The 121,896-nt window shown below is 39.3% G+C and overlaps 2 protein-coding genes across 2 annotated transcripts; one reads left to right on the forward strand and one right to left on the reverse strand.

Annotated features, from left to right (window-relative positions):
• The first annotated feature begins 7,785 nt into the window (after positions 1-7,785).
• Positions 7,786-16,343, forward strand: IL10 (interleukin 10). The gene is made up of 5 exons (XM_063300082.1): positions 7,786-7,932; positions 8,845-8,907; positions 9,906-10,055; positions 14,699-14,764; positions 16,088-16,343. Exons 1-5 carry the CDS (start codon positions 7,786-7,788, stop codon positions 16,178-16,180), a joined length of 519 nt encoding a protein of 172 aa, XP_063156152.1. The 3' UTR covers positions 16,181-16,343.
• Positions 16,344-36,529: 20,186 nt separating this feature from the next.
• On the reverse strand, positions 36,530-121,472 carry MAPKAPK2 (MAPK activated protein kinase 2). Its single transcript, XM_063297466.1, has 10 exons — positions 120,858-121,472; positions 59,215-59,354; positions 51,688-51,752; positions 48,000-48,079; positions 44,664-44,790; positions 42,572-42,647; positions 40,411-40,535; positions 39,267-39,352; positions 39,088-39,168; positions 36,530-38,442 (listed from the first exon to the last, which is right to left on the reverse strand). The coding sequence occupies exons 1-10, from the start codon at positions 121,128-121,130 to the stop codon at positions 38,299-38,301; spliced, it is 1,197 nt and encodes a 398-aa protein (XP_063153536.1). The 5' UTR covers positions 121,131-121,472; the 3' UTR covers positions 36,530-38,298.
• Positions 121,473-121,896: the final 424 nt, after the last annotated feature.

A 121,896-nucleotide genomic window follows, 5' to 3' on the forward strand; every position in this document is an offset into this window, starting at 1 on the left:
CTCTCACCCAAGAGCCAATCAGGCGTGGTATGAGAGCTCTGGTATTCTCAAACTCAGAACCAGTAACTCTGCACTGAGTCCATAAAAGTCTTTATTAGAGATCTCTAGACTTCTGATGGACTACAATTCATAGATCAGAAATGTGGAAGACTTAATTTTTTAACAAAAATTAATCTAGATAAGCCCATATTAATCAAAGGAAAGTTTTTTCCCCTTAGATGGATCTGCTGATCATCTATGGACCACAGGAAATATCTGAATTAAAGAAAGGTACTTAGGTGGTATGAGATGTGTATCCAAATAAAAATTCCTATGGAAGAACCTTGCATATATCTCTGGGAGAGAAAAGATAGAAAATAGTATGGGAGAAAAGTTTAAATATTACCTTTCTAATATCCCAGCTGTAACCTATTTTATTCTTGTAACTGTTCCTAACTTTTAAAAAGGATGAAATCCTAATCTTTGATCACACATATTTTGTCTAGTTGCTCCATAAATACATTTCATATGGTTGGATTTTTTTTTTCTTTAGGCACAAATAAGGTGAAAACTCTAAGACAGCATAATCTGTGTGTGGCATGAGGGAGTAGATGTTGGAGCTCATATCAATATTCAGTATCAGATTTTAAGAAAAAGAAACTTGAAAATCGCACGTGAGCCCTGCAAAAATATCTTGTTGATTTATGCTTTCTCTTTCATAGATACTAGAAGCTCAACAATTTTTTTTTAATCTAACCACAAAGCTGAAGAAAAACAAATACATAGAATATGTTCCAATTTATGCATTTGATGGAGGGTGCTGAAAGAAATTATTCTGGTAACGTATTGTGACAGTTTTTATCTTTTGGTCCTGAAGAATATTCAACCTGCGTTAGGTTCTTATAAGGCTCTGTGTTTCTGAAAAACTCCAGTGATACAGCCACCTTCAGATCCATCTTTTAAAATAGAAGAAAACAAGAAAATATCTATAATAATAATTCAATAACATTTATTTATATTCGTGCTGCTAACTGAGCCATGTTGTGCCTTCTAAGTAATTGGATCAGGCCAATGATATCAGAGATCAGAAATATCAACTTTGATTAGGCTGACCATACATCCCGTTTTGAACCGGACAGTCCCGTTTTTTTAACATTTCCCGACCGTCCCGTCGTTTTAATATAAATGTCAATTTTGTCCCGTTTTTTAAAAACTTTAGAGCTGTTATTGGGAAAAGGGGGGAAAATTGAAATTCAAATTGAAAAGGAGGCTGACTTGGCAGTGGTTCTCAATCTGGTGGGAAAGCTAGAGTGGGAACCGCAGGAACAGCTGATTGGCGGTGAGCAAGAGGAAGAGTTGCTGCCGCCAATCAGTGCAGTGGAAGACGGTCGGAAAAGCACACCCACCAGAAAAGAAGCTGATTGGCTCTCAGGCCAAAATGGCGGGAAGAAAATAAAATAAAAGAGCGTGCCAGAGAGAAACAGGTTGTCGGGGACAACCATTTACTAGACGCCTCTGTTCCTGTCCTCCTGCCCCAGCTCACCGCCGCCCTCAGCCCGCCTGCAACCTCTCCACCCAACACCACCCCTCTACCAGCCTCTCCGGACCCAAACATTGCCGCATCTCCCCCTCCTGCACATTCCCAGCTTACTGTCGATAACGTTTTTATCACCTTTTTCGTGAATACGGAATATTACATCATTTTAACCCCATCCCATTTTGCCATCCCAATGTCCCGTTTTTGTCTCAAGGAAATATGGTCAACCTAACTTTGATGGGATATAAAATCAATTTGGGGGAAAAACTTGGAATAAGTAACCTGATGTTAGTGTTTTTTTGTGGTGGGAATGTGAACTGTTTCCTCTAAAAGGCCTCCTGCTTCTATTCCCACCCTTCAAATTTCTCAAAAGGGTCAAAACATAGGTAAAAGGGGAGTGGAGTGGGCATGATTCTTGAAATGTCACCGTATCACAAGAGATCATATTCAGAAGCTTGTGAAGACTGACAAGCAGACCTGACCCATGAAATGTTGCCGACTAATTATTTTACATTCCATGGAAGGACCATTTGCCAACTCCTCTTCTCCCAGATAGGCTCTTCACTTCATTCCATGTTGTTCCTGTATTATTCATTCTTCATCCTCTTGAGACACTTTCATCAGTGGGAAGAGGCAGATATGCATATCCATAAGATAACCAGAATGATGAAAGCCACATTAGAAAAAGCAATTGTCAATCAAGAGATTCAACCAATTAAAAATAACAATAAGGAAGGAAGAGTGGGCCAGTAGCAAAGACTACAACACTGTGCAGTTGTATTCTTTATATAATTGTATGTATGTATGCAATTGATCAAATCACATCATGCCTTTCTTCTAGTCCTGTGCTTCCATGAAGGCTTGAGCAAAATAACTACTCAGTGCTGTCTTGCAACACTCTGTCAGTTTCCTTAGTGTTGCACCATGCCTCCTTCACAACCTGCTCTACTATTTGGCAATGGCAAAGAAAGCCATTAATGATGCAGAGCACCTCATCCAGGTGAATCAAATCCAACTTGCACAGGCTTGCTTTCTACTTACTCAAGGCATTATTAAGAGCTCATGAAGAAAGTTTGGTTTATTTTTTTATTTGTGCTATGCCAAAAATCCAGTTCTTTTCTTTGTTCACATTTTTATTATTACCTTTATATGTAGTGCTGTGCCAAAATGAACTCCTCACTGGAGATGTCCATGTTTCCTTTAAAGAGAAGGCATTTACCTTAATAAGAAGATGAATAAGCATGTGTGTGAGTGCCCTTTCAATATCTAGTCATCTTTTTGGTAGACTGCAACTTCTCTATCTCATGTCATTTAAATCTGAAGGGAAACCCTCCCATGGGGCTTTTTCAGTATTAATTAGTAGTGAGGTAGGGGAACAGCAACAACATTCTTCAAGACTTCACAACAATAAAGGAAGTTCAAACATACCATTAAAAGAAGTTATAAGGAAATTTGAAGCAGTCTGAGAATGAGGTACTAAAACAGGCATGAGAAGACAGATTAGATTAGAGCACTGTATTAAAATCTTCTAAGTGACTACAGGGCAAAATAGGCAACAGGAACAGCATCAGTGTAATTTACTTGCCCAGATGTTATATTACCATCACCTACCAAACTTTTTGAAATCAAGGGCATTCACAGTGGAGGGACTAAGGTGGTAAATAATGACAAGTGCATGATGTCATAATGCAAATGCCATGACTGACTGACTTGTTCAGATGATGCAAGTACATAATTGCGGTGTTTGTGTAATTCTGATGCTATCACAGTTTGTCAAGATTGCTGCTGGGGCCATAAATTTTACTTCATCCTATAGGGAACATGGCAGCAATGTAGTACCAACACTGAGGGCAAGGGGTCCAGGTTTGCAGCCTGTCTTTCCCCCATTTGAAGTTGTTTGGCTAGGAGATTTCATATATGTGGGGGTGGGTGCATATATGTATGCACATTTGGGTATGTATGTGATAAACATATGGAAGTGTAGCAACCATTTTTCTTTGGTTTCTCACGAAAATTAACTGAAATCGTTCACCTTTATGTAGGGCTTGCTATCAAATATTAGAAACCAAAAAAATGGGACTTGATTGGCTTCCAATATTCAGTGGCCCTTGGGCCTTTTTTTAAATGAATAATAGCTGCTTTTTCATTAAGCTATGATTCCTCCACCCATGGGTAAGGGTGGAGGTGGGGTTAAAAAAAGACAAGATGGTGACTGCAACTGCTTGATCAAAGTCCACCCCTCCTTTAACATATGTGTGATATGTCACATGCACATAAAAAGTCAAAAGGCTTCAGTCAAGTAGTCATGGATGTTGTCGTGATTTTTTTAACCTCCCCTGAAGAAGCCCCTGTCTTTACCCAAGTAGAAAAGTTGGCACATGGTTTATGAGGTACTAACTCTACTGTCATCTCTGTCTGGCTCATCACTTATTATCCTTTCTTTTTAGAGCATAATTTACATATTATAATGTATCTTTTTTAATTTTAGTGATTAAAAGGTTAAAAACTTTTTCAGAACATCTGTATATGAAAAGCAATCCCACATCTGCTGGCTTCAAATAGTAGCTACCCATACAAAATGTTCATGTGATATCACATACATGATAGATGCAATTTTATAAATGTAGCACTTTGAAAATACTTGGAAGTAAGAAATTAAGTGATTACTAAATCATTTCCTTTCTAATTACTAATATGCAGCAAGATACAATTACACAAGGCAAGGGATTTTTAAAGCTTTTTTTAAAAATCAATCCTATCTATTTTTTTCACCTACAACAAATTCCTTTCTTATATATTCTGGGCAGAAGTAGAAAAAGCCTGAAAGTATCAAGGGAATTAACTATAGTGGACAACAATCCTATGGACAGCTTATTTCTGTGATATATTTTACCAGTACTCATTTGCACATGTATAGTTTTACTATGCATTCAAAATTTTAAAGGCCCTAAAGTTCAATGTTTCAACTGATCTTAATACACAGACTATTTAGCTAAATTGCTGCTCTTTTTTAATACATAGAATGGAACAACAGCACTGTCTGCAATTCTGAATTGCTCCCAGGCCCGCAGCTAGGGTCTGTGTCACCCGGGGCAAACATGGATTCCACACCCATTTTGGCGCCTCCCCCCAGCGTGGTGCCCAGGGCACATGCCTCACTTGCTCCCCCAGTCGCGGCCCTGATTGCCCCTATGGTTGGGGCTATTAGAACTGTCATGATTTGCTCCTGAATTCTAAATTTAGTCCTACACTATTGGATAGAGGGAGTTACCAAAACAAATTGACTGCATAGACAATAGAGCTGTGCAGCCTGGATTAATTCCAAAAAGGAGTTTTGGAGCATGCAGAGTTGCAAATATAGCAACTGTTTTCAGTTCTTTAAAACCTCTGCACCTTTTCTCAGGGTTATGCAGCAGCTGAAGGGCAGCAATGCTAGCCCTGAAAAAGATTCAACTGCCTTAAACAGTTTCAGGCAAATGGTCTGTTTGTGCTCCCCAACACCAAGAAGCACCTTTCTAAAAGGAACTGAATCTGAAGTGATGTGCAGCCCTGTCAGCTACTGCAGATGGGTTTTTCCATTTCAATCTAGCTTTCATGCTATAAGACAATAGGGACCATTCACTTTTCTCTAAGAAATAGAAAAAGCACTGCTTTTTGCAGAAATATTTCCATTACAGCAGCAAAATATGAGGAGCTCAACATTATCAATAAATATTAATAGGCTGAATAGTCCTTTTAAAAGGAAAAAGAAATTATCTTGAAACTAAAAAAGGAAAATGCAGATATATGTTTTTACATATTTAAAAAGACAATGCTAACTTGCTAGAATATAAATATTTAGATCAAACATTTGTGGTCTCTGGTAGACAGAAATAAAAATTACTCATATATATAAAAAATTTATGAAATTCAGAAAAACAGATCCAGAATGAAATATGGAGGTTTTTAGTATTACAATTCTAAACTAAGGAAGGAAGGAAGGGAATAATAATAATTGCTTCAAGTTATGCTCCATTTTTTTCGATTACTTGAAATCACAAATTTTAATTCTTGGATATATGAATGGGGTTCTTTCCCCAAATCTTGATGAAACTGATTCATCCAAAAAGAATTCTGGAATATATATTCCAAATATTATTATACATTATTAATATTAATATATTATTCTTCTGTTTACAAAATGTACTCAAGAATGTGTTGGATATCTAGCTCATATACAAGCTCAACTAAACTTAAAGGTATAGAAGTTTCACACTATATTATTTATACAGATCATAACCTCAAAATCATAAGATAGCACAGAGGAACATTTGATCTGAAAAGGTGAGGTCTGAAGGATCTATTATTATTGCAAGATTGTATTAAATTGAAGTGTCAATATGAATTAAAGAGCTTCTTCCAAAGTATTAACTTTTGATGTTCTCTATTTACAGTATGAGATGCCAGTAAAGGGTTTATGAGACATCTCCTTGTTTTCCCACCCCCTGCCCACAGTACTACAAAGCTTCCCTTCCCGTCCCTTTATTTTGTAAAACAACTTTTAAGTTAAGTAGGAATATTTCTACTTCATTTCTGTGAAGCTGAACTATCCCTTCTCCCTTGCTACAAACTTTTCATGATCTTACAGAATAAGGTGGGAACAAAAGAACAGCTTGTTCCCTAACCCTTTGATTATTGTAACATCAGAGCTACTATGGTATTATAAGGGGGAAACAAAAGCCAGTAAGGCTTGCCTTTCCTGCATGGTTGGGAAGGGCTAGAAGCAGGGGATGACCAATCAAGTTTCAGAGTGGCCTTGGTCTGGACTGAGCACCCACCTGGCTCCATCACCAACCCACTGCAATTTTTAAAGTCAGCTTCAGGAGCAGCTTAAGAGAGAAGCAGCTTAAGCTGCAACGCAGAATTGCCTATGAATCTATATATGTGATTTGTGCAATATCCAGAATGACTTCATAATTTTGCTCTCTTCATAATAATTATTTATCTGACTGTTTGCTCACTTACTGGACATCTAAATGCTTAAGTGCAGTACCGAAATTATCATCTGTAACCTGGAATTCCTAAAGGTGACTTAAAAAAGTAATTCTAAGTAGGTGGCCTACAAATGTGATTAACAAATGAATAAGTAAATAGCTGAGAGCAGCACAGGAGGCAACCAACTACAGCCTTGTAGTGGAAAGCTCAGGTCAGAAGAATCAGATATAGAGAACATGCAACAGATATAACCACTGAGAAAGGTCCCTGATGCTTACTTCAAGAGCTGTGCAGGCTCATACTTCAGGTGATGTGCCTTTGAACAAGTGTCCCAGCAGCTACTCTATTGTGTTTAAAGACAAAGTACCACCTTGAAAGATAATCCCTATGTATAGCACACTACTATAGCTTAGCCTTGAATCTAGTGTTATATTCTCAGTGCAGGAACTGAAACTTATACATACAACTGAAATAGACACAAGGATTTTTTGCAGCTATTTATTCAGGCAGACTAAATGTTAGTCAAAACGTTGCTTTAGGACTCCACTCCCTGAAGCTGAGCCAGACTCCTGGTGACTTTATAGACACATCCATGCAGTTTACCATGCAGTTTACCTGGCAGCTCTATAGAAGTGCCTTCTTGCTGCCTTTTTTTTTAATTCGTTTTTAAATTTCCCACTCATGATATTCCCTGGAGGTCTGGTCCTATTATTAACCAGGCCCAATTCTGCTTAGCTTCCAAGCCCACAAAAGGTAGCCATATGCAGCCAATTGCTTTATGATTAATCTATTTTATTCAAATAAAACTTTATTTACATTTAAATATATTTGGGGATTTTATGTTGTTGGGGAAAATATTGGCTTTTTCCAGAAAACAAAGTCTGAGATTGATTTGCCTACTACTACTGGTAGGTTAGTAGGGGAAAAACAATTCAGGTTTATAGAAATTTAAGTTTGCACAGATTATTCTCATTGCAATAAGGACATTTACCTAAAGGAACAATAACATAATGGAAAGCTTATTTCCATCAGAGCATTACCACATATTTACAAGAAGCAAAAGATTTTTTTTTAAGGGAGGGGAGGTGGGAAAGTAAATTCTACCCCAATAAGCAATTTTAAAGGGAGTGGGGAAGGCTCAAAATCTTCTGATGGGAAGAAGCTGACATTTGGGGTTTGAACAAATCAGGAAGGAAACTGATACTGCTTTTGGGTATAAATCAGGGGCCAATCAAGGTGATGATAATCTAACTTTCCAAATCAGGCGGGTCTAGGAAGGAAGGCTCAGAAGAGAGATGAATTCATTGATAGCATATATGCTGCTTTCCCTGGTGCTCAAGAGCACACATTCCCAGCTGATGGACTGTAGACACTTTGCAGACAACCTCCCTTTTAGGCTCCGAGAATTAAGGATCACATTTAACAAGATTAAGGATTATTTTGTGAGTATATTCATCTTTTGTTCTTCTGGCTCTTTTCATTTAGGAAGAGTGAAATGTAAAAAGGCTGGGCTTCATTATATTGCCATGTAAAGCAAGTGATGGTTGTGTTCTTCGTTGCTAGCTACAAGTAATAAGTAGTTTGGCATATAATTCACCAAGAGGTTTTCTGCAAGCTCCAGGGAAGAAAATGGCAAATGGAGAACTTTCTGGTACTTTTAATTCTTTTCAGATTAAATAAATGTGCGCAGTATAATTGCTTCTCAGATAAAATTACTACAATGACTAACAATATGTATTTGAGGATTGGAATAGCTTGTTGAAGGGATTGGAATAATATTCATTTTTTAATGTTACAATTAATGTCCAAAGCCTGAAAAACATTGATATTTAAATATTAACTTCGTGAATTGCTGGAAATATAGAGCCATTTCCCCATTCTTCAGATGTGCATGAATGAAAATAAATAATATTTAATATTTTAGATGGGTGCTTTTGAAGGTAAAAGCTTTTGAAGGTAGCTGAAATGTGTTAAATATCCAAAAACAAATTTTGAGCATCCTCTTTTTAATATGTATCCTGCAAGTTTAGCTATCGAGTATAAAAGGATGCAGTTTTAAGCACTGCTTAGAAGTGGACAGAGAGATGAAAGGTTGAAAATAGCATCTAGGTCCATGTACTGTGTTAACCCAGGATTTCTTTAGCCATGATTTATTGAATAAGCCATAATGGCTTATTCAATTTATTGAATAAGCCGCAATATACAATTTGCTGATTCATAAACTATGGTTTATAAATTACAAAATGCAGAGAAAACCACTTGGCTGCTAAGTGATAGTAGCACATTCTTTCTAAATTAAATTTATGTTCAGATTTCCTTGGGTTAATATTTTCTTTCATTGTTTACTTTTATAGCAAGATAGAGATTCTGAGCTGGACACTATGCTATTAAAAGAGGATCTGCTAGAAGATTTCAAGGTAAGATTTTAATTGCCTTAACCAGATTACTTAGAAAAAAGTATATTATCTGGGATCAACTATATTCTTGGCAGACCTAATTCTAAGTTTCTTTGGTGCACCTATCAAATGTCATAATGGAGGATTTTATGTGAATCTGTATTGCAAGTGAATTGAAAATACTAAATGACATGGGCATAGAAATAAATACAATGTGCAAGTCCTAAGTATATCACCATATTGGTGGTAAACCTCAACTCCCTATTTCCTTTTTCATTTATTTATAGTACTTGGGAAAAATAATACAAGGCTACTTTAGAAAAGGCAGAATTCACTCTACAGTCTGATAAACAAGGCTGAATAACATATCCAGAGATGCTAGTTGAAGCACTGATGCTCCATAAGTTTTATTTGTTTCATACATAGTACAATTTGAAGCCTAGCTGGGAGCAATGGCCAAGGTTGGCCATTTAAAATTAGAAAAAGGATTGCTGCTGCTTTAGACAATTTGTTCTTGGGAGACTCAAACAATGGAGATCAAAGAAAGATTTACTCATGAGTCATAAAACGTATTATAATTGAATTTCATGAAATAACTTTATATTTATTTAGATATACTCATAGTTTTGATTTTGTGCCAGTTTAATGATGGAAATTTAATACAGAACTTATATCATTTATAGTACTTGGGGAAAATGATACATTTATAAGATTATTTTAGAAAATTAATACATTAATAAATTACCTGGAGGTTTCCTCTATCTGCAGGGAGGAGGAGCTGCTGAAAGTTTCGCCCCCTTTTACATGCACATGCAAACTTTTTTTTTTGGTATCAGTTTTCAGTTCTGACTTATCAAGTAGCAAAAGAAAACTTTTGAGTATTAAAGTTGAGTATACTTTAACATTTTCACTTGATCCTTCCCATTCAGGGAATAGAGTCAAAGGATAGAGCTTATATGTGCAATTTCATCTTCATCTTCATCTCTTACCATTATTATTGTTCTCTCCAATGCTTTTAGAGTTACTTGGGCTGCCAGTCAGTGGCAGAAATGATCCACTTTTATTTGGAAGATGTTTTATCAAAAGTAGCTACCGACAACCCAGTAAAGCAGGATGTAGACTTCCTTGGAAATATATTGCTGGATCTGAGACAAACAATCAAGCGCTGTGTAAGTATCTGTGATTTCTCTCGTTGGCCACTCATTGTCTTGCTTGCTATGTCTGCTTTCAGGGGCAAATCCTTGCAGAGCTAGAAACAATAGGATAGGCAAAGGATGAGGCAGGGGCTTGAGTATTAACACCACTTTTATATTAAGCCATTTTTCATTGCTTGGTTGCAGTTCTTCACAATGTGTCTTCAAACATTTGTCCTAGTTTCTAAATCAAAGATAATACAGCAAAAATGTGGTGGTATTGTGATCATGACACATGTGCATTCACTTTGAAAATCCACTTCTTCACACAGAAATGGTGCATTCTAGGCCACATTAAAAAACCTTCACTGGATCAATCCACATTTTGTGCCAAGATGGTCTAACTTAGAGAAATGCCAAAGTTATATATCTAAGTCACACACTGGATAAAGTTGAGCTGCTTCTGCTATTTAAGCAATAAAATATTAGAAAGCTTTGGATATTTTAGTGCGTTATGCACACAACTCAATTTAAAAATATGAAATTTTCTCAGTTCTTCATTCTATGCCTAGCAAGGTTTTCTGCACAGAGTTCTAAGCTATACAAACCACACTTGGCTATAGCTATTAAGGAGAACAAGGAATAAACTGTTTTAGAGTACCTTGTTTAAAACAGAGGCATAAAGCAGGAAAATTAAATGAGGGCTGTATGGAATAACAGCTGCAAAGGCCTGCTCTTTCATCATCATGGAATCTGTGGATTAAATAATCTGTATTAAGAGCTGATGTCAACCTTAAGAAACTTGATGTAAAATCCTTACCTAAGAGCAGCGGCTTCTACAGACTCTGAATGCAGAACTACAGCTGGTGGAATTGTCACAATTGTTTTATTGCAGTCTCCTCCTCCCTGTGTCATCTGGTCACAGAATGACTCAGAATGCAAGCACGCTTTTGTAAAGGAAGCCTTTGCTTAGCAGAACAGATAGGAAACACTTCTTTCTAGCCTTCAATTTAGGCCAAAGCATATTAATCAGCTTACATTGTACAATAAGTCATTTCTAAGAACACAATGTACAAATAGCCCTGCTGGGTCACACCAAGATCAGGATTTTGTTTCTCACAGTGACCAACTGGGTATCTTTGGGGTGCTCACAAGCAGAAAATGAAACCACCCTCCTCTTCCACTATTGTTCACCTGCAACTGGTATTTAAAGGCATACTATCCTAGCCTGGGTGTAGCAGTGAGTCTTCGAGACCAATAACCCTTAGTAAGCCTTTACCCGGGACGAAGAGAACAAAAAGGCTCGTTCTCAAAGCCTTCACCATCTGAAATTAAGCTTGAGAGTGCTGGATGAAAGGGAGAGAAATAATCAGATAAATACTAGTGCAAAATGAGAAGAAAGCCGCATAAGGGTGTAGTTCAATTATAATTTCAACGTATGCTGTGAGCCAGGGCATTCTTGTTTCAAATCTATTCTCAGCCATGAATTTGTCAGTAGGCTATGGTTATCTCAGTCTTTGATTTGCAATATGGAAGTATTTAAATCAGGGTTCCCCAACCTTGGCAACTCTAAGCTGTGCGGACTTCAACTCCCAGAATTCCCCAGCCAGCTTTGCTGGCTGGGGAATTCTGGGAGTTGAAGTCCGCACAGCTTAGAGTTGCCAAGGTTGGGGAACCCTGATTTAAAGGATCAGTTCCTCCTCTATCAACTTGTCTGCTCATTAAATCGAGCAGATATGCTTTACTTTCTTCCGTCTACAGCTGAGGCTCAGCTGATGGTAAAACAGGAAACAGCCCTATCCAGAAGCACCTGACTAGGTAACTCCTTAGCAGGAGAGGTCAGTCTTGTTTCTATTTGGCTTTAGTTCATGAGTTCATTGTTTTTTTCTCAAAAGCCTTCTGGTCCTCTGAGTTGTTACCAATTCATTAAACATTTTATTTGTTTTGGCAGTTCTTCTACTGCAGATAAAAATACAATACAAAATCATGTCTATGCTTTAAATATGGTAACCTGCCTTGAGTCCTGAAAAAATGGAAAGGCAGGATATAAAAGCTTGAAATAAATAAAGGCTGATCTAGTTGAGAGAACTCTTGGAAGAATTATTGATCATGCAGGGAAAACCTGTTGTCTTGTAACAGTGAGTCACTTTGAGCTAATCGTTCTCCCTCAACCCATCCTAAAAAGGCCAATGCAATTTTGAACTGCATTAACACAGGGATTGTATCCAAATTATAGGAGAGAATATGTCATGAGTAAGGATGGCGAGCAGGGGGCTCCCATCCAGACTGTCAAGCGCATGCGTAGCACTGATGAATTGTTCAGCCATTCAAAGAGACACAGATTGGGACCGCCTTAACCCTTGGGGGTTATATGTCTGGGTTTTCCCATGCTTCTTCAGTTTGTTAGGATTCCTGTTAAGTACTAGCAATAAATATTAGAGACCAGTTCCTTGTCTCAGTGTGTTTCCTGGTTGTTAGGAGAGAATAGTTCCAATGTACTCTGAAGTGATTAGACTACACTTGGAGTACTGTATCCAGTTCTGGGCATTGCATTTTAAAAGAGACATGGAGAAGCTGGACAGGTTCAGAGGAGAGCTACCAGGAAGATAAGGGATCTGGAAACTAAGCTGCATGAGAAATGCTTAAAGAACTTGGGCATCTTTAGCTTGCAAAAGCAAAGACTAAGGGGAGATAGGATACTGCTCTATCAATACCTTAAAAACTGTGACATGCAAGAGAAGGGGGACCTGCTCTTTGTTATTATCAAGAACAGGATAAGGATCAATGGTTGAAATTAAAAGAAAAGAAAATCAGGCTGAATATTAATAAGAACTACCTGATCATAAAGTTTTTAAGCAGTGGAATAACCTGCCTAGAATAGTGATAGACACCAGCTTGCTGGAGATTTTCAGCTGGGAGTTTGATGGCTACCTGATAATGGATCCTGTCCTAGGCAGGGAGTAGGACTAGATGCCGGTCAGTCAGATCCAATACAGTCCATACCGTCCAGCTCTCACCTATCTGAAAATGCCATCTGACAGGACCTAGGAAATGGGCATGTTTTATTGCCACCCCCATTCTCTGGAGCACTCTCCCAATGGAAATCTAGTCTACATCTTCCCTACTGGGTTTCAGGAGAATCATTAAAACCCTGTTTTTCCATCCATCCCAGAATGAAGGCATGCTTTGAAGGTTGGGTTGTATTGGTAGATATGTGATGTTGGTGTTTTGTTTTGATGCATTATGATGCTGTTGAGGTGTTCATTTATTTCTTTCAAGTTTTTAGTGATATTTCTCATTGTTATCCAGTTAAGCCTTCTAAATGAGCAGCATACAGATACAGTAAATAAATAACCTATAAGGTCCCTCCCAATTCATTTATTGTGTAATTCTGCCTTGAAGGGAGGGTATGTTACCTTGAGCATACATGCCTCATGAGTATCTTGAATACAACAAATGCAAAAGAGCTGAGAGTTTATATAAATTTATATATAAAAAGAGCTATTATATGAAGAGCTGAGAATTTATATGAATAAATTTATATGAATGGTCATTTATATGGTCAGTCCATTTAAAATCATATTTACACAAGTCTGTGCCTGCTATCTGAATTTACTACATGTGCTCATGAAGCTCCAGATCATACTTACTTGAAGCAATTTGTATTCTACATAGATTTTATAACACTCCGGTCAGATGTGTCATCTCCTAAAATGCAGTAAATGCATATGCTGCTTTAACAGCTCTGTAGTAACAGGACTTTTTTTCAGACATGGTGACCCATTCAGTGCTGCTGACTCCATTCTGCAGCACTTATTCTATGGTAGGCAAAAAAGAGACACTGAAATAGGAAAACGTAAGAGGTGGGTCCAAAACATGTAAAAAGAATATAAATAATTTTAATATAAATAATGTATTCAGTCAGGAAGTTCCAAAAAAGATGCACCCTCAATGCTATCAAGAAATATGTGTTCCTTGGTGGAAGAGAGAGTGTTTTCCTTTGTCTAATCTATCTCTAATCTCAGGGTCTTGATCTGGTTGATTTGGGCTTTGGACTACCTATTTGGGAAATAAAAATATTTCAAGGACAAATATGTATAACATTTAATTAGTCCTTAATCTGGTTTAATTCTCATTTCTGCTTTTCTGCCCAGCTATGCACCAAGATGGAATAGGCTGGTTCAGGCAGTGAAATTAGGTAGAAATTTATGTTTCAGTGTTACACTAACATGACATTATACTTAAAAATGAAAAGAGATTCTTTATATTTAAAGGAGAAAAATAAAAAGGGACAAGCATGGAATTGTAGTATGAAGTAGTGAAATAATGTATTACCCTAACCTCTAGGCATTAGGTGATATAAAATGCCATTAATAATAACATGGAAAAAGACTGCATGTATTTCCATGGTAAATAGTTGTGCATAACTGATTACATATGAACATCAGTGATTCTGGATTTTTACACAACCTCAACATCAGTGAGGTATCTGTCTTGTTCATGGGGCCTAATTGAGCATCACAATGTGCATATGCAATATCCATTAATTATATATTATCTGTGCTCAAAGAAGCTGTTTTCACCTGTGGAGCTTACTTGCTCAGCTGAGGCACATAGCTGTGTCCTTTAGAGCTGGAAAGTTTTGAAGGAATTTATATTCATAAGTTTCCTTTTCACAGCATAGGTTTTTCATCTGCGAAAGGAAGAACAAAACAGTAAAGGCTATCAAAGATACATATGAAAAGGTAAGTTCCTGAATTATATTACTAAACTTTCCTTATAAATCTCTGGAGTTCTAAGAAATCTTGTCACTATCTTTGAGAATCTTTGTATCTTCCACTACGTGGAAAAGCAAAAGAAGGATCTTGTTTGAACCAGGTTTTGTGTGACAAGCCACCCTTAAAATGAATCCTTCAGAGTATTTCAGTGATAATTAAATAATTATAGAAATGAAAATCTATAATTAAAGAAATGAAAATAGAATTTCTTTCACCTCATTGTATCGCATACCAATTCTGTACTGTCTGCAAGACAGAAGCACTTTGAGCAACAACCCTCTTACTCCAGCAATTTGTGTTGAATATCTCAGATGATGTACTCAGAACCCTTTCTATTCTAATCATTTTGCTCAAATGGCAGATTTACTTAAAGTATCTCTCACATTTGTGGGTTGGCTTGTTGTTTGAGGATTTCTTTCTCTTTGTAAAGCTTTCCCCTTTTTTAAAAAATTCAGATCAAATATATATAATTCTTTCCTTGAGAAATTAAAATAGGCTGTGGTTAACATTACCAGATAGTATAGGGGTAGAAGTTCTATAAAAAGGACTCTTAATGCAATGTTTTTTGTATTTCTAGTCCTGTCCCCCTTCTTTACCCCTCCTTCTCATCCTGTTGTACCATAATCTTTACCAGTAACAGCTAACATATTTTCAAAAGTAAATATTCCATATAGAATAACAGCAATGAACATTTTATGATATTTATTAATTGTATTTATAGACCAACATAATCAGATCAACTCCAAACTGTTTACAAACAATTTTAAAAACATATAAAATCAGGTGGGGGAGATGGGCGGTGATAAAGTTTGATAAATAAATTAATTAAAACAGCAGTTAACAAAATGATATACAATAAATAAAAAATCACAAAATACAGCCCTGGCAGATCCTCAGTTTCATAACTGCAACAATTAGATCTCAAAAGCCCTATGAAAAAGTTCCATCTTCACAACTGTATGAAAAGATTGAAGGATAAATCCTGAGTGGACCTCTGTTGGGAGGCTGTCCCACAAGGGGGGAACCATCAGAGAAAACATTGCTTCGAGGCCCCTGTTCTCCCTACTTCCATTCTCTAGGGTACCCTAAGCATTCCCACCCAGGACAAAAATATGGGGCGCATTAGTGCTACATGTAGGAGGTGGTCCTGAAGGTATCCGGGAGCTGATGCTTGTAGGGCGTTAAAGATTAAAACTAGTACATGCAGACAGCTGGCCAGTGCAGCTCCTGCAACAAATTATATTAATTATTAGTAATATTGTAATTATTTTCCTTTCTCTTTCTCATCAGCTCCAAGACAAAGGTATCTACAAAGCAATAGGAGAATTTGATATTTTTGTTGACTACATTGAACAATACCTTATCATGAAGATGAAAAAGTGAACATTTTTCATAGTGGGGAAACTTACTTTATAAATGAAAAATGGTGATCCGTACTTTGCAGTGTTCCAGAAAAATCAACAAAAATGAATGACATTGTATTACGTTTTTAACTTAAAATGTATTTATTAATTCATATACCTCAGTTTTTATCAATTAGTTACATTTCTTTTGAGATGAGAATCTGTTACATAATTTATTGATTGATATGTTTACATAAAAACATTAGTTGCCTTTTGTTTTCCTCACAGCTAGGATGCTCAGAGCTAAATTGTTCTAGAAAATTTTGGAAATAAGCAAGAACTTCTGATGTTTTCTTATACTGTAACTCAACATTTTTATTTAAATCTGAGCTCTGCGATCTTCTGGTTAGGAAAAAGTCTATTGCTTTAAACATGAGTTTGTCAGACCAGTATTTTTTTTTAAAAAATGGATATGCTGACATGTCCATAGGATTGTATCCAATAGTGTCTTTCCTTGCTGGAAGATTTGTGTTAATAGAATGAAGACAAGGATTATTTATTCCCCCATCTTTGCAGTTCCCACCATCTCAATTGTGTTCCAGAGTTTTGATACACTTTTCAGAAGCATATGAGATATTTCACAGGGGGTTGCAAAAAGGGAAGTAAGTTTAACAAAAATTGCATCTCTTCAGTTCTACTTGAAAAGCCTTTGTAGAATCTAAAAATCATCTTTTACTACAGATGGTCCTCACTTAACGACCACTCATTCAGCGACCATTCAAACTTACAACAGCACTGAACAGGTGGTACTTATGACCAATCCTTGAAGGCTTTAGTGAATGGATGATTATAGAACAGTTTATTCCTCCAATATCGGAACATCATCTCATATATGTATGTGTTTCTTAAGGGTCTTGATTACAGTGATTTGGTAATCATTACATTATCCTCTCTAGCTCTTTATTTTTTTTAAGAAAAAATAAAATATTTATCCTACATCAAAATAATTCCTTAGTTTTAAACTAGTTACTTAAACATCACTAACCAAAGTCTCTTTTTTCCCTTAAAATAATTATTACCCATGACTAAAAGGAAATGGACAAATTTTTGCTTATAGCCAAAACATTCTGAAGTGATTGTAAAGGGTACAAGACAGAAATAGTCTCAGTTCCTGGCACATACTAACAGTACCCTTGATCTTCTGTGGTGCAGTTGAGAAGAATGAAAATTGATATAAATTCTTAACTTCTTGCTAAATAAGCTGGTAATCTCTAACATGGTGTATAAGAGAATGTACACTTCATACGTTTTAGCTCAGAAGATGTAATACTCATTGAAAGATGAATCTTTGACTATTTTTTGTTTTCTTAAAGCAGCATTTCACTTCTTTGCATGATGTTGAACTCATCTGTTACACTATGGGATATTGCCAGGATAAAACAGAGAAATTGAGAAAGATAAAAATCAATGCTTAAAAATACTAACAATTTTTGGGATTTAACATACAGGAAAGATTCTTCTGAATGTTTTTTTTAAAAAAAGTGTTCTGATAGTATGAACAATTTGATGGTGAAACCAATTACCAGGGAGGTGATTTCCTTTATTGGATGTGGTCCAGTAGAAACTATACAGCCAGTTGTCCAGGATGCTTTAAATTGGACTCCTGCATTAAGCGAAGTGTTGGACTAAATCAGTGGTTCTTAAACTGTCTGACCCAATTATCCCTTTTCCCAGTCTCATATAATGTTCCTACCCTCCCCCACACAAAACACACACACTGTTGTTTTACAGAAGTGTCTCAGCAACAGTCCCAGGAAAAAGGATAGAAGAGGAGTAAAGACATGATAATGGGACCAAAAGGGCTGATAACTGTTAAGTGAATCAACCATAGGAAAGTGCACCTCTCCGTCTGAAAAAAGTGAATCTTCTTTTACCATATTTCCAGTGATTTATAATATCCCAAAGGAAAACAAACTTCCCTAGAATATCTCACTACAGGGAAGTGGAAAGCACATAGAAACAATAGCATGGCATTTAGTTTTCAAAATATCATCGTGCAACTGCAAATTAGAAACTGACTCAAAAGTTGGGTTATTCTGCCCTTAGTCAACCTCCCTTGTATTTGGAAAAAAACCTAAGTGACAGCGGGGGGGTCTTACAACATCCCAGTCTTGAGAGAGATGGCATTATTAAATTCAGCAGGCAAACCAGCTAAACTGTCCATCCTACAATTCATGGAAGAATGACAGTCAGAGACCACAATACATGTGAGATTCAGAAGAAAGGATCTAACTATGACCGTGACAATCATAATCAAAATCCAAAATTGCATAACTTAGGAGACTAAAATGTTTGTGATTGTGAACTATGGTGATGCCCAGTATGAATCATTTCACTACAATTCGTCAGAGTTTGTGTTACTTCTGGGATAACTCCCAGGCCCAAAGGCCATAGCTGAAGCAGAAACATTTTTCTCTGAAAATATATACAGCTTTTTCTGTTATGCTAAATATACACAAATTTCTAGATGACCCAATAATTTTCCCAGAAGTAATAGGGACAAGTAGTGAGTAACAAGAATCATGTGAGTTGACTGGCAGAGAAATCTGAGAAAAAGAACACTGCATAAGAACTTAAAAACCATTTCACAGGATCTATTTATTCCTCAGCATAATAATTTTATTACAATACTATCCTTATTTATCTGTGAGAAATTTGGTCTTATGAAAGTATCCAAGAATCCTAGATAAATCCAAATTACTCATGGATCTCATCATTCAAGTTTAGCAGCAGACATGCACGTTAGCTGTAAGATGACACGGCGGGCTGTTTTCTTTCATTCTGCTGAATTAGCCACTGCAAAATATGTTTTTTTTATTTTTTTATCAAATGTATATGGCTGCCCATCTCACAAGAAGTTACACTGGGCGGTGTACAACAATTACTATTGTTGCTGTTATTAGCAGTAATGTAGCAGTACACTTTTCCTATCTTTTCCTAACCGCCCAGAGTCCCCTTTTCGGGAAAGGTGGGTGGTGATAGAAATTTGAAAAATAAATAAATAAGGAACCCAAAAGGATAAAAGAGTACAAAAGAGTACAGAAAGAATAAAAACAATCTTCAGTTTAAAAAACAGATAGACACTAATAAAACTATCATTAAAACAATATAATAAAATCAGTAAACTTATGTACACACACACATATACTTACAATGGTTATAAAAAATCTACACACCCCTGTTAAAATGCCAGGTTTTTGAGATGTAAAAAAATCAGACCAAGACTTCAGAATTTTTTCTACCTTTAATATAGCATGCAGGCGGTACAATTCAGTTGAAAAACAAAATGAAATCTTTTAGGACAAAAAAATAAAAATAAAAAAACTAGAATAACGTGGTTGCATAAGTGTGCATAACTAATACTTTGTTGAAGCACCTTTTGATTTTATGACAGCATTCAGTCTTTTGGGGCAGGAGTCTCGCAGCATGGCACATCTTGCCTTGGGTATCTTTGCCCAGTCTTCCTCGCAGAAGCGCTCCAAACCTGTCAGATTGCGAGGGCATCTCCTGCGCACAGCTCTCTTCAGGTCACCCCACCAATTTTCAGTTGGATTCAGGTCCGGGCTCTGGCTTTGATCTTCTTCTGGTGAAGCCACTCTTTTGTTGATTTGGAGGTATGCTTTGGGTCATTGTGTGGAAAGGTGAAATTTCTCTTTACCTTCAGCATTTTAGCAGAGGCCTGAAAGTTTTGTGCCAAAACTGACTATTTGGAACTGTTCATAATTCCCTCCACCTTTACTAAAGCCCCAGTTCCAGCCGAAGAAAAGCAGCCCCAAAGCCTAAAGCTGCCACCACCATGCTTCACTGTGGGTATGGTGCACTTCTGGTGATGTGCAGTGTTGTTTTTGCGCCAAACATACTTTTTGGAATTATGGCCAAAAAGTTCAACTTGGTCTCATTAGACCGTAACACATTTTCCCACATGCTTTCGTCAGACTTGATGTTGGTTTTTGCAAAATGTAGCTGGGTTTGGATGTTTTTCTTTATAAGAAAAAGGCTTCCAGCTTGCCACCCTACCCCACAGACCAGACATATGAAGAATATGGGAGATTGTTGTCACACGTAGTACACAACCAGTACTTGCCAGAAATTCCTGCAGCTCCTTTAATGTTGCTGTAGGCCTCTTGGCAGCCTCTCAGACCAGTTTTCTTCTTGTTTTTTCTTCAGTTTTGGAGGGCCGTCCAGTTCTTGGTAATGTCACTGTTGTGCATATTTTCTCCACTTGTTGATGACTGTCTTCACTGTGTTCCATGGTATATCCAATGCCTTGGAAATTTTTTGTACCCTTCTCCTGACTGATACCTTCCAACAATGAGATCCCTTTGATGCTTTGTAAGCTCTTTGCAGACCATGGCTTTGGCTGTAAGAGGCAACTGAGTAAATGTCAGAAAAATCCTACAAGAACAGCTGAACCTTATATGGCCTTGATCAGAGTCACTTTAATTGATGGCAAGTATGTACTGACTACTAATTAACATCAGTCTGAATGTGATTGGTTAATTCTGAATACAGCCACATCCCTACTTATAAGAGGGTGTGCACACTTACGCAACCACATTATTCTAGATTTGTCCACACAGTCATCAGGAATTAAGCTACTTAACTACCTATCCTAACAACCCACATGATTCCCAATCAGCATAGTAATGTTAATTATGGGAACTGTAATCCAATGTAACTGGAGTGCACCATGTTAGGGAAGACTGTGCAAAGCATCAGCAGTCAACAGTCAACGGTCAACAGTTCACATAAATCACTATGTTCCTGAGTTCTGTTTTGTCAAGAGATGGAAAAGAATGTTTAAAGACAGAGCACAATGTGTTTCTCTACTATAGTTTTGATGACACCCATTAACTTCCCGTATACTGTGATTTTCCGGTTTGAAAATTAAGGGGGAGACACCCTATTTCTAGGATATCTGTCCTAACAGCCAGGAATCACGCTGAGACAAGGAATAGATCTCTAGTGTTTTATTACTGCTACATTAGACAGAAAATCCTAACAAACTGAAGAAGCGTGGGAAAAACCCAGGCAGATAAACCGCAAAGGTTAAGGCGGGTCTGATCTGTGTCTCTTTGAATGGCTGCTTAACTCCTCAGTACTACACATGCATTTTCCCCCCTGGATAGGGGCCCCCTCCTGCTCACCATCAGTACTCATGACAATATCATAGAAATTGAAGAACTGCTTCATCAAAGCTACAAACTCAGCAAACTTTTTTTTAGCAGCTAAAATCAGGACCACACCTTCCCCTTTTCTAAAAGAGGAATATGACTTTTTTTTAAAAAAAATGATTATTATAAATCTAGACACACTGCTGCATTTTATCCAGATTCCTGTCATATTCCCTTCTGTGCATCTATCCCTTCCCACTAGGGGTGTATTGTTCCTGGATCTGATAGGAACCATTGGTCAATGAAGTGGGCAGTAGTGTTTTCAATTACATTTCCATGGATGCTGAAAACATGTGAGACCAAAGCCTGGGTGGGATAGTTAATAAGCTGTGTAAATTGGCTGCAGTCCATGTCAAGGAGGTGCTTTGCCTGGTTCAGGTGAGTTGCTCCACCTTGAGGACATGTGGAAGGCAATCTTGTCTTGATCAGCCACTTCATTTTGCTCATAGAAGTTCATGTACGTGTATTGTACATGTGCAGAAACTTCTGTTATTAGCAAAGTGAAGTGGTTTTTTTGTTTTTTAATCATATGGCATAGCAGTTTGGTGTTCATGCTGCTTTTTCTTGCTCAGAAATCCTTGTGAGGTCCAGCAACCAGATGTGTAGACTATTTAGCCGTGACAAGTAATGTTGCCCAGGCTGCACCCAGGGCCACAACTAGGGTCTGTGATACCTGGGGCAAACATGGATTCCATGCCCATTTTGGCACCGCCCCAGCACTCATTTTGGCACCCCCCCCCCCAGTGTGGCGCCCGGGGCACATGCCCCGCTTGCCCCTCCCCCAGTTGTGGCCCTGGGTGCACCATGAGGGGGCTAGTCTACATTGCACCGAGTTGGGCTGAGAGAAAGCGACTGGCCCAAGGTCACCCAGCCGGCTTTCATGCCTAAGGCGGGACTAGAACTCACAGACTCCTGGTTTCTAGCCCAGAACCTTAACCACTAGACCAAACTCAGTAAAGTGGTGTGGCTGCTCCACTCTGACTATTAGAAGTGGAATGTTACCTTGCTCCATGGCTTTGCTTCAAAAAGGCACTCAATCAAAGTTCCAAAAAATGAAGTTCCCCCTCAAACGTATCTCCCAACCAGCCTGCCAACCAACACACCCACCAATCCCTTTTCATTTAATATACTTGTTAACAGAAGCTTGGGGTTGTGGGGAATTACTATTGTTTTTCTGTCAGGATTTACCATGCAACAGTGATGCCGCTGCAGCAATTTGATAGCCAATTCCTAATAGCATTAGCACTATGCAGATAAATGAGAACAGATGAAATGTGATGAGATAGAAATATGATTGAATGAGGCCTCAACTCTCCCTCCATCCCAACAATTGCCCAAGCAATTGCGTACAGCAGGGATGCACATTTTGGAGGAGGGGGAAGGGCTTCAGGGCAGCAAGTAGGTAGAGCTAGGAGTGATTCTATTTTTCTATAATTTAATTAAAATTAATTGTAATTAGAGAGCCTATTTGGTGTAGTGGTTAAGGTATCAGGCGAGAAATCAGGAGACCATGAGTTCTAGTCCTACCTTAAGCATCAGGAGACCATGAGTTCTAGTCCTACCTTAAGCACAAAGCCAGCTGGGTGACCTTGGGCCAGTCACTCTCTCTCAGCCCTAGGAAGGAGGCAATGGCAAACCACTTCTGAAATCTTGCCAAGAGAACTGCAGGGACTAGCCTGGGCAGTCACCAGGAGTCAAGATTGATCTGAAGGCAAACAAATGAATGAATGAATGAATGAATGAATGAATGAAGAGGTTTATTCCTTATGTAATTTGTAAATGCCAAATTCTGTCATATTAGCATTTCAGTGCAGCGGGAACTTTTGGAAGGGCTTTGGGGGAAGACCTAACATTTTTGGGGAGCTACAAGTGGCTTGAAGCCTGAAGGCACCTCTGACATAGAGGCAACATCTGAAATTTCTCCATAGCAATGGGACTGTGGAAGTGATGGCAAAAATTTGCAATAGCCTAGAAGTAGGTTGCAGGATCATTTATAGCCTGTGGATGACACTCTTCTGCATTCTAGATTATCTGAACTAGCTTCTGCTCACTTAGTAGGAAAGCAGCTGCCCCCCTTTCCCCACAGTGAGCAGTCATGTCATTATCAGGCCATCCCCTTTAAACCCACACAGTTGAAAATATGGTTAATTTGAGTAAACTGAGAGCAACAGGAGACATGTAGGTCAGCAGAAGATAAGTTATTAATCTATGTGACAGCATTTCAAGTATTTGAAATGTTTCACAGGGGGATCCTTGAATTCTGTGGGTCTGTGTGAAATCCAGTTTGAATCAATTTGTTTTGAAAAATCTGTCTTTTTTTAGTTAAGCATTTGAATTGATTAAAAAAATGACCCAGTTAGATTGGGATGTTGAAGTGGAACAATTTGATTTGGATTGTCCCAATCCATTTGGAATAAGATGCTTGCATCCAAATTATCCGAAGTGATTTCTAGGCATCCAGTTCAAGTTGATGGTTCAGTTCAGAACAATTTCGTTCAGCAATTCAGTTGAATCATCTCTGCATTTAATCTCCAGATAAAATATTTATATAGTTCTAAAGCTCAGGTGATAGTATTCGATTACCCCAACCTCAGGCTTCTCAGCACTGAGCATAACATTTCCTTCAGCATTTCCTCATAAGACCTGCTTTCCAGTCTCTTGATCCTCCTTGTTGCAATCCTATCAAACCATTCAGTTAGACTCTCTGTTTCTTAAAATGCAGAATCCAGAACTAAAAACTATTCAGATAAAAATAGATGGAAGCAGAACAACATTGACCTGGGATTTATGTTGACATAATATATTTCTGTTAATACTGACTGAAATTGCACTAACCTTGGAATTCTGTCTTGAACCCTCCTGATGGAAAACATTCCCTCCCCTTTGCCCAGTGCTAGTGTACTCTGCTACAAAGAGTCACAAAGTATTGTTTTAATTAATTAATTAACTATATTTGTTAACTGCCCCAATCAAATGATTCTTGGAAGATTGCCTCCTTGAATATGGAGTATTTACTATGTGTAATTTATAGGAGGAAAACCAAAGCTTGTAGAATGATGTTTCCAAAACATCGCTTTCAATTGCTCCATGCAAGTTTGGCTTCATTGAGCTCTCACATAACAGCAGCCCTTCCTAGCCAGTTTCAGAAATAATGTAGCATTCACAGTCGCAGTGCTCCAATGATGGACATTTCTCCCCAAATCCTACCATGTTTAAATAACGGAATGCATGTTCAACACAGGCATTTACAATTTCTCTAAGACAGACTACTGAGCTGCTGAGCTTGCCGATCGGAAAGTCGGCGGTTCAAATCCACGTGATGGGGTGAGCTCCCATTGCTAGTCCCAGCTCCTGCCAACCTGGCAGTTCGAAAACATGCAAATGTGAGTAGATTAATAGGTACCGCTTCGGCGGGCAGGTAACGGCATTCCGTGTAGTCATGCCGGCCACATGACCACGGAAGTGTCTATGGACAAACACCGGCTCTTCGGCTTTGAAACGGAGATGAGCACTGCCCCCTAGAGTCGGACATGACTGGACTTAATGTCAAGGGAAACCTTTACCTTTACCTTATCTCTATCTATACACATATATATACGGTATGTAACTTCTCCATCCTTGTGCTTGAGATAAGACTAACTTTCAGTTCTTCACAACAACTGTAAATTCATTAAGCATGAAAGTTGGCATTCCCTTTATCTATTACACAATCTGCAAACTTATGGTCCTTGGAGTTACTGAGCATTTCTACCATATCAAGGCAGTAAATCTTATGAGAGTTACAATCCAACAACTATGGAGGGACCTATTCACAGAATATAAAGTAAATGAAATAAAGTGAAAATTCAATTTATTCAGTTCATGAAACAGTTTTTGGTGGGAAATAATTTGTATAGAAACTGGAGTGAGGGGTAATAGAAAGAATACACAACTCAGAATTTATTAACTATATTTATCTAAGCATGTTTTATTTCAAAAGGACCTGTGCAAAAGGTTAACCACAAAATATTTTTATCTATGTTCCAGGTTTCAAAGTCTTACTGAAAGTCTAAATTTTGCATACCCACAAAAAAAAAAAACCCACCCCCTATTCCATTCAAGATACTACCTTGCAAATTGGTTTGACCACACAACCTTGATATAGGATCTCTTATCAGAAAGCATGATGAGGAAGGACACGTTGGTTTGTGATGTGCATCTCTACATTATTGCTTTCCTACTCTCCCCCAAGCTCAGAGCCACAGTTCTAACTGATTACAGTGACATTAGGAATACTCAAAATATAGCCAAAATGATGGAAGTTTTTTTTATAATTGCAGTACTAGTCATCAAGGCTTGTAGTTCTTGATGAATTTGATAGAAGCAATGATCACCTGAATGATGGGTAGAAAGTAAGAAATCTTTCAAAACATAGAACTGTAGTAGTGGGGAAATCAATATAAGCCCATTTTTTGTTGTGTTGCCTTAGAAAAAAAAGGCACCGTGCCTTTGCCAGGAAGAAAACTTATCTGTGGCTGGCTAGGAATTCTGGGACTGGGAATCCCAAGCCAGGTGGCTTTACCAAATTAGGAAGGTTGGCCTAAATCACAGTTCAGGTTACATAAGTGTAAATCCCAATCAAACATTTCTTCTTTCCAAGAGCATAAGTAGAGTGCTCAGATGGGGCCATGAAGACAGCAGGAAAGAAAAGCACTGGCCAGGAATGACTGCCAGGGAAGCCACCAAGGCCTCTGAGGAATCTATTCTCAGAGCATTGCACAGCCCAGCCCCTCCTCACCCCATTTCCAGATGATCTATGGCAACAGTACGGGCCTCTCTTACACACATTGGTCTGTCCAGGTACCCAGGGTGTGCACATACAAACCACTCTTGGGACAAATGGCAACTGCAGTGGCTTCTGTTCTTTTTCAGGAGTAGAACAGCTCTGACAGTTTGCATGCTTCACTACAGGCCTTCCATATGATGCTATCCCCATTGTAGGCAAATTATGCTCCCCCTCTGGGCGGGCCTGCCAGCTGATTTGGATTGTTCTAAGATTGAAGGCCTGGCTAGACCCAGCATTCCTGCAGGTGCCCAGGGGCATCTGCAAGAAGGGGGTGTCAAAAAAGTCAAGATGGCAGGTGCAACTAGCCCCCTTTTAATATGTGTTTCACATACATAAAAAAGGGATGAAGGTTCAATGGTGTAGTCACCCCTAGCTTTGTTGTATTCATGCCTTTGCTTTGTTCTCTGTGACCAATTTTTGCCACCTCACTAACCACTCACCACTGGCTGAGTTTCCCCTGCCCTCTTGCTCCACAGCCATGTCAGATTAATGAGTACTAAGGAGTGGAAACCACTGAATTGCAAAATTCACCAGTCACAACCTAACCTAAAAGCCATCCAAACCAAATAGTTTATTCAGAACACCAAAGCTCCAATCAGGTAGTTAGTCAAAAAGGACAAAATCTGTATTTTGGTCCATGCAAAAAGTTAAGTCACATTCCAATGTTGAGGCACTCACACATCACAAGGTACATTTTTTCCTGACAAAATAGTGGATGTGAACGTTGGCAAACTAAACAATTCTTAGGAGTTGGAGATAGAATTCTCCATTCCTCTTCACAGTGAGAGAATTTTCCATATCTGTATGGACAAACACAGTTTCTGTAGGCAAAAGGGGCAAAATATGCACATTTGTGGTAGCATTATAGGAAATCAACTTAAGTGAATGCATGTGATAATTCTAATTTTTATGGCCTACACCTACAAACACACAGACCTACAGGAAGCTAAGTCACTTGCTTTCAAACACATTTGATATGACATCATAACTAATTTGTGGACGTGGGTTAGACTCTTCAGCATACCACAAGAGAAAAGAACTTGCAATCAACTATTTTCCTCAAAGCTCTATTCTAGGGATATTTCTTGAATACTCACATGTTTACTAATATTCACAAAATAATTAGTACTACAAATATCTGATTAAAAACTTTGACACTTTATATTAGCATTTGATAAGTGTTTGTTTTATTTTGAATTAGCTAACATCCAGTGGTGTTTTCCTTCTTGATTGCACCTACTATAAGGTAATATGAAAAACATCTTGTATTTGACTGCATGCATTTATTGATGTAAATATATAATGATAGTTAGTAAGCAACCACATATGACCAATTCCAATATATCTTTGATGCCTGACTAAAAAAGCAGTAGATAAAATGTCAAAGGATCCGATTTTAAAGTTTTTATATTTCAATTTTTTAAAAATGCATTTTGAATGTAAAGTGTCCCATCCAAAAAATGTCATGGATGGATTGGAAGCTTATGCAAATTTCTGGTATTTGCAAATAATGTTTGAGCCTTCCACTCCTCATGTGACTATTTTACCACTTACCAGACGTCAACATTTTCAAAGAGATCAATGCCCCACAAGTTTAAAAAAAGGTGAATATCAGTTTGTCAAGTGAATCAGCAAATAGTAACAAGGTTCAATGTGCTTTAAAATGCCAACTAACCATTCCCCCATCCCCAGATTTCTAGTGATTGCTAACTATAGATAGATGCATATGGTGTCAAGGGCGTCTGTGGGAAGGGTCAAAAAATCAGGAGGGTGGCCTCAACAGCATGATCAAACCCCCTTTTTATGTGAGTTGTGTGGTGCATGTATAAAGGGCAGGACTTTCATCACAGCTACCATCTTGACTTTTTTGACCCTGCAGGTGACCCTATAATGGTAACTATACCTAAGATAAAGCTTGCTTTGTGCTGAAAGCTTAGAACATGCCATGGAGGAATTGTAAGCCTGGCTGGGGAATTCTGGGGGTCCACACATCTAAAAGTTGCCAAGTTTGAGAAACACTGTCTTAGAATATGAGCTAGCAGTGTCTAATGCCAGGTTCGCCAATAAATGTCTATCTTTCCACAGAATTAAACTCAATACTCAAACAGTTTCAGAGAAGATCTAAACATATATAAATTATGAATGTAGATTGTTATAACTATATTTACAGAGGTGCATCAGTGGCTGGAAATTTACAATAATTAATATTGCCAGGAGAATATTTCTTGATGATATTTCTTGGGAATATTTCCAGGTAAACTGACATCTATCTGGTAAAATTATCCATTTGTTTTATTATAATCTTTGTGTGTATTTTTTATTACCTATTTTGGATGTTTCTTCTATAGAAAAATAAGGAATTGACATTAAAATGAATAGATGTAGTCCCAGAATCCCTAATATAGTGCTCATCAGTCTGCTCTTGGACATCTTCCTTGGCACCCATCAAATTTTCTGACCCTCCTGACTTTTTACCTTGGAAGCAGCCATGCCACCACAGTAACCATACTGGGAAGATGCCAGCCTATCTTCTCCAAGTTCCAAATGTATCAATATCCAAAAAGGTTAGTGACACTTCTGAGTTCCACACACGTATTTCAATTACATCTGTTTCATTCCTGGTTGCTTGCTATTAGTCAGAGGCAATGCCATGACAATGCAATATGTGATTTTACTTCTTGCTGGCAAAAGCCTCAACATCACATGTTATCCTAGTTTGGAAATCAAAACATAATTTGACCTGAATGAGTCAGCACAACTGCATAAATGAAAACTGTCTAACACTATATATTTATATAAACAACAATGGAGAAGACCACATTTCTTGAGTTACTATTTCTACCTCCCAGTGAGATATATTGCTACATTACCATGAAATGAAGAGAAAGAGGAAGAACTTTCAGTCATGACCCCAAACTGTTCGAATTAGGATGCTGGAGTTTTGTTTTGTTTTTAATGTCAAAGCTCCTGTATCTTAATCATTTCATAACAGGCACCAATTCAGGAGACAATATTGTCCTGAGTGCCACTTTTCATGATGGAGAAAATGTGTAAATGTTGAACTTTTATATAGTATACAGCACTGAGATCGATTATACAGTATATTCATTGCAATGTTACTTCTGAAAGTTACAATAAACCATCTATTGTTAAAAAACAAATGCAATGTACATAGCTGTCACGCTAAACACAACACTGGATTTTAAATGTTAGGCAATAGGCAAAACATCCAAACATAGTAAGAAAACATTGAGTATAAATGTTGTTTTATAAATTACAAATAGCCAGTTTGGAAATGGAAGATGGAGGTTTTGAAAAGGTGGAAATTCCCTTCTATCCTCCCACTCAGTCCAAGTTCTTCTCCTCTGATTTTAGTGGTCCCAACCTCTCTTGCCTTCACTGGGTTTGGGGAAAGCAGTGCAGAACTTGTCATGTAGTTATTGCACAAAAGGTCTTCTCTTTTAGCTGTTGCTCAGATAGGTAGAGAGGCAAAAGAGGGTGATGGCAGTGAGAAGAGAAGGAAGCTGGTTAGGCTTGGGTGGGAAGCAGGAAGGCGGATCATAGTGAAGGCAGGGGAAGAAGCAGGCATGAGAAGAAGGGTGGTGGGGGAGGACCATGGTGCAGAGCTGCAATTCATCTCCACAATTTGTTGAATTTCAGCAATGATTTAAGTTTGACTTCTAGCATTTCATTTACAACAAGATTTGAGATGCTTATAAATTCACTTATGTGCCAAAGAATAGAAGTAGTTCGTAGAAGTACACATATTATCTAATATCATATTCTGGAACCAGCTCAGAGGAGGGCAACCACAACAGTGAGGTCACTGGAAACCACCAATTATGTATATCCTGCAGATAGAAGCACTGGGTGGGGTGGGGTGGGGTGGGGTGGGAGGGGCAAAGGCAAGATGGCAAGTGTTACCATACAGTTGAAGCCCCACTGCTTTGTATATGCACTGATGTCACACACATGTACAGAGAGGAAGGGGCTTGACTGCATCTGCCATCTTAGCCTTCCCCTCCCACCCCCACTGCAGACAATCTGCCTGCAGAACTGAAGACTGAGACAGATGCATCCTCAGGATTTTGCTGTTTTTGTTATTTGTCTTCCCTTGTGTACACTGTTGGGCTATTGATAACAGTCTTCAATATTGAAAGGTTTGTCTTATAGGGGAGATTGTGGATTTCCTCTCTATTGCCCCAGAGGACAGGACCAGAATCACAGAGTCAAAATTACAGGAAAGGAGACTCAACTTAGATATTAGATATTAGGACTGGTCCAGAATGCAGCAGTGCAGGCAGTGAGGGGCATGCCTCGGTATGGCCTTGTGACACCCTGTTTCACAAGCTGCACTGATTGCTAGTTTACTTCTGGGTGTGATTCAAGGTGCTGGTTATGAGCTATGAAGTCCTACATGGCATAAGGCCTGGTTACTTGAGGGACCGCCTGTTTCCTGTAGTGTCTGCCTAGCTAGTTTGATATGACAAAGAGGGCACACTCCAGGTCCCTTCAATTCAGCAGTACCATCTGTTGGGATGCCCAAAGCATATCTTCTCTCTCATGGCACCTGCCCTCTGGAATGAGGCTCCCCCTGAAAGCCATATGGCTCCCACCTGGATGGCATTCCACAGGGCCTTAAAAATCTGGCTCTTCCCTCAGGCCCCGGGCTAGGGTGGTTGGAGCCCCTCACTGGGCCTGTGATATATGCTTTTGCGTTGTTGGCCAGATTTGCCTTCTTGTTTAATGTTTTTTTATTTTGATTGTATATTTGTTATTTTGTTTTTTATACTGTAAGCCATCTAGAGTTTATCTAGAGTCAGGTGGTGCCTAATCATCATCATCTGATTCAGATTGTGCAAAGAAGCAGAAGAAACAGTTGATCCTATACTCAGCTCCTGCAAGAGGATCACACAAACTGACTATAAACAACAACATAACACAGTCACTAAAATGATTCACTGGAACATCTGTAAAAATTATCTGTAAAAATGAAAAATTGGTGGAAACATATAATTGAAAAAGTAGTCGAAAATAAGCAGGTTAAAAGACTGTGGGATTTCCAAATACAAATTGATAAAGTCTTGGTGCATAACACACTAGATTTAACTGTGCTTGAAAAGAAGAAAGTGTGGATGATTGATGTGGCAATACCAGAGGATAGTGGAATAGAGGACAAAGAATTGGAGAAGATCAGAAAGTATCAAGATCTGAAAATCAAAGTTGAAAGATTATGGCATAAACTGGCAGTGGTGGTCCCAGTGGTTATCAGCACAATGGGTACCATACCAAAAAGCCTTAGATGACACTTAGAAAATCTGCACTTTGACAAAATTTTGTAATTTCCAATTACAAAAGGCCACACTGCTTGCATCCGCACATATACTATGCCGATACGACAGTCTAGGTTCTTGGGAAGAACTGGATGTGAATGAAGGCCAACACCAGCTAAAGAACTGGCAGCTGTGATTTCTTGTTGTTGTGTATAAATAATAATAATGATAATAATGATAATGATAATAATTTCCTTGAGTTAACAGCTGTCCAACAATGGGATATGCTACCTCATGAAATGGTATGTTTCCAGTTTCCATTCACTGGAGTTCTTTAAGCAAAGCTTAAAATGCTTTAATAGATCCTGCACCAACCAAAGGGTTGAACTAAATGACTTATGTGATCCATTCCACCTCTATGATTCTGTGATATTGTACTTGTTTGCAACTTAATTTTTATATACCAGCTATTATTAATTAATTATCAATCTACCAAAACCACCATTTTACATAGCTGATATCAAGCTGAAGGGCTTGAGCTTAATTATCTTGAACCAAATGCAAACCAACAAAGTAATCAGAATATCACATTTATTTCCTCCAATAAATTCTGGGGATTTCATTAATTCCTTTAAAACAGGTCCCTACCCTAGCAGTGCTATTTACAGCAACACACACACATACACACACATCAACCAGTCTTATATTCAGAAAGGACATTATTTTGACATAAAATTAAATAATTTTCCATTACATTTCCAGAAACACCTACCTGAGAATTTTCTAAATTGTATTACACTGAATCTCTTAAGATTGAGCTATTTTGCACTTATCACCTCCCACTGATTGACAAAAAAATTCCTTTTCACAATGATGCCTTCAAAGAAATGGATTCTATTTCACATGTGCTGTATTATCATTTCAGAGCAGAGTGTCAAAAAAAGGGTGTGTTACTCCCTCTGATTCAGGGTGGTGAACCCAACTGTTCTGACTCATAATTCCCCCTCCAGCCAAACCCATTGTGGCATACAGCATAAGCTAAAACATCAAGATAGCAGCAATAAAGGAGATAGAACTATGGTTTTTGTAGACACCATTAAAGTCCTGGGTACTTTCTTTAGCACCTCCTGCCCTGTCTGGCTTGGTGATTTTTTAAGAGTCTTTTATTTTTGGTGAATGGCAAGAAGGAATACTGAAAAAAATAATAGTAGTGGATAGCTACAACACAGTGATTATATGGATTAAGGCAAAGATAAACTGAGTTGGTAGGGAACACCCTAGCAGTGGACTAACTGAGGTGGCAAGAACTTTTGTCTTCTAGCAAATTTCTGTTATGTGATTAGATTGAACCACCTTAATAGCCATTTGTGAACAAGAAAGCTTTTCTCCAAGAGCAGCTGTTTTGTATTCACAATACGCTCTCAAAATATGCTCAGCATCCTAAAAAGATTGCTTACTCCTGCAGTGAGCATTCCATTCATTCTTATTGTTGTTTTGCTTATCCAGAAATCTCTCGCAGAAGTCCTGCCCTCTTTTTTTTTCTTCAACCTCCATTTTTCTTTCAAGTCTTTAGTTTCATTCCATCTTACCCCCAGATAGGAAAAGGTTTGCTTACCTTCATTCTCTTTTACTAAATCTTCCCACTTCGTATTATTTTCCACTGCTGAAGTGTAAATTGTAATTGTTCCGATGCCATACACATTAATGATGTAATGGAGATATAATTAGTCTCAGTGTTCACTTCTTTAAAATCAAGTGCACTACCAAGGATAAGCTGTTGGCCATTACTTCAGATGAGTCAGGAAATGTTAGCCTTGTGAGGTAGTCCAGACAAGCACAACCAGGAGTACTAGCTCTATCTTTATTGTAAGCTTACATTAACAGAATCTTGCGAGTCTGAAAGTAGCCCTCCTGCCCCTCACTTTTACTCTCCCGAAAACTAAGGAGGTCTCTTCTGAGATACTTTTGCCACTCCTCCTCTTTTGGACTCAAATTTCATTTATCAGACCGTTTTCTAGCTGCAGCTCTTCCTCCTGTCTCCCAAGGTCATTCCCACATACCATTACAGGAAAAATGCATCAGTCAGGAAAATGAGTGCTAGGTAGCCAATTGCAAAGGAGGTAATGGCTATGTCCCATTTAGTGAGAACTCCTGTAAAATGTTTTCAAAATTCCAACTGTGCCCATCAGCCCCACATGCTTGTGAGACTCCCACTTTAAGGGGTTAGATGGGTGGAAACTAACCATAGTGGTGTTTAGGCAAGTTGGCACTGCAGCCACCTATATGGGATCTCAGTCTACAGAGTTTGCAAACTAGTGGTATAGGAGGTAAAGAAGACTGGAGCACTGAATCAATACACATTCATCCCTGTACCTTACAGTCAGTGAGACTCATCACCAATCTCTGAGTAATGCCTAAAGCATTGCAGTTCTTCTCTGTTTACATATGGATTTGTACATGTTAAAGAGAAAGTGTGCTTAATTGAATTCCATTGCTATCCTTTGTCACGCACCTGAAGTTACCATCCTACAGCCCAGCCTCTCTTACTGTGCATAGGTCCTGAGAAAGACAACAAACAATAGGCAGCTTTGGGAGATGTTGGTATAGGAAACTCCTAACTTGGGTTTCTTATCAGGGTTTCAACAAGAAGGATGTATGTGAAGAGATCTAAACATTTGGAAGCACTATGGAAGTGTTTTCTTCTGCTTTGTGTTGTTATTTGTAGCTAGGTATGATGCTTAAGGATCCTTCAGCATCATACTGAAGAAAAAATACTCTCTTCCTATTACAGATAAATATTTTAGCTTCTCTTAGTGCAGATTTCTTATTCTAAAGTACAGCACATGTACAGAATCCCTACAGCCGTATTCCCTTTGTCTTCTGGACAGAAGGATGATATTTTCCCAGTACAATGAAAGAGTGAAGCCTCTTCACACAAAGTCCAACAGTTCAAAAACTGTTTCCTGGAGAATGGAGATCCAAGCAGGAGGGAGAAAAGCCCAAATGGCTGATACAAATTAAGTCTCATCAAACTAAGCAAAATCAAAAGCACTGCTGAATTAATGTTTTTAATAAAAATCTCAAAAATGCATGTTATCATAGATTTGTGTGAATTGATCTGGATTTCTTTTTTAATGTTCCTTACATTGCTGTAGTTCCTAACAATGACAATGTGAAATTTTGCACACTCAGCAAGCTGCCACAAGTATACAAGCATCACTACGGGGGGGAAATGGTTTTAAATGCTCCTGTAGCTCTTTAGATCACATTTTTCTACAAAGCAAGGGGGCCACTAAAACATCTTGTGTGACTGAAACAATGAGTTTTCTCTGGTTCCCTGGGGTATGCTGAGGTGCTTGTTTTCACATCCTTTATTCAACTCAGGGCTTCCTAAATGACAAATTCTTGGTTCGAAACACTGACTCAACAGCAAAGTAGTCATGTGTTTCCACCAGTACAACCAGCCTAAATTGGCAATCATATAACTTTTACAGAATTTTGTGCACAGGCAAATAGCAATGTTGCCAAAGCCAAATGGTGACAGTTCAGCTCACAGGAATTTGTGAAAATGAAAGATGTCTGGCACCTTCCCATTCTGTTTGTATTCTCACCCTGCCCCCCAATCAAAATCTATTAATCAGAAACATTGGAAATAAAAATACTGGGTGTGATATCAATCGCACAGAAACCGCCCAGCAAAATCCAGAAACTAAAAGAAGCTCCTTTAAAAAGCTCCAACATTCACTTTTCTACAACCAACACATGGCTCCAAATTTAAACAACTGGCTCCGTCTAGAGGAAGCTTTGTGTCAATACATTCAGCCAAAATGAAGAGCTGCTTCCTACAGAGAGCTGCATTTCCAATACTTTGTCACACTCTAGTTATCATAGGGAAGAAGATACGTTGTTAGGGTTCCAACTAAATATGTCAATCAAATGTTAATACTTAGTTACATCTGTCTCTATCACAGTCTAGGACAGGGTTTCTCAGCCAGGGTTCCGTGGAACCTTAGGGTTCCGTGAGAGGTCACTAGGGGTTCCCTGGGAGATCACAATTTATTTAAAAAAATTATTTCAAATTCGGGCAACTTCACAGTAAAGAGGTAAGTTTCATTCTTTATTTTTAATTTAAGAACACTGTTAATGGACATATACAAGCCTACACATGAAACAAATATAATAATGTCGTAACTTCTGGCCTATATTTGAGCCTGAATGTTCAGGGGTTCCCCAAGGCCTGAAAAATATTTCAAGGGTTCCTCCAGGGTCAAAAGGTTGAGAAAGGCTGGTCAAGGTAATCAAGTCACTGGTGATAGGGATAGGCAAATAGGAACAGGATTGTCTATAGCTAAAGCAACTTTCCACCCGACCCTTCTATTTGTTGGAGTACAACTTCCTCTTCAGACAGTGTGATCATTATCCATAATGTCTGTTGATAATAAAAGTTGTAATGTAACACAACCAGCAGTTTAATAGGGTTGAATTTCTAGTTAAGACTAGGGAAAGACTGGGACACAGCTATGGAAAAGTGTAATGTTAAAAAACAACAACTTCTAGCAACTCCAGTCAATATGGTCAGTGCTGTGGAACGCTGGGAGTTGTAATTCATCAACATTTAGAAAACAACATGTTGCTCATCCATAGACAACTTCTGATTGGATGCATTCACCCACTACTTCAAGCTTTATGTGTACAGGTTAAATCCTTGTAAATCTGTGTCTTATGCAGCAGATTGAGGGATTTTATTTTTTGCATAGCCAAAGCCAAATGTATCTGTGACTACTGGCTACTGAAGTCCTTTGCTATTCTGCCCAATGAGACCTTGGCTCTTATCTGGGAGACCGACAAAATGCAACAAGATTTTATTCTAAACAGGCATGGCCAGAGCTACAGTTGCAGGAGCTGTGCTGGAAACTTTTACATGTGCAAAAGCATGCACATACAGTATGTTGATAACAGTAAAGCTTCTTTTCAGGTGACATGTAATCCTCATAGCAGAAACTATCCAGCCAGCCTTGTATACATGGCAGTAACACATATAAAAACAAAAGCAAACATTGATGTATTAGGTGTCTTTAATCCAAAATGAGGGAAAGCAGGAAAGCAGACCAAATCCTCTTGTTAGCAATAAGACACCAAAACAAATTGAACATTTTTTTACAAATTAAAATTCCTTACAGTGTCTAAAATGTCACAAAAACTAAAGTTTTCTTTTCAAATGGAAAGGAAAGCAAGTTTGTGTTGTTTTTTTAAAAAAAAATTAAAATACCAATAAAACAAATGTGGCAAAAGATATCCATTCATGGTAGGATATATTGAAAAAACCAGAAAAATTGACCATCAGGAAAATGAGGCAAACTTGTATACAGAGATTTTTCCCTCTATGAGATAGAGTAACAATCAGAAGAATTCTCAATTTAAAGAAATGTGCCCAAGAAAAAAAGATAATCCCAGCTGAAGTCTGCAAACCATGTAGATCCACCCCATCTTCTTCAAAATAAAATTGTGGCCCTTTGGTTTTCTAAGCAGAACTCACATCATCATCACATATTTGTGCCGTGTGGTCAACTACTACCTACAAAAGTTAAGGTATTCATCCAACAAAAAGCTAATCTCTATGTATTTCTCCTCACACTTTTATTTTTTACATCATTAGGGCAGAGACAAGCTCCACCCTACATGAATTTGAAGCTATGCTTCCATGGGATGCATATCTCAAATTTAAGCAGTCAGTCCAAAGAGTTGCAGGTTCCTAGTAATTTTTTTTAAAAGGACCACTATGAGCAGCTACAAGATGCAGCAGCATGAGATCTTTTAAACTGGATTCAGTTTAACACTGAATGAGATGATGGTGGAAACTGGGCAACAGGAGATATTTTGGTATACTGCTCCAGGATCAGCTAATGAAGAGATCAGTTTTCAGTCAACCAGCAAACGCCTTCTTTCTGTCATACTACCTAAATACCCTGAGATCATAATTGACTTCTGAGTGCATCATGGATCCCACCATTACCCCTCAGAAATTCAAGTTAAACTACAAAAAGTGGGGACCTTCCTCCTTATACTAAACATCCTACTACAGCATTATATATGATCTACTAAATCAAAGCAAAGGGGAAATAATCCTGTGCATACCAGTGAGTGAGAGAATGAGAGAAGGCTTCCAGTTTAAGATGAAATCTTATACTTGGGACAGTTGATCAATAACTTTTAAGATTACAAACTGAGGTCTTTCCAAGGTGCAAAAACAAGAGAACAGTTCTTGGAGTTAAATGAAGACAAAAAATCAACAATGCCTTTGTTTCAGATGGCATTTCTTCAATAGCCCAGAATCTCCTTTGAAACAAACCAAAAGCCTTTATCTCTAAACAAAACAAAACAAAAAACAAAACAAAACAACAGCGTAATACTTTGCACAGGACTCTGTCGGGATTTCAACTCTACAGTGATTTTAAAAATATAGATATATATATATATATATTATTATTAACCCTTAAAAGGTAATCACAGGAATTTCAGTGTTTCTGGGGGGCGGGGGAATACCAGGGGAGATTTTACCAATAAAAATCCAATTATCAGAATCTTTTTCCTACTGGACCATAAGAAAAAAATTAAAAATAATAAAAGGATGTATTGTACAGCAGCTGTCTCCTGCCTCAGCCTAGAAAGGTCAGAAGCATGAAGGGCAGCTAGAACAAGTAACTAGTCTGATATAAAGAGTTGAATTCCATGTGTTTGATAGGACAGTCTTGTTTCCAATTTGTTTTAAAAATATATAGATATCGTTATTGCTTTCACAACCATCAGGCCTGGCTCTGCTGAATTCTCAGTGAGGGAGTGCTGCAGGTTCAGAAGGGTTTGCTTTCTTCCGTCTCTTCATGAGCAATGGGTTAGAGGAGTCTTCGATTTTCTTTATTTTAATCTGTTCATAATCTACCCTCATAGTGGCCAAGGCACTTGTCATCTCCTCCTAAATTGGGGGTAAAGAGGAAACAGAGTTGCAGCAGATTAGCAACAGAGAACCTGGGATGAAGCCTCAGCAAATTTAGAGAAGATGCTGGATGTGTTCCTTATCATCTCATAAAAATAAATCAGCATGCAGAGATGATAAGGACAACTTCACCCTCTAGAGAGATCCCACTCTACCTTTTGAGGTTTCACATGCAAACTTCCAATTATTTTCAGTGTTGGCTTCTTACAATACTATTGATCTCTGTTCCAGATCAAATAACCGCAGCCCAAATAACTTTTTCCTGCTTCCCCATTAACTTTATACTAACTGTATAGCAAGACAGAGGTTAAAGACAGGGGCTTTCGGTGACCAGCCATCCCTTGTATTTTATTCCCAATAATAGCTGGTACCAAACATCATAAAAGTGTGAGTCTACTGCAGACTCAACCCAGTGCCCCCCAGATGAGTCTGGTTTACAACCCCTGAAATGCTCTTCCAAGAGTGCCATGTTGGGGAAAGATCTCTTTGTTCAATTTTTTAGCAGATTTAAACTTTTCTAGTCTAAGACTGAAAGATGGGAGGGGGGGTCCTTCACTTTGTATTTTGTCTATGCATACTCTTTATCCTTACATTATATATGACATACAGCATGTAGGAACTTACCTTGACATCCTCCCAAAGGTCTTTCTCTTCTTTCAAAACTCTACTAGTATGCAGAGGTGTCTGCGGCACTTGCATTGATTGCTATGGAGGGAAAACAAATAGAAAATTAGTCTACTCTTAGATGTTCCTAGCTTAGGCAGCTAATACCTACTCCTAATAAACAACAACTGAGGTCTTACCATGATCCATGGATGATTCATGAACTCTGTTATAGTCATCCGCTGGGTTGGGTCTGTTTTCAGCAAATTTCGAATCAACTGTTTGACTGAAGGAAGATAACACCAGAAACATTATCAATAAAATGTACATTATGCTCTCTCATACACATGATGATGGTGATAATTTTAAGAGGATAAAATGTTCTCCTCCAGCCCAAGAGATATAGCACTGCAACCTGAAGCATATGTGCAGTTCTTCATCTTCCACCGGTCTCAGGCTGGTCTAACTATGAGGATATCACAGCACAGTAAATATAGTGTATATTGTGCCAGTTCCCCCCAAGGAACTGGTACAGATCTGATGGCACCTTCCAGATCTGATGGACTACAACTCCCATTATCCATTCCAATCACTGGCAGGTAATTATGAGAATTACAGTCTAACACATCTGGAAAGGCCATGTTGGGGAAATATAAGCTACACAATTTCCATACCATGAAACACCAAATAATTTTTTTTTAATGAGGAATGCCTCATTATTATATTTTTAAAGAAAAGAAAAATCAAAAGAATACTGAACTAAAATATGTCTTAGAAACACTTTTTATTTTCCTTTCCATTTAAGACGTAAATTAAAACTTTCACTGGGATGCATATGCCAGTGTATGTTATCAAAACCAGAAGTGACAGTCATTAAAGAAAGTCTTGGAGACACATTCAGTCTGTTTTGATATTTTGTACTGAGTGGTGAAAATCATAAGTACATGAAGAAAAGGTAATAGGACCTTTAATGCCTGCTTTCTTAAAAACTCATGCTCCCTATGAACTTTCATTCAAAATTCTTCTAGTAATGATTTCTTCTCCAGTTGTTTCAATGTAGCACTTGAGGAGAAATCTACAAACATCTCTTCTTTTAAAAAGAGGGTATATGAATGAATACAAAACTCATAAAAAGTTTTCTTGGGTCTTGGGCAGATCATGGAACCCCTTTAAGTTTTCGAAGATAAAAAAATTCTATACCGTTTCTCCTATGTTCCTTTATTCCTTTTCTCATTCATGCTGGGATCATATTCAAAGTATGGGTTTGAAACTCATTAGTCTCATTCATGTCTGTCTGTCTGTTTTCAAAAAGAGAACAATAGCTGCAGTTCACAATTCGTTTACCTTCTTCTGATACTTCAGACCATTCTGGGTTTGGAAATTCATATTGACCCATCCTGATCCTTTTCTTCATCCCTGGAGAAATGGCCAGACCATGGTTGGAATAGAAAGGGGGGTAGCCACACAGTCTACACAAAACAAGAGAGAAAGTATTTTGCACCAGTCACCTTCAAGGGCAGCCAACAAAACATCTAACTGGGAGATTACCAGAGTGTGAATTACTATGGTCAAGTTATTCCTTCCAAAAAAGCTGATGGGTCACTTGGGGCTTGAGTGATAGAGATGAATGCAGGAGAACAGTGAGGATGCACTGTGCTCCTTCATTCTGAGTATTTGATGATAGAGGTCACATATTTATACTGAGTTCACATGAATGAAAAGCGTAAAGTGTCCTATCCCTCATGACCTCAAAATTAAACCTAGGGTGAGGGAGGCAACAGTGTTAATCGGGATCACTAGAGGAGCAGGAAAAGGCTTTAATCGCATCCCTCCCCTTAATTTAGTAATCCTGATAAAGATTGTGGTGGGAAGATTAAATTCAAGAATAAATTCCCACAGACACTCTCTTCACCAGCACTATCATGTTCCCAGTAGCTCATTAGACAGTGTTTTGCAGCTACCTTCCTTCTGAGATTGGACCCTCAACTGTTAAACAAACAGTAGATTGGTGGGCTAGAAGAACCCTAATTCACTGGGGAAGTGATAATAATGGCATCTGTTTACTATGATAGGCTGCAGACAGCAGTGATCTCTTGCCATGATCATATTTTATTGAGTATTCACAGGAATACTTGTGTCCTTACCTGTTATATTGGCCCTTTCCCTTTGTTTGGGTAATACATAAAAACAGAATTCTGGAAATTTTACATTGTGAAAAAGGGTACCCTCTCTGAATTGGTTCTCTTAGGTTATTGAAAGACAAGGCTTGTGTTCACTCAGCGAGGGGGTGGGGGGGTAGAGAAATGGTTAGAAAAAATATTTAAATGATCTTGAGATCTCATAGTATTTTTCCCAGATTTGTGATTATGAAGGAAATTCAAGTATTATTTATTAAGATATTTGGCAAGAGAAAGCAGTAATTTGTATGACAGCATTTGAAACAATTTGGCTTAGCAAGTACAGCTGAGATATTTTTACTTTCCAAATACTCTCTTAGACTCTAATGAATTATGGGGCTGAATTTTATCATAGTCCTTGGCTGTTAGAGTCAAGGGTCCATAAATATTGGCTCATCCCAAAAAACATACCAAAAGTAGCAGGCACCAGGACACTATATCTTTCCTTGTTTTTGATCTGCTGTTCCTCAGAATTCAAGGACAATCAACTGCTCTTTGCTCCAGCTACATTTCTGGCTCTTGAGAAGTATGTATGGATTATCCTCATCATTGCTGTGAGCTATAGAAATGTGATGCAGCTGGGAGAGAATTCCTGCCCCTCTCTTCAGCTTCAAAGGTGAATTACTTTTTTATACAGTAGTACTGGCAGTTCAGGACTCAAATGACAACACCCAGTATTCCTCTTCAGAGCTGATAAGGAAGGCTGAGGCTTATGCTAGCCATTGGTTGCCAAAATATTTAGAAAACCTTTACAGCCCAGTGTAAAAATAATAAACTCTACCTCCACTTCCCCTTCACTTATGGAAACTGGAGAGGAAGGTTGTGTTTGTTGTCTGTCTGTCTGTCTGTCTATTTTTACATTTTTCATATTTGCTCTTTTGTCTTGATGACTAGCAAAAAATCAACCATGATGGTACAAAATTGCTTAGATATTTAAATGTCAAGATCAGCTTTTGGAATGGAGCTTGGAAACATTGCTGATGTCCTTGTACCCAAATCTCATGAAGTGTTGTTTTCCAGAATGAAAATATAAGCAACAATACTGGGTATGCGATCTTCCCATGCTATCTTAGAATTAGGTTCTATCAATATTTCCATTTTGACAGCCTGCTATCTCACCTCCCAAATAAGCTGATCTTGCAAGCATATCCTGTACATCTTCTTTAGTGCTTACAGATAATAATCTTGATCTGCATAATTGATTTTAAAAAGCTAATATATTGAAGGACCCATTTATGGGTTCAGTAAAATCAAGAACATATAGGGCAGAAAATTCAAAATAATTAACCATGCTAAACAGCAGAGCACAAGCAAGCCAGTTTACTTACAAAATATACATGATGACACCAAGGGACCACATATCACAGGATTTGTCATATTTCTCTGGGCCTAATACTTCTGGAGCTAAAGGGGAAGAGAAACAGAGATTTAACTGAACGCAGAAGCTCACAGCTGTCTCTATTCTGCTGAGGCCTCCAAGCATTGAAGCAAGATCCTAATACTTTTTGAGAGATGGAAGAAGACAGAGAGCAGAAAGATATGTCAGAGGAAAGAGCAGCTATACTGCATGTGTGGTAGGTAATTATTTTGTTATCTACAAAGGGTGAGTGAGCACTCCTGCTCTGGTAGCCTGAAACAGTTTCCCTGGCTCGATGAGTAAATTCCTCCTCACAATAGAGAAGAGGGTCAAGGTAGAAAGTCAAATATAAAAATGAAGGAGAAGGATGGAGGGCTCTCCAGAACTTTCAACAATCAGAGAGCAAGCCAAGGGTCTTCAAGGAGAAAGATCTGGGTCTTTCACTGCCTTTTATAGCTGAAACTAAAAAGAGTGAGAAAGGAAGTGGGAACGTTGGAGAAAGGAATGTCTCAGTTTTTTACTTCCTCGTGTGGGAGGATATTTTTCCTTTGCAGTCCATAGCTCTGAAAGCTGTACATCAACTCCAAATACCCTTTTTGTCCACACAGTCGATGGCCAGCAGAAAATGGCTAGCAAACACAGCAGTAGATGGCCAGGCTGTGTTTTAAGAAAACAAGGAGCATGCTAATTGTGAAGAAAAGACTGACATGGAAGCCCAGGACTAGAAGAGCAAGAAGTATGACATGGCAGGATAATGAAAGGCATCTTTTCTTTTAACAAGAGTACAATATTCAGATTATTACAAAAGAACAAATTGTCCCTTTATCTGGGAACTTATTACCCTGGCACTGTGCCTGGAGAACACTTGCTTCAGTACTTGTAATTTGAACACAATTTATCTTGCACGAGCTATCAGTTCAGTTCTCAGCTCCTGGGAAAGCCTATCACACTAAGAAAGACTGATAAATACCGTTTGGAAGTTTGCCAGCAAAAGATCATTAAGGGTCACAAAAAAGGTTTAAAAGTTACGTAAGTCATTTTGAAACTTTGTTGGACATCACCTCATACATGTCCTTCCTAAGTGGATCAAAACTAAATCAACAAAAAGTTTAAGATATTGCATATAATTTTTATATGCAGGCATAATCTTTTTTCTTTATTCATGGAATTAGAAAGTTAACCTATTTTGTTCCCTAAGAAAGCGAGCTTGTTTTAACTGGACTCTGCAAAGTAGGATTTTGACATACTACTCCTCCTATTGGGAAGCAAGAATGTCCAAAAATTTAGATAGTCATCCCAGGTGGAATAAACTAGTTATTCCACCTAGATATGTAAGTAAATCTGGATCAGAAGGTTCAATTCTGCATAAACAATCCATGTTTAAAACAGAAATTCAAACATCAGAAGCATGCTTGTTTGCCCAATCAGCTATTGGTAAAATTAGATGGATTAAATCTACTGATGGATTGTTTTGCCCATTTTCGCAGGTCAAAGGACATACTTGGCCTTTGGGTAGAATACTGGCAACCTCACTCCGAATATTAGGTGTACCCAGAATAAAGAAGTAAGTAGAGCAGGACAATAGTCAGGTTTGATTTCATTCTGCTCATATTTAGATGTGCTATAATTAAAATTAAAGGGTGTTACTTAATTTTCATTAATATTAATACATTCCATATATTTAATATGTTTCTGTTTTATAATGCCACTTTTAAAGCAGCTAATTTTATAATGTCCAGGCAACTTTTAAAGCAGCTATTTCCACAACTTTCAAGGAATGCAGAGATACTTTGCTGCCACCCAATGGTTGCCTGGAGATTCACAGCCTAAGTATAGTAACCCTAGAAATTATGAGCCAAATCCAAAAAATGCTGTGTTGCTTTTGTGAACATCTTGATTCTTGTTCCATCCCAGCTATTTATAGAAATCAAGAGCAATATGCATGTTCTTCACCTGAACTTTACCATCACTGTCTCTCTGAAAAGATAATGGTAGAGGCCTGTAAGACCCAATCTCAGAAGGAGATCGTGTTCACAAATTACCCACATAGTAAGTTTACTTACCCACATAGTATGGTGTGTAGCATGGTGTAGCTAGGGAGTTATGTGTGGTGGTTTCTTTAGCAAAGCCAAAGTCTGTAAGTTTTAACACAGTATTAGGCCTTTTTGAGGTATATAGAAGGTTTTCTGGCTACAAGACACAAAAAGAAAAAAATGTTAATCAAAGGCTACATTCTATAACCCTTCTAAAACTTGCTCCAATCATAGTAAGTTAAAAAAGAGCCCACTGCATGGAATCATTTAACTTGTGCTTATGTTATTTCCCTTTTTAACTTCATTCAAAATAATTCCTAGGATTGATTGATTGATTAAATAAATTCATATGGCCATCGATCTCATACGCATGACTTTGGACAGCTAACAGAATAAAAACATAGTAAGAACCAAAATTTAAAACAACAGAACATTTATTGCTTGATTTTATTTATATACTGGGCACTCACAGCCAAGAGACCAGCCCTCATCAGCTAATAGCCAAATTTAGATAGTCATCCCAGGTGGAATAAACTAGTTTATTCCATTAAAAACCATTTAAACTAAGAAAAATAAGAACAATCAGTAAATGAAAACAGGAAGATTATAAAAGCAACACAGTATACTAACGCACAATAACAAGCTAAAATTATTGGGAGCAAGCTAAAATAATTCAATTGATATGTTAAAGAGCAGAGGAAAGGATTTTGCCTGATCTTACAAAGTCATGAGATTAAGACAGATATACCCTTCAAAGAGAGAACGCTGCATAAGCAGGGCATCACAGCTGAAAAGGCCCCAACCATGGTTATAACCTGTCTAAACTCAGAAAGTTTATCCTGAAAAGATCCCCTTATAATCTGCTAGACCCAGCTAGGTCAATATCCACTATTTATATGTTACATGCTACAAAAAACAGAAGTCTTGATGTTACTGATGGCATACGCCTAGCATGCCCACAATCAAAGTTCACATATTGAGACTGATCCACCCAAAACAGATGAAAGCAGAACAGCATCCAAACCAAGGTGGAAATAGGAAGTATATAAGGAAGGTGACCTTGACTGACATTGCAAGAACCTAGGCAAAAGGGGCTGAAACATTTTTAAATCCAGAGAAATGAGCTAACATTCAGAAGTGGCTTAGGGAGCTGATACTCTGATTCACTGGAGTATAAGAAGGGGAGGAAGGTACAGCACAATCAGACCTGCAAGATTCTGTTAGTATGGCCAGCCTCAATAAAGATCATTTTAGCCTCCCAATGGAGTTGATTTCCTGGTGTGATCTACCTAGTGGGGCTGACAGTAGATACCAATTTATCCTCAAAGCGTTTTCTACCATCTGCATACAAATTGTCTCCCTACTCAGTTGAACATACAAGTAAAGGAGGATTCAGTTCAAAAAATCATTAAACCCTGGCATCTCAGCAAACTCTATAGTCATTAAAGAGAAAGAAAGATTTTTTGAAAACTGACAAGCCTCTTAACCTCAGCTCAATGAAATGCACTCTTCATAACAACTTGCTTATATAATTTAATATAACATAATGTGAATAATTCATTAAAATTCTCATTGTCTCAGAAATTTAGTAAAATGACAGCATATAAAATTTAGGAACAAATAGGATTATGAACTTTTAAGGGACAGAAATTCAGCACAGAAGGGAAGAGACCGTTTTATATGGTATATAAATTGCATTCAGATTATCTATATGTGTTTACTAGAGTATATACACTGTGAAAGTGTGCATGTGTGTGTGAGAATGTGATTTACCAAGAGTATGAAAGAGAGCGAAGACCAAAAGTTACAGGTCGGTAGGCAGATACTTGCCTTTTTTTTCCTTTTAAAGTTAGGTAAATTAATTTAAATGTAAACAAATTAATTGTACGGTATTATATAACGTTCCTTTTAAAGTTAGGAAAATTAATTTAAATGTAAACAAATTAATTGTATGGTATTATATGAAGTTATAAATCATGGAATAGTCTATGATTGATGAATATTCAAGGAAAAATATTTCCTTTTTTTTCTTTTCTTTTTGCTCTTGATTTTAGAATGCCGAAGAAAGACTCATATTTGTAATGATGCACGGTAGCTACCCCTTTTTCATAATGTTAAGGCCTGTGTGTTCATATAACAAGAACACATTCAACAGAAGAACTCTTAACTCTTTGCTCTTTAGTGTAGTCCTAGGCCAAAACACAAACTAAAATATAATTGATATAAAACACAGATTAATAGAGAAAATAACCATAATAAAATAATCAGTATTCATATGCTTAAAAAAAACCCTTATCTCAAGATTCACATGACTAATTCAGAGAGTCTCCAACTTTACTGCGCTACATTTGAATAAATGAGGACTTTGATTTCCTGGTGAGGACAGTCCACTGAGAAAAAGTATGCCTTTCCATAGAACAAATAAGGAATGGTGTTTATCCAGGTCAGAGGCAGGTAGTCTACAGCCTCAAAGCCTTTTTTTCCCCAGATCCTACAGCTACTTCTGCCAAAGGTGCACAAAATGGGTGACATACTTTTTGGCTATTTTGAGAGGAGAAATATCAAAATCAATGGTGAAATCCCTAAAATAGGCTTAATACAGTTTTAAAAACAACCCCCAAACTCCCCGGATAACCCTGGTTACTATCTGGACTTCTTTGACAACGCCTGCCCCCGGACACCCCAAGAACCCCCACCCAAATAATAGGCTCAGCCAAGGCAGGGAGAGATTGGCAATTTTATAAAAGAAACACCAAGCTAGATCAGCTCGAGGGTCACTCTGTCCCAGTAATCCATTCCCACTTTGGCCAATCAGATGCATGTCAGAAGCTTATGGCAACAGGCACTGGGAGGTTTACTGACTCTCATAAGTGAGGTAATATATAGTTATCATGAGTGGTAGCAATAGTTAACTTTCAGCTAATTTTAAACCCAAAGGAACAGAAACGGGCAGGCATTATTTCAAATATTGATTTTCTTGTGTTATTTTCCCTGGGTACATTGGTCCATTTGAGGAGGCTAAATGCAAGCATAATAATTTCTATCTGTTATGTATAGTTAACCTGGATTATTTCCTATTGATCTGTGGGATTTTAATGTCAGATTTTACCTGCATGCATGGAAAAAATTAGGGGCATTCTTTGGTGGGGGTCAAAAGCTAACTCCCCCCCAAACCCCTGACCCCCAATCATTCCAGTCTGGCTCAGCCCTGTCACATTAATTATTTAGTTTAAAACAAAAAAGAATCACATAGGTTCAAGCATCCTGCACAAGATAAAGCCTCATTTTCTCATGGGCATAAATGCGTTTAAGAGAAAAGCTTTGAAAATTATCAGTTATATTGCATAGGCGAAACATAACACATACCTTAACATCCCGGTGTGCAATATTGATTGAATGTAAATACTGGATGGCTTCTCCAATACTTTTCATTATTTCAGAAGCCTCTGAAGAAGATGAGAGAGAAAGACCATTTTTCTCAGTAGCTAAACAGGCAAAAACCACCACATCTCAATTAAAGAGCACAAGGACATTGCATTGCTTTATTAGGTTAAGATTCAGAGCATAATTAAACGTAACATGGCCACAACTTGCAAACTGTATGTTTATGTTACAGTTCTCTCTTCCCTTCTGTCCTAATGTTATAAAACATTTCCTAACAAATAGTTCACATCGTAGGCCAGGATAGACAGAGGAATGTTCCTAACAATTTCAAATTTAAGGGAATGGTTTAGAGGATCTGAAATAAACTACAGATTTACCCAAAATACCATCTCACGGCTTACCTCTTCAATTCTATTTTAGGATACCAACCATGACATTCAGGTTGGAAAACTACCATATGTTCAACACTTGTTCCAGAATCACAATGATTTAATTTTTTAAAACCTTGTCTTGAGATTGTTAAGTCAAAATATCTCACATCCCAAACATGAAGATGTTAACGGCAGGGGCGCAACTAGGGGGGGACAAGCAGGGCATGTGCCCTGGGCACTGCACTGGGGGGCACCAAAATGAGTGCTGGAGGTGCCAAAATGGGCACAGAATCCATGTTTGCCCCAGGTGACACAGACCCTAGTTGCGGACCTGGTTAAGGGAGACTCTGATGGACATTACTGGGGCAATGGGGCAGTAGAACAAAATTTCTCATAGCCAGCTTTTCAAATGATATGCTACTTGTGGGAGTTGTGGAAACTATAATCCAGAACATCTGGATAGTGCTAGTTTAGGGAAGGGTCCTTAAGTAGTTCAAAGGACAAGCCCATTTCTGATTTTACCAGCAGAAGCCACCAGTCACTGACAATTGTTTTTCCTTCTACCTGCTGTGGCAGCAGGGGCACAGATTTCCTTGGAGGCCAATGGATACACTTTTCTTCCTTGATAATCTGTCATAATGTTGTCCTGGAGGAGTGTTCCTCAACCTCACCCCTTTTAAGATTGTGGGATATGACATCCACTCATCTTAAAGTTGCTGAGGTTGAGAAACACTGTTGTATGGTTTTTCTGAAGCAGAGAGGGGAATAATGGCTGACCATCAGTCAGGACCTTAATCTATGGGTGGAGTTAGCAAGCAGTTTTCAAGAAGAATTCTACAACAATGAGTGCAGCCACAGGTGGTGGCCAGTTGTTGCCACCATGAAATATAAGTAAGCATCCTTTCAAGAAATCTTGTTCACTTTTTAAAAAGTCACTGACATTGCTATCTGTAAATAGGAGGGCACATTCAAGACTAATGAAGGAGTTAGGTTAATACAGTTTTGTGAAGAAAGTTCTTTATTCATTGCCAACACCAGCTTAACCAACAGAATTGCAAACTTTACTTCGGGCATCATCAGAAAGACTATATCAAATACATTACATAACAGGAAATCTAGATACAGATTATGGAAAAGACTATGAATTACTGACATGGGTTAATTACTGATGTGGGTAGGTGTCCCAGCAAGATGTGACCTAGAGAACAAACAGATGAACATTAAGGTAAGAAGCAGGTACCTAACTAATACAAAAGAATAGCTGAGGAAATATGAGAATAGATAAGAGATTCAGTACTATAAAAAAAAAAAAACTGAAAAATATAAGTTTTCAAAGAGAAAATTATCCAAGTGGCTTTTAGAGCAAGGAATCAAGACAGAATATTAAAGTCTGAAGCCACAGGAATGCACAACAGCTGAAAGCAGACCTTTAACACCAAGCAAGAAAAGGCAAGCAAAAAACCCCACTCAAGAATGTAAAAAAGATATTTCTTCACAGGAAAATTATCTATCTATCTATCTATCTATCTATCTATCTATCTATCTATCTATCTATCAGGACCTTTCAAGAGTGATGATAGATGAGAAGTCATAGAGAAAAAGACTATAATGAAATGCTTTACAAATGGGATCATAGGATGATAAAAACATTTGTAAAGAGAGAAGATATTCAGGTACAGTCTCCACTATAAAGTAATAGGCAACAGACTGTCAAATAGGAAAACACCAGATGCAGATGAAACGGACAGGAAAAATGAGAGTTAAAGTGCTGGTAACTCTGTGTTAACAAATATGGAACAAAACTGTGTAAGCTAGAGATTGGAAAAAATCAATGCAGATATATTTATACTAGAGAAAGCAGAAGCAAGAAAATGTGCAATTACTGAACTGTTGCACTAATTCCTCATGCAAGAAAAGCTTTCCTTAAGAAATTACGAAGAGTAGAAGTATGCAAGAGAGACAAATGTCAAATGAAGAGAAGTTTCACACAAGGCAGGGGGAAAGATAGTTAAAATAAAATTGGTAACAAACAAATGGAGATTTCCCTTTTCTTTAATGACACAGCAATACCTCTGATTGTGTTTATCAAGCCAGAATGTGGAATATATTAGAACTACTGGGTGTGTCCAAACACCTGATTATTACAATGAATGGAAAGTTGGTGCAGGAACTGAATCTGGAGAAACAGAGTAATTCAGAATAAAAAGGATATGAGATGAAGATGTATATTGTCACCATATATTTTTAACTTCTACAGTGAATTTGTTATAGGAATAGCAGAATTGGAAAGAGTAACTGCTGGAATCAAAACTGGAGGCTGAAACACTAGCAATCTGAGGTGTGCAGACAATATTAATTTGTTAGCAGAAAGTAAAGAAGACTCAGAAGACCTCATTATGAAATTAAAAATGTAAACAAAAATATATTAATGTTAAATATTAAAAAGACAACGATGTTGTCAACAGGCATGCTCAATGAACTTACAGCTGATGGTCAAGAAGTAAAGTAGATAGTTTTGTTTTCTTGGGCTTAGTTAAAGATGGGCAGTGTGCTGGAGAAGTAGAGAGGAGATTAGTCCTATGGAGGGGGGACACGATAAACAGACAAAAACATGAAGGATTAGGATATGTCCCTGATAATAAAGATCAGAGTAGTTAAAGTAATGGTAATGGAAAGTTGGGACACTGAGCAAGAGAAAGAAGATAGACAAATTGTGGAATTAGGAAAGTCACTAAAGACTGCCATGAACAGCAAGAAGAATCTATCCATCCACCTAGAACAGTTATAGATCTCTTTGAAAAGATGATCAGCAAGCAAAAACTCAAATATTTTTGGCAAGTTAGACTGGAAAAAGCAACTAGGTTGGCAAGGTTTAGGGAACCAGAAGAAAGGGAAGACTATGGATAAGGTGGATAGACAGGATCAAAGAGATTGCTGGAAAGTCACTGGAAAAGTTATGTGTTAACTCCAGAAACAAATGAAATACTGGACACTCATCCATCCAATCACCAGGGACTGGGTCTGATTCAGTGGCACTTGACAGTGGCACTTGACAGTGGCACTAGTTAACCATTGATGCATTTCAGAGATAGAGAATAATAAAGAACACAGTAAATTCAGTGACCCTGAAGTTTGTCCATGACAGTTCTAAGTAATTGTTTGAAACCCCCTTGGATGAATTAGGTAAGCTACGTTTTGCAGGAAGTCTTAAGACTTTTTCAACAGTACCCTATGCTAAAAGGTAGCTCAATTTGAACATCTGTATTAAGCTTGAAGAAATCTACCATATCTCCTCATACCTCTTTCTGTGAAAGCTTGATCTCCTCTATCTTGAATTCGACTGAAGAGTTCCCCACCATCCAAGCTGAAATTCATAAACAAATTTGGTTACAATAACAACTGTTGTCTCAACCCAAAAGTATGAACACATTTCCATCACCTCTAGGCCTCAAGTACTTGGGTCTTCAGAATATTGTCTCTTCTAAGTAAATTGGGGGTTAGATTGCTGAATTCCCGATATGCACTAAACTACGGTCTGGTTTAACCATACTTTATTAGACAAGCCATGCTGACCTGCTCACATACAATATGAACCATAAAATTTACTTTACAAACTACAATGACTAGAATCAGGCATTCCTGCTAAGCAAAATTAAATGAAAAATCTGGTGGCTTAGTACATAAATATGTGAACTCTGCCACTGTCTCAATATTCAGATAACTGTGTTCATCAGTCAAAGCCAGTTTGGTCTAGTGGTTAAGGTGCTGGGCTAGAAACCAGAAGACTGTGAGTTCTAGTCCCGCCTTAGGCATGAAAGCCAGCCGGGTGACCTTGGGCCAGTCACTCTCTCTCAGCCCAACTCACCTCACAGGGTTGTTGTTGTGGGGAAAAGAGGAGGAGAAAGGAGTATTCGGTATGTTCACCACCTTGAGTTATTTATAAAAATAAAAAAGGCAGGATAGAAAATAAATAAATAAGAAACAATAGAGTTGTATATCAAGTTAAAGACTAATGCATCATGCAGCAGGTGTTTTAACAGCTGATGTGGTCCACACACAAAAAAATCACTATAATAAATATGGGAGTGTGAGAAGTGCCACAAGACTATTATTGTCTCAACAGTAAAACTGTCAATGAAATATGTACTGATCACAGTTTATTTTAAATAAACAAACTGTAGTTTTGTGATTGCCTCTGTTGTTAGGATATTCAAACTTCAGAATAAGCTTCATCAAGGCATGAAAGTATATTCAGTAACTTTCCCAATTAAAGGATGTATAAATGCCAGTGTTTAAGGAAGAGATCAGTAATGCATCAACTACAGGAACCAAGTCATCCTCTACTTCCCCAGATACCACCCACAGAATCCATCATTCATCTCTCTCTCTATATATATAAAGCATTTAATTGAAAATATCTGAAGGAAATTTGGTATCTGCATCAAACTGCCCAAAAAGATAAACAATGATAAACAAATTCCTAGCTTTATTGTTTAAATCCCTGGGTGAAAAAAATTAAAGAAGATAAAGAAAACAATGTATAATTCTGTTGCAAACAACAAGCTTATATTAATCAAGCATTTAATTAGCTTTTTGTATAGATTCAACCTTTTGTCATAAGTTTTCCTTCACTCAGATGTTCTGACATCTAGAATTCTAGGAAGCTTATGTATGACTTATCTCATGAACTTGCTTCCCATGAGAACCCACTAACAATATGTGAGGTCCATGCATGCATTCATTCATTCAATTTGTATGACTACCCATCTCAACAAGTGACTGGGTGGGAAACAAAATTAAAGATAAAGTGAAAACAATTATAATAATACAAAAATTAAAATACATAGCAGCCAAGAATATATCATACAACATAACTAATATAACCAAGAGATGGGTTCCTGCCCACACTCAGGGCCCCACAACCAGGCATAGAGCCAGGTCTTTAAGGACTTACTTCCTCAATAAACCTGTCAAGAAAATTGCTTACAGCAGTAAGACCCACCCTGGGATGTAAATTTGGTGCTTTTCTCTTCAGACACCTAGGATTTAAAACCTCCAAATGAAAGAGTGAAAAAGTTGCTTGTTTTAAGCAGTTTTCTCTTAAATGCTGCAGCTACTGGGAGGTCCTTCAGCAAAGGATCGTTACCTTGTCCTGGTGCTGTAGCTTGAGCACCTCAATGATGCCATGAGCTAAACTGTGAAGGGACACCCAAGACGGGAAGGTCATGACAGAGAGGTCAGACTAAATGCGATCCCTGGGGAAGGTAATGGCAACCCACCCCAGTATTCTGCCATGAAAACTAAATGGATCAGTACAACCAGAGATATGTCGGTATACCATCGGAAGATGAGACCCCCAGGTCGGAAGATGGTCAAAATGCTACTGGGGAGGAACAGAGGATGAGTTCAACTAGCCCCAGACATGATGACGCAGCTAGCTCAAAGCCGAAAGGACGGCTAGCGGCCGACGGTGCTGGTGGTGAACGGCGAATCCGATGTTCTAAGGATCAACACACCATTGGAACCTGGAATGTAAGATCTATGAGCCAGGGCAAATTGGATGTGGTTATTGGTGAGATGTCAAGATTAAAGATTGACATTTTGGGCGTCAGTGAACTGAAATGGACTGGAATGGGACACTTCACATCAAATGACCACCAGATCTACTACTGTGGACAAGAGGACCACAGAAGAAATGGAGTAGCCTTCATAATTAATAGTAAAGTGGCTAAAGCAGTGCTTGGATACAATCCAAAAAACGATAGAATGATCTCAATTCGAATTCAGGGCAAGCCATCTAACATCACAGTGATCCAAATATATGCCCCAACCACAGATGCTGAAGAAGCTGAAGTAGAGCAGTTCTATGAGGATCTGCAGCACCTACTGGACAACACGCCTAAAAGAGATGTTATTTTCATCACGGGAGACTGGAATGCTAAGGTGGGCAGTCAAATGACACCTGGAATTACAGGTAAGCATGGCCTGGGAAAACAAAACAAAGCAGGACACAGGCTGATAGAATTTTGCCAAGACAACTCAATGTGCATAACAAACACCCTCTTCCAGCAACCTAAGAGACAGCTTTATACATGGACTTCACCAGATGGACAACACTAAAATCAGATTGACTACATCCTTTGCAGCCAAAGGTGGTGGACATCTATACAGTCGGTAAAAACAAGACCTGGAGCTGACTGTAGTTCCGATCACGAACTTCTTATTGCACAATTTAGGATCAGACTAAAGAGATTAGGGAAGACCCACAGATCAGCTAGATATGAGCTCACTAATATTCCTAAGGAATATGCAGTGGAGGTGAAGAATAGGTTTAAGGGATTGGACTTAGTAGATAGGGTCCCGGAAGAACTATGGACAGAAGTCCGCAACATTGTTCAGGAGGCGGCAACAAAATACATCCCAAAGAAAGAGAAAACCAAGAAGGCAAAATGGCTGTCTGCTGAGACACTAGAAGTAGCCCAAGAAAGAAGGAAAGCAAAAGGCAACAGTGATAGGGGGAGATATGCCCAATTAAATGCAAAATTCCAGAGGTTAGCCAGAAGAGATAAGGAATTATTTTTAAACAAGCAATGCACGGAAGTGGAAGAAGACAATAGAATAGGAAGGACAAGAGACCTCTTCCAGAAAATTAGAAACATCGGAGGTAAATTCCAGGCCAAAATGGGTATGATCAAAAACAAAGATGGCAAGGACCAGAAGAACCTGTATAGGAAGGATAACAACAGAAGAAGAAGAGATCAAGAAAAGTTGGCAAGAATATACAGAAGACCTGTATAGGAAGGATAACAATATCGGGGATAGCTTTGATGGTGTGGTCAGTGAGCTATATGCATGCTATATGCCAGCAAATTTGGAAAACACAAGAATGGCCATCAGACTGGAAAAAATCAACTTATATCCCCATACCAAAAAAGGGAAACACTAAAGAATGTTCAAACTATCGAACAGTGGCACTCATTTCACATGCCAGTAAGGTAATGCTCAAGATCCTGCAAGGTAGACTTCAGCAATTCATGGAGCGAGAATTGCCAGATGTACAAGCTGGGTTTAGAAAAGGCAGGGGAACTAGGGACCAAATTGCCAATATCCGCTGGATAATGGAAAAAGCCAGGGAGTTTCAGAAAAACATCTATTTCTGTTTTATTGACTATTCTAAAGCCTTTGACTGTGTGGACCATAACAAATTGTGGCAAGTTCTTAGTGGTATGGGGATACCAAGTCATCTTGTATGCCTCCTGAAGAATCTGTATAACGACCAAGTAGCAACAGTAAGAACAGACCACGGAACAACGGACTGGTTTCAGATTGGGAAAGGAGTATGGCAGGGCTGTATACTCTCACCCTACCTATTCAACTTGTATGCAGAACACATCATGCAACATGCTGGGCTTGAGGAATCTAAGGCTGGAGTTAAAATCGCTGGAAGAAACATTAACAATCTCAGATATGCAGATGATACCACTTTGATGGCTGAAGGTGAAGAGCAACTGAGGAGCCTTATGATGAAGGTGAAAGAAGAAAGTGCAAAAGCTGGTTTGCAGCTAAACCTCAAAAAAACCAAGATTAGGGCAACCAGCTTGATTGATAACTGGCAAATAGAGGGAGAAAATGTAGAAGCAGTGAAAGACTTTGTATTTCTAGGTGCGAAGATTACTGCAGATGCTGACTGCAGTCAGGAAATCAGAAGACGCGTAATCCTTGGGAGAAGAGCAATGACAAATCTCGATAAAATACTTAAGAGCAGAGACATCACACTGACAACAAAGGTCCGCATAGTTAAAGCAATGGTGTTCCCCGTAGTAACATATGGCTGCGAGAGCTGGACCATAAGGAAGGCTGAGAGAAGGAAGATCGATGCTTTTAAACTGTGGTGTTGGAGGAAAATTCTGAGAGTGCCTTGGACTGCAAGAAGATCAAACCAGTCCATCCTCCAGGAAATTAAGCCAGACTGCTCACTTGAGGGAATGATATTAAAGGCAAAACTGAAATACTTTGGCCACATAATGAGAAGACAGGACACCCTGGAGAAGATGCTGATGCTAGGGAGAGTGAAGGGCAAAAGGAAGAGGGGCCGACCAAGGGCAAGGTGGATGGATGATATTCTAGAGGTGACGGACTCGTCCCTGGGGGAGCTGGGGGTGTTGACGACCGACAGGAAGCTCTGGCGTGGGCTGGTCCATGAAGTCACAAAGAGTCGGAAGCAACTGAACGAATAAACAACAACATTGGGAGGTCAGATGATCCAGTTACAAAAATAGATAGTGGCCAACAGCATCCAAACTTGCCATAGGACCCTTGGCAGTAGAAATACTTTTAAAAGGCCAGCAGCAGGGTAGAATTCAGTATACAAGGTTGCTAAGCTGGAGTAGAAACCTACACAGGTTAAATACTCTGACAGTGACTCTGCATTCACAAAATAGCTAGCATAAGCAAATTATAGACAGAACTTCTATTGTCTCAAACAATACTTTTCAATCCAGACAGCTATTTTTGACACAATTCATTTAATCAATAATAATGATTTACTCAATAATAATGATTTACTCAATAATGTACTTGGAAGTATGACACTGCATTCAGGACACCCATTTGCATGCCGAGAATTCCCTAAAAATCTCTCACGCCCATGCACAGAAATTAAGCTTTTAAAAAAATCTTTCACTGAAATGGATGGATGCTTAAACAACTAACTGTCCTTCAAGAGAGATACCTGGGAAATTATAGTGCTTGAAAAAATGGAAAGTAAATGTCTACTTCCCCAACTGTGATTTCCAACAAATGTTCTGCTCAGCTGTGATTACTAGACTTTTTTAAAAAGCCTACACTGGAGCCATATTTTGTTGGTTTGATTTTTAAAGTCTAACTGGTGCAGAGAGGGTAAGAAAAGTGGTGATGAGGGTCACAACTGCCCCCGGACCAAATGTTCCCCATTTTTCTTTTAGAACAGAGATGGATATAGTTCCTAGCCCCATCTACAAAGTTCCTATATTTCAGTGATGTGCTGATGTGAACCGTTCCCTTTTGGGCAGAGGGGTCTAGAGTTCTCTTCCTCTGCTGAAAAACTGGGCAGAAGCATTTCTCACGAACAAATCAAAACGCTCTCTTCTGCCCACACTTGCTCTCACACTCTCTTGCCCACAATTGTGTGCCTCACCCTGCTTTGCCCAGTGACCAGCATGATGTTAGGCAGAGAGGAAAAGGCACAGTCAAGACCCACAATCTGTGTAGATCTATGTATGATGGGATTAGCACTTTGCTGCAGCCAGCGTGGGGAAGCAGAAATAGAAAGAAGAAAAACCTGCTGGACCATTCCACATCTTCTTTACCACTGTCCTCCTCTTCCAGGGCTTACTATACCACCCATTCCCTCTTCCTCTTCCAGGTAGAGGCTGCTTATATTGCTTAAACTTTGATGTACTCAGTTTAAAATGTACTAAACATGTCCTATTTCCAAAAAGAATAATTCTTACTACTATTAGATTTAAATTGTGACTTAAATTGATTGGACAGTTTAGTTACATCTGAGTTTGAGAGGGGACTACCTTTAAAAATTGCCCAGAAAATTCAGCTGATCCAAAATATTGCAAAAGTGCTAACTTGACCATTTTGTAATGCATATATTACAACCTTGAAAGATGGAATTTGACTTCTGGTATCTTTGTGAGCCTGATTCAACAAGTTGACTTTGGCTATATAGCCCTGAGTGGCCAGGGCTAAAGAAAAACCATATTCTTCCTATTGAGCTATACAGTTCACAAAACCCTTATCTGAGATGCCCAGTGTTCTGGCATAAGGCAAATGGAATTAAAGATAAGAACATTTCCGGGGGAGGGGGGCATGCCTCCAGATTTCTATCACCAAAGCAATCCACTGCTTGTATTTCAATAGTATTAAAGGAAACTGTTTCATTTTTACAGACTGCTAATTCTCAGTGTTCTGTTCTAGTTTCTCTCTGATTAGAGATTTTCCCATCTTCCATTGCCTTTTTTTTGTATGTTACAATCCACGAGTTTTACTGATTAAAAGTGATTTTGTGGGGTTATTTTTATAAACTAACAGTTATATATAAGCTTATATTTTTACAAGCTAACAGCTCTTTAAAAATGCAATGGTTAAAGAAAAGTAACTAATATATAAATAATTGCACTCTTCCTAATCTCTTGAGTGTTGCATTGAATAGCTTTCTAAATTGCTAAGTAGTAACAGTTTAAAATAATGTTTAGAAGTATGGAAAGCCGTTCTCTCTCTAGTGTCACTCCTTACCCATACCTTTACCAATTGCAGCATCAACTTAGCTATCTTGAAGCTCTTAAAATTTAAAACAGATTATGCAAACAAGAAATACTAAGACTAATATTCTTATGTTTGATGAATTAGCAACTCATAACAGTTGTATGTGCTAATAGACCCAACTGGATCTAAATCAGAGTCCGATAATGCAGGAGAGAAGAGTCTGCAGTGACATCAGCATGTGGGTAGGACCAAAAAAATTCAGCTTGTTTTTAATTATTTTTCATGAGAGGAGGGGGCATTCTAAGATTGAAAATGGGTATAGTAATGCAGTGTAATATAATAATTCAGTATAAATAAGGTATATGTTATTACGGCTACATGTAGGTTTATAGCACTGAAGATTTTTGCCCTATAGAAACATTGGGGGTGGGGTGGGGGTTGGGTGCATTTTAAAAAAAATTCCTGCATCAAATGGGGCAGGACTACATGGCCAATATGGCCTCTACCTGGGCAAAGGAAGATAAATTTCATGGCTCCCCATCCCACCCCCCTCCCCCACCAATGACACTCACCATTCCATAACTATCAGGAGACATTTTCGACCCTGATAAAGATTTTCATAGACATCCATGATCTTCACAATATGGGAGCACTGAGATGCTCTCCAGTGGAGTTCAACTTCCCTCCGAGCTTTTGGACAGTCTTGCAGCATCTAGGAAGGACAAAAAAAAAAAACAGAGGGTTTTCTCCCTTGGATTTGGGAAGCATACTTGAGAGCATCTTTGGTCAACGTTAATCACTAACCATGGGACACTGCAGGTTAGAATCTCAATTCCTTTAGCATTTAATAATGCATTCTTTAAAAAATGAATGGTTTACTACTTTACATGTCTGCCACTTCCAAGCATTTCCTTTGCACTCCTGGAATAGATAGGGCCAATTTTTTTCAGCTCGCTGTTTGGTTTGGGGGTATTAAAGATTTTAAGGCCCTTCCCTAAATCCCCATACTGGGTAGATATTTCTCATTTTGTGGCAAGTTAAATGGCACAATCAAAACCTCCAAAATCAAAATGGCACAATCAAAACCTCCAAGGGCTTCACAGGAAAACTAAACTATGAAGCATCCTGAGCCCTTTAAAAAGGTCTCAGTACATCAAGCAAAAAAACAAAACAAAAGAATCGCATGTGCCCTCTAGTGGTGGACAAGTATAACCTATAGATTCTGAGTATGTTGTATTAGTGATGAACTGGTTGCATTAGACCTCCCAGTTGGCAGCAAAGAGTCAGAGTTTTCTGAATCTCTTTGCTGCCCTCTAGTGTTGTCCAGATTTCTGCTGTTCAGCTCTGGTAACCATACCATTTGCATAATTAAAACAACAGAACAAAAAATTCAGCTCAACTGGAATAAGCTGGGTCAGATACTCCTCCAGCTTTGTCATACAAATTAATCCTGCTGAAATTCCCTCTTCTAGAACACTATTAATACTCTCTTTTGCCATCCTAATCCTTTGTGATTAGCTTAATTTGTGCTAAGCACAGAGCAATCATAGCAACGTAAGACTCTCTGCTTCATCCTCAATGACCAGAAGCTGCATGTTTTACACAGGGAGTTTTTGGAGCTCTCTGCATGAGATCCTCTAAGAAGAAAAGGAGGAGGTGGCCAGAGTGTGAGGGGCCACTTTCTCTATAGCTTGATACTAGATCATCACCAGTAGCTGAATATTGGATTCCATTCCTCAGATTCCATTCCTCAGATTTCACTTGTTATGCCATCACTAAGTGCTGCTTTCAGAATTTTAAAATAAACGCCTTCTGCTCTACAGATAAATGGAGAACCGTGCAACTTCAAAAGCTACACATGTAAACGAAGGGAAGCTGTATTTATTTTAATCGTATGTGCAGAAACCTCTTTTAACTGGCCCAATTGTTTGCATGCAGTGTTAATATTACACATGGACTACTTCTTTAAAATTAGCCTTCAATATTTAAGGCAAAGCAGTAGATAGTTCCAACTCTCTACATGCTGTTTTTAAAAGTTATCAAATGCATATCACAAGAGTAGGCTTAAAGCTCTCTTAAAGCGGAGGAAGTAAAAGTTGGATGTTCCGGCTCCACAACTTTAAACACTGTTTCACTGCTTGTGGCTGGCAATGCAACCTGTATAATTCTCTCTGTCCGTTTGCTCAGAAATCCAGCAGGTATACAAAACATGAGAAGCATAATGCTGACTGAGCCAATAGATAATTCAATTCCTGGACATTTATAATCAGTCCCTTACAAAGCTCTCTAATAAGCCTGTGCATGCTTCAGAAATGATTTGGAAGACCTGCTTTGGACCTTTTCCATGTATTTTTAAATGATTGTATTCCTTGAAGCACCAGCATTTTCTTTCAGGCTTGTGAGCAAGACTGAAAAATGGTGTGGATGCTTTACTGAACAGTAGAGAGGTGTTGTGCTCATAGTGATGTAAGGTCCACAGCACTTCTGGGACTTTCTGAAGCATGCACAGCCACACATGTACAAACCCCTACTTACATATGACACAGAGACAGAACAAATTAAAAAATGCATGATAAAAGAAGCAGTCACAACACAACAATGGGAAGAATTATGGACCAAATCAATAAAATTCACTCCAAGCTAAAGGAAAATTGGTACAAAATGTTTTACACATGGTATACAACTCCATCAATAATCTCCAAGATAGATAAATCATACAGTATAAATGTTGGAAATGTCATGAAACAGAAGGAACATTTTATTACATGTGGCAGACATGTAAAAAACCTCAAAAGTATTAGAAAGATATACATAGTATTATTCAGAACATTTTGGAAATTAAATTTGAAATGAAATCACCATTTTAATAGGTATTGTTTCAGAAGACATTAACAAGAAATATTATAATTTACTGAGTTACATGCTCATGGCAGCAAGAATAAATTTTGGACACAATGACATCTGACAGGGAACTTAAATTTGGAGAATATGCAGCAATGGCAAAGTAAACAGCATATATTCATAACAGAAGTTTAACCAAATTCAAGCAAGAATGGTTCCCATATATACAATATATTATACAGCAAAGCAACTACAAACACAATTTGGTTTCTAAGGGGGCCTAAATGTTTATAAATACCACAAATTAGTCAAGATATAAAAAAGGGGGAGTTTAGAACCAAACACATTTTTTCGAGTTTTTTATTTTTTCTATTTCTTTTCTATTTCTTTCTTTTTTCTTTTCTAATCATCATAGTTAATACTGATACAAACTTTTTTCCTTATCTTTAAAGGTTTAAGTTACCTAAATCATTATAGTGCTAATAATCTCTAGTTAATATTGTACATATTCCACTGTACCCAAGTAATATGTGTTGCTTGCTTTTCATAATAATACAATAATAATTTAAAAAAAAACATGCACAGCCTTAGATTGTAACGAATATAATCAACAGACAGGAAATCACCACAATGCAAGGCCAATTGTGCCACCTGGTGGCAGGGATTCATCCACATGTTAACTATCCCAAATTATAATATAACTAGCATTCTCCTCTTGAAAATGGTATGACTGAGGGGGTCCAGACTAAATCCCTTCTCTAAGGTTCATTCCGTAATCCTGAGCCTTCACCACTTCTTAGTCTGAGTGATCATTAATTTTAAAAAAGTGATTAAATGTGAAAACTTCCATGAATCACTTAGGGGGAAAAAGGAGTAAGATATTTATTTTAAAAATTCATTTAAAAAAAAATTAATTATATTCAAAATTAAAACTTTAGTTTACACTTTCTATGCCTATGAGAAAATGATACTGAAGAGACTTCCTGGATCAGGCAAAAATCCTACCCAGTTTGGCATCCTTTTTCCATGCTGGCTGTCTTACAGTAAGTCCAGGACAAGGACATGAGGGCAAATTCAGCCTCCTGACACTGTTCTCCAGCAAACTGCTGTTCTGACAAGTGGCTCCTGGGAGCTTTAGCTATTATGAGTTTGTGTAACCCCCTAATCCCCACATACAGGCATCCAAATCGGCATTACCATGACGTCTGGTGGGAACAAATGGTGTAATTCCAACTATGTTCTGTACAAGATATTTCTCTTGGTCCCGAATCTCCTAGCTTTCTGTAATGGTATGTGGGAATGACTTTGGGAGACAGGAAGAAGAGCCACAGACTAGACAACCATCATGTTAACAGTATCTCAGCCCACAGAAGGAAAGCTGCGTGGGAAGCATCTCAGAAGGGACCTTCCCCAGTTTTCTGGAAAGTAAAAGTAAAGGAGGGGAGAAATGCTTTCAGACTCACAAGAATCTCTTACTGTAACCTTACAATAAAGGTAGTTTTAGTACTCATGGTTTGTGCTTCTTGTCTGGACTACCTTGAAGTGGCTTCACTTCACACTTTCAGCATCTTTGACTGAAAGTTGTTGCTATCAGAGGAGAATGTTTTCTCTTTATATCTTATCTTCACAGCTAAGTCATTCTATAAAACTGTGGCATATTCCTCACTGGTGACTCAATCCCTTCCCCAGATAATAACTTTTCCTCAGAAAGGAGTTCTTCTATCCCCCTGAGATTTTTTAGCTTATTTTATTGCTGGGATTGGCAGAGGATGCTACTGCTGTTTTTTGTTTTCTTTCCCTCACTCTGAAACCTGTCTGGCTTTACACACTTTCCAAATGGGAGAAAAAAATCCATGGGAGGGCTTGTCTCTGGTGGTCTTCATCTGGGATTGAACTGAAGTATGAGAAGCCAGGAGGAGCAAAAACTACTGGAGAAATTATTGCACAATGAAAAATGACACATTCACATGGACCCTTTGTATACTTCATATGCACAGAGGCCACATTCCACCTGTGAAAATTTCACTAGCAATGTCTTTTCATTTGGAAGAAATTTTGAAAGCAAATTATTTCATCAAATTGAATTTTTTTTCCTGCCAAACACTGTAACAGAATATATCAACCTTCTCTAACTTGATATCCTCTGTCCATGCTAGGTGGGGATGATTAAGAATTATAATTCAACACAATCAGGTGGCACCAAATGAGGAAAATTAAATACATGCCTCTTTGTGACACAGACCTTTTCAAGTTGTCCACAAGAAAGAGCCCACTGTTTGATACTAGACCACTGTGCTTCTTTTTTCCTAGGAAATGTTTGTCAACCTAGCAAATCCTCCACCATTCATTTGTGTGCAGCTAACAAATGCCCCCTTTGGGAACATGAACAGAACTTGTTAATTACTGTATACTGTGCCAGCTTGTAATTACATAACATTGGGTGTCTAAATTTGAAATTTTGTTGTCTGTTTGATGGAGCCTAGATTTATTTATTATTTATTTTCTATCTCTGATAAACTCAAACCTGAAAGATTGGGAGAGTTGGCTCAACGTTACAGCAACATTTGTCACAAACCCACATGAATGGTCAAAAATTGAGCAAGAAGTCCCCCCAGTTTATGTCACAGAATACAGTGCAAATATTGACACTGCATCTCCAAAGATGGGAAGCCTCATCAACATATTACATGCAACTTCTTTCCTTGGTCAGAGACATTATCGGGGAATTTTATCTTCTCTAACACTTGGGCTTAAGTATTTTCTGTTCATGTCAAGCTTTCCTGAGCCTTAGCCAGAAAACTGTCAAGAGGTGTTACAGTGTAAAGTTCAAGATACAATAAAGGTTTCCTTCTACTAAGGCAGAAAATGTGTTTCTGGTCTGTATCATTTCAGACTACAGGCTATCAGGGCTCACAAATGTTCTTCCATATAAAAAACATTTTCCATACTGAAGAAAACTAGCATGTCAAAGAAGACAGTTCTAGCCAAACCTAATCTTCCTGAAGGGATTTTTTTTAATGTAGAAGCTTTTAATCATTTAAATTCCCTCCTACATTCTGACATATTAAACTCAAGGGAAAAAAAACCAGGATAAAACCTTCACCATCTTTGTCATCCTCCTCAGGGCATATTCCAGTTTGTTGACCTCCATCTTAAGCAATAATAACCAGATATCCAAAGTATGCAAATTACAGCTAGTGTTACCATTCATGGTTGTATTTTGGAGGTAAACCTTAGAAATACAGTATTTGTTTTTACAGCAAACTTTAATTACAGGAGGCATATGGGGAAAATAATAGGCAGAGGAAGAACTGTGGTATGCAAGATCTTCCAAACTGTGTGACAAATTTTGGGAATTCTTATCCTCGGTCAGATTCTCCAAGACTACTTTGGTGCCTCCCAACAGGGGACGTGTTATAATCCAATCCACCCTGCCAAGCTACTCTTCCCTTAATACCATCCAAAACAATCTTGAAACTCCTGTACCTGATTCATCCCTGGAAGTTTTTCCTGCCAGACAGTATAATTAAACGAAATTATATTTTGAGTATTTCTAATATTAGAAGAAAGGGACAAATAATCACAGGATTATTTTGATTTGATGTCTTCTTTGTAAACATCTGTGGAGCATAATAGAAGCATGGATTGGGTCAGCATTTCCGAACCTGATGCCCTCCATATGTATTGGATTATCCTAATGGCTTGAAATTCTGAGAGTTGTAATTTCAACCTACATTTGGAGAATCTGATGAACTTAATGGAACCTCCAAGTGAAAGCCACATCAAAGGCCTAATCACTAAATAAATTACTCCCTTCATCCTACTCATTTACTACTGCAATTTTTATTTGCAATAAATAACCCAGTCAAGCTGAGAGCAAATGATTTACCAATGATTTAATTAAACTGAGGATTAGCAAATAGTCTCAACTCCCCAAATCAACCACTACAATATTCCTTTCATCCATGGAGCTCCTCCTCCTGAATAACTTCCACTTCAAACATATGTTCCCATCTTTTTATCCCTACACCCATCCTTTTTTCTTGGATTCATCAACACTAGTTTGAAGCCTGATGCAGGATATCTCCGATCTCCAGTTCAGGGCAGAGTATAGATGCAGAAATTAAAGGGAAGTAGCAGGCTTAGGAATCAGTTATCTAACCAACAACATTCCTGAGAGCCTAGTAAGTCAGCCAGACTATCTTTTTTCACTCACCTCTTCTTTGCTGGCCCATATAGCAGCTGTCAGTACATGCACAGGTGTGCATCAAGTAAGATCCTTCAAGCTGCATAGCTCATAATGTAAGAATTGGAAGAAGGGGAGAGGAGAGAGATCCACAGATAGAATGCATGACTCTGCTGCCCTTCAGCCTTAAACCCTCAAACATTCAGTTAAAAAATCACTTGGTTGAAGGTAGATAAAAGGGCTTCCCTGGAGCCCAGGCTGCCACCAGTGATGCCAGACCCTCAAGTCAATGACAGTGTGTGGAAAGAATACAGCACAGGGTGAGTGGAGAATGTCTGTGATCAAGTCAGCTACCAGGGAGATTGGGAGAGGAAATGGAGAACTTTGGCTGAGGCAAGGCACACTCCAGAAGCTATAAAACAAAGGAGAGTAGGGGTTCTCATGCCATTGAAGTCACTCAAGTTTCAGAGTTCTTCATGGGCCAAACAGGCAGAAGTCTTGACTGCATATTAAAAAGGGGGAGAGAAAGGAAAAGGTCTTCAGAATCAAGAGTGTACTCAAACAGTCAAAGAAGGCAAGTCCAAGTGCTGCTTAATGTATTGTGCAATAGTATCACAAAGCCCTATTTAGAAATGTTAGATATTTAATGATGATACGTGCACTGCACTGTGATTAAACAACAGTATCACACAATACAAGTATTTTATAAAGAAAAGATGGAATGTGCAATATTCATGTGGCATTTTTAAAGCAAACTATTTTGATTTTACTTATCATACAGCACTGCTAAAAGCTGCACAAGTCATAACTTTTAAAAAGTCTAATTTGCACATGCCTGTAATTACTAAATTCACAGCCATTCAGATAAGGTTGGCATGGAGACTTATAAACTTCTGATGCCACCTTAAGGCATATATATTCACCCGGTAATTAATTGGCTGGAGCTGTTGTATATTTTGTCTGGGGGGTATTGTCCTATTTTTATAGTTTTGAGGAATTGTGGTTTTTAATATTTCACAGATTTCCTTAAATTATTTATATTTTAACCTAAGTGTTTAACCTTTAACCTAAGTGTTTATAATCAAGTGGGTTAACCACTTTAATTGAATTTTTATCCTAACTTTGGGATTGTTTTAAAAATCATGAACATTTCACACTATATCTTTTATAAATAGATAAATATGGTCTGAAATCTAAAACAAAAAGGAAAATTCTCAAACATGTGAATTCTACATGAATTTTCACATACAATATACCATTCCTTTTTTCAGACATCATGCATGAACTGTGTTTACTGCAAGTGACTGCATTGTGCATTGACTTGACATTCTGGAGATACTTCCCTTTGCTTTAAAACCACCCATTCTATAGAGCAACTGACACATTTAGTAGATTGCATGCAAAAAAAAAAGCTAGAATTATTGAAAGAATAACGAGCCGTTGTATAAGAAATTACTTGATGGGTTGACTTGATTTAGCCTAGTAAAAAAAGGGAAGGAACAGCAGTAATAAGAGGCCATTTTATAAATATCTGTGCTGTGTTAAGTCAAGGAATTAATTAAATAATGTATGTAAAGGACAACAATAACACAAGGGCTAGTAAAGGTAAAGGTTCCCTTTGACATTAAGTCCAGTCGTGTCCGACTCTAGGGGGCGGTGCTCATCTCCGTTTCAAAGCTGAAGAGCCGGCGTTTGTCCGTAGACACTTCCGTGGTCAGGTGGCTGGCATGACTAAATGGACGCCGTTACCTGACCGCTGAAGCAGTACCTATTAATCTACTCACATTTGCATGTTTTCGAACTGCTAGGTTGGCAGGAGCTGGGACTAGCAATGGGAGCTCACCCCGTCACATGGATTCGAACCGCCTAACAGTTATATATTTGCTGTGCTATGTGATGACACACCAAGCGTGACAGCAATTGGCTATAGGTGAGCTGATGTTAACTTCCATAATATGAACTATATTATTTGAGCCAGAAAACCAAGCCAAAGCACTATGGCAGCTTATTCAAGGTGATGGTGGTGTGTTGATGGTGTTGCTATTGTTACTGTTGTTATTAATAGCACTATGACTACTATGTTGATAGTGTTTTCTCCTATTGGAAAAACATAGCAGAAGTACAGGTGACCTCTGGGAAAAAGGACACAAATCAAAATGAGTAAATAGGCAAATAAATAAATATGGCTGTCACTGTCCTTGGAAGTTACAGACCCCCTAGTAACTGTCATGATTCCACAGTATCCATTCAGGAAGATCCTGGATGATCAGAACAGAAACAGACAAATGATTACAATCAAGTAAATATATCTATGGGGAGGCAGTAATATGTAGTGCATTGATTGGGAAACAAAACAGAAGGTTGGATTCAATTATTTTTAGCTTTCCTTTCCTCTGACATTATGATTATAGATGTCTGAATCATCCACTGTGTTTAAAACCTCTTTTAAAAATAATTAATCTCAGGCAGCCCTGTATATATGATAAACATGGTGTTCCATCAGAAAAGTTCTAAATACGATATGGAAACAGGAAACATCAACACTATAAAAAGCAAAGGACATAATAGTCAGAAGAGGCAAGAGGAAATTACTGCAAGCCTTCCCATGAACTGCCTGTGAAACTGGGAGATCCCCACGCCACCCACCCCAAAGTATGGTCTTTGAGTTTCAAGGCCATGTGATTGGAAAAAATCCACCCCTATTAATAGTAGGCATGCCTAAGCTTAGTATTTGGCCTTCCAAGCTTTTGAAAATTGGATGGGAAGGTTTCTCAAAGGAGAATTTTCTGCTGTATACAAGTTTTTTCCCTTCCAGAAATTAACAGTTCCCTTCAAATTTCAGTCTTTTAAAACTACTGAATCCCTTTTGTAATGGTATGTGGGAATGACCTTGGGAGACAGGATGGAGACCCGCAGCCTAGGCAATAGTCTGATAAGAGGCAGCTCAGTCCGCAGGTAGGGGAAAAACATGCAAAGCGTTTCACCCTCCCTAGTTTTCCAGAGACTAAAAAGAGAGGAGGGGAGAATTACTTTCAGTTTTGCAAAATTCTGTTAGTGTAACTTTCAGTAAAGTAGGATTAGTTCATCTGGGTGTGTTTCTTGTCTGGAGTACCTCGCAAGGCTGACACCTTTCATCAGAAAGCAGAGAACTTGGATTTATTTTGATCCTTGTGTGGGTTAAGAGTGTAGACATCCATGTGAACACTAAGGTATTTATAGACATCTCTGGGCTAAGGGCCTCCCTGCCCTATGCAGCTTTAAAAAATAGAAATAAATATTCTTTTACTGAAAAAGAAATGCATGTTGCAAAGCAGAGCATCAGTCTCTAGTCTCACCTTCCTTCACAAGAACAACCCAAGGCCCTACATGGTTCTCACAGGCATTCTTTGAAATAAAACAGGTAGGTGACTACAGAGTTTTGCTTGAAGATGTGCTTATCTGCCCATGCATGGGAGGAAGGTGAAAAGACCACAGCAATATGTAGACAGAAGCCTAGGGATTAGAGCCAGAGATAGAGAACTATCCCAACCATTTGCTTTCTGGGTTGTGTGTGTTTGCATGGGGTCACATCCACTACGGTAAGCATTTGGCAAGCAAGCAAAAACCCCATGGCAGTCCCATATCTTGGAAAGATCCAAAACATGACTTTAAAAATTTCCAATAGGATCACCAGCTCTAAAGGTTGTTTATCCCTAGTGTATGAAATATAAAGATATTTGTGCACTAATAGAGAGAGAAATGCAATAGTTAGTTCATTAATCAGATTTTGTAATGGAGGGTAGTTTGAACTGTAATAAGACTCATAGGGGAAAAAAACTCAGTTAAAATAGAATCACAATGCACATTGTTTTATTGCAGCCAGATTCAGTGCAAAGAGTTTCAAAAATACCATCACAGGCAAAAAATAAGCAGGCCGCTAGCTAGCTGGCTAGATCTTCAGGAAACCCATTTGCAAAATGCTGTAACAGGCTGATTAAGTCTTGTTAATCCCTTATATAAAAATGGTCACCGTTAGGGATTTTATTTCAACACTGCAGGCCTTTAATTTAATAATGCCAAAGGTCACTGTGCCCGTTAAGGCTACAAGACCAAACATAGTTCAGAGGAAGGGAGGGAGTGAGTGAGGGATGGAGGGACTCACGTTCCATCATTTTTGTTTACATTTCTTTCCAGCTTCTCTAAATGGTTCAGGTGTATGTTATGGTAAGCTTTTATTCAATCCTTACTGTTGAACTGATCTGCATTAACTTTCCTCAACTTTAGCCAAGTTATTAGAAGTCCGTTTCATACAAGTTCAATCTTATTTGGTCAAGTAGTTAACGTGGGATCTAGTATAAATTGTGAACTATGTAATCAAGGATAAGGCCAACAGCAATTCATAGGACATTAGTGGCACCTTTCTGCCACAGATTAAAGAACTGCTGCCAGCAGGTTATTAAAGTACCTAGTCCAAATATTACACCTCTGTGCAAGCACATACCTGAACTTTTTGTTCAGATAAATTGTACCATGTGAACTAGCTCTCAGTAACTGCATTTGTTTCTTGCACAATTATGTGATCAGTTAGGGGTTTAATTCAGAGTAAACTAATATATGAAAAAAAAAAATCCAAGGATCCTAAATACCACTGATGGAATTCCTCTCACAGGTTAAACAGCAGCTCTGAACCGCTTGTGCATCAGTCAGCCACCAAGGCCCCAAGTAATTTTCTTCCCCCTTCCCAAACTTCTGCCCTTTAGGAAAGACAAGTGGCAGGGAAGTTGTGCTTGAAGCTTCTCTCCTTTCCATTTCCCTAGTAGGAAAGACAAAGGAAGCCAAGACTATATTACTTGCTGCCTTACTGAATAAGCAATTTAGCTGATTTCTGAGCAGTGGCAGTAGAAGGGGATTTATTTACCAAATAAATCAGCCATCTTAATCACATTCCCTACCACCAGCAGAAAATAAGTCAGGTCAGGTCAAGGAGTAAGGTCCCCAAGAGTTCTTCTGAATGTTCATAGCAAGTTAGTAATGAACTAGTCTGGCATGGGGCATCATTATCTTTCTGAGAGCAATATTCAAAATCAGCTTCAGAAGTAGATTAATGGTTTGTTACCAGAAAGTACAAATCATAGAAGGTAGGGATTCAGCTTCAACATAATCTTTCTCTAAAAATCGACAACTGCTTAACACTGGTTCTGAAGATTTTTTAGTTTCCATGAAACAAAAACATAGAACTCTCCCTATTTCCTTTCTGGCCATAGGAATAAGGAACAGCTCCCATCCCAAAACAGGAGTGGAATGAATAATCATCATCAATGGCTATGTTGCATTTGGCATTTTACAAGAATGTGGCCTCAGCCCAAAATTCCAGCTACAGGTTTTAAAATTCCAAAACGTATCAATTCCATTGTTTTTCAGCCAAATACTTTTGCGGGGGATGGTAACCCAGTGGTAGAAAAGTCTTGGAAATGAACGGGAAAGGCTCTTATTTTGAGATTTTAAAAACTGACTTGCTCTGTGGCACTGGGTAAGTACTTTTAAGAAAATGTAAAATAGCTATGAACAAGCCACAACCGGTGGGAATGGGGCATAATTATAAGAGCATTTTGTAAATGCACCAGGCGGCCAATACCCATTACATGGTCACTGGTGGAATCTCTGCAGTTACACCAAGTTAAATGTCATGGCTTCCTTCAAAAAATTCTGGATATTGTAGCTTAATAAAGATTCTCAGAGACGTGCTACAATGGAGTTCCCCTTTAATAGCACTGCATATCCCAGAGTTCTTTGGAGAGAAGAAATCATGATTAAGCTAGGTTTAAACCTGCAATTCACTTATGCCCCTTTTTCCTCTCCCATGTTTTATTTGAAAGTGTTGCATTAATACTTTGAATTAAAACACAGAAGTGGTTCTGCATTAGTTAGGTTTTAAAGAACTGAGGTTTGAAGTAGCCAGCTTATCACTAATGAGTTATCTCACTTGATTCCAGTAGAACACTTATCTCATAGGCCTCCAGATATAACTGAACTCTACAAGATAGCAATCTTGCATTAGTGAATTTCCTGCCATTCCTGTTCCTATTCTTAGACTCCCCTCCTTCCTATTCTTTCCATCAACCCCTCACCAACCACCAAATATTCTTGTCATACCTGGTCATTTAATAGCAAAATCAGGTAGGGCTGTTCACCAGGAAGTAATGGAGAGACTGCCTTCACAAAAACCTCAAACCACATCCTTGACAACGAATTACAGAGATAGCTAGCCTCTATTTCACAATGTTTCATGCTCCAAATCTCTCCTTCCTGAGCCTCTACCGAAGTCTTCAAAAGCCTATTAGACTCCAAATCCCTTACTGAGATTCAGAAATGTGCAGGATAGTGAAACTTCTATGCCACAACCTCATAAAATGATACTGACCAATCCTTTCTCCCCTTCTACCTTGTGTCTAAAGTGATACTCCCCAGATGCTTTGTACTATAGCTTCCACAATCTCTGGATATGGAAACTTCAAAATCTCTCAAGGTCGTCAACATTCCTATCCCTGCTCTGAAGCTTGGACGTCTTCTTTCTATGGATGATAAGATAGTTTATGAGACTGAAGAAATGGCATGTTCATAAATTATTCACATATAGAATGCTATTATGAAAACAAGCAGAACAGGGATTTATTCCACCTCAGCTTCACCTTTCTAACATAGATATTCATATCTTGAATGCAGTTGTTTACAAAGCAATTGTAATGTTTGTGGAACTGTTCAAGTGTTTGAGTTGCAAAATTAGGACATTCCTTTTACCAAGATAAGTTAAGGATCCTACTTGTTAACAATTAAAAACGCACCTTTTAAAATAGATCTTTAAATGTTTTTGTTTCTCATTATTATCTGTAATTGATTTTAATATCTCTGGTTTTAATTTTATGTTAAACGCTGAGATTCCAGTAGTCCATAATATATACCTTTAAAAACAAATAAAAGATATGAGCTCAAATAACAAAGATATTTTCAAAGATGTATACTCAATGCAAGGATGACAGATAGTTTTTAATCCCTGGTGTCACCTAACAAAACAATTTCACTCCCACTTCAAAACAGTAAGAACCTACGCATGAGTAATGTAGGCATAGAGCTTATCCCTGCTAAATAAAAGGAGTGTCTGAGCACTATGTTGCAATCCTTCCAATTCCTTCAGGATTCTCACTGTTCATGGCTTCCTCCTGGACCAAACGAGGAGAGGGAAGCAAGGGAGCCCAAAGCTTGTTATGACTTCTTAAAAGTGTAATTTAGCCTCTGTCCATAAGCTACAGAAGAGACAATGAATTAAACCAACCTCACTACATTCATATTACACAACTGCACCAGTGGACTCCCATCTGATAAGATACTTAGGATTTACAATCAGAATAGAATATCAAGAAGAAAAAAATGAGTGTAAAAATGGAGAAGCAGAAGGATGAAGAAAATCAATCCGATAAAGATGCTTTGCCTTAAAACAGGGTTTCTCAACCAGGGTTCCATGGAACCCTAGGGTTCCGTGAGAAGTCACTAGGGGTTCCCTGGATAGCAACTGGGGAGAGGGGAAAAACATGGCCAACTGAGCAGCTGTGTCCATGGGCTCTGTGGGCAGAGCTGGCAACCCATGCTTTTTCATGGGACTTGAAAGGCTTTTGCCTGCTGCCCAGAGCCTTTTCATGCGAAGGAAAAGTTTGGAAACACCCCATCTGTGCTCCAAAACACCGTCTTGCAGCCGGGGAATTGCAGTGATCATGACCATCCGGTAAGAGGCGATAGGAGATGGGGGATCCCCTCACTTCCACACAGCGTTTGCAGACCTAACAGGACAGTAAATCAAGCCCCCCCACCTATAATCACCCAGTAGATATCTTTTCTTAAGTTCACATACCCCAAGAGAAGCTTTCTACATCAAGAAGAAACAGAATCTGGCCAAGCTGCCCTCCAAACACAGGGCTTGAAAAATGGCTTTGGGGCAGCTCTCGCCTGGACCCAAGGCAGTGGCAGTGGCCAAGGCAAGCTGAAGCTTAGCTGACCTTGGAAATTCATAGATCCCCATGCCTGGACAATACAGTTCAACTCTTCTTTAAAAAGAAAAATAATACTAAGCTAGGGGTTCCCTGGGATACCACAATTTATTTAAAAAATTATTTCAAATTCAGGCAACGTAACATTAAAGAGGTAAGTTTCATTCTTTATTTTTAGGGTAAGAACACTGTTAATGCATATATACAAGCCTACACATGAAACGAATATAATAATTTGTAACTTCTGGCCTATATTTGAGCCTGACTGTGCAGGGGTTCCCCGACGCCTGAAAAGTATTTCAAGGGTTCCTCCGGGGTCAAAAGGTTGAGAAAGGCTGCCTTAAAAGATACAAAGAAAGTTATTTATATATCACATTTTTCCCACCCCAGCTGTTCTGATCCCAACATATGATTGTGCTGCAGTTGCATCCCAGGTGATTCACTAATGAAGCCAGATAAGCAGCTGGCAGGAAAAACAAATACTCAGGATGCAAAACAATACCATAAATGTTGGTGTTATACTCTGAGACAATCTATAAATCCTCACAGTGACCAAGGCCACCACTTTTGGAACATCTGCACAGAGATTTGGAGAGAATTCTGGTTTCCAGTTGCCCCAGCTGCTGCATGCATAGTTTCACCAGGTGCTGTGTATTTTCCAGAATACCTCTGATTCTAGCCTTTCAGTATTCAGTTTGTCCTTTATATTCTAACAGCATTTGTGATATTGTTTCTTTTCCCCCCAATAAAAGCCTGCAATTTAATTAATGAAGCTACGAAACACACGCCCACACATGTCACAAAAAGACACTGCATCTCAGAAGGAAGCTTCCACCCAGCCATACATGTCTTGAAAGAAGCTTCCCTTTCAAAAATACCATTCTTGGTATGGGCTCAAGTCATGTTTATCTGATTACTGCCTATGTAATGGATCTTCCTCAATCTGTCAGGGCCATCCTCTAAACTCTCTACTTCAGCTGAATCCCTTGGAAAAGGATCCTGCTGCCACCTTTTTACCTTTGAACTCGATCAGTTTTTAGCCAGGAGCACTGAGGAGGTCTCTTTTAGATCCTTATAGTGAAACTATAACCCAATCTAGTGCTTCCAGATATTTTGGATAAACCCCATCAACCATGCGAGCTGTGACTAATAGGATATATGTAGTACACTAAATTGGAGAAGGCCACAGTAGAACTGCCATGAAAATTTTCAGTTTAATCATGACCCCACTATGAGCCATCCAGTAGCCTTACAGGGGAAAAAAAACTGTGGTACCATTGCCATCAGATATAATAGATCATAAAGCATGTGAAATACGTGGGGGGAGGGGGAATGGATTGTAAAGAAGCAAGAGGGAGGGATATCAATAATATGCAAAGAAACAACCTAGAGGAAAAAGCATTATAGTTTTAAGGGCGGCATTTCTATCCCAGTCAGCATCTACATATCATATCATATCATATCATATCATATCATATCATATCATATCATATATATATATATATATATATATATATATATAAAATCAAAACAAAAACACAATGCCAAATTCTCTCTCTTTATGAGTCACTAAACATTTTGGTTTCTAGTAGCCATATTTCAAATTGTTATACTTCTTAGGCTATAATTTCTGTTCAATGTCATTTACCACAAGCAAGATGCATGTGACTGCTATTAGTATTATTCTATAAAGGGTTGTGACATTTCACAGAGACATGAAGAATAGCCAGACACCTAAGAGGTAATAAAAGCTTCTACTTCAGATTTGGAAAATATTTATCTTTAAGGAGAAGCAGTTTCAGAGCATTCTTATTCTTTTGCCATTCTAAACAATGGGCTATACGGTGCATCTAAGAAAAGACACATTGACTGCTTTTAAAAAGCATCTGTGCCTGTATTTTTGATGCCTAAAATATCCAATATCTAAAAAAAAAAACCTGGAAGAGTAATTCTCTATCAATTTTATAAACAACATCAATAGAATAAAAAATCTAATATCGCCTAAAAGTCAGGATGAGTGAATGAGGGAGTTGAAATTAAGTCTGGACAAGAAGAGATGCCATTGGTCAGTCGGAAACTGGATTTAGAGATTTTGGATTGGGGCTGCATTTTTCTTGAAAAAGTAGATCTGCAGTTCTCACTGGATTCACAGGTACTGGCTTCAGTGCAGAACATTTTTTGCATAACTAGTGTGACAAGAGAGCCAGTTGGGTGTAGTGGTTAAGGCACCAGGCTAGACAGAGTGAGTTCTAGTCCTGCTGGGTGACCTTGGGCCAGTCACTCTCTCTCAGCCTTAGGAAGAAGGCAATGGCAAGCTAGTTCTGAAAATGTTGTCAAGAAAACTGCAGGGACGTGTCCAGGAAGTCACCAGGAGTCAACACTGACTCAAAGGCACCAAAAGAAACAAAAACAAAAAGTGTGACACCTGCAGTCATTAATTTGGCCCCAATTACACATGTCTTGGTTACATCCCATCTTGACTACTGCAGTATGTTCTAGGCAGAGCTATCGAACAATTCTGTTCAAGTTGCAATTGGTGCAAATATGCTGTGTTTTAAAAATGGCCAGAAGTTGCAAGGCCCAGAGTTTGTACAATTCTTGAACTATAAAATCTGCACTGGATGCCACTTGTTTATACCAAACCCAATTTAAGGCATTAATATTTAAAATTCCAAAATACTTAGATCATTGCTAAATGAGTAATTACTAGTCACATTAAGAAGCTGCCTGTCCATTAAGATATGCAGGAGAGGAATAAAGATGTCTCTACTTGCACACAAGAGAAGACCTTTTCCTGCATTGCTCCCAGGTTGTGGAATTCTCTTGGGAGTTGCATTTTGCCTCCATTCCCTCTTTGGAAGACCAATCAAGACACATCTTTTTTTGTCAGGATTTAAGCTATCCATTAATGTGTATATTGGTTTTAATTTGTATTTTCTAACTTCTTATTTTGTATTTGATTATTGGATGTAAACATTCAAAGCAACAAAGAAATAAATACACGTTTTAGGCAGTAAATAGAACCTGACTTTCTAAATATCAGTTAAAGTACACAAAATGGAGTCTGGTTCTCACTGTTTGTTAACAGGGTTTTATCAGCAGCAATCCTTCCATATACACATGCACTGTAATCTATTATTTGCAGAACCAAAGTAGCAGAGTGAGGGTATTATAATGGTTCTGGGCTATGTGCTATTAGATTCAAACCTAACTTCAAGCATCCACTCAAATCATAATCTAGCAGGTATGTATGTATGTATGTATGTATTTATTTTACACATTTATTCACTGCCCATCTCACCCCTACAGGGCAACTCTGGGTGGCTTACAATATAACGTATAATGTAGCATAATCTAACCACCTTGTGTAGTATGGAATCATACTAACAGTGTCCACATGCTAAATTGAATTCACATTGTATGCTTATTTAAAGTGCTTGGAGAACAGTGGCAGGGGGTGCCCATCTCTCTGAAGAAGCAGAGATCACCAGCACTACAGGGACAGCCAAGAGTCATAATAGGTTGAGGGTATTGTTCTAAAAAGAATATGCTTGTCTTTCCAGAACAGAAGGATACACAACTTCAAAAGCATTTATGAGAAAGCAATGGCCTTTGCAGAAACTTATGTCACGGAAAACAATAGTTAGACAAAAGGGGATATCATTATTGTCAAATCCTCACTGCAAAGGGCCATCTGGATATCATCATCACAGGTCAGAAAGACAGGGCTCTGAGGCTAAGGATCTCTGCTCTGCTAACAAGCTAACCACAGAACAATATAAATAAAAAATATAAATATAAAAAAGCTGCATTATATTGAGTTTGGATGACCCACTGAACTGCAAGATGGTTCAGTACATAGAACAAACCCAGGAATGGGTTAGTCAACCTAACTGTGGATAGGTTAACCATAATAAGAACACTATGTGAAATATAACCTTATTCGTCTTTTGCAAAATGAACTTTTCATTCAGAAGACAAATAAGATCTGTTGATGTAGCAGAAACTCAGTTTTAACCAAGAAAGAGGCAGACTGTGGCAACACCATAGAAACACCATAGGCAATTAATAGAACCACATTCTAAACAGAAATCTGGCAACACTTAAAAAGAATAGAGAAAAAAGAAGCACTCAGTCCTAGTTGATACCATAGAAAAAAGGAAAAGTTTGCTCTCCCCACCAAACACTGCTGCATGTTTTTCATTCTGGCAAGGTCTCAAGGACTACACTCTAACTTGTTTAAGCCATCTCTCCACTCTTCAAGGGGGAAAAAAAGAAAAAAGTGTCAGGCACAGGACAACATGCACTAACTGACCGTAATGGCAAACCATGACTGAGTGAGGCACTGTGAAGATCGTAAATGCAGGCATTGGTCACACAGTTACTTTTTCATCACTGTCGTAACTGCAAATGGTTGCTGTCTGAGGCAGTTGCTAAATGAGAACTACCTGTATTAGCATCAGTTCTCACCCTGTCCTATTAGAAGCAAGCAGGAGAATCACATGCAAAGGCTTATATGCATGCCTATTCAGAAAAAAGCCTGAGTGCATTCAGCCAGACTTGCTCTCAGGTAAATAAGCAAGTGATTTGGGGCATGGAGAAGAACCAGGAAGAAAGCTGGACACTACCCCAAATAGCCTCCTACTAAACTGTTTCTGTTTGCAAATGTGCCTGTACATATAGCTACATGATTTATACATTGCTATTAGTACAATATCAAGCCAGATTACAAATGAGGTTTAGATCTGTAATTAACTGAAAAAGAAGCATGTATGTTGGCATGCAGACTTTCATTTGCACACAAATATAACAAATCAAGTTGGGAGATACTGGTAAGCCCTCCCATGTCCCCTCATGGCCAGCTGCTTTTCATACCTTTGCATATTCAACATGAAGCCCTAAATAGACTCCACAGTACAAGTGTGTTGCATACTGTTTTGTTCAATCTATGCTCCCCTTACGGAGCCATGTAAAATGCAGTCTACTGCAAGATACTTGGAATACAACGTATAATACACAGACTGTACATGCGTTAAATGCAATATATGAACACACTACAATTAATTTACTTTACAGGTTTCAGAATGTCTGTGAAGCACAAAAGAGAAGCTTAATAACAGTGTGGTAATAAAACCAAACCTAGATTTCAAGATATCCTTCCCATGTTCATGAATGAATAAAAAACTTGAGGGCAGAAAGGTAAAATCTCTTTAGATTAAAGAATAACTTCTAGCAACTTCCCTAACATGATAACACAGAGTTGTCTTGGCAACAGGATGGAGGTGCTTTAACCACATTGCTTTCTTCCAGGAAGTTTTTCAGCTTCTAGTCTGGGCATTTCCTGATAGTCTCCTATCAAAATACTAACCAGGCCCACCTCTACACCGTTTCCAAGTCCAGATAACTCCTGCAGATCTAACAAGAGGACAAGGTTCTGTTAACTGATCTGCTGCTTAACTGACTTGAATAAATCATTTTTTCTCATGTATCTCTTTCCACAGCTTTGGCTTTTTTGTTTGTTCTGGGTGTGTTGAAAATCTGAAACTCAGAGAATTTTCTTGAAAGATCAGCCAATGTGCGGGAGTACAAACTCTAGAGATAGAGCCCAGGTCATTCTAAAGATGATATATTGCCTTAAGAGTTGTTTGAAGAATGTAGCTTCATAGACATTCTTCAGTTGGGGAGAGGCATTCTTGCCAATGAAATACAATACATTCATGTACTGTAGGTGTTTTTGTTTTGTTTTGTTTTAACATACCATCACCCTTGTCTGAAATGGCAGATAGGAAGTAACCTTGGGCAATTCTAGTTTCGAATGGGACCCTAAGCTAGGCCTCTCTGTTCCATATATGTCTGCCTATTTTGTATGCTGCCACAGACTAGACTCCCAGCAAAGAACAACATAAACATAAAAACAGAACAAAACAGAACAACTTGCAATCGCTGCCCCAGTCAAATCAAGATGCTCACTCTCTTATTCTCTAAAAGCTCTATAAAAATTTCATCTTAACCGGCTTTCAGAATATCTTCAGGGAGATTGCCAAGATGGACACTATAGGGCAGTGTTTCTCAACCTTGGCAGCTTTAAGATGCTGGACTTCAACTCCCAGAATTCCCCAGCATATGGTGCTATGTACAGTATGCCATACCCAGGGTTTTTATATGAAACATAGCATAGCCCTACCCAGGTTTTTTATATGAAATTGTTGGTGCAGCTATTAATAATTATTTAAAATAGGATCATCACTCTTCTTAAATGGTGGGAGCCATCATGTTATTTTCTGCAATAGTGCATGCACCCCCAAAATTTTAAAAATCAGTTAAATCACATATCTGGCAATCTCATCCCCAAGATTTTGTGTGACCTCACATGTGAGCAGCAAAATTTCAAGTGACATCATGTGACAAGGTCAACATCCTGCAAAGTACTTTTTTTGTGTTTTTGCTTGAAATCTGGAGTTCACTCATCTAAAGCTGAAATCTCATGAGACTGAGTAATCTGTGATGCTTCAACCATTTTTCTTTTTTCTTAAATGCATGTTTAATTTGGAGGTTCCACAGAGACCCCTTCTCTAAAGTGCAGCTTCCTAGAACCAAATGCAAAGTCAGTAAAAAATAAGTCCATGCATGAGCAGCATACATGGCAAATAAGAACGGTCTGTGACAGACATTCATCAGCTAAAGTATTCTAGAAGTTCAGGGAAAGGACAAAAGATGGGATACACAATATCAACAATACTGAGAAGAGTTTTTGTGCACCTGCATCCTGCAGTCAAGCTATAAATACACACTCCTCAAGGTGTATCTGGACCACAGGCCATTTGAGGCCCTCAGCCAAGTAGGGCATCTGCTGAGTATTTTATTCAAACAGACACAAATGGTCACTCTTCGAGAATGACAGATGTGGCAGCTATTCAGACTTTTCAGATGGAACAAAAGCTTTCTGCGGAAGGACAAAGGGAGAAAAGTGAGTTGTACTTAAATAGGAGCCACCTGCCAGGGAGCCCCCCTTCATTTAGCAAAATCGGCTTCCCTGCATTGAAAACAGCTTGTATAAACAGGAGTGTTTCTATCCAAGCTGTGCTACTGCACTGCAAAACTCTTAGTCATATTTTATGAAATAAAAAATTGTAAGATCCAATTTAATGCCACTCTCTGCCTCTTCAAACTTGTTAAAAGAAACTACTACACCTCCCCCTGATACAAAGGTTAACAAAATCTTCGGAAGAGGGAAGATAGAGCCCCATAGTCTCTGAAGACACAATATAATCCACTTTAATGTAAAAAAGAAATTGATAGTATTGATAATTATGATGACAAATGACAACACTAAACAATCAATAATCTCCATTTATGCTGTATTTCTCCGTATCTGGGAAATCAGAGCCAACAAGCAGACCAACAATGATGTGGAAAATGGTTCTATTACAGTCCATGGTTCGGTGATCTGGACCTTATGTCTGTTTTCCAGATAGAGATTCACATATGGCCTTTGGTGAGTTACAGAATACACTTGTACAATCCTAAGTACATCTATGAGAGTAAGTTTAAATCTCACTGAAATTACAGCACTAAGAGGTTTCTGGTTTTAAACATTGTTGAGTCTTCTGTTCTACTGTAAATAATTTACACTCAAGAGAAATAAGAAGACCATAGTTCAAGAGCTAGTTTCTGATAGCATAGCCATAACATAAAGGAAGGGCTTGCCTTACATTTACTCCAGCTCCATCAGATAAAAGTTAATATTAAAAATTGTGGGCATTTCAGCTAAAAAGCTTTGCTAGAATTTGCTTTCTTCCATATCCACAATATGTGGGGAAAATATCATACATTGTTTACTTTTTTGGGTGCAACAGAAAATGTTTCAATGTCAAGATGCTTTTATACACTACTAACCAAGTATATTTATGTCACAATGGAAAAGGTCATAATTTCATATCTGGTACTACACCATTTTTAGCAATTGATTTCTTGCTGTTTGACCCACTTTTCCTCTGAGAATTACTAATAGGCAAACAATTGCTGTAGTTTCTTTTCCACATTGCAAAAGACAATGAAAACACTAAAACTGAAATGTTAAAATGTTTTGATGAAAAACAGGACTTTGTTCTAAGGCAGACCCAAACAAATTGTGAAGATTTTGGTAAGCTCTACTCCTCTGGGGAACTGGGGAATCAGAAGCAGCTGCCCACTGAAGAGGCAGCAGAGGGCACAGCTTTGCCCAGTCTGTGCTGCTCTCAGGTAGAACTATTTCTGGAAACTTGAGCGGCTGGTCACAAAACTACACCTGTTTCAGTCCCTCTCCTTCTCCCCACCCTAATGTTTCCCTTTTATGAAAAGACTAGGAAGAACTAAATCAATTTTAGGAGACCCTCTTCCAGTCCAAATTCATTTGGGACTTTGGGGCTTCTCTTTCCTTTGGATGAATTCCAAAATTGTCAAACCTGCACAGTGAACTGGAGTTGAGCTTTGCCAGAATCCAACTCACACCTCAAATGTCTCCCCATCCCCTGTACATTTGTAATATCCAACATTTCTGGACCAAATTATTTTTCCTCACATTAACTGCATACATTTATTTGCGGTTTTGCTTCTACCACTTATTTTAAAAGTGCATTTTGCACTGGAGAAGACATCATTTCTCTCAGTGCATCCCTTTTTTTATTGCTATGTGTTGAGTTTCAGGGGCACCTCTTTATCCTTACTGTGCCATTAGTAATGCAAAGACAACACCCTCCCCACCCACTGTAGAGATAAAAGGGGAAGGCCAAGGATGCAAACAAAAAGGCAGTTAGTAGAATAGAAGTAAATAGAACACACACTATCAAATCCTGCCAAAGTATGAGAAAATATCATCCAATATTTCACAATTAAAAAAAAAATCCCAAATCCAAGATCATACCTACTAATTACAAGTTGATGCTACTGCACATAGCTGAAAATAACTGCCACCCTGGTCTTCTTATTGGCCACTTTCTCTAAAAATAAATGCCCCTCACAATTATTCTATGAAGTAGTACATTTATGACAAGACTTTAGGGCAGAAACTAAGGGTCCCCTTAGAAGTAAGGATGACATGTTTATGTTGAATTAAGTTTAATTTCATACACATCACTGTTCAATCTAAAATGGAGGGATGGAGTCTGCAACCCTTTGTTTCAAATTACTTAACTGTACAATGGGCTACATGTTAAGCAAATTATTCTAGCAAACATCCAGGTGTACAGTTACAGAATTTTGCCTCTGAGTTTAATAATATTTTGGCAATAATTTATTCTAAGATGGTTTCAGAATTAGGGATTCTATTACAGTGATGCTAAGAGTTTCTCTTTGGATTTTTTTTCTCGTTTTCAAAGAAACTTGTTGCCTTTTTCACCTAGCTAGCAGAGCATAGCAAAATTTACTACTAATAAAAATGATCCAATCATTAAAAAAAATACAGCATTCAGCAACATACCAAATTGCAACCACTCCTCAATGAATGATTGCAGGTAATCCTCAACTTACGATCATTCTTTTAGCGATTGTTTGAAGTTGCAATGGCACTGAAGAAAGTGACTTATGACCAGTCCTTGCACTTATGACTATCGCAGTGTTCCCACAGTCACATGATCAAAATTTGGGCACTTGGCAACAAGCATGTATTTAACAAAATCAATGGGGAACTGCGTGACTTGCTTAATGATCACAGCAAAAAAGGTCATAAAATTGGGTGCAGTCACATGATGCCTCGCTTAACAACAGCATTGCTGAACAATGAATTTTCCAGTCCCTATTGTGGTCATAACTTGTGGACTACCTATACCTCAGTTAGCAACTATTCATAAATATGACAGTAATAAAAAATTCCTTTTCCAACCAATGTGCGCATTTATGACCAAATTTTGTACACCTGACAACAACACAGCCCGCAGTGAGAGTAATGCTGGCATAGCTGTATGAGAACTTTATCTGAGTGAGACAGCAGCAACTTGTGATCTTAGCAAAAAAAACTCCCCCAAAGGCTAAACAAAGTAAAGCTTGATGCTTAAACTTTGTTTATGTTTTAAGTTTAAATTTATGTTCTTTATTTATTCAGAACTGGGATAAGGATTATTGCAACCAGTCAGGTCTTTTTAAATGACATCAGAGTCATAATCAATGGTCTGCAAAAGTGTCCTTCCTCCCTCCCTCCCTTATATTTCTTGTATACCACCCTATCCCAAGACAACCATTTAGTGCATTAAAATTACATTAAAAAACCCAAATCAACAGAAAGATGTTACTAAGTTCAAAAAGCTGATATATGTATTTTATTTAACTCTCCTTTCTCCAACCTGGTGCCTTCCCAATGTGTAAGATCACAATTCCAAACACATTTTGACTATCAGGTTGAAGAAGAATGATTTAACTAATCAGAATTAATCCCAAAATAGGATAAGGATTTCAGTGTTGCATTTGAGCCACATGACTGACTAGTCCTTTAATCTGCCCATCTATCAACATAAACCTTTCATTCTCAGCCTTACAAACTCAGATGTGTGTATATGTCATTTAACCCAGAATGTTAAATGCTACATATTAAAAAGATAAGGACTCCCACAAGTCAAGTTTGACTCCTAGTGACTACAGGAACATAGTTTTCTTAGAACAATATGGAAGCTGTTAGCCACTGTTTTCTTCCAAGATGTTTTAACAGATCCTAGCAGGTAAAGCACAATGCATTCGCAGGACACCAAATGAAGGAAGGCTAAGTCAACGTTGGATAAAATCAAAAGGGCAGCCACAATTTAAAAAGCTTCAGGCGGGGGCAGAACAGATGAAAACAAAGCCACTATGACTCAACAAGTTTCAGAGAAATGGTACAGGACACTGAGGGCAGGAAGAACAAATATATGAGAGTAAATTGATGGCATTAGGAGAAAGGAAGAGCCAGTTCAAATGAAGGCAGGAAAAACTTGTACCAGCATATACTAAAGATGTTTCAGGGAAATATTATTTGATGGTTGCTGATGTCGTGGTGGTTGCTGTTGTTATTTCTGCAGTTGCGTTCTGGCCCAATATAAATATCCAGGAAGACACCCAACCCGTTTTGCTTTTCAATAGCTGTAACTGCTGGGAAGAAGGGAATAGTTGGGAACTGCTGAAGAAATAGGACAAACTGAGTAAAGCAGAGTTTGTCCCAGGTAAACTGAACCCTGGAAAGTAATCTTTTGTTTGCTGCAAAATTTCCCTCCTTGATGTTCCCATATCTTATCCATACCACATCATTCCTATTCCTATAAACTTTGTGTGGAGGTTGAAAGCATTAGGAGACACACACCAAGAATCTAGCCATGTGTCAGGGTTTGAGGCAAAGAAACAATGCTGAGCCAGGATTTAGGCTCTAGTTCTTTACTGTTTCTACCATACACAGAATCTTGCCAAACTAGGCAAGGCCAAAAGGTGCTAGGGAGAAATACGCCAGGGAATCTAAGGCGGGTCCTGTCTCAGCTTCTTGGCCAGCTGCCCAAGGCCCTCCAAACTGTACTGTAAGATCATTTCTCCCCCTGGAATGCACTCCCTCCTTCCTCTCCTGCGACCTCCATAGCATCACCTCCCTCCTCAGAGGCACATTCCATCATACCATGGGACCTTTGACTGAAATAAGAGATTTGAATTAAGGATCCGGGAAGACAGCTTTTATATTGGGAAAAATAATATGGAATACTGTGTGTACTTTATACAGAATGAAGAAACAAAAATAAAACAAAAAAAATCCATAGACCTTTTAAAACAGACAAATAAACACCACTCACTGATTGGGTTCACACATCACGCCAAGATACAATGTGCTTCATAAAGCACCATGTAGCTTATCATAAAGTATAGACCAGGCCTCTATGGTTTTCTTTCTTTCTACCTACCTATTTGGAGTTCTTTTATGCTGCTCCAACAGTCTGACTCTAAGCGGCTTACCAGCATCAACATATGCATACATCTCTTCTTCTTTCTCCTTATTGTATGGTTCTTACTTTTTAAAATCATAAACAATCCAGAGTTGGGCACCCTCTAAATTGATTGATTAAATAAATAAATAACAATATAAATAATCCACTAAACCCTAATCCAGCCTCACAATTGGCTAGTTCTCCTTTAGTCTCCCCAACTATCAAAAGAGATCTTCAAACTGCCGGAGGATGAGGGGAGAAAATGATAATAGGAAAAGCTTTTCTTCTACTCCAGATAAAGTTTTCTCTGGTTTACTCTATGGCAGAAGGGCAGTCCTTTGAAGTTCATTGTTTTTTTTCTTTTTCATTCACTGCCTGAAGCTTTGTAACTAATTAGAAATTTTCATGTCTGCAAGGTAAACATGCTTTCTTCTGGAGATACGAATTTACATTTTACTACCTTGCTTAAATGGCACGTATGTAAGACTAGAAGTAATCACTAATTAATGTAATAAAGTTAAAAACAAAAACAGGGCTCAGGCTCAGATTTAAGTGAAGTCTGATACTGAGATTGATCACAAAACCTCAGAATAGATTTCCTTTTACCAACATGGAACAGATTTGTCTATCCCATTCTGTTCTGTTCTGGTTCAATGTAGTTTTGTTCTCAATCTTTTTTTTTCCGGGTATGCTATAAACTGTAGGGTTACAGGAGCCACTCCAAACAAAAGAAAAAAAAGTGGGGGGGGGGGCTAATCATGTATGTGATTGAGTGACTGACAAGGCCTGCCCACAAACCAGAGAAATCCTTGCAATCAGACTATATTGTCTTGTCTAAATCACACCCTGTTAAAGGTGGGGAGGAACCATGAGTTTTATATTCATCCTCCTTCACTGGTGCCCAGTTTGCATCTCTGTTTTGTGAGATGTCTACGCCAGTTTACACCTGGAATATTTCATGGAGAATTAAACTTACACACTTTTTTGCTTCAGCCACCACCAATCTTTCCAGAATTGGCATCTTGTTCCCTGACAACCATCCCTTCCACTTGTACAAGGCTGGTGCATTGCAAAGGTGGTGGGCCAGGAGCAGGAGAACACAGGTCCATGTCCATCCTCAGCCACAGAATCTCACCGGGTAATTTTGGGATAGCAACTCTCTCACTCAGTCCAACTTACCTCACAGAGTTTTTCTTCTGGGGAAAAAGAGGAGCAAAGAGCATTGTATACATCTCCTTGAACTTCAAACTTTAGCTTGATTTCACTGAATTAAAATTAAATGTAGTTAATATAATTAATTACCCTGTTATACACTTAATAAGTTTCCCACTCTATCACATTAAATATTACTATTTGATAGCAACGTTGGAGGTCTCCAAAAGCTATGTCCAAAGTTTTTGGGCACTTAGAAAAGGGATCATTCCTTGATCCTCTTTTTTCCCCAGAAGAAAACATACATGTGCCCTCATTTCCCTCTCCTATTCTTCTCACTCACATTGTAGGAAGTACCCATGAATGTCTGTGTGTCTATGTGTGTATGTATTCAGATTTTACAGGAGTGCAGCTTGAATGTCCTGATGCTGATTTCTGTCATATTTGGTAACCACTCTAACAGTCCTTCAGCTTTTCTGCAAAATTCATCCTATTCAGAAAAATAACAAAATAACAAAAAAAAAAAGCAAAAACTGATACTGATTTTAAAAATCAGATTTTTCGTGAACATAGTTCAAAAATGTACTATTTTTAATTAAAATTTGATGCATTTTATGAAATATGAATGACATCAGATTATTTCTGGTGTGACTTGGACAAAAATGCTTTGTTGAAGACTGATTTGTCTCCACACACCCTCAAAAAAAACCAAAACAGATCAAAAGTGGCAGCATGCTTAACCTGCTTATGGTAACCTTTACTACCTTGGATTTTACCTATTTTTTCTTCCTCTTCCGAGTTCTGCAAGCTATTCTGTAAACCTTAATTAGGTTTCCTTGTGCCAATTAGAAAAGATCAAATACTTGTCACTAAATATGTCCTACTCAGGCCATTCTCACGCTAATGATTTAAAGTGCTTTTCAGCAGCATCTAGCCTTTGCTACATTAATATATCAGTAATGAACAAACCTTTATATCATCACTGCAACAGCTGGGTAATGCTAGAAGACATGATTAAATATTTTGTAGAAACAGCATAAGAACCCATCATTTCATGCAACAGAAGCCTATGGCTTTATATTCCTTTGTATAAATTTTAACACATAATCTTATTGCCCGCATCAAAGTGGGAGAAGAATTTTGCCTCCCTCTCTCAAATGTACACCAGAGTGCAGGGAGAGAGGTTATGATGGCACAGATAATTTACAGGCTATTACACTGTACCAAAATGAAACTACATGTAGACCAAATACATAAGAGAGTTTATGCTAAATTAAAATTACAGATTTTTTTTAAAAAGTCTCTCTGGTTTGAACATAGTTCCTGGTAACTAGTTTTGCCCTCATTCCATTCTCAGTAAAATTGCCAGCACATTATATTCCCAATGCATTTCATAAACAAAGATTTATTCAACCTATTTCTGCCCAAGTATATCACACATTCCCTCTAGTCCATTCAGTTTTTTTAGGAAAAAAAAGTGGGGGGAGTCCCTGGCTCAACCCCAACTTCAGTATAGATAGGGAAAACCACAAGAAAGTTGTAACTGCATTTAGCTGAATATGGCCAGTCTACACAGGTCTGAGAACCCAGTAAATCACAGTTCTCAATCACATTCAACTTAACATGGTCTACTTCCTACAACAAGAGTGAGAAGAATAGAAGAGGGGGATGTGATGTATATTCCCATTCCCCTCCATTCCTCCCCAATAGCTTAAAAAAAAGGCTGTTTAGTTCAACTGCCTTACGTCATCATGTTCCCTTTTGATTTTGGAAAAATACAAGTATGATGTTTAATATGCTCTACTTCTAAGAAAGCAATTGCAAGTGAAATCCGCATCAGTTTTGGTATGCCAAAGCTGACAAACAACTACACAGAAGTGCTTAGTTTGGTAGGTTCAGATCTAATCATCACCAACTTAACTGCTGCTTAACATAAATTCACACATGCAAGTAGCTTCTTCACTGCTTGGAGAAGTGGGGAGACTGCAAATATTTAACAAAAGAACTGGTCTTTGAAAAGTAAGTTATGGGGAAGATGGAAAGACTGTAAGAATAAGCTGTCCTGTACATGAGCCAATCTAGATCCAGAATTATTTACTTATTTATGTGATTTTTATCCCACCGTTATTATTTTTATAAATAAGACAAAGCAGTGAACATACCTGATATTCCTTCCTCCTATTTTCCCCACAACCACCACCCTGTGAGGTGAGTTGGGCTGAGAGAAAGTAACTGGCCCAAGGTCACGCTACAAGTTCCGATTGCAAAGCAATCAATCAAAGAGAATTAAATATTCAGACCAAATGGACAATTGGAAAAAGGGGCCTTGCAACTGCTGGCCACACTTGCATGGCTTTAATTCACACACACGCTGCAAACTATCTGGAGCAAAGCTGCATCTTTATCTGACTCAGCAAGCTACACTTGCTGCTCCCATGGCAACCTTTTCAACAGAACACATTTTTTACGTATATTACAATAAAACACAACATTTTCCATCTGCCTCCAAACACCTGTTCACCTTTCTGTTGGGGACAACAGCATGGAGATAATTGCTCACTCACTGCCACTACTTGACTGGATCATAGGCTAGTTTCAGAATCTGAGACTAGCTTCTCTCAAGATATAAAAATATCAGAATCACAAAGGTCTGCCGTACTCTCTTATAAGATCCATACCGTCACTGCACAGCAAACATTAAAACCTCTAAGATAGAATGTGTAAAAACTCAGCCTTCTATAGAATTTCCTAAGTCTTATAATACTGTGTGCAAATTCATACAATCCTCTATCTGTGGACTTATCAAAGATGGAAAAAACTAATTTAAGCAACCCATAAGAGAATACGATAAACAGAAAGGACAATTAGATGTCCAAATAAGAGAATTGGAACCAAAGCATAAAACCAACCCAAATAAACAATTGATGAAAGAACTGCAAGAAAATAAACAGCAATTAAGCTTATTAGAAACAGAAGCACTATAAAAGAAAATAAAATTTGCTAAACAGAAAAACTTTGAAGATGCAAATGAACCAGGAAAATTACTAGTCTATCAACTTAGGAAAAAGAAATACAAACAGTATCAGCAATAAAGAAAGGGTTCAAATTGTTACACCAATATCAGAAATAATAGAAGAATTGGCAGCTTTTTTTAAAGAATTATATTCCAAGACTAATATTGATGGAGTTGTTTGAATAAATATATTGAAAAGTTGGTTATTAAAGAATTATCAACAAAGGCAAATACTAAGTACACCTATGACTGTCCAAAAAAATGAAAAAAGCAATGAAACAAATTAGAGTTTTTATTACTTACACAATAGAGGTTTAACTAAATTTAAACAAGAATGGCTCCCATGCATACATACATACATCATGCAACATGGCAAATATAATCACTCGGAGCTTGGCTTCTAAGGGGGCTTAAATGTCTACAATAGGGCAAAATAGCAGGTGTACAAAAAGGGGGAAGTTAGAAACCTAATAGTTATTTTTCTATTTTCCTTTTTTTTCTCTTCTTTTTTTAACTATTCTCTGGTATTTTAATTTTTTTTTAAATATGATTTGCTTATCTATTTTTTCCTTTTATTAATATTTAAAACAAATACACACACACACACACACACATATGCTGGGAGGAGATGGGTGGTGACAAATTTGATAGATAAATAAATAAATAAATAAAATATGTATAATATGTTAATAAAAGGAAAAATATTGTATTATATGTTAATAAAAGGATAGAGAGAGAGAGCAATCATACAATAGAGACTTTAATATTAAGCAATCAGTTCAAGACTGAAACCTATATTGTATAACAAACATTCTGAGGTACAGTAAGCTAAAACAGTTTTTTGTCTCTAAAGTTATACTCAATTGTGTATGAAAAACTCAAATAGTTTTATGCTTCTAATATCAATATTCAAAATTGTAATTAATATTGATAGAATATAGCCTTCTTTTTTCTCTGTTTCTAATATTCCAAATTATCTACACAATAGAATGTTAATAACCTTAATTAATACTATACACATATCATTGTATTGAAACAATATAATGCATCAAGATTACAGTAATAAGTAATAAAAAGGGGGGGAAAGATGGGAAACACTCATTTAAGCAACCCATATGATAAATCTGGTATCTGATCAATATCTGAGTGATATAGTGACAGTCTTTGCTTACTGAATATCTCATTGAATGCATCTCTTCCATATTTTAATTCTGTTTGATCGTTAGAGAAAATAATGCATGGAGGGACACATGTTATTGCTAACAAAGTAAGGCTGAAGTGAGTGTGCAATTACATTTAGCTAATCACAGCTACAATATCCATAAGATCAAAATGCTTATTCAAAAACTATTCCCAATAGCACAGAGATCGAAATTACATTGATCCCAACCAAGGTGCAAACTTTCTTATCAACAAGAGAAGATAAAGACTGAAGACATATGTCATCCGTAAAATATTTTTCCTATTGCTTCAGGATTATTCTCTTTAATCTAGCTGGGCTTCCACCCATTGTTTGCCCTTGTCATTTTATAAATATAGCAATCCCATGCTCATCAGATTTGTTAAGATATAGGAAAAATGCACTTGGGCATTATTTATTCATTTCTTTACAATTATTATCAGTTGCCCTCTAACTGAACAAAATTCTCCTAGCATACTTTCTGAAACTAATGAAGAACAATGCTCCCAACTTTGACAAGTCTCTCAAAGTGAACATTATGTATCATGGTACTGAAAATCATTAAATCCTGGATGAATTTAAAAAACAGCACTCTTCTGATCTTTTTTCCAACATTTGAAAATCAAGTTTCCAACATTACTGGAAAGCAGATGAATCTAATGGGGTACTTAATTTGCTTGGCTCCCAACCAAACATTAAAAAGGAGCAAATGACACACACCCCAGACATGTTGTTATCAAAGATGGTAAAATGCAGGATCAACATCACTTACAATGTGTATGGGAGGGGGAGAGGAGTCTATTGTGTGACTAATGGATTGCTCATCACCACTACACATCCCCTCTCCTCTGAGTTGTGTTAGTCATGTTTGCAGCCAGTCAAGCACAGAGAAAAGAGACATAAGTCAGGAAATCTGCTTTGTCATCTTCGGCCTCTTTAAATTGCACAACAAGCCTCTCTATCTATAATATAAACATTTTTGGCATGACCAGAAGGTATGTTTGATCCAAATGTTATGTACACCCTCCAGGAAGCCAGCTAATCAGCCCAGAAACATTTATGAAAAATGAATCACATAAATGCATGTACATACAGCACTGCATATATATGTTTTATATGTGTATATCCCTAGAGAGAATGCACAAACCCATGGAGTCCAAATGCTTCGGCATCTAGCAACCCCATAACTAAGTAGGTCTTAAAAGAGATCTCCATAAATGGAATGAACCAAGAAGTGAACAACATTCAGGAAGTATGCCATATCTCCCATTGGGGGAGAGGGGCGGTGATATAAATCTAATAAATAAATAAAAAATAAAAGAGGTCAGCAACACTGCTAGTAATTTTTAAAGCATGTTTCTCTTCACTCTACAGTTTTAATATAAAGTAAAGGCTCAATAAACATTTAAAATCCTAGGATTTCAAAACCAAATACATAATTTCTCGGCTCGTTTGCACTGCGAGTCTCCAAGGTCCTCTCCAAGACCAGTTGCTGCCTACAGCTTTATTATTTATCTGTCTCTAGTTCTTAGTGTGATTTAAACTGAGACTGGCAATACAATAGCCATTCAGGATTGATGGCATCCACATGGAACCATTAGGGCAGCATGGAGAGCTCCCTTTTAAGAACCAGAAAAAGAATGATAGTGCAGGTCAGCTTTATGAATACAGGAGGGCTTTTTTCAGAAAGCAGAGTGTGCTGAACACTCCTGTGGTAATCCAACTGACAAACATAAAGGAATAGCTAGTACTAGTAGCACTCTCAGATATCCAGTCACACAGAAACATGTTCTGTCTTTGAATCGCAGCAAATACAGCTTTAAAAATACTGTATCAGTTGAGCAACCTGCAGCCCTGCTGCCCCAGCCCGCCTTCAATTTCAAAATCTTCCAGGTAGCCTGCTGTTTGGAAAAAAGAGAAGTGTAAGATACAATACAAAAAGGGAGAATGCCAAACAGCGAACGGGTATCCCTACTCGTTTTGGTTTTAATCCCTACCCATCATGTAGCTCCCAACAAAATACCTTGAAGGAATATGGGTCTCAGCAGAAAAAAACAATTGCCCTTCTGTAGAGAAGATTCCTGCTGGGCTTTCGATTGGTACAGCAAAACTCGGTTAACCGACACCCATGGAGATTGGTAGATGCCGGACAAATGTAGTTTCTGGTTGCTTGAGGGTTACTATTAAAATTGGCATGCCAAGTTTGGACTTGCCTTTCTGCTAGAGAGAGATCAGCTGATCCCCTTCTGGCAGAGGGGCGGTTTTGGGCTTAGCTTTAAAAAGGTGGGTTTGGGCTTGCCTTTCTGCTAGAGAGAGATCAGCTGATCCCCTTCTGGCAGAGGGGCGGTTTTGGGCTTAGCTTTAAAAAGGTGGGTTTGGGCTTGCCTTTCTGCTAGAGAGAGATCAGCTGATCCCCTTCTGGCAGAGGGGCGGTTTTGGGCTTAGCTTTAAAAAGGTGGGTTTGGGCTTGCCTTTCTGCTGGAGGGGGGTCAGATCGGAGTGGTGGGACACAAAGCACCGGGTTTGGACTTGCCTTTCTGCTGAGGGGGTCGAGGTGGCATGGCGGGCCAAGTTTAAATTTATCTTTCTGCCAAAAATTGATTTTATTTAAATTTTTATTTAACATATTATTTCTTCATTTTTTTGCCACTTGCTTAAGAGTGCCAGTTGCTCGAGTTCCAGTTAACTGAGATTCTACCATATAACCAATTGAAAGGCATTACCATGTTTATCCCACCTTGCCAAATCACCTTTATCCATTAGAACAGTGTTTCTCAACCTTGACAACTTTAAGATGTAAATGCTGGCTGGGGAATTCTGCGAGTTGAAGTCCACACATCTTAAAGTTGCCAAGGTTGACAAACACACATAAAAACTCCACCAAATGCAGTTTGTGTTCCTCTGTCTTGAAGACTGCTGACTTGTGGAGTGTGTAATCCTGACCTCAATGAAAGGCAAAATATCTTGGCCTCAGTGCCAAGATATAAATGTCCAAAATCTCTTTAATGATATAGAAATAGCATTTTTGTTTGGATTTGCTCTTTAATGATACGAAATAGCATTTTTGTTCTTCACGCATATATGCTCAATCATGATTAAAAACGATATCACACACTACACTATTAAGAGTATCACAATTCATGCATGTTTTCTCTGTTGTTTTTGATGCACTGATGATACCCTTTTTGTTTTTTCTCCTTTTTTGTAATTTATTAATTGCTAGGAAAGCCTATTTCTGGCAGGTCTGAAAGGAAAGAATCTTCAAAAATAAAGATTTTAAAACTGGCAAGGCTAAAATCAAGATCGTTTTGTTTGTTGTGTTCTTAGGCAACCATAAGGCAAGTACCAGAGCTACATAATATTTACACAATAATCACTGAATATCAGCTGTTCCTCCATTCACATAACAACTTTCAGTCTCTGTCTCTATACTTGGGAATGGATCTTTGTAAGGAAATCTAGTATAGATTTATGAAAATATTTCTGTCTTCATGTACTAGGAACACATCCAAACTTTGCTAAGAACATGTTGCAAATTAAAGTTGGCATCCTATTACAGAGAGGAAGATGACAAAAATACCCTCCCCACAATGGGGGTGGGGGCCCATGCCACAGCCATAACATTTAAGACTATTTATAACAAGCTGTTGTCATTGCCACTGGCTGTGTATAGATATAAACTGAAGAACCCAACAAACTGATTATCATACCCACACCTGCTTACCCTCATTGGCCTCAGCTTGCACACCACTTGTCCAAGGCTTGGGGACAGTTGTGTGTTAAATACAAGATCAGGAATACTTATGGCAATATATTTTAATGGCTCAACGTTGTAGCTAGAGCAGCACATTTTTAACAATTAGCTGAAGCCATCAGTTGCTTCCTATAACCACCAAAATGATCAGTCCATTGATAATCAGGCCTACTACTATGCTCTTGACCATCACATTTTGTGTATTCTAAAACCAGTTTATAGATAGTTATTCTATACATTTTATTTTGCAATCAGTATGTTAACTCCTTTAGTTCCACAGGAGGTTCTGAAGCACTTAGGGCTGCCAACTCCTATCAAGTAATCAAAAGATGTTTTATCTGAAGATACTATTTTTCTGACTTTGTTAAAATGATACATCCACTCCCACTCTTCAAATAACACACGTGTATAATCTAACCCTATTATTTGATCTAATGTATGCTTGTGTGTATGTATATATCACAGTCTGCCCAGGTCCTCCCAAAATAATTGCCTTGCTAGTCTTAATTTTCAGTTACACCATGATGTTATCTTAGCATGTTGTTATGATCATGAGCCACTCCATTTTGTGGTTGTTTCAGGAGAGTATTGTTTTGTTTGTTTATATTTATAGACCCATCATCATGCTTTCATTGGATCCCTCTGTATTTGGGTGGCCTATTAATGTTATTGCCAGCCCAGCCCAGCCCAGTGGATACAGGAGATGTTTTGAGGGCTGCTGGGAGCATGTGTGCCATTCTAGAGTATGGCTTTATTTTCTAAAAACTGCATGGTGATAAGGAGGAAGGCATCTAACCCCCAAATAGGTTGCAGGGTGATACCCAAATTAAAACAAATAAAATATTATCATGGCAAATAATATTTTAACCAAGATTCTAAATGTTAAAATTGAAGAAAAAGCCATCTTAAAAAAGACCATAACGTTGCATTTTAAATCTCTACTCAAAAACTGGGTAGAATTAAAAACAGTGTTACCTAAAACTCAACAGGGAAGAGGTAATCTGAACAAATTGAGACTTCCACAATCAGGATGTTGCCCCATGTAAGTCAGATGGGGGGGGATATATCAGTGCCTTCAAAACTGACTTGAAACAATTGGCAGATTGCTTGCAGTCTTATAAATTCAGGTGCTATTGTCACAATTAAAACTCGATTTAATGCTTCAGTTGGGAGAAGGGGCATCTGTTTTTTTTAACCATATGTTAAATCAGGGAGTATATCATTACAGCAATGGTGAATGATTAGCAAATCCAATGAAGCATTAAAGTACTAGCAGTCAGGAATGTGGTGATGTCAGCATACATGCCCAAGAGAAAATTACTAAGAATCCCACTAAAATACTGGACTATTCTCAGCAAAAGCAGATAGAAAAATGCAACAAACTATATTTACTGATTCTCACATCCCTACACATCATAAGCATTATAGGCAGTGGGCTGAATCTAGATATAGCCATCAGAATTAATGTAAGCTTGTCATGTGCAACCAAAACCCTACTGAATCTAAATCCTACCAGTGACTGTTCCTATACATAGAGATGCATAATTAAAATGTGATACACAAATACCAAAGAGGTCCAAAGAGATAATATTGTGCTATCTATGTTTATTTATTTTGCTGTTCCTCAACCATACTGTGTAAAGAAAGAACAGGAGGTTCTGATGCCCCTTAACTATGGATCAAACTTCCTGCATTTCTGCCCTTCCAGATTAACCAATGAAAAGGAAAAACCTCAGCCTAGCTGCTAAGAGCCAGCAAAAGCCTGAATTTCAAAAGGCAACACTGATGATGGTAAAAGCAGAGGACAAAAAAGATGTGTATCTCCCTATTACAGTGGAGGCTGAGATGCAATATTCTAAGGGCACTAGTATAAAAGAAACATTTGACCAATAAAACAGAAATGGGTACATACTCCGAGGAGAAGGGCTACAAAACAAAAGGCCCTAAGGCTTTTCACCTGGAGTATTTGCAACTACTGGTTCTCTGCTTAAAGTGAATATGGGAATTATTTCCTTCTAAAGCAAGATGAGTCCACCTGCAGATTGTTCCTGGCTAAGGATCCTAAGCTGTTCCACTTTTCCAAGTGCAATTAAAATAAGCTACCATCTGCATATTTTTTTTAAAAGTGCATTGTTATGTTCCTCAAATAATTTCCTTTAAAAAAAAAGTGTTGATTACATTTCTCCCTCAGAATCCTCTTTCTATGCTACCATGCTGAAGAACTGTTTCCTTCAAAACTATGTTTATTAAAGCTGGCTTTTCACATTGGTGCCCTTGCAATTCTTACAAGTCCTGTAATCATTCTATTCCTTTATCATTACCCATTTTCAAATCTTCTATTGACAAAAAAAGGCAAACTATCATTGCTTTACAATATGAAAACATTTTACTGTACATACAGTATTTCAGAGTGTCGCACCTAAAACAAATGCATCTGCCTGACAAAGTTTGCATCACATGGTAGAAGCTGATTCTACACTTCCAGTTCTTCATTCAACACAGTTTTGTAACAACAACCTAAATAAGGAAGTGAAGTAATAGTCATCTATGTTCAAAAAGCACCTTCAGAGCACATAATCAACTCTCTAGTGAGAAAGTGGCCCAAGCTCCATTTTTATGTAAGCACTCTGAAGCATAATGATCCCATTACAAGTACATTCTTCCCTCCCAAGCACACTCCTGAATAATAGTGTAATGTAAGCTTCGGTCCCAACATCATATACTCCCATCATAACCAGAAGATTGTGCTCTTGTGATGACCTTGAACCTCTTCTAAATTAAAGAGGGTTTTTTTCTTTCTTAAAAGACAATTTCCTGGTGGCAAGGATGTATGATGTGGGGTAACCCAATGCTTGTTTGAAATGCAAGCACTTTATTAAAAACTTTTGAGTAAAAAAAAAGTTATTGAATCATCTGGAATGGTGTCCAAGCTTCTATACCTACCAAAAAATACTGTTTTCGTGTTTCCTTATTTGGACTCCACAATCATGTAAATCGTAACTATGCATTCAAATCTGCAGAAAGATGTTGTGTTTAACTCTGTACCTTGTAGAGACTGTCAGCATCTGTCCACTTAAGAATTCATCAAAACATATAATTTGGCCTGAGGTGTCTAAACTTTTGCATGTAGCTGTATGTAATTTTAACAACCTAAAGCTTACTTGAGGTGGGTTTAATATTCTTTAAAAGACTCCAATCCAATTATTTACTAAACATTGGTTCTCAAGAAGTATATATTTAAAATTATTCACAAAAAACAACTAACGCAACAGTTTTACATTCTTCCAGGATAGCTTTTTCCAGCTTATTGCCCTCCAAATTCCTTGACTAAAACAGTCATTGTCCTTCACAACCATGCAGGTTAGTGGTTGTAGGGATGTCATCAAATATATGCGGAGGGGGGAAGTGTACCAGAATGGGAAAAGCTGGTCCACCTGCATGCCAAACAGAATTTTTGTTCTTGAATTAGATATCATGATGTATTTTTATTTGGGAAGCTAAGCACAAGGTTTTAAAAAACAAACAAACACTGAGTAATAAATCTTGGTAGTTAGGATTTTTCAAAAGCACTTCCATGGAATACAAAAATAAGGAACTGAAGTCAACGTTGGCAGCAGCCCTGGTCATCTGGCAGCAGCCTGAACCCAAGCATCTAAACAAGACTCACTGCTGAAACAAACTGGATAATCTCCACACAAGGCATTCGACCTTCACTCTATGGCACTGGGAAACATTAAAATGGTAGTGCCTGTCAGTGTCCAAACTCAGCAGACAAACGTACTGGGAGACAGCATGCAAAAAAGAATTGCACAGAGGGAACTCTACTTTGATGACAGGGCAAGTCTGAAGCTGGTCTTGACCAGAGTATGCCACATCCCTTTACTATAGCTGAATTTCAGGTTTAACGTTTACTTTGCTTTATGGGTTAATGACATGCCATTAACTTACTTTGATGCCCACAGGAACTGAGATTTATTAAGGTCTTTCTATCTAGCAAAATATTTTTTAATGGGATCAATTTATTTGATTTATTTCCAAAACACACAAACAAGCATGAAATCAGACAAGGATCTCTATATACATTCAAGAGAAGCTATTGAAGAGAAGCATTTGTTCAGACGCGTCGTACTGGATGTTCCATTGCTGTCTGTATGTAGAGTGGAATACTCTGATTAAATCAACAGAAGCAAAGACATTTTTGAAACTACAAGCACTTTACTGGGAATGAAAACAGGAAGTAGTTTGTACTACACTGCCCAAATCTAGAAAAGCCACTAAGGCAACCTCTTTAATGTCCTGTACCACGTTGTGTTGACCTTCAAAATGAACTTTACTAAACCAATTGGCAATTAGCCAGCCTGCCCAGATCATCCAGCAGTCATTCTGATTTTCCTCATTTCGTGTTGAAAAGAAGACATGCAGGCTATCCAATATCATATTAGAAGACCCGAAAATAGAATCAAGGCTACCCCAGTCTCAGATTCCACAGCTCTAACAGAGCAAAGTACTGCTATGGAATGGAATGCACCAGACACAACCACAAAGCAAGTCCTTCTAAAGGAAGTCTAGCCGTATGCTACTACTGGCACAGCATCTGTATACTTTCTAATGGCTCTACAGAGCCAGTCCAATATTCTGGATTCCTTAAGCATGATTATAGCAGGCATGCCATCAGTAAAAGTTGCTGAGTCATAAATTCACTCTGATGATGTCATCTGGATAATTATACAACTGCTAATGCTGGCAAGCATTGCTGGAAAGCCACACGGCTCTAGATTGGCTTCGTCATATGCTTTACTCATCTCAAAAATCTGGCTTCAGTGTCCTGATAACTTTAAGGAGACATGATTACTGGCAGGCCTATTTTCCATAGAAACTGAATGCCAGCAAATGCAGCAGAGACTGCATTTATGAAACAAATGCTTCCAGTGTTTCATCAGAGAGCAGAATGAGATACAGGTAGTCCTTGCTTAATGTCCACTCATTCAGCATCCCCACAGTCACATGATCATGATTCAGGTGCTTGGCAACTGGCTCCCAGTTACGACAGTCAGTGTCCTGTGGTCACATGATTGCCATTTGCAACCTTCACTGCCAGCTTCTGACAATGTCATGAGCACCGTTGAGCTGAATGCATCAGCACAACGGCACACATAACAATACCACGGAAACAAGAGTAAGGGATTAAAAGATAAGCAAAGCGACGCACAACAACAGACACAGACCCCGAGGAGAAGGGAACGACCCCGGCCGGAAAAACCAGTCAAGAGAACACAAAGGGGGAAGAAAGAGCGACAAAGACAGGGCGGATCAGGAGGCACACCTGAAGCTGTCAGCAGGAACGCAAAGGATATCGCCCAGCTGAAAGCAATCACCGGCCGGAGGAAGAAAACTATTATGAGCGAAGCCTGGGGCACCAGCAGGGGCCCCGCGACCCCTCACCTACCGGCAACGAAGCATACAGGACTTGGGGGGATGACACAACCCAAGGTGGGGGGGGGGCGCTGACTGGCGCGGGCTATTTAAAACCCACACCGGCGCGCTCCCTTCACTCTCAGCTTTTTCTAGCTATGCACTATGCTGAAATAAACCAGAACCTGATCTTCCCTGAATTAGTGTCTGTGTTTTACTCAGTAGTAGGCAGCGCATGACATAAAGCTGAGAGTCATAAACTCAGCCTCGCCAAGCCCCACCGGACAACAACGAGCCGCGGGAGGAACAGATGGCGAGAAGAACACGAGCAGAGAGCGATGGAGCCGACGCGTTGCAGCCAGGACGGGCGAGCCGCACGGCAAGAGGCGGAGGAGAACCGACAGAGGCCAGAGGCAACGCGGACCCAGGAGCCACGGACACCCTCCCGGCCCATCCCGAGCCTCAGCCCCACCCCCGGGGGGAGGCGGAGGTGACCCGACCACGGGAGGGAGCAACATACCTCCCAAGACCCGCGGAGACCTCCCCGCTCCACATCGCACCCCAGCCACAGGCGTGGAGCTTCAGCCCAACTGCAACAAACGCGGTGGAGGACGGAGGGACGAACCAGCCGATTCGCTCCCAAGTCAAGGGAGCTGACCAGCGGACGGAAACGCCTGACCCCCACCGGTGGCCCAACTATGCGGAGATGCTGACCGGTCTGATCACAGCTGCGGCGCGGACCTTGAACCGAGAACCGCAAGCCAGACTCACGGCCATGGAGGCCCAACTAAGGGACCTCGGGACCATGCTGCAGTCGCTGATGTCCTCCATGCCTCACATGAACATACCCATGCAGGTACACACCCCTATTCAAACCCCGAGTGGGTCTTGGCACCCCCATAGGCCAAATGCTAACAGGCAAGCTTCCCCGGCGGAAGAAGCCATGAGACAGGACGCGAGGAGAGGGGATCCATCGAACACCAGGGCCCCAAACGACTTCCCCATTTTCTTCGACGGGAACCCCGTGAAGCTGTCGTTTTTCGTCACAAATGCCAGGGAGTTCATGGGGCGGCACGGACACTCCTTTGACTCCGAAGCGGACAAAATCGCAGTCGTGGCAATCAAGTTGCAAGACAGGGCGGTGGACTGGTACGTCCAAATGTACGAGTCCAATTCCCCCGCCCTCTCTGACTTCCACGCCTTCATCACTGAGATGAAGCACTATTTTGAGGACCCGCTAGCCAAGGAGAGGGTTAAAAGTGCGCTTCAAGCCCTCAAACAGGGCGCACGAACTGTCGCGGACTACGCCCTCGAATTTAAAGCCCTCGCAGGGAAGATTAACGACTGGTCCGAGACTACCCTACTAGAGATGTTCAAAAGGGGCCTCAGCCGCGAGGTACTCCAATGGGCACTCTACCGGGACGACCCGGAGACACTGCAAGGCTGGATCTACCTAGCGGGGAGAGCGGAACACGCTCATCGCACTTTCTTAATGACAACGGCAGAGGACAAAACAAGCACCAGCCCAAAGGTACCCGCGCCACACTTGGGGCCGGCCAGTCCCACGTACCAAAAGAAGAAGTTTGCTCGCGGACCCTGCGCGAAGTGCGGGAAAATGGGGCACAAAGCGGCAGACTGCTTCTCCAACCGAACACTAACTAGCGCTCCCAAACCCGCACCGAAAACGACGTTCAAACCAACTAACCCACTGCCGCCCCCCCACCGCCGGATGACCGGAGCCACAGCGACACCAGATGAAGACTTGGACGCTTACTTGGCGGGGGAGGATGCCGAAGTCCCAGACCGGCTGGCGGGAAACGCTCCCCGCCTGCCTTAAAACGCGCCACGAGGCAGGCGGTGGGACAGGGGCGCGAAACACATAGACAGAGTGACGAAAGCTCCGTAATAATGGGGACAATCAGGCTTTCCTTCGGCAACAGAGCCACCATGGCCGCGGCGCTAGTGGACTCGGGGTGCTCCAAGAACCTGATCCACCCCGACATAGTCGCCAAGCTCGACCTGCCTTGCCTCCCCCTCCCCACACCGCTGGCTTTCCACCAACTGGACGGCTCAACAGCGGGAGGGAAACCAGCCACGACGCAGACCAAGGCTGTCACCCTGCAAATGGGCACCCACACCGAGCGAACATCTTTTGTGATAACCCACATAGGGCGGCCCATCATAGTCCTAGGAATACCGTGGCTTGCGACCAACAACCCGCACATTAACTGGAAGACCCGCACCTTCCAATTCGACGACGGCGCATACCGGGCGCCAGTTCCGGCGGGCAGGATCAACCCCACAGTGGGACGGGCAGAGGCAGCAGCCCAGGACAACACAGCAACCCCAGAAGACCTACCTGAACAATATGCTGATTTCTCAGAGGTCTTCGGGGAAGAGGAGGCAGACCAACTACCCCCCCCCCCACCGCAAGACGGACTGTAGAATTGAGCTGCTTCCCGATGTCCCCTTACCCAGGCCAAAGATTTACTCGATGACCCCGAAGGAGATGACAACCCTCCGGGAGTTCATCGATAAAAACCTGGCTAGGGGTTTCATAGAGCCGGCATGCTCACCGGTCAGAGCGCCCGTCTTATTCCAAGAGAAAAAAGATGGCACCCTAAGGCTCTGCACCGACTACCGGGGCCTCAATGCGGCGTCCCTATCCAATAAATACCCCCTACCCCTCGTGAAAGACATGCTCGCCCACCTGTCCAGGGAAGAGTATTCTCCAAACTGGACCTTCGCGAGGCTTATTACAGGATCCGAATCAGGGAGGGGGACGAATGGAAAACAGCGTTCAACTGCCCCCTAGGCGCCTTTCAGTACAAGGTGCTGCCATTCGGACTAGCGGGGGCCCCGGGAGTGTTCATGCAGCTCATCAATGAGGTACTGCATGAACACCTGTTCAAAGGGGTACTAGTTTACATAGATGACGTCCTCATCTACACCCAGACGCACGAAGAACACGTAACCCTAGTCAGGCAAGTCCTCGAGAAGCTAAGAAGGGCGAAACTCTATGCCAAACCATCTAAGTGCGAATTCCATAAAGCACGCCTAGACTACCTGGGGTACCGAATCTCCGGCGAAGGCATAGAAATGGACCCTGCAAAAGTCGAGGCGGTAGTGAATTGGGAACGCCCACGTAACAGGCGCCAACTTCAAAGCTTCCTCGGCTTCGCGAACTTCTACAGGTCATTCGCACGGGGGTTCGCGGAGATAGCCCTCCCCCTAACAGACCTCCTCAAAACTAAAGGTGTTGGGGACACACGGCGAGCCAAGAACCCAGGGACAGTACTAAATTGGACTCCCGCATGTCAGACAGTGTTCAACAGACTGAAAGCGCTGTTCACAACGGAGCCAATCCTCGCACATCCGGACCCAGAACAGCCGTTCGTGGTCCAAGCCGATGCCTCAGACTTCTCCCTGGGGGCCATACTGCTCCAAAAGGACCCTACAGCAATCCTGAAGCCATGCGCCTACCTGTCAAGGAAATTCTCGGAGACGGAAAGGCGCTGGCACATATGGGAGAAGGAAGCGTTCACAGTAAAATCGGTGTTAGAAACATGGAGGCATCTACTGGAAGGAGCCACCCAACCATTCGAGGTCTGGACAGACCACCGGAACCTCGAGGCCCTCCGGACGCCCAGATGCCTCAGCCTGAAACAGGTCAGATGGGCCCAATTCTTCAGCCACTTTAACTTTCAACTGAAGTTCATACCGGGCAAAAAGAACTTCCTGGCTGACGCCCTCTCCCGACTGCCCCAAGACGAAGAGCCCGTCCCAGATATGATTGGGACGGTCCTATCCGCCTCCCAGCTGGGGATGGCAGTGACCACCCGAAGCAGCGCTCAGAAACAGCTCAACCCGTCTCAACCGACAGCAAGCCAACCAGCGACCAGACGGCGCCACCCGCGACTGCCAGGAGGAATACGTGCGGACCTCACCGCCACCCTCAAAACCGACCCCTGGCTACTAGCAAACCCCGACAAGGTGACAATGGAACAGGACTTAGCATGGGGGGAAGGCAGAATATATGTCCCGGACTCGCAGCGCCAGGCAATCCTGCGCAGATCACACGACAGCAAACAAGCGGGACACTTCGGGTTTCTAAAGACCCTGCACCTAACACGACGACAATTCTGGTGGCCCGCATTGAGACGGGACGTGAAGGCCTACGTAGCATCCTGCCCGATATGTGCTATGGCCAAACGGGCACCAGGTAAGCCCCCGGGACTCCTACAAACGGTGGCGGAGCCCTCCTGACCATGGGAAGAAATCTCCATGGATTTTATAGTAGATCTACCACCCAGCCAGAAGAAAACAACCATTTGGGTGGAGAAAGACTACTTTTCTAAACAAGCACACTTCATCCCCTGCTCATCAGTCCCGTCCGCCCAGCAGCTGGCTAAACTTTTCCTTGTACATGTGTACAGGTTACACGGATGTCCCGTACACGTGGTGACCGACAGGGGCACACAATTCACCTCAAAATTCTGGCGGGCTTTTCTAAAACTGATTGGGACCCAACAAGCCCTATCCACAGCCTGGCATCCCCAGACGGACGGAGCCACAGAGATCCTCAATGCCACCCTAGAACAATTCATACGCTCATATACCAATTACCACCAAGACGACTGGGTCGACCTGCTTCCGTTTGCAGAAGTCACCTACAATAACGCCGTTCACACGAGTACAGGGAAAACCCCGTTCGAAGTAGTCTCCGGGCGCGAGTTCGTACCCATACCGGAGCTACCGCAACCCCCGGGACTCTAAGTGGGTGCTAGTGACTGGGGACGGAAGATAGCGGAATCATGGCCAATAATCACGGCAGCGCTGAAGGAAGCACAGTCTGCCTACAAAGAACAAGCCGACAAGCACCGGCGCCAGCAACCAACATTCCAGGCAGGGGATATGGTCTACCTATCCACCAAATTCATGAAATCACCTCAACCCTCGAAGAAACTGGTGCCTAAGTATATCGGGCCGCTTCGAGTAACACAGATAGTGAACCCGGTGGCAGTACGCCTGGACCTGCCGCACAATCTAAGGAGACTCCACCCGGTATTCCACAGCAGCCTCCTGAAACCAGCAACCACCTCCCGATGGCACCCAAGCACGCCTCTGCCCTCCCCAGTGATGATCGACGGCCAACAACATTTCAAAGTAAAAGAAATACTCAATTCCCGCCGTCAACGGGGCACACTATACTATTTAGTGAAATGGAAACACTTCCCCCACCCAGAATGGGTGGCGGCTCAACACGTCAAGGCACCGGACCTGACCCGAGCATTCCACACGACGTACCCCGACAAACCAAAGGGGCGCCCAGCCAAACCGGCCCCTAGGACACACTTCCCCCCTCGGGCCTCCCCCCCACCCGCGTCGCCCCCAGGGGAAGGGACCCCCCAAGCCTGCGACTTGAGTAGACCTCCTCCCCCCTGAGACTCACCCTCCCCCCACCCTCTCCAGGCCCACTGGGGAGGGAAGATTGGTCATAGGTGCATTGCCAGGGGGCAAATGGCCAGGATGCACACATGACAACACGACGAACATCAAACTAAACAATCAACAAAACAAAAAGATAAGGATCCTACCTGGAGCTGAAACAGCACCCGACCAGCCACGCCTCCTCTCACGACGAACTGAGCAAGAACAAGCAGGGTGTGGTCGAGGCATGCGCACTCGGAACACACCCAAAATATGGAAACGAGGTAGAGGGCGGAGCAAGGGGAGGGGTGAAAGCACTCCGGCGGGAAATACAAAAAAAAAAAAAAAACTTTTGACAGCTGTCCCGGAAAAGACCGGAATGCCGGGGGGGGGGGCTACCATTCGAAAGGGGGGCAGTATGTCATGAGCACCGTTGAGCTGAATGCATCAGCACAACGGCACACATAACAATACCACGGAAACAAGAGTAAGGGATTAAAAGATAAGCAAAGCGACGCACAACAACAGACACAGACCCCGAGGAGAAGGGAACGACCCTGGCCGGAAAAACCAGTCAAGAGAACACAAAGGGGGAAGAAGGAGCGACAAAGACAGGGCGGATCACGAGGCACACCTGAAGCTGTCAGCAGGAACGCAAAGGATATCGCCCAGCTGAAAGCAATCACCGGCCGGAGGAAGAAAACTATTATGAGCGAAGCCCGGGGCACCAGCAGGGGCCCCGCGACCCCTCACCTACCGGCAACGAAGCATACAGGACTTGGGGGGATGACACAACCCAAGGTGGGGGGGTGCTGACCAGTGCGGGCTATTTAAACCCCGCACCGGCGCGCTCCCTTCACTCTCAGCTTTTTCTAGCTATGCACTATGCTGAAATAAACCAGAACCTGATCTTCCCTGAATTAGTGTCTGTGTTTTACTCAGTAGTAGGCAGCGCATGACAGACAAGCAAAATCAGTGGGAAAGCTGGCAGGAGGTTGCAAATGGTGATCACGTGACTGCGGGACACTACACAGTGCAGAATTCACCTAATGACCACAACTGCCCAGAGTCCCTCTTTTGGGGGAGATGGGCGGTAATTAAATGTGTATGATTGATAGATAAATAGATAGATAGATAGATAGATAGATAGATAGATAGATAGATAGATAGATAATAAACTGGGACTGCCAGAACTGCTGTCATAAGTCGGTGTGGTCATGTGACATCACATCTTACAACCGCATCATTTAGTGACAGAGTTCTTGGTCTCAATTACCATTAGTAAGAGAGGACTACCTGTACAATGAGCAAAGCAAAAGTTTGCCACTATTACGTTATGTAGGGTGTTTTAAATTGAGGTAGAGGCCACCATCTAGTTCCTCTCTAACCATCTACATGAATACTGTATATTTACCATGAAGAAGAGTGCTTCTTTTTCAAACAAAACAATGAAAGGTACTGTAGGTGTGTGTGTGCATGCGCATGTACACACACCCACACAAACTTCTCATCGTTCCAAGGACATAAAATTTAAAGCTGTGAGAAATTTGCTGGGCTAAATTCACAACAGATTAATTCTATGTCTAGCTGGATTTCTGCCTCAAATCAATGGAAGGGGAATTAGAGCAGGTTCATTAACTCTTATCCCCCTCTTAGGCTTGTCTGGGTAGACTGCCTCTCGCTAGTAGCATGTATCAACCACTGACATTCCAGCATGCATACACATCAAAGGTCCTCTGGAAGGCTTAGCTCAACAGAATAAATGTTTGGAGCTAGAAAGAACCCATGGGAAATTCATAAACCTCATTCAAAAATCTATGATGAGCACCTTTGCATTCATTGGAAGAAAGATCCGTAAAAGGAAAATCCTCCTCCCCCACTCCCGCCACTAAGATTAAGCATACTACTGAAGTATATGTTGACAATATATTTTGTCACCCATTCACACACACACACACACACACCAATGCATATTTTGCTAAATTATCTGGAAACTACTTGCCAATTTCAAACAACAAGCTTACTAAACAACAAATAGAGATAAGGACTTCATCAGAATAGATCCTAGAAAAGGAAACTAAATGGAGATATACCACACTTCCACAATGAAGTTTCCATTCTGCCTTGCATGGTAAAATCAGAGTTAGCAATGATTTTGTGAATACTACACTTGTTTCTCATATACAGGTGGTTTTCCCTACATTCTTGTTATCCATCTCCTCTTAACCATGACTAAGCACAGTCCACCAATATTTTGGACCATTGATGTGTTCTCCTTGGTTGACACATGTATGAGTGTGAGTTTCTTCAAGGGTTAGATCCTTTTAGGAAATGAATTTGAGTGAAACCTTCATCTGTACTTTAAACTGCATAGTCATAAAGTAGAAGAGGGAAATACTGTTTGAGAAAAAAATCACCCAACCAGAACTGTTTCATTTACAAACCAGTCTTATGTAGTGCGATTGCCATAAAAATCACTCATTTCTATTTGTGTACATAAAGGACACACCAGGAGGTTCTCCACCCCTCCCTCAGTCCCTTCCATTCATTAGCAGTGGGGTTATGTATTGTGCAATACGGGCAAAACCTAATTACAGTAGCTTCCAGCTTGTGCAATTCATCAGTTTCACAGATTTTGGTGGCCCAGAGCCTGCTTCAGACAGAAATTACGTGTCTTGGCAATTGGAGCTATGATCTAGTCACTGGGGAGAGCAATCATTTTCAACAGCTCAAAACATTTGCAGGATGAGCCTGGGCAATTATTGTATCAAATATATTACCTTACATTGTAAAATGGGGGGGATAAATGAATTCTCTTACAGGTATTATAAAGAAGGTTGATGAGTCTATTTAATATGACAAAACTCACTTTTAACAGAAAAAAAACTGTTTTTCCAAATAACTGTCTTATACTATATATCAGCAGTCCCCAACCTTTTTGTTTCATACCTAACTTATAAATAGGAGAAATAATTAAATGATTAAGTTGATTAAGTTGATTAATTAATTAATTAGAAATGATCAACATTAGAACACTGCATTCAAACTTTAGGTCGTTTATGGATTGGCCATTAGATTGCACTGCATAAAGCAGCACAGGATGAAGCAGTTATATGATCTGAAATAAAGACTCCCAGAAGGTAAGCTTGACTCTTGGTCTTGGCACCAATATGGAAGTGGTTTCCCACTGCCCCCTCTGGGATTTTTTTTTTTTTTAATTTCTCAGTTTAGCAAATATCGATGCGATTTTCTGGTGGTCTTCCATCCAAGAACTAAGCAGATTCAGTTCTGCTTGGCTTTTTCTGAAATCAAACAAGGTCAGTTAACTGCCACAATGCCTACCTTCAAATCCCTGAATCAGTCCCAGATGTGTTAAAACTCATTCCCATTATTCTCCAGCCAGCATTTACAGTCCAATGTATCTGGAGTGCCCCAAAATAGGGAAGGCTCCACTTAATTAAATACATCTGTATATGCCCAAATTACTTTTATTTACTCTATCCAGCTGATTTTGCGTTTTGTATACCAATAGCTATAATTGGATAGGGCAGCATTAGTCAAGACTGATTTATCAACAAAAAGTTGTTCATATCCCTTATGATCCATTATGGCGGATTTTGTTTTCATTCATTTTAAACTTACCATGGATGTTTTCATGATTTTATTATGTTAGCCACTGAGAATCGCCAGGTTGTATCAAGATATAACTATAATAAATAAATAATCCATCAAATTAGGTAGCTGATCCCTTTTTTGAAAAATATTTCTTAATATGAAGAATGGATAGTTTCACATTCTTTCATGATTTCCAATCTGCCCTGTGCCAGAACAAATCCAGAGTTCCTTGCTAGCTGTCCAAGCCCACAGTTCTTCTATTTGCATGCTTATACTCCCATGGGATAACTTTCCACTCTTAGATGTTTATGGCAGCATTTAGGCAAGTTTTCCAAATCCAACAGACAAAGAATGTCAGTAAGTTCTCTGAGGGACTGGAGTCACAGCAAATCATTACTGTTGCCTGTAGTAAATAATAAATAAATAAAGAGGGTCTCTATGATACCAAGAAAAGGAGACCTTGCAACAAGCTATCTTTAGAATCACAGCTCAAGACATGTAACAAGAAAGATTGCTGAAATCCGAAGTATAAAAGCCGGGGGGGGGGGGACATAAGCTATTCTACTCTTTCACATCAGTTATTCTGCTGCTAGAAATATTACAGACTGTGGAAATCAAAGAATAAACTGGTATATCGTTTCCCCAATTAGATTTTTTCCTGATTCCCCTTCTGTCTTTCCTGGAATCCACTTTTTCCATTCAGCTTTTTCCAGTTCATTACTGGCTTCTCATTCTGACAGATCTGCAAAATCTATCTCTTACTCAGAATTTCTTTACGTACCTGCATTCATTGTGAAAATGGGATCACAGGGGAAGGGAAGAGAATATCACCGGGGTTAACTGCCCCAGTGGTTTAACCTCAGCATGGGAGACAGCCACAGGGCTAACTCTGACTCCATAATCCAGGACTTCTCATATGACCCTAGTAGTGTCCCTGTGCCACTGAAGTGATGTCCATATCAAGCACTACTCCCAGCTTAATTCCACTGAATTCAAATGAATTACTTCTGAATAAAGAGATGTACTTGATTGGGCTGTAAGCCCTTCAGGATTTAGAGAAGCTTTACAATGTATTTGCGCTGAAGAAGAAACATTATTGGGAGTACCTGAAATGTTACTACTGTAGAATAGAAATAGCAAATATTATAGACTAACTGCTCCTGGCAAAGCACTTTGAAATCTACATGCAGAAAGCCCTATACACAATCACTGCATGAATATGCAACAAACAAGGAATTCAGAATGTAAATAGAATGATTCTTGATTCAACCCAGAAGCCTTGTTAGAAGACATGGTTGATACATGCTGAAAATGAAGACATTTTCATTAATGACGATTCTAGATGTTTACAATTACCGATGACAATTTTGAGTCCAATCTTGGGGAAATGAAGGTGGGGTGAATACAGACATCTCCTTGGATAACCTTTTGCTTTGAGTTTTTAAGCCACTTAGAGTTTTGATTATTGAAGCAGCATACAAATATCCAGAACAAATACATAAACTTCCTTCAATACTATCAGGATAAATAATGCTTGGAAACAATGCAAAGAGTTTGTAAAACCATTTTCCACACATGCTTGACACATATATATGTATTCCAAAATTGGTAGATTGTTTTAAAAAAATGTAAGGAAAAATGATATGAGCTTGGCTGGACACATCCAGGCAAAATCCAGAGGTAATTCAAAAGACCCAGCCAAAAAAGCCTATCAAATTTTGATAGATATTTGAGATTCATTATTCTGGATCATCAAAAAGGAATACATAATCAGAGAAGCTAAAAAGAGAGTGTCCAATGATAAACAATTTATATTTTATGGCAATGATATGGTAGGATTTTTTAAAAACACAGAAATGACATGGTGCTTTATAAGAAAGATTTACCACTTATTAAAATCCAAAAGTGAACAAAAAAAAAAAGTCATCACTGAACAGCAGTTTTTCTCAAGTCAAAGGCATTATTAAGAAAATGACAGGGCTGGGAAAAAGAACTAGGAGGCCATGTAAAATAATCCATCTTGCATTGCCCCAGAATTCCTTAGTAATTAGTTTTCTTCTTCCAAAAATCGTTCGTTCTCTGTAAAGGACTCTGAAATTCTAAAAATCAAAGCTTGTATCTCTTCCTTCAATGAAGAATAGCCAGAGATATAGGAAAATGTTGGTGCTTCATCAGATAAAAGCAATTCACAAAGATAAAACAAAATTTAAAACCATACCAAAATCCAACATAGGAAGGTAAACAAGTATCACTACCAATAGCCAATTACCAAAAAGCCCACCAACCAAACTTCAAATCTGAGAAGGCACTTGGAAAAAAGTCTTGTCCAATTTATATAGAGCATGAGAAGATACACATGGGCACATGTATTATTTTTTATTCCTACCATGCAGGGATTGGATTCATAGGTTCAAAGCAACGTTTTTTAAACTGATTCCATATGCATATGGAATCCATAGCTAGTACATCTTGAATGGTTCACCTCCACAGGAAAACAGGAGATAGAAGACAGTACCATAAGAGGTGCAAGAAACACCTGAACCACATTCTCTAGGATCTTACTCACTGAATATAATAAACATAATAGCTAAGCATTTGAGAAGCACTGGAGACTGATGTTCAGTCATATATATTTTGTATGTGACCTTCTTTTAATTCATATTATTGGATGCAAGGAACATTGTGAAACATGATACAGTACTTGCCTTTCAACCAAATAAAGTGGAGTTGAAACTATTTCACTCTCTCAGACTATAAATTTCCTTCACTTGAGACAAATTCCTATATGTGGAAGGTTAGATGAGAGACAGAAAAAATCTGAGCAGTAAAATCCAATTCTATTTATATGTTCTAAGAGGGGAAATAATTAAATCATTACTTTAATTAGAGCAGTGGTCCAGTTCAGATATAATGTTCCCAGTCTCCAAATACTATCATTATCATTTATCTGTGTCCTTTTACTCTAAAAAGGAAGTCTGAACACCAATTCAGAACAAATACATTGATATCAAATGTAATATGAAAAGAAAATAAGGCCAAGAAACTATGAATAACATTTTAACTTCAAGATTATATAGTATTTTAAGGACAAGCGATATATGAAACAAACGAGATAATGAAATATCACCCATATGTTAAACAAAAAATAGATATTTATTTTCCACTACAGCAACCAATATTGTGAACCATTTGGATATAATCTATACCTTCAGCAAATCAATATAGATACGGAGCATCTGCATGTACAAGGCAAGAAGGAAGTATCTGATATCAAAACATATTTCTGATCTCCAAAACATTGTCCAATGAAATAAGCAATCAAAATTTAGTCCAGCAAAATTATTATTATCATCTTTTCAACTCAAGCAGACCTTTCAGTAGTGATAATTCCAGGCAAAATGGTACTTAATTTCTTTTATGAAAATTCCCACAGAATTATACTATTGGATCCTTTCTGAAGTAAACCATCATAAATCCAAATGCCTTAGCTTTGAAACAGCTTGAGCTAATTCTATTCTGGTCTTCAAGATTAAAAGGGTAATCAAAGATAACTGAGTTAAGCATACCAATGAAAAACCCTGCTCAGCTGGACAAATGGGAGTCTCTTAGGGGACTAATAAGATATATGTTCCCATCACAAGGCAGTTGTGTTCAGGCCTATTAAAGCAAGTGGAAGGGGACAGAAAATGGAATTGGTAACTAAAGACTTTCTGTCTGTCTGTCTGTCTGTCTGTCTATCTATCTATCACAGATTTTGTTTTTCCACATTCTAGAGCCAGAAAAACACAAGTTCATAGACATGGATATATTTGGAATGTCAGCCTGTGGGCATAGTATTAACTTTTAGATATAAATAAAGATAAATAAGAATATTTAAAGGTATTCAGAAACCATAGGCATCACAAGGTTTTACAAACCTACATACAATACAATGTCAATATGCTAAAACATGCTGATAACTTACCTGAAGTGGTCTCTACTAACAAACAAACAGAGATCCTTGCACACAGCTCAGGGCTCAAAAGTACACTTCCACCACTCTTCATAGCATTTGCCAGGCACATTCATTCTCCACTGTCTTCCATTTTTAAATAGCCTCAAATGTTAAATGCAATGCATACTGCCAAAGAGAGTTTTTTGCTTAAACCCTACAGTGAATTAACACATTCTTTACCCCAGGCCCCTTGGAATTTCATTTCAAAGAGTACAATTATGGGAATCCTCACACATTGGCTCTGGACCTTATGTAAAGTTTAGCTGTAAATATGGGCCAAAGCAGACTTCATTGTTGGAGACATTGCTTTCCTAATTCTGCAATCTGTGTCACGTAGCTCTTAGGGGTCATCAGCAATACATAGATCCTGAAGTGACCTATATACTCCAGATTTCACACAGTATATATGTATATTTTACCAACTTTCATCAACAAGTTTCAGCAGTTTGAAGAAAAGAGGGGAGACAAGAGCTCACTACCTCATTTTCCCATGCAATTGAAAATGTATATTCATCTTCAATTTAAGCTGTCAATTGATAGACAAAGCAATGTTTTCAGAGGAACTTAAACAGAGGTATTAAATGCTTTTCATAGGCTACATCCCTTTTGTCAATGTCAGTGGAAAGTTGACAGCTTTTTGTCACTTTACATACTTTCTAGAGGAAAAGTGCCAGGAACTGAAAAAATTACAGAAGCAACACATGCATACATACTATACTACTTGGTAGCCAGACAACTTTTTAAAAAAGAAAGCTATATGCAATATGTTGTCAACCTGCCAGTTCTACTTCACTTAAAAAGAAGATAGTCCTATCTACCATAATTGTGGTGGAAGGTCCCCTGTGCAAGCAACAAGTCATGTCTGACCCTTTGGGGGGACACTTACATGAGAGGTTCTCAAACATTATGGCACAATGATCCTCTACAATGATAATGACTCCATGAAGAGTTGATGGTCTATCAATATTACAATAAAATAAAATAAAATAAATTGTGCAACCCCTCGCCATAAGTAAAACTAATGGTTTCACTGGAGAGAAGTGGGCTAGAAATATATCTATAACTTATTTTAATAATTATTTTAATCTTTGTATCACAGGGATGTTCAAATTCTGGAGTATCGCAGCTGCCTGCTGTGAACTTGTATGGATAAAGCAGGGAACAAAGTGAGAAGCAAACTCCAGTTTTGACAGCCTTCTTAGTTTCCATGTGCAAAGCTGAGCAATTTTTTAAAAAAATTGTTATCCCTTTCTAGTTGCTCATAACCTTTTGTGGAGTCACAACTCACACTGGAGAACCCCTACCTTAAATAAACAAGTCAGATTTTTACTGTACAGTGATATACAGAAACATGAGGATGGAAAGAATGTAATTTCCCTTACTGTCATATTTCATATAATTCCTCAGGAAATTGTCATATTCCTATTAGGATAACTTTCCCCTGTTGGGGTTTTCCAAATCTCTTTAATTTCAGTTCCTACATAAGCTGTGAGATTATAGGAATTGAGAACATCATGTTGGGGACAATTGTATTGGAAAAATAATAAAAATATTAACTAAAAGCATCCCACATTTAGAAATAAGCAGTAATAGAATTCCCAACAAGGCAAAACAGAACCAGAAATCTAATATTCATAATGTTTACAGATGTTTTATGCTATGAGGAAAGATTGCACCAATATTCTCAAGTACTGGAAACAAGAAACACTACAGAAAACATCAGATGAATAGTATCTGTTTCATACCTTAAACATGAAATTTCAGGGAAAGGTTCAGTTTTAGTTCCTGGCAATAGTTCCTCCTCAACGTTATGGCATCAACAGAAACAAGGCAAATCCTGTTACAATAATTTCCTGGTATCTGGTTTGTTCAGTTATTTTGTGTTGACGCTGCTAAATTACTTCCTTTTGTCATAGACAGGCCCAGATAATGACTGAATGAAAGCAGTGTATTTCTATATTCACCTACATGGCCCCTTTATCTATCACCAGTAAAATGAACTTTAAGAATATAAGGTGAACAATCAAGTAGCTCCAAAGGATAAAACTTCCCTTTAACTTGGCCATTCTGAGTAATCTGGAAGTGATCACTTATAGCTGTGCTCAACTTCGAACTGGGACTGACCCATTCAATAGTTTACTTAAATTCATTCCCCATGGCATTAAAAAAATAAAAACAGTGACAAAGCAATTATGGAGAGAGGTGTCAATGAAATACTAAGTTTAGAAATAGCAACTGCAAAGATTTGACAAAATAGTTGTCTCAGGGAAAATCAGGATATTTGTGGTTAGCATACCATAATGAAATATAAAGCCCAAGTTAATTCTCATCTGCCCTATGAACATAGCATACTGTAGTGTTGATAGGCAAGGCATTGTCTCTAAAAACTCCACTTGTACTATGGGTGTACAGATAGACCTCACTTACTGACTGCCTCATGCAGCAACCATTCGAAGTTATGATGGTGCTGAAAAAATAATGTTGTGACCAAGACACGCATTTATGATCTTCGCAGTGTCTCTCTCAATTACGTGTTTGCCATTACAGTCAATTAGCATGTGTTGTCCTGTGCCTGACCTGTTTTTTTTTATTTCCCCCCTTGCAGAGTGGAGAGATTGCCTATCACTCAGTGACCAAGTTGCAGGTCCCAATCGTGGTCACTAAACAAGGACTGCCTGTAATATTATCTGTAGAGTTGCCTATAAGCATGAATGAAATAACGTGTACATCGAGATACCCTTGAAGATGATCCAATAATTTTATTTATTAATGTACATGTGCCCATGATGATAGATTTTAGAAATAAGTAACAATATACTGTAGGTGAAGCTCTTTGAATGCTCCAAGCACAATAAAAATGCTAATATTTTTATTTGCCAGTGAAAATATGTAAGAGTGTAAAAGGTGAGATGTCTAGATTGCAGTTGGAAGGATGTAACAGAGATAGTCCCACTGCATTTCTGCTCCAACCCATTGGCACACTTGGCCAGATAACTTGCAAATGTATTATGTCTCATATTAACATAGGCATCTGGTATGAGCCATTACGGTGTTTGTTTATTTCTATGTTGGCTCCACCCGACTCCAGTGCAACTATATGCATCGTGGTGTCACTGCACACATGATGAAAATTGTGTAATTCGCAATATTATGATGCCCTCCAGAGACCCATGCATGTCAATAATAACCCCCCCCCCCAAAAACCCACTTCAGTTTTAAGAATAAAGTTAGAACATCCTGCAATTTACCATTCACACTAATGTATTATTCCCAGGCTACAAATGTCACTTTAATTGGCTCCAGCTGATTAAAGAGCCAAAGCTAGATTCCACCCATGCCTGTAGCTTTGTGCTCTGCTGTTGACAAGATGAATGGACCTTGGAGACCAGCACCCCTTATCTAACCTCATACTTGAATGCAGGGTGGCCATGGCGACGCAGGATTCCCTTCTGCAGTTACCCTTATTCCTCGGATTATTTCATCCAAAGGAGTTTTGGAAACTTACAATTTAGAGTGTTGAGGCAACTGCCAAATTGATTAACACTGTTCTGTCAAAACAGTGGTTGAGCCTACTCATTTACAGCTTAGGGAGGAAAATAAGCATTAGAGTGTGTCAGACATAATAAGAGCGATAGATGTGCATGATCTCAAGCAAAATGCAGGAATCTGCCATTCAGCTGATTGAGGGTGTTCTTTACCCTCTCTTTCATGGCTTCAACATTTATGCTACACAGAGATATTCTGAGGGAGAAACCTGGCAGATTTCTCTTTGTAGGAGAAATGGCTGTGTTTGTTTCAGTTGCTGTTAAAGCAGATGTTTATAAAAAAGGAGAAGTAAGATTTAATTGCAACAGAAGGGACACTTCTTGTTTTTTAGGATTGCAATTAGCAGGATAATCTATACCATTCCTGAACAGCTAATGTGTGGGAGCAAATTTATGGCTTAAATACAGACTGTTCCGCTCTTCTGAAACAGACATCCATCTTACCTAAGAACTTGAACTGTATTTCTAAGCCATTTCAAAACAAGCGAGTTTTTCCAAAAGGTTATATGCCTTTCCAATATCACAGTAAATGAGTTTCTACAGTGCTCTGTATTTAACAACACTGAAAACCAAGCTAATATAGTAAAGAGTACAACAGCAGATAACTGGGTGCCTTCATATGACAGGAACACCTAGAAATCATAATCATATTCACTAAATACCATTCCATAGGTTTCTCAACAGGGTTGTCTGCAGGGGTCAAAAAAATCAAAATGGCAGGTGTAACCATATAATAGAAACTCTGCCGTGGATGTGCAACCCATTAAAAAGGGGTAAAACTTCGGCCACATGGTCACAGCCACCATCTTGATTTGACCTGACTTGACACACACACATATATACCCCTACCAAATGCCCTTCTCCCAAACTGTGGATTTTATCTTTTTAAAGTCAATATGATCTTATTGTTTCTCAGTACTCACTACTATATGAAACATAACATGAAGAAACATTCGTGAAGTTTAAATCAATCTTGCACTGGCATTTTGTGGTTTAAGTTGTGTTGAATATTTTTGTTGATTAGTTGATCCTAAAGAAGACTCACAAAGACACATCCAGTAATAGTTAATAATAATTCAAGCCAGCACCTTTCTCTCACTAGTATGTGATAAATAACATACCACAGTCCCACACCCAAACACTTGTAAACTGAAAAAAGCAGAGACAGCTGATGCAGAAATATGGAATAAAATGCAGGGAGTGTGAAGGTCCATTTCCGAACAAATCCTTACAAACCTTGATAAATATATAAAATAGTATGAAATTATGCAGACCTATATAAAATTTGTGTCTTCTTAAAAGTTTCTACTGGAAATCAGTAATGCTACATATGAATAATTCAAACCAATATCAGAGATCACAAATATTCAGTCATCTTTCATTCAGTAATATATAATCTTATTTTATACTCTTACCACAAGCCTGTCATGTAGTTTTGGATTGTTTGTATTTTACAGAAGAAAAAATTATGGTTGGGATACCTACTTTACATAAACTCAGTAAATATTTTTATTTATTTATTTATTTATTTTCTATCCCACCTTTATTTGTTTGTTTTATAAATAACTCAAGGGGGCCAACATAGCTAATACACCTTCCTCCTCCTCTTTTCCCCACAACAACCCTGTGAGGTGAGTTGGGCTGAGAGTGACTGGCCCAAGGTCACTTAGCTGGCTATAAATGTATGCGGAAAATAAGACAGAATTTGAAATAAAACAATATTTTAATATTGATTTTATTGTAACTGAAATACTCTTAGACTGCCTACCCATTCAGATCTTCCGCACAAAGCCAGCTGGGTGACTTTGAGCCAGTCACTCTCTCTCAGCCCTAGGAAGAAGGCAATGGCAAACCACTTCTGAAAAACCTTGCCAAGAAAACTGCAGGGACTAGTCCAAGCAGTTGCCAGGAGTCAACACTGACTCAAAGGCACCAAAAAGAAAAAAGAAAAAGAAGATTCAAAATTGATACTTCTATCTACTTCTTCAAGATTTTATCAGGTCATCCCTACTTCATTCTGTCAGGTTTCTGTTTACAAAAACACAGCAATCATTTGCCTTTTAATTTTATTGTGGAGCAGTAACTTCCAGGGTTTCACAAAACTGTTTAGAAAGCTAAGGTGTGAAAAAGAAGCTGGTTCAGCTAGTTAGTTTCAGTGCTGAATGAAGATTTAAATGTATGTTCCCTGGAGTGACAGCCATTGCCAGCCTTGTGTTATAAATGATTGATTATAGTTGTGGAGCACCAAATCTCAGGCTCAGCTCACTTCTTATCTTCCCGGTGACACGGTTTCTTTTGGAGCAAGACAAACGCTCTCTTCCTTCATTCCTATACCTATTTAAAGTCAACCCAAAATATGTAAGAATTTGACAAATGAATACAAACAGAAACAAACTTAGCATGTTTCCATAAATTACACTGCTCTGAAATCAGTCTGAATACCAGGGTATTTCTTCACAAAATACTTTAAGGAGTTCTTATATACCACACATGCAAAAGGGTGCACATTGCCATTTTAACTAAGGCAAAATTTTACACTCATTTTGTTGGAAATAACCCCCCAAATGTGTTTAATGATGTGTGTATAAATACCCACGTTTTCACATGCCATTCTAACCAAGGCAGAATTTACACACCTTTCTTCTCTCTCAAAGTAATAAATGTTGGTATGCATAAAAACAATGCAACAGATGGTCCCAAACTTGTACCTTCCAGATGTGTTGGCCCTGCACTTTGCAGAATTACTGCCTGGGTATTCTGTGAGTTACAGTCCTAACACGTCTGGAGAGCACCAGAGTATCCCCTTGAGGAAGGTTTGTTTTAGTGTCCCCACATGAAACCGTCTTCAGAAGCATCTACCCCAGAGGAGGCGGAAGGGAAGTCAAAAGCCCTTGAGATCGGCTTCTATTGTCCAAATCCCGAAACACGTGATCCGTCCAGACAGCATTCAAATGACAGGTTAAGAGTCTCCATTTTTCCCCCAGCCTCATTTGCTTTGTTGTTCTTCTAAGCTCCTCCCTTTGGAGCATCGACGTCCAGCCCCGAAAACGCGCTTCCCTCGGCGCTCTTCACATTCCTTTCCCGACCGCAAAAAATTGTTGCTGGTGAATTTGCTTTCATCCCCTCCCCCCGCCCCCCTTGGCTGAAACCGGGCACCTTTCAGTCAGCAGGACTTTTCCCCGAAGGGGAGGAGGCGGAGTGGAAGGAGAAAACGAGGCCCGGCTGCGCCCAGAAGGAGCCGCCACGGCCTGGGGGTCCAAATCCCAAAGGAATTACGTTTCCTAATCAGGCACGCCAACCCTAGATCCTGAACTGGTTTTCTCAAGCGGCCTCACGGATTCATCAGCCCTGAGCAGCAGCTGCTATGCAGCAAAGCTTTCTTCTTTTTTTTGTTCCCCGACCTCCCTCCCCCGCTGCCTCCCTCAACTCTCCACGGCAGGGCGGTCTAGACTCGGTGCCCAGCCAAGCCGCTTTTCCTCTGCAAGTAAACGAGCGGGGGTCCTCGGCCGCTTGGAAACTGCTGGTCACCAAACACGCTACGGTTTCTCGGGGGGGAGTCAAATGCCAAGACTGCTGTCCTACACACACCAGACCCCTCGCGAGACTGCAGTTTTGCACTTGTGGAGGCGCTTCGGGGATTCCTCCTTCCTGGGGAATTCCTGTTCGATCAGGTGCTGAAGCAGTTGAAAAGGGGAAGTATCGGTTAGAACGGCCAGGAAACTTGATTACATCTTCAAGCAGTCCTTCCCTTAAACAAATTCAAGACACCGGGCGAGACAAAACTTTCCGCTGGTGAATACGGAAAGCGTGGAACTCCTCCTAGCCCACAGAGCACCGCCTCCGAGCGCACTCCCCGCCGTGCGGGGGTTCAAACCACAACACCACGACGACCGGCCTCCCCAACAGGCGTCACGCACTAACATGGAACAACTTTTGTGGTTCTGAAGCAACCAATCGAGAACGTCCAAGGCCGTGTAAAATCTCCCTACAGCGCAGCCAAGAAAGCCTGAGGGCCATGCACTAGAACTCCAGTCCAATTTATTTCAGTTCGGATGGAAGTTACATTTACATAAAGCTCCCGAACCCTGCCGAAATATAAAACCGCCAATACAAAGAGCACCCAGACCCCGAAGAGGCCGTAAATTCAAATCTCCGACAAACCTTACCTTCAAGGCAAATTTGTCCCCGGTTTTCCTGTTTAAGATTTCCAAAACTTTTCCATTAATCCCCAGCCCCAGGACTTGCGTGGTGACCCTGTAATCATCCGTGATGGCGTTTTTCTTTATAAATGGGAGGGCAGACTTCAGGTGGAACTGGGGGAACTGTTGCTGCTGGGCCAGCTGCTGTTGCGGAGGCTGGTGCGGCAGAGGCGGCGGCGGCGGCGGAGGCGGATTGGGGAAAAGTACTTGCGGGTTCTGATTCTGAGAGTTAGACAGCATCGTTCTGTCCCAAGCGGACGCGGCCAAACTGCGGGTTCCACCCTGCCCGCCTCGCCCTGCCTCTCCTCCCGCTTCCTCTCCTTCGTCCCCACACTCGTAGGAAGTTTGCGCACAACAGCCGGATCAAAACTCAATTTCTTCCCGCGTAGCTGCTTCTTAAAGGCACGGTTTCCTCTTCGTTACCCCTCTCCTCCGGTCCTCAAAGAAACTGGGCATACAAAGTTGTCTCTCAGCCTCCCCTGGGTCTCTCCGGAACAAGCGGCCGAGTCTTCTGGTCTGCCCCGATCCCAGGGGCCGGCTCGCTGCCTCTTTCGAGAGCCGAGACAGGAAAAGGAATCGCGACGATGTATCACTCTCGTTACTTCCCCGGGTCGGCTTCCCTGCGCTGATGTCATAGCCTTGCGTTCACTGGCTGTGCTGTGTACGGGGGCGGAGCCTAAAACGGGTGTTAAGCCAGGCAGGCGGGGCCAATTGAAAGATTCAGTGACGGTGGGGGATTATGGCTGGCGGCTGCAGGCCGGCGGTCGAAGTGCCGTTCTCCTCGATCAGTTCGAGGGGATTGGGGTGCTTCAATTACTTTACTTACAGAGTTTTTGTTACAGTATTATTCTTAGCTCTCACTTGCCAGCTTCTCCTAGACATTAGGTTGGCCATAGACCAGAACACTGGTCTAGATAAGAAAAGCTGAATCACACCAAAAGTCTATGGGGAAATTGGATTATTTCATTAACCACTGTGAAAAGCAAAGTATTTAACTGAAACGATA

Source organism: Candoia aspera, chromosome 3 (assembly GCF_035149785.1).
Source record: "Candoia aspera isolate rCanAsp1 chromosome 3, rCanAsp1.hap2, whole genome shotgun sequence".
Taxonomy (NCBI): Eukaryota; Metazoa; Chordata; class Lepidosauria; order Squamata; family Boidae; genus Candoia; species Candoia aspera.

Excerpts from the sequence above, each read along its gene's own strand:
- MAPKAPK2 (XM_063297466.1), bottom strand. The coding sequence starts at position 121,130 with ATGCTGTCTAACTCTCAGAATCAGAACCCGCAAGTACTTTTCCCCAAT. Across the intron at positions 48,080-51,687 it reads TCAAGCTTTCACAGAAAGAG|AGGCTTCTGAAATAATGAAA; the intron begins GTATGAGGAGAT and ends CATCTTCTTCAG. Across the intron at positions 40,536-42,571 it reads GGTGTCATCATGTATATTTT|ACTGTGTGGCTACCCCCCTT; the intron begins GTAAGTAAACTG and ends TGTTTTGTGTAG.
- IL10 (XM_063300082.1), top strand. The coding sequence starts at position 7,786 with ATGAATTCATTGATAGCATATATGCTGCTTTCCCTGGTGCTCAAGAGC. Across the intron at positions 8,908-9,905 it reads ATCTGCTAGAAGATTTCAAG|AGTTACTTGGGCTGCCAGTC; the intron begins GTAAGATTTTAA and ends CAATGCTTTTAG. Across the intron at positions 14,765-16,087 it reads TCAAAGATACATATGAAAAG|CTCCAAGACAAAGGTATCTA; the intron begins GTAAGTTCCTGA and ends CTTTCTCATCAG.